The sequence below is a fragment of the Gavia stellata genome, chromosome 7 (genome assembly GCF_030936135.1).
Source record: "Gavia stellata isolate bGavSte3 chromosome 7, bGavSte3.hap2, whole genome shotgun sequence".
In the NCBI taxonomy this organism is placed as follows: domain Eukaryota; kingdom Metazoa; phylum Chordata; class Aves; order Gaviiformes; family Gaviidae; genus Gavia; species Gavia stellata.
In genome coordinates this window covers 29,705,620-29,849,798 of record NC_082600.1, presented here as the reverse complement: position 1 = coordinate 29,849,798, position 144,179 = coordinate 29,705,620, and the positions used below count along the sequence as shown (strand labels likewise).

The 144,179-nt window shown below is 42.2% G+C and overlaps 3 protein-coding genes across 3 annotated transcripts; all 3 read right to left on the bottom strand.

Annotated features, from left to right (window-relative positions):
• Nucleotides 1–97,087: 97,087 nt before the first annotated feature.
• On the bottom strand, nt 97,088–101,660 carry SPTSSA (serine palmitoyltransferase small subunit A). The gene is made up of 2 exons (XM_059819804.1): nt 101,551–101,660; nt 97,088–98,343 (listed from the first exon to the last, which is right to left on the bottom strand). The coding sequence occupies exons 1-2, from the start codon at nt 101,651–101,653 to the stop codon at nt 98,240–98,242; spliced, it is 207 nt and encodes a 68-aa protein (XP_059675787.1). The 5' UTR covers nt 101,654–101,660; the 3' UTR covers nt 97,088–98,239.
• Nucleotides 101,661–104,992: 3,332 nt separating this feature from the next.
• EAPP (E2F associated phosphoprotein) lies at nt 104,993–110,974 on the bottom strand. Its single transcript, XM_059819447.1, has 6 exons — nt 110,892–110,974; nt 110,073–110,254; nt 108,636–108,734; nt 108,132–108,255; nt 107,125–107,244; nt 104,993–105,591 (listed from the first exon to the last, which is right to left on the bottom strand). The coding sequence occupies exons 1-6, from the start codon at nt 110,963–110,965 to the stop codon at nt 105,327–105,329; spliced, it is 864 nt and encodes a 287-aa protein (XP_059675430.1). The 5' UTR covers nt 110,966–110,974; the 3' UTR covers nt 104,993–105,326.
• A 1,234-nt stretch (nt 110,975–112,208) lies between these two features.
• On the bottom strand, nt 112,209–143,053 carry SNX6 (sorting nexin 6). The gene is made up of 14 exons (XM_059819270.1): nt 143,035–143,053; nt 142,831–142,878; nt 137,030–137,134; nt 136,051–136,161; nt 134,345–134,466; nt 132,241–132,364; nt 130,844–130,939; nt 128,386–128,491; nt 125,845–125,920; nt 124,515–124,554; nt 123,254–123,340; nt 122,174–122,333; nt 121,051–121,136; nt 112,209–113,236 (listed from the first exon to the last, which is right to left on the bottom strand). Exons 1-14 carry the CDS (start codon nt 143,038–143,040, stop codon nt 113,183–113,185), a joined length of 1,221 nt encoding a protein of 406 aa, XP_059675253.1. The 5' UTR covers nt 143,041–143,053; the 3' UTR covers nt 112,209–113,182.
• Between the last annotated feature and the right edge of the window lie 1,126 nt (nt 143,054–144,179).

Genomic DNA, 144,179 nt, shown 5'->3' with positions numbered 1-144,179 from the left:
TCATTCAGCAGGCTTTTCAGCTGCTGGGCTCAATGCCTGTAATTTTATAAAAAAAAAAAATCAAGGAGAGAGTCTGCAACACTGGAACATTTGGCTCTTTTTGTGGTTCAGATCATTCAAATCTTGGTTGTCCAGACTGCCTCCTCTGGGTATGCCATCAGCCTCCAGCCTCTCCCCCGCTGTAAAATACCTCCCTCCGAGTCTGTTGTCCAAGTCCCTCTGCTGCCCTTGCGCCCTGTGTGCCAATGAGTTGCAAATGCACCTCACTTCCACTGGCCTAGTAATCTCCCTCCATCTATCCTCGCTTCTTCATCTGTCTTTTCTAACATCTCTACATGGATGTTCAGGGACAGCTGAAATTGAAAGGATCCTTCTAGTCAAACTGCAAGCTTCCCACCCCCACCCCCCCCATTTTCTTTCCCACTTTGAGTGACCCCTTTCAGCATGTCCTTTTAGACTAGGCTACCAGAGCTGTTGCCAAGATATTAAGCCACGTTGTCATTGTAATTTTGCACTCGCTTGCCAATGCTGCTGGAAACACCAGCTGCCAAAATAATTTCCCTTCATCATTGTATCAATTATGTCATCTTCAACCTCATTTCTGCAAGTCCTTCTATTGGTTCTCTTCCTTAATGCAACTTCAGCTGTAAGCATGTCATATTCCTACTCAAAGCAGCAAGGAAGATGGAAAGCCACTTTGTGTGTACGGTTAGCACAGAAGAAAACATATTCATATAATCACATGGTGTTCCCCCACCCCAACCTGTGCATCAATGTCATTAACCAGAACTGTAACCTCTTTGAAACAAGAGCTGCACCACTACTTTATATAGCGGTCAGGGTTCAGCCCTGCTGATATTTCTGAGAATGAGCACTGACACAGTGATGATCGTGCTGATAATGAAGGATAGTTGCTCCTGATTTCTTAAGGTTACCATTCACAAATAACCCATTTAAAAATAACTGTTAGATCTTCTGTGAAGAAGTCTGGCATTTTTTTTCAGCTGTTACTTTGCACGAAAAGGCCAACCTTTCATCAAGACAAATAAAACTTTGAGAAGCCTGTTTCAAGAGGTAGTATGGGCTAAGTCTCTGGCCAGACTAGACCCAGGTGACTTTGCCTCTAGACTGTAGAAGACTGAGGTGTTACTCCAATGCCAAAGCTGTAACAGTAGTTATGAAATTCCTTTGCAGTCAACCTGATTGCATTCATCCAAGTACAACACAGGATGAACAGGTTTAACCCTGAAAGCATATTTACTAGTCTCAATTCTAAGAGTTTTCCCTGTTTGCCTCTAGAATATACTGACAAATACTAAATCCTTTTTTGCGACTGTGTAGAGCCCCATCCATTACATTTATGGAGAAAAAAATTTCTGTGCTGACTTCTAAGAAAACTGAGGCCAAGTTTGTTTTCTTAGTCTTACATCTATGTGACAGAATACTCTGATCCCTTTCTTTTCCTGGAATGCAGGCAGGTTTCATGTTTCCTCTGTGTATAATAAAAGTAGTTACCCTCTGGCCAACTCAGATTGTTGTTTCTGAAAACTGTTTTTCTCTCTGCTTTTATTGGGCAATGCAATTATTTGAGTTGCAAGAGCACTGTCTGAACAAAACCTGCAACATCAAACCTATCAACTCACAAATTTCCTAGACAGTGAGGGGCTGTAACAAAGCTCGCTATCTTTTTCTTCGCGTAACAAGCCAATAAAAGTGCAGTCACTGAAAGAACCAGTTTGTGCTGTTGAGGCATACATTTTAAAACCCAGTAACCCAGTTGTTATGAGGAACTTTAATATTTAATATGCAGATTAAGTGCATATTTAAAAACTTGTGCATGCATGCAACTCATGCAAGCAGCGAAACATACTTTGCTTTAACACAAGGTCCCTGTCATATCAGAAGGATGAAGCAGGGAAAAGAGCATTCCTTGGTGACCTTATAATCCTTGCAGCTGAGAGGGAACTGAGATCCTTGCTACATCACAAGGGAAGTTTACATTCATCTCCTAAAATACACTTACCTCTCATTCAGACCCCTAATAAAGAAAACCATCGGCAAGAAAATTACGGACAACAGGCTTACCAATGAGTGACAATGGCAGCACTGTCCCCTGCAATGTGTAAAACAAAACCAGTCTGTATCCTGCTCTAGAAAGGCAGGCAAAGAAAACGAGAGGCAGAAGAAAATCCAGTAAAGTAGCTAGATCTTGTTTAAAAGCAGGTAATAAATGTATCAACAAAACTGGGGCAATGAAGTCACTCCCTGCCACTTCTCACAGTACTCTGCAGAAGGGACTGACATGAGGTTCACTTTGCAAGAAGGGTTGTGGTAAAATATCCTGATGCATGGGGCAGTTCTGATTTTTCCTGAGCTTCTCTGGTTCCCCCTCAGCTGCCCCTATGCAGAGCCCCTCTACTCAGCAGCAGGCAAAAAAGACACCTTGTTCCTACTCTTAGCAGTTACATGTCTAACTGAAATTTTAAGCATTGCGCTCCAGAACACATCTAACCTGTGCTGTTTCTGTGCACTCATGCTCTTAGTTAAGGCCTTGAATAAAACTTCTGAATGGAAAAGACTTAAGAGCCAAACACTGCTGCATGTGCCTCCTTTTCTTAAACCACTTAGAAATAATTGGGCTAACATTTCCAAGAATCGCACCCCAGACTTCAGAGAAAGGCAGATGAATCTTGCACATTGTATTTTTAAATTTAAGAAACATGTTTTGATTGAGATAGATCTGGTTTTTGATTAGAGTAAAAAAACCCAAGTGGAGCAGAGCCTCTCAATAATACTGAACTTGTCACTTGACAATGCATGCAGTAATTTAACATTGTGTGCTCACCATGCATGAAGTAACAAGCATTTCATATTATGCTGTATTCATAATGGTATATCTGAACTGCACAAACAATAGATAATTGAGTAAAAAATGAAACAAAATAAACACACTTCTCCAGAGTGCAGAGTTTGAATAGAAGGATTAAAAAGGGTCTGAAGTTGGTTGTCATGACCCTCTTTGCAAAAATATTGGGTGATAAGCCAGATAGATACATCCCATGAAAGTTAGCATCACACCAGTGGCTTCAAAGAATCCCGGAGCATTCATGTTTTGACACTTTATAATAAATATTTGGACTTACTGTCCTTCATAATACAGGAATACTTAGGGCCAGATTAAAAGTATTAAGGCTCCTAACTCTGAAATTTTATTGATTTCAGTGGACACTTTGATACAAGGGTGGAAATCATGAGTGAACCTGAGCCTTAGTCAGACACTACTCCATGGCACCTACAATTCCATTTATGATCAAATGGAATATAAGGAAATGTTATATATTAATGCAGGATTAGAATAACAGAAAAGGAAATAAGTTGTGTGGGTTTTGTTTGGGTTTTTTGTTTGTTTGGTTTAAATAAAAAAACACTAGGGTCTCATAACGAAGATTACTTTTGCCAAGGATATGCATAGGAGGAAAAAACATTAGATTACATGATGGGATTGTCTAAAGTCAAGACAGACACTAGGTTAACCACAGGCAACCTTTCAAGCGACTCTCAGTAATACGGGTTTTGGCACTAAGGGCCAGTGATTTTGGATTTAACACCCAAGAAAACAAAAGAGACCGTAAAAGAATATTTGCACATCCCATTTAAGTGTGAGACTTAACTGAAGACACGGAGGTCTCTGTCAAAATTAGTGACACCCTGGAAGCTGCATTTTCCATTAGCTGCAGGAAAAACCTTTCAGCCCTATTGAATGCCAATAGCTATTACACATGCTTGGATGAGGCAGCTTCATTTCTCATTCATCAAGCTGGTTTCCTCTTTAGAAACATCCCTCTATCCAAGTGCTCAGAAAGCTACTTTTAAACACTTTTTTTATATTTTCAGAGGTGCATGCTAGGTTTGCCATTTTCATCCAAGACAGTAATTTTAAACTGATGAATCTTTAGCTATGAAGATCTAAAGGTCATTTAGGGAGCACTGCTTTCCACATAGTGATTCTCACCATATACTCAACTTCTATGCAGTTGATTTACTTCTGCACATAACCAGTCTGTTCCTTTCCTGTCAGAAAACATTTTTATTTTACTCCAGTCATTCTCACACCTCACTGGCTGCTTGGGCTAAAAATTATTTTCTTGGATGCATTCAGTCTTCCCTTTCTCTGCTGTCACTACTTAAAGTGGAAAAGGATTCCCAGGGAATCCTCCAGCCCACCGCTGTCTAGTAAAAACACCAAGGAGAGTGGTAATACAAGCACCACAGACCTTCAGAATTTATAACCCCTCTTCCCGATTCACTAGCGATGTTTTTGCCATTCCTGCTAGTCTTGAGAATCACAGAGAATTTATTGCCTTAGTGCTGTGTTGCAGCTTCAAAGATCTGAAAAGCAACTTTGTGTTTCCAAAAAATTTGTTCCCCTGTTTTCTGAAGCTTGAATGATCTAAGTTCAGGTTTTTCATTACTCATATCACTGAAATATAATTCTAACTCCATCAAAATGTCTAATAATGAAATTCAAGGGGAAAAAAAACAGTTTTGAAGGTCCAGATCTATTTCTAACCACAGATCTTGTTCAGTAGGATTTTGAACAGAACATTTTGACATATAGTAATTTACATCTAACTTGAACAAAACCCACAAAAAATATTAAATAATCAGAATGGTGTTGCAGCATTTTCTTATGATCTAAGGCGTATGAGCAAGTCTGACTTTTTTGGAATGAAACTTCCCCATGCAACCTGAGCTGTCTCTTGTGGCAGACAGGTATGTACATTGTTCTTCTCTCCCCCAACAGGATCAAAAAAGATGTCCCAGGCTTCTCTACTTTTAAACCTCTTATCAGCTTCTATCCATGACTGTGTTTGATCTTCATTCTGCAGACTAAAGCTTGCCAAGCACAGTGTTGCTCACGCCATTCCCATGTTCTCATCACATTCATTAACACTTTAAACAAAGAACAAAAAAAAAGGGGGTTGTTACCACTGTATTTTGGAAACAGAATGAGCTCTTGTACTCTCAAAGGAAGGAGGAGTTCTCAGGCTCTCACCTCATTCAGCTGCTAGCAGGCCCTTGGAGCCTCTGCTCACAAATACATGACCATCATCTTGCTTGGTTTCAGAGAACTATTCTGACCCTGCTGCAAATTCTGCTGCTTCTAGTGACATCCAGCAATGGGAGCTCTATCAGGGAAGATAGGAATGCTCCCAGTCACAGAGCAACAGGGGTAAAGGCTGTTCTACCCCAACTGATAAATACCTTAAGACTTGGGAAAATGAGAGTGAATGGGAAGAGAATCAGGTTATCTACTCCACTCCTGACTGAAGCACATCCTCAAATGTCCATATCAAATATCCATATCAAATAGTGGTGCAAGAGCCTTCAATTTGCCTAACTTGCTATTTTCCACACACAGAACAGCCTGTGCCAATTAAAATCAAACCAAGTCTCACAGAATATCCTACTAGCTGCTTTTCAGGTCCAAACAGCTTGGCTTCCCTCACACAGTATCAAACCACTCCATACATACAGAGCACAGTTTTGGTATGTTGACTGAACACAGCACAGTGTTTTTTACTCTCTCCCCAGCTTAAAAATAAATCCTCTAGAAGATACAGTGAGTTTGGTGGGCTTCATTTCTATCACTCTTTACATTCAGATCTCCACAGTGTGATAAAATAATCACTCCTTTTCCCAGTGCTGCATGGGGGCTTGGGCTGAGGAGCAGTTTCTGTTAAGCTCATTTATCCCGTTCTTCCTCCTTTTGCTCAGAGGAGTTCTTGGTCATATGCAGCTATTTGGAGGTCAAATCAATTATTGTAGTCTAGGATGCCATTTCTGCATTGGAAGCAAGAGCACTTTCAGTTTAACAAGACTTAACAGAGGTTATTAAGGGTGTCTGACATTTTTTGACCTTTGCTCTTCTATTTCAGAGTTTGAATAGGTCTGATTTAGTTAGACAGAAACAGTATAAGAATGAATGCAAGTGCAAAGGCTCAGAAGAATACACATATAGGAAAAATTACCAGCTAGATAATTTCAAACCGCAGCCAAACAAATCATGGTTCACACTGATGACGACAAACAGAGTCAACAGGAGAACTTTAACGGGTTGGAAATTATGAAGAGATCATGCCAGCACCATAGTTTTGAGCACATAGACAATGCCCACCACCACTTTGCTTTCTCAAATTAGGGTTAAGGAAAGTCTAAATGTGGATGCAGTCTATGATTTTTTCATTATTTTTCTTTTAACATTGTCAGACTTTGGAAATGTGCGCACAGAAGCACAACAGTGTTTTCCCTGCCTGGCCACCCCCTCTCTCTATGCTGGGGATTGTTTTCCCTCTGAAGGAGGGAGCCTTTCCTCCAAGTGGGAGAAAGGGCAGATAAACTCAAGTCATCAGAAATTCCCAGACTAGCAGAAAGCCTTGGGGTCCCATATGTAATCTCTCTCCAGTTTGGCTTGGAGCCTGAAAAACAGGCACTGACATCAAGTTACTATGCATTTTCTGAAGCTGTTGATTTGTCTAACTCAGCTAAGACCCAGCTGGGGGTGAGGGGTTCAGAAAACATGTCCTTTTCTCATTGGGTTCATTGTTCCTTACTGGAGTGTTAAGTGGGTAGCTTACTCCCAAATGCCACATTTTGCACCCGCTTCTGGTGCACTCTGTCATGACCCTGGCTTTTATTATTTTCACCTGGCCTTCTTCCACATATAATTGCTACTTCTATTGTCTCATCTCCTAAAAACAAAGGGACACTGACGTAAAAAAATTCCTGCTCTGTGCCTATGGAAATATACGTTCCACAGAGAGTCCCTGAAGTTTCATAATGTCAAAGCTTTGATAGGAAAATTATACTGTATCCTAGGTCTAGGTTATTCCAACAAACATAAACAAAGCATTGCAACTTGTAAAATCAGCTGACCAGTAGCCCACATCCCACCATCAAATGGCTTATTTATCTACAGTATTGACAATACGTCATTTATCAGAGTAATATTCATTTTGTAATATTAAGGTCAGTATTTTGGGAAAGAAAAATGAATCATAGAGGACACAGTTCTAGTATTATTTTCAACAGCTTTCTGGAAATCATTATATCATTTAGGCTGTAGGATTGAATTTTTCTAACCTAATGACACTCCTGTCTCCCAGACCTAACATGTAGGTGTGCTGCTCTACAGCATGAATCATGCAAAAAACATTGCAGCAAACTTGTGCAGTTGGGGACAGATGCACATACAGGTGTATGCACAGGTGAAGCTGGAGTTGATGTAATCAATGGTGGCAGGAATAATACTCCTCAAGACATCAGTTAATTTTAAAAAAATAATTTATGTTTTAGAATATTACTTTAAGAGGGAAACAAAAGCATATTTAGAAAATAGATAGGGAAAAATTTACAAAACAAATAAAGCTAAAAAATATTTATCTCTAAATCAAGATACTTTGGGGGTAGGGAAGGGGAGTAATAGAAGTTAGTCATCTCTAAACCCCAGGAGATAACAGTGTGGAACCAAAGGATGACAAGTCAGGTAAACGTAATTAAAATATTTTCTACAGTACATTAGATTTGGACTTCATTATAGTTGGTATTTTGAGTTCACACTGATACAATCTAAAACGTACTAGAGCTATCCAAAGCAATTGGGAGAATTACATTTACAGCTAAGAAAACAAGGAATCTAGCTAACAGCTAGGTTCTGAGGTTATTGCTCTTTTCCACCCTCCACCAGATAGGAGTGAACAGAGAATAATCTGAGAAGCCAAGCAAACTGCATACTTGGGAAATGAAGGGCTCGTATGGTGAAATGAAAACATTATTAGAAAACCTGGGTTTCAGTCAGATCAAGAGGTGGGCTTTTTGGAACGAGTAAACCCCAGCACACAACATGGGATAATGCACCAGGCATTAGACACTACATAAAATATTTCTCTAAGATTCTTCCTCAAAGATACCCAGGACAAAAGTCAAGCTGCAAACTTTCAGTGACAGTTGTAATGAGATGTTTACTGCACAGCTGAAGAAAATAAAATACTGGAAGATAAACAGAGGGGCTTGGCAGCAAATCATATATTTGAAAATCAAATGATAAGCTTTTGGACTATAGCAGAAAATGGGGAGTTTATCTTGGGCAAGCGCTCAGGAATGAGTATAGTTAAACTAAAAGAAAGATTCAGGCACCTTTTGCATGGCTTTGTGCCAAGACCAAAAATTCCTTCAGCTCTTTTTATGAGGCCATATACAGACCTGATTTATTCCAGGGGGATGACAATTCTGTCCACATTTTTTGACAGAAAGTAAAATACTCAAAGAGATTTGCATTGATGGCTGCCAGGAACAAAACTGAGTTTTAGGCAGACTTTTCCTCACCTCTTCTGAGGAAACATCAAGGTTTTGCTGCCAGCAAATTACAGCTCAGGGACCTGGGACTTTGTTTGGCCCACACAGAAGAAAGTGCACTAAAGCTACTGAAACTAAATACTTGGTTTTTTCCAACAGGCATAGGAAGCCAAGGCTCTTCAAAGGAAGTGTTGGTCTCAGATGTATCTTCAGCACTATTTGAAAATTCAGAATTGCTCAAGACCAACAAATGCCGAGTATTCAGTTTGATATGCTAAATAATTTATCATCCATGACTAACTCCCGAAATCCCATGCCCGAGACCAAGTTTCTCCTGCTTTTATTTGATGCTTTGTCTGAATATTTTCACTGTTTTCCTACTGTAGCAATGAATACAATACTAATACTTTCAGTTTCCCAAGATACTGCATCAGAGCCATGCAGTAAATACGACCTTAATTCACATTTCTCCTCACGGGCCTCAAGAGAGAAGGTTTTCTGTTCAGGGGGATTTGATGATCCAGCAGGAATACCTAATAGAAATTTTGGCTTAATGGCTTCCATAGCTCTAAGGCATCTTGCAATAGTTTATTTCTGTTTACCACAAGCTCAGTTATTAGCCAAACCCTCTGGCCATCAACCAAATTATCTCGTGCTCTTGGGAAACATGGACAGTCACTTCCATTTAATCTTTAGATGGAAATTAATGAACTAATTTCAGCAACTGAACTCTTGCACCACTGCTTATTTCTTCCCAAGAGGCCAAAATACAAATATTGAAATGAAATAATCTGAAATTTTTGATGTCATGTCACAAAGGAGGAAAGTAGAGCCTGCTTTACTGGTGAGTTCTTGGATTTTTGAAGCATCCTGAGAATGGGAGTCACACAGGATATGGGTGGAAGACCAAAACAGCAAGCTTTAAAAAGAAAAGTAAGTACCACCCTCCGACCATGATCTGCTGCCTTTTAGCCATGCAGGTAGCATCCACTACTGATAACCACTTCATTCCAGTGGCTGTATTTAAACCCAGGCCAAAAAGACCTCTCAAACTTCCCACAACGGTTTATATTCCGAAGAAGCTACAGAAGTGGAACTCAGTATTTCAAACAGATTATTTCATGGCTTGACCAGAGACTCATCTAGGATCCATAGCTCTGCAAGCCAGTTATTTTGACAACCGTGAAATGCTTTTCTGTCCCCTTGAGATAGACAATATCTCCACTTGGAGATTTACTCTTTGGCCTTTCAGTTTACACATGGGACTGCCAAAATACCAACTGGCAGGACCTCCAGGCACAACATTGGAGGGAAAAAGCAGCCAAAACACATTCTGCATCCTGACAGATATCACAAATTGGCTTTTAGGCCACTTAATGCCATTTACAGTTGCTTCAGAAATGGGTATAACACTGAACTATGCCATCCTTTCTGCTACCGCAGGATTTAGCCCTTTGGCATATTTATACATATAAATTGTGTCCAGGATAGCCAGCAAGCAACTGACAGATAGAGGTGATACCTTGTACATACTGAGGTTCATCGTGTACTTTTACAGAACTCTGACATAAAACACCTTAATGATGTCACTGTTTTTCCTATGTGTCCAGATTTACTTAATCTAGATGAACATTTTATACTAGTGTTCCCCTTACCAAAAGCAATTCCATTCACCTAGAGTCACACCTCATCTGATTTCGTTCTCACCCTTCCTGAGAAACAAGCTTTCCTCCCCTATGCTTCACAAATAACAACTGTATGCCAACTTTGCAACACCCACCAACACAGCATCAAAGGAAATAAGTGTCTGTTGAAGTAGTTACAAGCTCAACTTCCATGCCACAACACAAGACCAATCTTTAAGAAACTTCCTTTTCTGCATGAATAAGATGAACACCTGTTTGAAGGAAAACATATCTAAGCTATTCTGTGATGTATAAAGTAGGAGAGTGAATGATTCAGGTCCAGCTCCGTCACTCTGAGGCTGTTGTAAAGGCCATGATGAGAACATAGACCTGACAATTCCAGTTAGCAAACTCCATCCCTTGATGGAAACCTCACCAACAGGCTGATGACTGATTCATCTAGAGGGCTGAATTTGCTGGGACCTCTCAAACACAGGCATCCCCACAGAGAAAGCAGAGAGAAGTTTGTACTGACATGGTTCACACTATAGACAAAATGCACCAGTTTCCAGCGGTGCCACTCTGGGACCTTTCAGTAATCCTCAGGTAAATATTTATTTATTAAACTGCTGCAGGAAAGCCCAGTTTCAACATTTCTGCACTGTAAAAGTTGGTATAGAGCTTTTATAGGCCCCAAATAACAATAAAAACAAAATATCCCTCCCAGGATAGGGAAAAAATATAATGAGTACTTATTATCTAGAGAATTGTTTATGCTATGCTATTTAAGCTACAAAGGTTGATTAAGTGATGTAAGCAAAAGCAGTAAACGGAATTCATTCTCAGCCATGGACTGCATGAGGGTTTAGAGCAGTCCCCCTCCTTCCCCAGGTGAGGATGGAGATTGGAGGAGACATGGTGCAGATGCCATGTAAACAAGTACTTTGGATCTGTGCAATCACTCAAAGTGATTTATTTGCTAAGAAACACAGGAGGTGCAAGAGTTCAAGTCCCTTAAGCACGGGTGATACACACACACAGGCTTTTAGAAGTTTACTTCTCATGCCTTAAAATTCCAACCACTTGATGCCCTGCAGAGAGAATGCCACCAGGTTTCTAGAATAGTGCTACTATTACAGAGCAAGGGGGAATCCTTTCTTCATTAGGAAGGGTTCATACAATACAATTACCTCCCACATAATTCAAGAATCCCACGAATGATCTAAAATAAGGAACACTCCATAAAAAGTTAAGTAGATTGTTACAGTGCTTTTGCCACCGCTCCGCTTTGGGCCCTCTTCTTCACAGTTCTGAATGGGGTTTTTTTCTGATGTATAGTACATCCACAACTTAATGACGTGGGAGGTGTAAGTTTAAATAACACTTTCAAAAGTTAATAAAAGTGTTTTAGGTAAGGGGCAAGAATCTAGTTAAATGCATTTCCCAGAGGTAAATGATTCTAAATATTTATTTCCTTAAAATTACATCAATCACTTTCATATGACTTGTGATAGTGGTATATCCAGGAAATATAGTTTTAAGTAATTGCTGCAAGGCTTATATAGAAAATTTTATAGATAGTCATCTCAATGGAGGAGGAGGAAGACTTGACTGGAGGAAGTTAGGAAGGCCTGTTCTCCACACAGAAGAGCCTCCAGCCCAGCTGATGGAGTCAGATCTTCCAGTGAAGCAGCTACATCAGTGGCTGTCCAGTGTAAGGGTCCCATACCACACCACTCCCTGCTGTCCTCAGGCAACCCCTGAGGAAGAGAAGGCATGTCAGTCCCTCTTTTCAGTTAATCCTTGGCTTTTTTCCAAAGACCTCTCCAGAAAGGATAATTAATGCTAGTTACAGGGTTTGATTTTTTTAAATGAAGTACACAAGTCTCCATCTCTATAAAACTGGGCCCTATTAAATGCTGAAATAAAGAAGTTAAAGACTTCAGATTTTTTTTATTCATTCTCTGAGCCATTCAGCACACCTTGTCTCAAAAATAAGTTGTATTAAAATTAACTTGCTTTTAAAGCAGCAGTGGTCTCATGTTTGTGAGCCAACCTACAGCTTTGAACTTCTGTCAGGGTTCTTAAAGACAGACAGGAAAAAAATTGCAAGAAAAATAAATTTTTCACTTAAAATATAAAATGCATTTATGGAATGCCTGTTGAATTGCTCTAAACCAGTGATGAAAACAACATAAAATATATGATCATTCTCTCTTTAAAAAGACATGAAGTCTCCAAGTAGAATCAATTGTTAACTTCATTTGTAGAATATTTACAAATATGGTATTATATTTACTTATTCTAATCCTATACCATGCTTTCATTTTTTTTATTTTATTTACACAACATTCATAAACATTTAATCTCATTCTCTGGCAACAGATATTCCATTTTTTCCCCTCTGATAGATGCCTCATGTATTAAGCCTTCCTATGCACTGTGCAACACTTCTGGCACCAACAATGGTACCCTGGGGTTGCCTAAGGCTAGGATTTGGTAAATCCTGGCCGTATTTTTGAAGTGTTCCTTCAGGTAGCAATGGTGGGTAAATGAGTATTGCTGTTCCTGCTACTACTTGTTATTTGCATTGCAGCAGCTTCCAGATACCTCAGTCAGGTGGAAGCATCCTACTGTGGCAGACACTGAGGACACATGATGAAAAGACGTTCCTTACTCAAAAAGTTCGCAATCCAAGCAAGATTGCGATGGGAGTAAGAGTCAGGTTTAAAGAAGCCCGAATCCACAACAGAGTTGCTTTCAGTCAAAGAGATAAAAATACAACACTCAATACTGTAAAGAGTTAGAAAAAGTTGAGGGAAAAAGATCTACTCAACAATTTCTGCCACTTTATAAAATTTTTCAAGTCCACTACAGAAAAGAATGAAAGAGTCTTGCTCTGACTTTATAGTAATACTTTTATTTCAGTTTCTTTTCCTGAAAGTGCTGTCCACAGGAAGGCTGAGACAGCGGGGTGGGTTTTTTCCCCTCCCAATAGTCCAATCTCTATTTCAACTAAACATATTGGGTGACAAAACAATTTGAACAGAAAGCTCACATCTGTTCTTACATAAGTTGCGTATGAGGAAAAACAGCAGCTGATACCAGTGGAAGTAAACTGAAACAGTGTCAGGTTAAGTGATACCAAAAGCAGACCCAGGTATTGTATTGCGGAGTTTTTTTGCCAGACCTTCCTCAAATCACCCTGTTCAATGGCTTCCAGTGCCAAATCTGGCATCTGAGTCCTAGGAAATCAACAGAGATGAATAAAACTAGTCCCCAGGCTGCCCATAGCAGGAGTAGGTCAGATCCTGATGTGCATCTTAGACATGGAGCCTAAGACATCCTTTCATAAATAGCAGCTCTTCTCTTGGAAAATTATCAGGGAAAGGAGAGACAAAACATTTATTTTCACTTTTTTCCTTCTATCACAGCCATTTTAGATGGCACCTGAGCAAACAGCTCTTTGTCTTTCTTCTTTTTAACAGACAAAGTTCACCCTAAAAAAGTAAACATGCAGTTTTCGTGACTGACACCTGAGCACTCATTTAAATGGTCATATTATGCATTTTCCTGAGTCACTTCCAAATACCGTGGGAGCAAAGAGGGATTCTTCCAATCACTCAGAACAGCCAGAAATGCACTACACAACACTGCTTTGGTGGTTTAAGAAAGCATTTTAGCTTCAGAAACAAATGGCATTCAGCTGAAGGCGCTACTCTTGTGAATCTACATTATTTTATCTTTGAGGAAACCTCATTTACGAGGTTATCATGCAATATTACTAACCTCCTGGATTGCACTGGTATTCAGGGTCGAAAGCAAACAACTTTGTTCTTAATGCAGTCCTTATTTTTCTCCTTCCCACAAGCTCTTGAACATCCCTAAATATCTACATTTACTCCCAGTTCCTTGGCTGGTCTTTCACAGCTGTTTGCACTTATACCAAGTGAAGGTGATGCAGGTGGAAAACTTGACCACTGTGACTGGAGAACATGTTCACTTTGGTGTATTTATGTGACAAGAGGGACAAAGGCAAATACTGAAAAATGACTGCTCCTTCCCGCCACACCTCTGTATGCTTCCACATCCTGTGCTTCCCTGTGGGCAAGATCAGCTCCTCTTCCTAACCCTGGCAACTGCCTTCCCTCCTCCAGCTTCAGCAAGCTTAGATCTCCTTGAGCTGCCTTTGTTTTGCAGATCTTTCCTGCCAGAGTTCACATAAAATCACAGAGACAGCAAGAATCAGATTTCTACCTTTTCTAAGAAAATGGTTTTTACTCACTTTTATTCACAACTGCAAGAGACCAACCTAATCATGCTTTTCACCTTGGTTCTCCAAATGCACACAAAAATATAATAATCTACTACTGGCATTTTAGCATAGAGTATTTTTCTGCATGACAGTCACCACTGCTTGCATTCACACAGTTTCCTTTCTGTTCCCCACACTATACACTTGACCCTTGACCAGTTCATTTCCCCAACATTATGAAACCCTTTTATGATATACCTAGTTCTTTTAAATCAATCTTTGCTCACGGCCAAAGGTTCACTAACGTTGTATTTTTAAATGTTATTTCTTCTCTGCTATTTGTTATTATCCACTTGAGGAAGCCAGTCCGTGAACTTAGATAACTTTGTTACTCCCCAAGATGATTAATGAGGTGATCTTAAATATCAATAGCTCAACACCAGCATTTTGAAATATTGTTTATATCACACACAACAAAGCAATTTGTAACTTCCACAGAAAACAACTCCAGAATGGACTCCATCTAGAGGAGATGTTTCCTCCAGTTAGATCTTTGTTTATCTTAACCATGACGAAAGCAGGCCCCTTTACTCAAAGTTGCATGCGGTAGGTTTCCGACATGGAGTGTTTTATGTCCACTAGTTTCAGAAGATAAACACAGAATATTTTCCTATGAAGTGAAGATGCAGCTCTGTGGAATTAACTTCTGTATTTACAAAATAAGCTTGTAATGAAGCAATTTTCCTGGAAGGGATCAAGAGACTGGAGTGTTCCTTTTCTAAACATGGTGAGATACTGTACAAGTCAAAGCTGGTATATTAATGGGTTGTATACAAAGCCAAAGGCAAAGTTATTGTGTTGAAGTCCGCCTTTGACAGCTACCATCCTAACACTAACAGCACACTGTATGCGACAGAGTCAGGTTTCCTCCTCCAGCTACTTACATTTCTACTATACAAAGAAATTTGCCTATGTGTTTAAAGAGGGAATTAACCTGGAACTTCACATTTCCAAAACTTTAAAAGAATAAAGTTGGCAGATCTAAAAATCTAGGGTAAGAGGGTTTTTTAGCTTCAACTTTTTGTTTGTTTGTTTTGCAGTTTCTCTGCTTGGGTCCTTCCAGGTCAGGCTATGATCAGAAATTAAAAATGAAATGCCACAAAGAATGGCTATTCTCAGAAATCCCAGCTATGCTGAAAGCAGCAAGTACCAAAACCACAGTGACAGCTCCTCTTGCATGAGGAGTCTCAGCTTAAACACCTTGGGCAGTTCAGCTAAGGTTTACCAAAGCCTCTCAATATGATTTTCCAAGCCTCCATGGCTGCCCCCTGTCAAGTATGTGCATTTGCAGTAGCTTGTTCAGCAGTCATTTCCCATCCTTTCTGCTGGGAGTTGGCAGTTACAGAGGTGGTCAACTTTCATAAAGCCAACTCTCAGCTCTCCAGGAGCTTCCCAGGAGTAACCATGCCTCCTAAATCTGGCACCCGGGCCAGCCTTGCCTTTTTCCTTGCCCAAGGACATTGGGGAAGGCAGTGGCAGGAGGCCTGAATAGCCCTGGATCTGGGCAAGAGAAAGCAAACAAGAGCACCAGGGAGCGGGCCAAACAGACGGACAGTAACACACAGGAATCCTGCGAGCCCAGCAGCTGCTCAGCTGCTGGCAAAGCTGCCCTAATACTCCCCCATGCTTATAGCCCTGCTGACCACCTATGACCAGGGCCACCCCAGCCCTTCTTCTATCACATCATGAAACAGAGACTTGGTGGTAGAGACTGTTCAGGATACCAATCTTGCAAATTGATGAGCTCTTCAGTACACGTTGCTTCCCTTTCATGGATAGCTATGGTATTTGCATGCCTTCTTTTACCCCCTCCAGCACAGATAATGCAGGAAAGTCCCAGCAATCAAAGAAAGGAAATACAATATATACACACGGGTCCTTAGTGTCCAGACCATGTTTTGGAAAAAAATTCCTTCTTAGAACATGCACATCTATTCCCGCTAATAGCAATTTCCAAATTTGAAATGTCTATTTATGAAAGACTGTACAAGTTCACCAGAGGAGGAATGGATGAGAGGTGGAGTGAATGGGATTTTAGTGATGTTGGTTGTCCTAATTACGGTGAATAATATTTTGGCAGAGTGACTAGAGTCCTGATTGTTCCAGGAACTTTTAACAGTCAACAGACTATTACCTCACTTAGTCACACCAGAGACCTGATCTTCCAGTCCAGCAAAGCATGTAGGATGGGCTTAACTTTAAACACACGAACAGTCTAATTGACTTGTTTGGCATGACTGAGGTGCTGAGGAATGAACCTGAAACTCAAGTGCAGGTTCTCCTGCTAAAGGCTTTCCCAGTCTTCTGCATACTGAAAACACTCCAGCCTCCATTTCTCTTCCCCCTAAACCTCTGTGCTATATTCCCTGCTGTGGGTCTAGCTGAACTATGGGCCTGTGGGAACAATTAGTGTCAGGGTTAAGCTGAAGAAGAGGGAGGCAGCTTCCATTGGCAGCAGCTTGTAAGAGGAAAGACAGACAGAGAAGGTTATGGAGATGAGTCCTGGCACTTCAGTTCCAGGGCATTGCCTGGGATTTGTTAATACATTTCACCATCTAAAACTTCTATTGATATATTGGCTGTTTAGCACTCAGTTATCTTTTCAGGTCTACATTTGGATGGAGGGGATGTGACTTTGCAGTCAGGGGTATGTCTCATCACAAGTGTCACCTCCAGATGGGAATAACACAGCTCACTCAATGCAAGTTCCTAGCCGAAAGCCACCAGGAAACACCAACCATTACAGACAGGACCATCTTTGAATGTTCCCCCCAAGCACTGCAGTCTGCCACAAAGCCTCCTTGAACAGCCCTGGCAGGATGCCCTGCCACCCACCAGACTGGCATGTTTTGATTTGAAAATTCACAGTTTACTGGTAGTTTACTGGTACAAGAGCCCAGTGGAGCTAAAAGGCACAAGTGGGTACCCCAGTCACTCAGGAATGGTTGGAGAAGGTTGAGAGGTTTGGTTTTGTTTGCAGTAACTACAAAGCTGGGGGCTAGATGAAAGCAGACTCATGAAGTTCACCCCCCGCTTTTGCTTGCACTGAGAACCTGTAGCCAAATGTAAGCTTTACAAAAGGGTAGAAAAATAAGAAATCCCAGGTTTCCACTAAAAAAAGCTCCCTTTCCCCCCTCTTGTGACTTTGATTCATGGGTCTTTTAGGGCAGAGAAAACTAACAAGGAATAAACCTAGAATTGGAAATCAAATAATCCTATTTAATTTTATAGTTGTTGACACAACTTGTTACATGTGTTTCCTACCAGAATAAATGAAATCACAGTCATCTGATTTCCAAATTACCATATCTATTGTTTCAGAAATACAGGGTGTAAATAATTGCAGTGCAATCGCCTATGTCTGGACCTCTCTCATCCGGAACCGTTATCAGGATTAGCATAAATTACGGTGCCATCTAATAATGAAATCACTGAACACTGATTGTGCCAGCTATTTAAACCTGTAATTATTGCTCATTAGAAACGTGTTTCACGTTATTTGCCCCTTACAGACCCAAAGTTGTTGTCAAAAGGCTCCTGCAAAGAATTCTACAGAGAAGAATGTGGAGAAATGTCAAACAATAGGCATGAATTTCATCTACAAAGACTGTCTGTACAGAAGAAACATGCTGTGGGCACCATTCATTCACCCTGCAATACATTTATTCTGTTACCAGAAAGAGAAGCTGCAATAGGTGAGAACAGGAAACCTCCAAACTAATTCATGTATTGTATGAACAATATGTGGTTTTCTACTTAAGTGGACAGTGATTAGTTCGCAGTATTCATTATCATAGTATGTAATTAGGCATCATGTAGTTGACAGACTCTAAATAAAATAAGCTCCTGACCTAGCCAAAGGGAAGGCTTTTGGCAGATCTCATCATGGTTGAGTAAGGCTCAGGTGGGATAGGCAGCTACCTTGGACACCACACCAAAGGCAGTAAAGGACAGATGCCAAAAGCAAAGTGAAAATAGCTATAGCCTTTGCATGCTCCTTTGTAAAAAGTTTGCACAAGACAGTTGATTAAGATTTGTCTGCTTCCCTGCAGGTCAAGCTCTTTACAAGATGAACTGGCTAAAAAGGGGCTCAGATAAGTGCTCTTCAGTCCTAACAGATATTTTTAATCAGTTTTCCTTAATAGAGGGAAACTGATTCATTTTTTGCTATCTTCCTCCTACTGCACATAGCAAAAGCTTTTGCTACAGAGGGAAAATAATAGTTTCCACCACTTTCAGAAGCAAAAAGGTACAAAAGCAAGCGAGGAAAGACAAATACTTACCACTTGGAAAGACCCACCTTAGTTTGAAGATCTCAGCTGACAGTGAACCTAACCACCTTCCCTGATGGCTCCTTCCAACAGTTGATTCAAGCCACAATTTAGAGTTTCATTCCTGTGGTGAGTGGGTTCAGCGGACACACAAACAACCCAGCTCCCAAGGTACACATCCCCCATACAGATTGTAGATCCTTACTGCAACTGAAGGCATGCCTGTTAAGGCTAGAGTGCTCTTGAGAGTTTAGCTTATATTAATGCTTCACAAACTTGTAGGAACCCATCTCCGCTTCAGCCAGGACACAGAAGGCTCAGAGTCTGTCCTTTCTCTGACCAGATGGCCCTTATGTTACTTACTACAGGCCCTGGGACAGGAAGACTCTCCAGACTCCTGATAATTGAGTGATTCTGCCCAGCTTCCAGCCGTTTGCTCTGCTATAATACCCTGATGCAAGGTCAACAAACCCAATCGTTGGATGGGGCATTTAACTAATCGGTTCAGTATCCTTTAACTTGTGACTATCAGCTGGGAGGCATTACAAGCCTTACCAGAGGTTGTCATTTGATAGGTGTTGGCCATAAAGCAATTGCCAACACTAGGTTCAGGTGCAGAGTACAGGAGAAACTCTCTCCTTAGGTGATGTGATGAAGCTCTTCTTTTTTGCATCCCAACAACTAGCAGCTTCTAAAACAAATCCAAAAAATCTTCTTCCTGAATGGGTGGGACACAACATGTTCAGAAAGCAAGCCACAACTGTTCTGTTGGCAGATGTTTGCAAATATAATTAAATGATCCAGGCAAAGCCAATCTAAGCCTTTTTGTCCCAATATGACACTACCTGCAGGCATTTACCCTCTGACAAAGCTTTGCATACCTGAATATTGCCTTACTTATGTCTGTAGTCTATGGCATTACTACTACAAATATTTTAAAATCAATGTCTGATGGAAATAATGAGCTGACTTGAACTAAAAAAGTATTAGGAAGTTCTGATGTACCACCATTAGTTCTAGTTGTCTGCATCAGTACTCACCATGGTGAATATCTTTACAGAACTGTTAGCTAATAAAACAGCACACACCCCCCAAGCCATACTTGGCTGTTCTGATCTGTATCTTTAAATGATGTAAAGCCCAAGTGTATTTCCTTTTTTATTACCAGATAATCTTCTTCAATAATTTGCTGGGCACTAAGCCAGATTGTGTTATTTGGTCTTTCTCTCCAACTGTCTGGCTTTGCCAGATCTTGCAGGTTTATTATTTATGTTTCTGGAGAGAAAAAAAGTCCAGGAGATTGTTTATTAAAAAGAAAAAGAAAATCAGCACTTTGATCATTTGCCAGTGTCTGTAACCTTCAACGTAGACTATTTTGCTGTGTGGACAACCCTGGTTTCTGTTGCACAGGATGAGGAATATGCCAAATGAAGGAAACAATATCCATCTTATGCAGAATTGTTAAACTTCATTAAAACTGTAGAAACCTTTAAATGACTCACAGTTTATGAAATAAATTGGTTTTCTTTAACACCTAACGAGACAAACTGCAATTTTATTCAAGTCATTGTTCTGCCTTTTCTGCCTGACGGTAGAAACCAGGAATTTTCTTTCCGTTTGACTGCAATATTATATTTGGTGGGTTTATTCTGTTTTGTACAAATAGAAGTGGTGACGTGTTGTGACAAGAAGACAGACCTCATATTAACATATATTTATACTCTGCAGAAGAAAGAATGGTACATGAATAGGTTTATTAAAGAAGGTTGCTGTCCTTTATGCACATGAGAGGATAAGGCATCAACCAGCTTCACAATTATCTACCCACTACCTATTTATTTACCCAATTTAACACACAGAGAACTAATCAGAGAGGACATATTGGGGAAAGAGGAGAGTTTAAAATAGCAGCAGTTTGCAAATACATCATTGGAGAGCTGAGAGATTTGTACACCTTGGACAAGATACCATGGCTCTGAATTGACTCCACCATTTTAATATGGATTAATTGCCTTGCTTACATTTCATTGCAAGGTTTTGTTAAACCTTTAATTAAGAATTATCTTAGTATACCTCTGACCAAGGGAGAAAAAGAGCACTGCTATTGCTGTTGGTACAAGAGCAAAGCAACAGTCATTCAGAGGAACTGCATTAATGATACAAAACACGGGACTTGTACCATTTTGTGTGTGGTTTATGCCTGCTTTCATCTCCTTAGCATCTCATACAGGTTAATAGCTAAAGAAAATTCTAAAGAAAAATTAGGTAAAATTTCCCCTATTCCCGAGTCACACAGTTACAGATAGAAGAAAGGCTACTAACAAATACTTTTCTATTATAAATATGAAGGGAAAACCAGTAAGCCTTAAAATAGCCTGAGATATCAGACTTTAAATACATCACTTCTCAATGGTCTGAAATAGCAGAAGCAGCCTCAGTGGAGGCAGAATAGGGAGCTGAATGCCTCTGTGTAGTTAGTAGTATACACTGAACACAGTTTAGCACAGGTAAGATAAAAAAATGCTACTATCATATTTAATATGTGCGATCATATAACGGGTTTGTTGAGAGATGTATAAATATTTGTCTATTACAATGTGCGTGTGTTCACATACAGGCATATTTAAATATGATATAATGTACTGGTATAAAAAAAATTGGGAGTTGAAATCTTGGTGCAGTTATGTCTCCATAAAAGCCTGCCTAAAAACTCCAGGCCAGTGAGCCCTCAGCGATAGATGGCCTAGTTCCAAGCTGTTAGCAAAGCAATATGGTTCTAGCCTAAAAAAATACAAAAAAATTACACTGTGAAAATTGGTTTTATAAATAAAGGAGATGATAGCCCGGATGCTTAGAAGTCATTTCTCTCCACACAAGAGGGTAAGATCTTTTTGGTATTTCCACATGTAAATTCTGAGTCTTAACCTCTCTGGGAGAGATAAATGTGATATCAGGCTTCAGAGCATTACATATTCTCTCTGTCTCTGTCCCTTTCTCTCTGTATATATTAATTTTATAGATCTTTTTATTGTCTCGACTATACTGGTTGCGTGAGAAGCAGAACAATAGGCCAAGTACTTCCATTTCACACATGCCACCTCTATAATTCAACAAAGAATAGTAAAAAAGATCTATAAACTTGTTATAAATCAGTGCCCTAAACTAAATTAACCATTGAAATAGATTATCATAAAAATAATGTCATAAAAACATTCTTCACCTTTGTAGTCCGTGTGTGTGAGTGCGCGCGCGTGCTTATGTGTGCCCACGCATGGGATGCTATGCATGTGCCAAGGCCAGTGGCAGTGCTAACAGCGTGGCAGGCTGAGCTTCTGCAGCCTTGGAGGAGATGGCAGGCAGGCAGAGCTGTGAGGATGAGCTTTAATATCTCTGTGTCTGGGAAAGTAACTCATAAACAGATCCACTAAAATCTAATTACTCCATATAACTCACCTTTAGTAGTAGTGAGTCATCTCTGCTTTCTTATTAGCAGTGAAGCACTAGTCTTTTTGGTTATATTTCTGAGGCACTATCGGGAAAAAGATAAAACCCAATCAAGCTGCAGGCTAAAGGATATGACAATTAAGTAATACACAGCCTTGGCCAAGGTTGGGTCCTGCTCTGCACCAACTCCCCCAGCATTTGATCTTTATACGTTAAGCTCCATGAGAAAGGCATGTGTAAATACAAGGAGAGTATACGGAGTTGACTGCATGAAGTTCAGTACTGGACTGATAGGGCAGTGGTTCAAGAGCTGGTAGGTTTTTTCCATCCAGCTGATATTGACTCTAGAAGACAACACGGGAACAGCAGAGCTCAAGGCAGCTCTCCGGAAGGTGATGCTTTCCTTGCCCACCTCCAGCAGTGTCTTCTTCCTGAGCTCACGTGTTGCCATCATTTACTTCATAGTCATCACGTGGGAACACACCTGTATTACTCAGTTGTTGTCTAACTTTACCCATCAAAATGAGGCATCTGTAAATGTGGAAGTGCCACACTTCCAGCCATAGCAAAAGCCACCTCTGAGAACCAGCGGCACCAAGGTAAGAGTAACTCAGGTCCAACACTGGCCTCCCTCTGCAGCCTGCCGTTGCCATTAGACTTTATATCTCACTTTCTCAATCTGTATTTTGACAAGGCGATTCTCTCAACAAAAGTGAATTGTGAAATCTTCCAGAAAGGCAATTCAGCTGCTGAAACAGTAGAGCTGGGCGGCAGCCACCTGGCACGAACAGGATCTCATCAGCGCTGGGAAGCATCGCCTTTGGTAAAAAATGGAAACGGAACGCAGAGAGTAACCATGCCCAGGCAATAAAACAGGTTAAAAACCCAAAAAACTGCTTTAATTCCTTCTAGTGGGTTGGAGAGGGGAATGCGAAGACCACCAACCACCTCACGAATAAGAAAGAGAAAGCCTGGGGAAAACACGTAAGGACTGAACTGAAGGAGAGGGAGTTGTCATACATGAGAGAACTGAAAACAGCCATTTGGGAGGCATGGGTGGCTGTCTCTCCTGAATTTAAAGGGCTGGTCACCACTCCAGGAAGAGCCTGTGAGGTATTTCCTAATTGAGGATTTTAGAGCTGGCCAGGAAGCACGGATCATGCTGAGGTAACTGAATTATTTATCTCTGCTCACTGGCTTCACGTGTATATGAGCAGCCTGGTTTTTCCACAACCAAATGCTGGTGCACTGTGTGTACAAGTCTTTATTTTGTTCTTGTGTAGGACATAGTGTTGCTGTAAGAGTCAGATAGATCACTGTCAACTAAAGCTCCCTTTGTTTGAAATTACCTATATCTTTATCTCAAAATAGCAAAGCACAGTCTATCGTTATTGGGGCTAGGAGTGAGAGAGTAGGTGCCGAACTAGGATGGAGGTAAGTTAAAGCAGCTCTACAGAGTTGTAACATGAATTTGCTAATGTAATTGGCACTGAAGCTAATCCAACCTGTGCAGCAGTTCCCTCTTTCATACATTGTGGAAAAACAATGGGGTTCAAAGCATCATTGTCCCTGAAGAGGAAGGACTGTGCATTTTGCTTTTAAATGTCTCAATCCAGTAGTTAAGATAAACTCATCCTTCAAGATAGGACAGTCATCACGTCATTCCAAATAAGCATTGTTAGAAACTCACTGAACTGTTGGCCAGTTAATAATGACACCACATTTTATTTATATGGCTCCCATCTGCTGAAGCCTTCTAGGCAGCTCACAATGGGTTTGATTTTCAGCCAGACCTTAGCATAGCTTCTGTTTATATGGATGCAAATAACAGTGGCTGGATGGCTGTGTGCATAAACAGGTCTAATCACTAATCTTTGTGGCCAGAATGCATGGTTTTATTCCTTCATGCAACAATAAAATCTCCATCTGAAAAATCCCTCTGACAAAGTACACAAGTGTGAAAAAGAACTAAGTTTTTCTGAGTTTTTAATGGTTTCAAACAATTCAGCATTGGGCTTGGCAGTGGAGGGGGACCATAAAAGGGGCATCACCACTGCTCCCATAGCTTAGCGAGGACGCCTGACTCCACGCTCCCCAGGATGGGGCACAGCCCTGCAAAGGTGGAAGAACTGGATGTTCATTTCCTTCTCCCATCACCTCCTCTCTCACTCACCACAATGCCCCCCTCCATCGGCCAGCCCTAACACCCTTTCTCACCCGACTCTGCAGGCATGTCCCTGCCAATCTCCTTTCTCTCTTCCTTGCCTTCTTTCTGAGCTTCGTTTCAGCTGTTTGCATGTTCCTCACAATTTGACTTCTGCCATGGCCCCTTCCTACGCCACCCACCACTGCCGCCACCACGCTGCACCGATGTCCACACCTGAGCAGCACCTCCGTGCCCTTGCCTGATGCTGCTGCCTCCCACCCACTGGTCCTTCACCAGCACGTTTCAGCAGTGGATGACTGGCCTCTCTCTTAGGTGTCTGTATAGGTCAGATTTCATCTTTTTGGGTTTTGTGCTGAAGAAAGATGGAAATATGAATACCCTGTTGAGCGCAGTGCTTATTGTTTGGAGTACTTCTATCAACTTGATGGCAGTGAGCGTGGTGCCTGGCAGTGCTCGCAGAGCTGGACTTTCGGATAATGGTTATATTTATAGTACATGCATTGCTTATGTACCGATAGCTGCCAAAGTAGTAAACAAACAAATGCTCTTCATAAAACAATGAGAAAGCAGGATCATAATCTTTGATCGATGAATGAGGATGACAGGTTTAAAAAGGCTTCCTCGCTCTTTTATGCAGATTGCTTTTCTGACTGCCTGAATCTCAGCCAGCACGAGGAGGCTGAAAGTCTGGAAAGGGAGCGGGAAGAGCAGTGCCTACCCTGCAACCCACCCACTCTCCAAGAGGGATGTGATCCTCTGCCTCTGCCTAGTGCCGACTCCACGAGGCAGGAGATGCGAGAGGAGGGTCTCTCCGGGCGCTGAGAGAGAGACAGCTGAGAGCCGTACTCCAAGCCGTGCGCTGGCCAAGCTTCACCTGCAGAAGCGGGATCCTTGCTCAGGACATGGCATAAAGTCTGCCAGGCCCTTTGAGATAGGTTTGTTGCCCAGCAGGGACTTCCAAGATTGGTGGAGACCTCAGTGGGTATGAGAACGGTCTTCCAACAGAAGCTGTTTTGAAGAGCGTATTTCATTGAGGTTCCCAACCTGAACCTGCTCCCTCAGGATGAGTCTAAGTATGGTTCATCCAACAAGTTCCCCAGTGGGATGCATTGGAGAGACACGTTAGAACTAAGATCCATTTATTGGTCTGTAATTTGGGGTTATTTGGATATAAGTTTTAAACCACTATCAAATATATCTGCAAACTCTGAATCTGCATTTGCATTTCCCTCCATACACCTGCATCAAAATGAAGATCTGCTGAGTGCAACCTCATTTTTTTTTAAATCAGATACAAACTAAGCAATCTGTGAGTCTGATCTTGGCTCCATATACCTTCCTGGAAGTCCAGAGAGATTTAAAATCAGTGATCTTGATCAAGACATTAAATAACTGATTAAATTCCATTTAGATCTTTGTTTAAGTGTTACTTTCTCAGTAAATTGAAATATATGTGGTTTAAGAAGCAGCTTAACTGAAAATGCGGGACAGTTGTAACACACTAATCCAAGACAATTCATGCTGATTTTGAACTACTAGATATGAATGGCCTGATTTCCAGATTGCCATGCAGTAATAGCTGCAAGTTAAATCAGTGGGTGTTCACATCTTTGAAACCCAGGCCATAAGAGACATTTTTATTGAAATTATATTAATAATATATTAAAATATCTTATTAGTGTGGATCCACTAAAATAATATTATTATGAAGGGCCTGTACTACCTGAATAAGAACCATTATTTGTTGATTGCAATACAGAATAAAATTAACGTTGATGACTCAACTAATAACTTCATATTTAAACAGCAAGTTTCAAGCAAAGGATCCTCAGGCATTACGGAGATGGGAAGTATAAACATGCCATTACAATTTTAGGTAGGCAGAATGCAATTATCCAAATTGGATTTTGGCCAGAACAACAGGCACTACCCCCTCCTATTCTTGTTTTTAAAAAGGTTCCCCAACAAAAGCAACGGCAGCTGTTACAAGAGAGGAATCCATCAGTTGCTCACACCACCCACCTACTCAATTTAAACAGCCTCAATTCCTACCACAGACAGACAGCGAAAAGGAAGAAACTGGCCAGTCACCTACTTATGGAAAGCTGCATGCTAATTTTCTCCTTCTCGGATTTTCTGATGGAAAAATTCAAATTTCCTACTCAAAGAGATGCTTTACTTTTTCCTGGAAGAAGTGGGTTCAGAGCTGCTTCAAATGGGGTGAACCTGCTGGGAGGATTTACCCTGGTGGCCATAACATATTGAGAGATGCAGGGGAAAAAATGGGTGTCTCCTCAACCATCCCTTACCGCCTGCCGCACTCTGTATGCACAGCATTTTTAAGACGTGTGCTGCTACATCTCCACCATTTCCCTTTGCACCAGGTTCTTTCCTGCGGAAGGGATTTTGCAGATACACATGGTAACTGGCTCCGCGCCCACTGAGGTTAGCGTGAAGACTGGAGCTCACAGGAACGCTCCCTGTGCCGAGATGGGACTGCAGAACAGCATTCTCCTCCTGCATCAGCGTCTTCCACCACTTTACTATCCCAAAATAAATATCCTCAAAAGACAAGTGTTCTCCCTACAGTTTCTCCTTAAATTACTAGGCATTACATAGTCTCTCTGGGATTCAAGTATCATCTCAATCACAGAACAACCTCTAACGGCCACTTAGGATTCACAAAAGCCCTACTTCCCTGGAGCATTCAAGCCTGGCTCCAGCGACCAAAAACTGCAGGTCAGGAGGGCACTTACATCCTGGAAAAATGGGTAGAACTTAGGCACATGTCTAAATCCTCCCTGAATAGAGAGGAGATTATTCACGCTTAAAATGCATATTTACATGCTTTACGGTTTTGGGGCCCAAGACTCACAGAAGAACTGCACTGGACCAGTACTGACCCCTGCCAATAAAAACATTATCTCTGTCCCTTTCCCCCTTAAATGCCTCCAGAGCTGTTAGCAGACCGAGGCTATTCTAGAACTAAAAAGGGAAATTTATTCAACAAGCACTATAGCAGGTGGCAGCTGCTAAACAATCTGCCACCAATCAGCAGTTTATGAAAGAGAGTAAAGAATCCAGTAATAACTCACAACTGGGGAGGGAGACACCGAGCCTGCAGTTACTGAGGGAGGCTCGTAATTAGACAGAGTCAACTCTTTGGCAAAATTATTTCTCCTAAAATCTGCTTAACTGGTAAAGTTGGCACTCCACAGCTCCTGCAGGCAGGACATCCACAGTCGAGCCCCCTGCGATGTAAGCTGTATGTTAGAGGTGGGGGGCTTCCTGGGAGGGCTGAGTCGGTGAAAAATGAGGCTGGTGGAAAATCCAAATAATTTTGTTTGCATTCTTTTACCCATTTGCGTGTGTTCTTTTGCCCATCTCCTTCTCCTGGAGCAAGTCTATCCTTATGCAAGAGCCCTGAATTTTTAGGGCACTCAGCCCCTTCTGAGACTAAAGCATGTAGAAAAGTCAATGGCGTAATTTTCTCTGAAATCTTCGTGGTGCCAGCCTGGTGAGGTGAGGCTCAAGCTCAATGTACGGAGAAGATGGTGAAGGTGGTGTGCCAGGGCACCCGAGTCCATCTGCAGGTTTCCATACCTATTCATCTCGAGTGAACTGAGTTCGCCATGGTTACTTAAAGCTCAAAATCCTGCAGGTATAAAATTAGTCAAAATAATAGATCTGAGTTCAACTTCTGAGAACCACTAAGAAAACTCGATCCAGTCTCATGGTAAATCTATTTTTTCCAGTTAGATTAGAGCACCATCTACAGGCCTTTCCGGATTTAAAACTTGCATCAGACAGGTTATTCCACTATCTGTCTATAAATATTTTGTGGCTTCAGCAGTGTGTCTAGTGCAGTGTCAGACTGCACAGTCCAGCTTAGTGTAAACAGGGCAAAATGCCTTTAGACTGGACTCAGAAAATAGTTTGGTAACATATGACAGACAGGTTTGCTTCTTCACAAGAAACAGCAAATTTGCGAGTGCCCTTGGATTTTAATAGCTTAATTCTAAAACACAGTGTTAGGGGGCCCATCGATTCAGTTTTATTTTGAATATTCAACTAGAATTGCATTTCTATTATGCACTTCTTTTTAGTTGAACCACAAATGCAAGAGAGAAAAGTAAAAATGCAGAAATTAGATTTCAGCTAAAAACCAAACAATGGATTTTTACTGCTGTGGAATAGGCTTAAAATACTGCTTTTCATGTTGGACCACATATGCAGAAGCAGTAAGAACAACTGATCCACCAGGATTCATTACGCTTATCCTTAACTGGCTGACACAGATATGAGCACTCTCTACAACACAAAACTCGGGTCATCTCTGTATGGACACTATTATTTGGGGATTGGACTAGATGACCTTTAAAGGTCCCTTCCAACCCAAAATATTGTATGATTTGCTAAATTACTTGCCAGACCAAAAGAAATTTAATTGCTCCTATTTAGAAGACCCTGAGATAAGCACTGTTTCAGTGTGAAGAGGGCTGTGGTGAAGCAACCTACAGCATAGCAATTAAATGTATTAAAATAACAGCCCTCCATGCAAAATTTACATGCTATTATAAAGCAATTCTGCCTTCATCTGAAGCATCTAAGCACAAACATAACATAGGTTGGCCATTCCTGACACCAAACACAGTCACTCAAAATCCAGAATCAAGTTCCAAACAAGTAAGAGTTAGATGGGCTTCAAAAAATCCAGAGACTGAAAAAAAAAAATAAGTCTTTGGGAAAACTTTACCTGCCTCCTGATGTTTTGGCTCTTAGGATGTGAAATGTTATTTCAAGCTTTTCTCTGCAGCTAAGAGAGAGATGGGCCCTTTTTTTTTTTTTAAATGAGAGTTGAGATTCAAACAATCACATGATGAGAGAGCCTGGAGCTTTAAGACAAAATATCAAATATCACAAGACCTGTGATAATATCGCAAAAGCTGGCAGCACCATGTGAATCAGCACAAAAGGTCTACTGGAAATTTTCTTTATTTTAATTTCCGCCATGAAAATAATTTAGCTCTATACAATATCTATGTAATGCAGGGACCATGTACATAAATGCCTTTCAAATAAGGCATTCTCCCCCTCATTCCAAAATGGAGAAAGGGTAAGCGGACAGGGGGATATGCATGTGTCACAGTTACTACCTATGTGAGAATTTTGTGGTCCTAAATGCTGTTGTCTTAAATGCTACACACCCTATAGAATTAAAAGCCATAAAGTTGCTGTTTTACTGATGTGTAACAGTATAGCATGTATACCGACCGCTTTGGATTAATTGCACATATAAAAACAGATTTCTTTTTAAAAAGTCTGCGTGCAGAGAAGAATCATTAATTTCACTTGAAGTGATTCCCAAACAGGATATGGAGCCTCTAACAGTCCTTTGGGTTGTGCCAATTGTTTTGTGCAGGTGTTTAATCCAAGTGCTCAACCGCACGTAGGGAACAGTCATTCTGCAAGCACCGGGTGGAGGGGGAGCTGCACGGTGGTGTCACATAGCTGCAAGGGGTTGATTCCTCAAAATCAGCAGAAACCTTGGGAAGCTGCTAATTCTTGTAAACAAGAGCCTGGGTTTTATGGAGCAAAACGGAGCAGAAAACACTGAAGTACATGAGAACAAAATCCCTTCTGCGAAAGCCTTTTTTATTATACTAGTGAAGCACTAAAACCTGCCATAAACAAGCTGATTGCTCATTTCAGCCTCTCTCTGTGTCTGCAGCCAGGAAAAGCAGCAGCAGCCACAGACTGAGTTGAGCTGCTGGGAATAGGAAACATCTCCTGAAGGTCAACGCTCCTCGTATTTTTAGGTTTTGTTAGAACTTCCTCATTCACATGGACTGGAAAACAATATATACATATTTAGGATAAAAGCTGAGCTGCAGTTGTTGTGTGTACAATACATCCCACCCTTTGCTCCGCATTGTAACGCGGTAGTTTGATACGAGGCTGCAGAAAGATTGCATGGCTCCGAGGTGAAGGAAGGGGAGAGGTCCCGAGGTGTTGCAAAGGGCTTTTGAACCCACCACATCTGATCATGAGGAGTTTGACAAAAAGAGAGGCTCTCTTAAAAGCCAATATGATATCTGTGAAACAGATTGCATGTCCACCTCTGACTTCCAGGAAAGTGGATCTGCTGCCGGAACCAGGGTGAGTCAGTGGCAGTGTCTTGGGAGGAGGAAGAGGATGAGGAGGAGGCAGGGAGGCTGCACCGCACGGCCTTGCACAATCAAAATATGTTTCCAAAGGGACAGCGAGTGCAGAGCTCTGTGTGGGGCTGTCTGCAGAGGCTGAGTCACAGTCTCAGACCTCTCCTGACTTTTTGTCCCAATCTTTTTATACAAGGCCACCTGCCACGGCTTTTCCTGCTCTAGGTGACTTAAGCAAGTCTTCAAAGTGGCTCCCATGGGACAGATCTGAAATTCAGTCCAGGCAGTGATAGTATAGTAGCTTCCAGGAAAGTGGAACCAGGATCTCAAGAAAAAAAAAGGTAGAAATCTATTAAATGGGTGTAAAGGCTATAGATGATGCTGTTGATCAATACCCAGGAGGTCAGCCCCAAAAGGTGGGATGCAGTCCCAGGAGAATCTGCACTCCAGCCTGCGTTGATTCAGAGTTAGCAGCAGCTTTTACTTGACCTTATTCAAAAATCTGTGTTGCATTAAATATTGACAAGCCAAATAAGTGAACTTACTAAAGCAGCTGAAGCACAGAAACTAACGCACAGCGGCTATGGGACTCGCAGCACCCGGCATGCCTGGGATGCACCACAGAGAAACCGAATTAGTTCTTCCCAGCCTACCTTCGAAACACCACGCCAGCCGGCACCGGCTCGGCACCTGCCACTCAGGGCAGCAGCAGCCCTCCCCGCCCTGCGCTAATACCATTGAGTCTTTCTGCAACGCGTGAACTGGAAAACAGTTTCTTCTGCCGAATGGAAAGGTTGGCGCCCCAGGCAGGGGCCGTGGCTGGAAGGGAGGGCACAAGCTCAGCCTGGATTTCACCAATGAAATGTAGCTGGCATAAAGCAAGTGCATTAACGAATGAATTATTCCGAGATAATTAACAGTCTGAGGGAGACACTTGCAACAGCTTAATGCTTACCGTCAAGGGAAGCTAGTACCAAGCTCAGCACTGCCTCGCCAACTCACAAAAGGAAACAAGACAAAAATAGAGGGGAGGGAAACATCAAGGAAGAAAATACAGCATCTGTGAGCTGTTAATTACAAAGGTGCACATGTTGGAGTAACAAGGATGTTTAATAGAGTTTTATTAGGAGACGAGAGAACCATTTCCAGTAGCTTTGTAAAAGAGCCAGAGCCCATTGGTCCCAACACTGGGCTGGTGCAAACGGCGTTTTGCTAAAGCCCATGCGGCTCTGCCATCGGCACTCAACACTTTCTGCATTGCACAGCTGGTAAAACGGCCTGCATGGTGCGTGGGGAGCCACAGGGGCCCGTGGCTTTTCACACACTCAGTGGTCGCACGCCTGGTCTTTGACATATATTTGCATGTTTCAAGCCATAATGAATGTTTGTTTTCCAGTCCGAGTACTGGCTGTAAGTGTAAAACTCAGCCTGCCTAGGTGCTGGGGAGTCATAGCCCCATGCCCATAAAGAGCTGCAGCTGATATACACAGCCTCTGTGGAGAAGGCACCCACGTGAGATTAGTAGCTTACCCACGTATAACAGGGATAAATAAACGGTGAAGAATCTGATATCAATCTTACTCTGCTCTTTTTTCTTTACCATGCTCAAGGCAATATAAATCAAATGCTTCTGTACAGTCATTATGCACACAGCCAAGTGGAGCTCCCACTTATTAAGGAATATTTAGCACCCTTACTCTGAAGCTCTCAGATCAATGGAGACCACGTTCTTAATCTCACATTGCTCTTGCTAACAATGTGGTTACTGTAATGTTGGCCCTGATTCTCAAAGGAAAGAGGATATTAGAGCAGAAACCTCTGGTAATGAAATCTCGGGTAATGAAAGAGTGTTTACAGTGAAACGTTCATATGTTGCCATCAAATCAGAGTTTTGCAATGTGATTTCCGAAAGCCTCAATCCTCTGTAATTATACAAGCACCACAAAGTGGGGTTGGGTGGCGGGCAGGTTATTTAACATTTATTGCTACTACATACCACACTGTAACTCTGCAAGCAAAAAGGGTGTGAGGGATAGCAGTATTTCACAAAATACATACAGTACAATTAAGACTCACAGGCTCGGAACATTTGTAAGTGCTTTCAGTATATGTTACTCCTTATTAAAAATGAACTGCATGGAGCTCAAGAGAAGGTCTTATACCATAAGGGAGAAATCTTTCCAGTGGATGGTAAGAGTGAAATAGCCAGATTAATGAAGAGGGAGCGTGTAAAAAAAAATTAAGCATAGTAAGGAGAAAGCACATGGGCTATGAAAGTGCTGGCTCTGTAGAACAAGGTGTTTTAGCCTACCTCATACCAGGTGATAGGCGAATCAAAGCTATCTTCTTGTCACCAGTGGTATCAAAAGTCTGGAGTCCTCACAGTGCTGTAAGTGTGAACAGAGGCTCTGCATCTGTAAATCCTCTGCATGTGATGATCCTACAGCAGAGAAAGTAAGTTACCTGTGTTAGAAAGGGTTGCAGGATGAAGTCCTCAAGGTAGGAGTTCAAGCAAAGGAGGGCAGAGTTACTTGCATGCACAGGTGCTTCCACTTACGTCAACAACACAGTTAAGATACTTGCTTTTGGCTTGTTCCCTGAGTTAAAGCTAAGTGTGACTAAAACCAGCTTCACCTCTTGCAGATCTAACAACAATTGTGATACCCAGCAGCTCACTCCGCTACAAAAATAGTAAAACTTTGTATTTAAAACATCCTTTCAGGATGTTCTCAGCTTACTCTATATAGGAAATCTTTACCATAATAAATGCACAAATCCTAATGCAATTCCAGTTCCTCGAGCAACAGCCATAATACACAGACACACTGACTGAGGAAAGGCTCAGAGGAGGATTGCAGAGAGACTCAGAATGCCCTGGTACATGGTGCATTAAAGTCATCAGAAGTGTCTGAAAATGCACATACGCTCAAAGGAGTTTCTCTTAAGTGTTTTATTAAGTGTAAGTGGTGAAAATGAGAATTTAGAAGTTTGTCACATCCAACTCATTCCTGTTTTTTCTCTTCCTTTGCTGGAAGCCATGCTATTCACTTTTCAAGCTTCTGATGAGGTATTCGTGTATGTGAAGTGTTACCTGCTAGATTCAGGTGGTTCCTGAGCAGATGCTGTTTGCCAGCGTAGGCACTGTAATTACAGCCCAGAGGTCCATGTTGCTTGAGCGTACTGCATCCCTTAGCCACTGGCCAGCACCGTGTGAGGCTGGGGACAGGGCCAGATCCTAGCAGTGTCTTTCCTGTGTAACCAGAGTTGATCAACCACCTTTAGCAGTATCCCACACTGGTTATTCTCTCCTGAACAAGAAGATCCATAAAAAGCTGTCGGTGTTTTACTCTTGGTCATCAACTGATTTTCAGAGGCTGTGCAGGGGGTAGTAAGTCAGCTACTAGGCAAGCCAGAAAACCAAGCATCTCCTCCACATCAGCCAGCATGCCAAAAAACACATCCATCAGCTCGGCCAGCTTCTGATGGTTGGACTTGATGATCTTACAGGTCTTTTCCAACTTTAGTGATTCTGTGATTCTGTGCCAAGATCATCTTCCATCAAGATCACTCTTTTCAGGATGGAGTAGGTGCAGCCTGTGAATCCAGTATATTCAAGAGCAGAACCTAGAATCTACATTAAAAATTGGAGCTCATTTGATCTAGGCACTGTACAGATACATCAGAGACAGGTGTTAACATGGGGTATTCAATGTCTGAACAAATAAGGCAGATAAAGGCTGGGAGGGAAAGAGGCAGCACAACTCCCCCATGACCACAAAATAAAGGAAGAACCAGGAACAGAAGTGCTGTAGCCTACCCTGTCTGTTGTGCTGTTCAAGGACCTTTTATTTTCTGCTCATTAGTTGTTAATTATTTCTGAATGCTGGAGAAAGCAAAAAGCTAAAGACAAACAAGCCCCCATAGAGTTAGAAAACATCCCTGCTGTAAGGCAGACTCAAATTGGTTGAGTTTGCAGCCAAAACAGTTCCCAGGAGAGGGAGCAGAGCTTGCTGCTACAAGAAAAGGGTCAGCTGGTTTCTGAAGCAACCAGTTGGTTGGTTTCTGAAGCCCATGGACATATGAACAGAGCAGGTGAAGCTTGAGACAGAAACTTGGAGGAAATTGCACCATGGAAGCTGCACACGCACGAGCAGGCTTCGTCTTTCAGAGGACGGGAATGTGCACTAACAGACTGCCGTGTGCAAGCATGAGATGACTGAGCCACAATTGTCCCGCAGCAAACTTGACTCCTTTGGGGTAGGGCTGCCCCTGGTCCTGCACACTTTGTCACAGCTTCACAGCTTTTTAACATCAGGGCAGCTGGGTTACTCTAACCCTGGCTCCCTGTAAACTAACCAGCAGACTTAAAACCATCTCGGGTGCCACTGAAATCTCATTTTTCTGTACTGAGAAGCAAGTGTCTGGTGGACCGGGTGTGCACTTTGGTGGAGAGCATTCAAAAGAATTTGAAGACTATATGAAGTGTGGGCACGTACATATTATTAAAACTACTCTGGCTCAATGTAGATGCTGTAGATGCTTATCCAATTTTCACAATAAACTCGCCTCAGACACCAAACTCCAGAAAGTATCTTCCATTTTGAGGTTTGTATCACATCAAGTCACAGGTCAATAAAAATTAAAAAATAAGACAGCTGTATAGAATTTTATAGCAATGACACAAAAATTGTGATTGCCAAAAAAGAGTAATTTTTTCTTTTCTGTAGATGGAACTTGAGGGGCAACCACTTGTCTAGAAAGAAATGCCCTTCAGTTAAAGCCTTCATAAAGATTTTAAAACCCTGAAAATTATAAAGGCCAAGGTTTAATTTTTCTGTACTTGTAATATCTGTGCCTATGCACATATGCAGAGATATTCTCTATGGCTTTGCCCAGCATTTATCTTTCCTTTTTTTCCCCCCCAACAAAATTCTCAGGTAAATTTCCAACACATATCCATAGCTATTTTAATATAAAGTTGTTTTTAAAAAGCATTTGTAGGAACTAATTACCAAGTACAAGAGATCCGATCAACAGTTTTCTTTGGCGGAGTTAACACTAACATTGGGTCAAGCGGCAGAACCCAACTTTACAGCCGTTTGCAGCATTTATTACAACAGTGCATAAATAAGTGATCTGAAACTGCCTGCTTTTACTTCTTGACTGAGCTCTGCCCTTTACACTGTGAATTTCATGATGAATGATGGGGACAGATAGCCACTCCTTATCCGTGTGACTCGTGACCTGTTCAGCACAGCAGCAGAGGAAGTGTGCAGGCAGACACGAACACCACAGACGGCAGCAGGTCCTCAGGCAGGGAGGACTCTGATCGGGCAGGCCGGCTCCCCAGGCACCGTCTGCTCCCCGGGATGGGTAGTTAGGAACATCTTCACTGAGAAGCTGCATAAGCCTCACTGTGCTTGACAACCACCAATTGACCTACCCCTCCAAAAGCGTGTCTAATTCTTTTTTGAGCCCATTTAAACTCGTGGTCTCCACCCAGGTAAAAAAAAAATTCACAATTCAATTAGGAACTGTGGAAAACAAGAAGTTTCTTTTATTTCCTGCCTGAAAAGTTTACAGATTACTCAAACGAACCTACAGCACTGCTGAGCACTTTCATCTCCTGTTGGCTTCAAACAGCTCCATGAGCTCTTAGCAACTATCAAAAAGTAAGCCCAATATAAACACATAACCCAAACCACACAAACATTTCCCTTCTCATTCATGTTTCCCAACTTTACAGAAATGTTGACTTTTATAATGACTTTTAGACATATTGGGAAAGTGTGTAATCCATTACATAGCCATAAATATAACTATGAAATTACACTGGTTTTCTGATCTTCTAAAGAATTAGCAGGGATATGAATGTCCCAGCTTGCAAAATCTATTTACATATTCAACTTAAATGTTTATCAGTCAAAACTTTTCATTTCCAGTTCAAATCATTATCATGAGCTCTGCTCTGATCTTCCTGCAACAGATCTAACTCAAGTAACAAAAATAAGAGAAAAAGCTAAAAAAGGATATCACAAAGTGAAGCCTCTGTGATGAGAAGGTCAAAATATTGTTTAAATTTGAAACAGAAGCAGTGGCGTTTATGCCGATACAGAGTCTGTATTACTCATTTGTTTTCCCCGGCTGGGTAGCTATGCCAAGCATTATATTCTGCTGGGTTTCAGCTATGCTTGTGTTGAACGTTGCTCCACAGATACAAGATATAGAGCCACAACAGAGGGAGTCATATACATTGTGTTTCTATACCATTAATTTGGTTGCAGAGTCATAATAGTTGCTATGTCACCACTAATTCTCTCTTTTCTGGACAGCTTTTTTATGTTATGGCTGAGACTGTACTTATTTCTTTTTAGTGACTTGGTAAGGTAGATAATACTTCACACAGGTCTCTCGCTCACACGCATGCAGGCAGAGTACAAGCGTGCTTAGAAAAACGCCACCACGGTTTCACAGAGCGCAGATGACTGACGTGCAATTCATGGCCACTGTAAGGCGCAGGCAATCAAAGCGGTGATGGAGAGCTTCCACTAGGTAAAACATGGCCCAAATAAAATTCAGAAAGGTTTAACATACTCACTGCAGATGACGAGGATCCTGAATAATTGCTCCAGGGAGTGTGTGTAGTATACAACCATTTCAGTGTACTAAATCAGAGCGGTGATTTGGTTTGAATTAATGTCTCCCTACCACCACTCCTGCATTGATCATGCTGCCAGACCCAAGATAAAATGTCTGTCAACAGCCTCAAGGAGCCAGGGAGAGATCGGTAGCTGCTGGCCACCGGTGGGTTGGGAGGTTTCCCTCTCTACAGCAATGCCCTGGTAGGAACAAGAATGTGAAGAGTGGCAAGTAGGTTGTTTGCAGGCAACACACAATTAATCTGTCTACAACTAAACATGCACGGTCCAGGACTGCAGTTAATTTACAGGTCAATCTCTCATCTCCAGATCCCTTTAGTTCCATCTGCAATGCTTTCTAACAGGTCTTAGTGGTTCAGCTGCATAGTAAGTCTCAGTAGCATGAGAAACTGGCACCAGGAACTAACCTCACTGTTAGAATAATGCATTTCTTGTTCATCTTTGCAATTCTTTTACATGGAAAAAGCACAAGATTAAAGTACAGCACATGGTAGAATTACTTCTCATGCCTGTCTTAATTTTAATTTGTTGAATAAAAATTATGAACATGATGTGTTGATGGAGATACAAAGAAATAGAATGGGTAGAAATAAGATCTGAAGTCCATCAGTAATTTGATTGAGCTTGTAATGTAATTGTGGTCATCAACAGCTCTTTTAAACAGTTTCCAGTCTGTTTTGGAAAACTGAAAAACTATCCTCATTAGAATCAATCCTGATGGACTTAGTACTAGGACACAACATTTTGATAGGGGATTCATGCGAGTTGTGTCACTTTCCATGGATCAGCTCTAATACAGGGCACAAAAGACCCTGATCCATCTTTAGCATAATATTCTCCAGTCATACCTTTTACAGTTTATTTGTAAATTTTGAGCAGAAAGAAAGAGTCTTGAATTTGTTCCATCAGGCACCTGATAAATGTCTCATAAAGCCATAGTTCGCCCACATTTTGTCCTACACATTACCTTCTTCCCTGTAGTACTGTTTGAGGGGTTCTTTTTTTTTTTGGGTGAGGGGAAGGCAATGGTTTTTTTTTTTTTAAGATACAGTTGCACCTGCTGCAAATTCAGTATGCCTGTAGAGGGAGGCTAATCTAAGTCCTCTTCACCTGCCATTTTTCCTAGGTTACAGGAATGTGAGGTGTATTTTCAGTTCAAAGGACCTGGATACCATTTACAGAATTTCCAAAGGTGCTCATTGTTGATCTGGCAGTGGTTCCTTTAAAAGTGAATTTCCACTTGCCATCAGTGTGGAGAGGGTAAACTAGCACCAAGCACTTTTGAACCCACCCTTAGCACACTAAATGGAAAATTACTTCTTTAAGGATCATCTTTCTATTTTATTTTATACTGTCTTACCCACTCTTATTCTTCTGCTTATCAGTGGTCATCATGTGGGTCTCATATCTTCAGAAATGGGTCCCTTTTCTCAACCCTAGCCACTGTTATTTGACCTAATGGAAAATCCAAGTGGTATACATTTGTTTCCTTTTCCTTACCTTCATCACATTTTTTTCCTTTCAATGAGCTTCACAAAATAACTTTCCTAGCCTTGCCATATAAAGTGTATTCCCTCTGAAGCCACATTGGTAACTTTTATCAGAGCACACTTCCCCATATATTTTGTGATCTCAGCTCTTAAAATCTCCAGGAACTTGTCTGCAACTGAAGCCAAATTTACTAGCCTATTTTTTCCTATTACTGTAGTGCTTCTTTCATAGACTAAGATAATGTTAGTTTCCTTCGTGTCCATTTACATCCCTCTGCCTCCCTACAGAACTATTAAATATTGTAATTCATTCAGTATTCCCCTACATTGACAAAACCCAGCATGCTCCTATCCCTCCTGTTTGCAAAAGACAAGCCAGCGACCAACTCATCTGAGATCACAGATTCTAAAATTTACAGATGTGGCCTTTTTTGTGGTTTCCCACAAAAAGCTCTCCTATAGGTTTTCTCAGGATTCCGTGTGAACTCAATAATACCTTTTTAGAAATACACACTCTAGGTTTTAAGAATTTACACTGATGGGAAATCCACTACAACATATGTGAATTCGTTTAGTTATTTTGGTCTGAATTTGGCTAACTTCACTTTTGACTTGTAGACTGTGAGCAAGTCAACCCTAAGCTTTCCTTTAGCGTAGCTAACCAGACGCTTGCACACGTGACTTATTTCTGAACCTACTTATCTTGTTACAGCCTTTTTGGGTAGCAGACCTTGACAGGGGACAGGCACTCCATCTCAGCAGGGTCTGGCAGTGGGGCAATGCCACCAGACTTCCACGGTGTGAGTGCTGGGCTGTGCCACAGTGTCGCTTTAGGAGCTGACGTTACACAGAGTTACTCACTGTTCCTGGGGCTTTGCTGGCAATCTGAGCCAACAGAAAGTGAATAGAAAATCCGTTAACTCAACAACCAAACCTTCTTTCTGTGTTTTTCTTTGAACCTTCCACTCTAGGTTTGCACAGCCCAGTAAAACCTTTATACTTAGCAGCAAGAAGCTGCCTTTACAATAAAAGGAAATTTCAGCAACTATGACTGCTAATGCCATGATGTCATTAGTAATTTCTGGTGACTATTACCCTGATCACCCCTTGCTCTAGTCAATGTAAGCTTTTACCATTTACACAAATGGGTGCAGGATCAGAGTCCCTCTCACGCAACACTGGTCCAGCATCATCATGCACCCAACTTGTGTGGCAGTCCTGTTTAAATCAGCGCCATACAGTTCCAAAGCTCAGGAATAAATAAGTAGATCTTAGCATTTTTACCCACAGCTTATATAAACCTCCAAGGTCTGTATAATTAGGTTTAAAACATCCTATATTATATGGTAAGACTTCTTGGATTTCTAGGGTCCTACTTCTGCCAGACCAAAAGTTCAGAAAAGCACAAAAATGTCAAGGAGCACATACACCAATGCACACATATAATCCTGTAAGCTACACTTTGTAGATAAAAGTGTTTATTTAGAAGGTGGTGGGCAGATTGGGGGCAAGGGGAGCAGGTTTTCTTCACGCAGCAGTGTGGATGGCATAACCGCTGAGTGAGAAGAAACCTTCTCTACAACATTTATTTGCAAAGGGAAGACTGGAGCGTTTTCACTCCCCATGCAGAGGGAGAATGCAGGGACCCCTCTCTGGCCAGCCAGAGGTTCAGAGGTAAAGCCCAGTGAAAGGGGAAACTGGCCAAGAGATAATTTACAAAGTTCTGGCTTTAAAACACACTTTTCAGGAGAGTAAGGGAAGCGCAAAGTAGATGTCAGCACCTAACCTGTCCTCTCCCGCTCTATAAGGCATAAGGAAATGAATCGCGCTTGCAGGAAAGCATCGTGGCTGATGCAGCCCTTAACAAAATGCTTTCTCTGGGTGCTTTGCTCCCACAACTTGGTCCTCAGCCTCTCCCAACAGGGTCTGCAGCCCGCCTGTGATGGTGTAGCTGCTGGCGATGCTGCTGGTGTGGCAGATGCTGCTCGCTGGGAGAAGGACCCCGCAGTCACTCCCATTTCACAATTCTTGGCCACAAACCCTTTTCCTGGGTCCTGAGTCCATCTTGAAACTCTGCGGCTTTCCCAAACAAACCAAAAAAAAAGTTGAAATAAAGCAAAGCCTTCATGGGCGAAACCACAGACAATGTCTCAATCCCTCTCTGCTTATGTTAACCCTAGCAAATCTAGGCGATACGCTCCAAATCCAGAAGAGCATGAAGCAATATTAAATTAACTATTAGCTTCAATTTATGAGAAAACCTTTATTGAACTTTAATACTTTATGCAAAGAGAGTGATGTTTGCACGTGGGCTTTTTGTGCGTGCGCCGTTTGGGTTTTTAATTAGAGACTGTTTTTGCTAAGTCGCGTGCCTAGTAGGAAGCCTGGCTTTTACCCATCTTTCTCCTAAAACACAACCAATGTAACAGGCCTTGTGCAATCAACTGCAATGGATCTGATCCTTAAAAACAACATTTGAGAAAGCAGGTGTCTTCCGGCGAGCCTTGCGCTCCACAGATGGGCGAGACGATTAAGTACCATAGGAAGTACTGTCTCGCACTGCAGAAACCATACCAACAGATTGGTAATGGTGCTGTTCTCATGAGAAAAGCAGGGTCATTATTAAATGGATGGAAACTGTTGTTCGTAAAAGACATTTATACAAACGTAAACCCTTCTTTACTGCCACGTTAAATTTATCACAACGCAAAGAACTGTCAGTAAGAGGGTGTTCAGTCTTCCCCCACCACCACAAGGCCATTTAAAGCAGATATGTTCATCACTGGTGTGTTAATGCAAAACCATATGTTAAAAAATCGATCAAAATACTCATCCTCCTGAAGTCCTTTGCACCCCCGGTGGAATCCCTTTTATTCCTGCACAAGGTAAAGTTAGTTACTGATTGCATGAGGCACTGGGAGCAACAACTATGTAGGGTACTTAAGAACTTTCCTTATAAAAGAGAGAAAGACAGAGAGAGAAAAATCTTTCTTCCTGAATAAATTTGCATGCAGCTATTACTTGCAGTAGCCCTATGACATTTGGTTTGAAGAAAAATGCCCTTACTTTCTCTCATAAAATTTCACTGGTGCTTTGCTTGGCTAGGAGCGGAAAAGAGAAACCTTCTGTCTTCTCTGGCTTCCATTTTTCTGAAGAATAGCAGCTCTGCAAGAAAATGCATAAACAGACAAGCAAGCACCCCAGTTTTCGCTGGAAATCCAAGAAGCTGCTGCAGCACTTGGAAAAGCAGCAAGGAGACCAAGAGGCTGACTCTGCTACCCAGCTACAAGGTCTGTGCTGCTTACACCCCAAAGCCCAGAGACAGCAGTAGCACTCTCAGAAATATGGGAAAACAGAAAAAAAGACTGCCCTAATCTTCCCTCACTCTGCTGAACATCACCAAGACCCAACATGTAACCTTTACAGTCCTATCCATCACTGGGATAACAGGATCTCCTGCTATCATTAATTTTTCAGTCCAAGTGGTAGTAGTCTCTGCTGAAATGCTTAAGGAGATGGATGAAAGTCCTGTAGGTGACAGGGAAAAGGCAATTCATAGCATCATACAGTACTCAGGGGTTTTTTTTGGTTTTTTTTTTTTTTTTAAAGAAACCTAGAAAGTTCTGTTTTTAAACCAATGCTTTGGGTTTTAAAGCGATGCTCTGTTTTTAAAGCAATGTTTGCAGATTCAAGAATTACGAAGTATCAGTTCCTCTGGAAATGCATCCCTACTCCCACATGGGCACACATAGGGGACATAGTCTTGGAGTAGGATTTCTCCACAGGAACCTGCGTCAGTCAACATAGAGATTGAAGAATGAAAATCAGAGCAGCAACTAAATCCCTCTTTGACAAAGGCTGCCTGGTTTACAAATGTAAATTTAGCAAAGACATATAATTTCCTGAATTAACCAAAAAAAAAAAAAGCCCACAACCAAAAAAACCAGTTGTTTACTACAAAGGAAACGAATTCTAGTTAGTTAGTTATTTTTAAAAATATTTTCCCCAAAAAGAGATGAATAGGTAGAAACAGGCTGACCTTGAAGTGTTACACCATTATCTTCTGTGATATCCAGCAGAAAAAAAAAAAAATATTTTATAGGCACCTGGCTCATTATGTCTTACAAATTAAATCCTCATTTATCTATATGCACCAAACAGTACCTATTCATCGCCTTCACTTAAAAACACATTGCCCTTCTTTCTAGCCTTGTTAATTTCCAGATGCTAATTAAATTTATACTCATAACTGTATCTGTTTAGCATGCATGACTAGATCATCCCTCCATATCCATTATCCATTGTACATTCCAACATGTTTACCTACTGCTTTTGTTTTGCTTTGTTTTGTTTGGATCCGTTTCCATCAGTTTAAAGGAGGGAGCTTATGAATTTAAGTTTCCATTTTGATGCTGGGCAGCTGGAGTCTCAGGCTTAGTGCTTTTGTAAACACCTTTGTCTCAACCTACTGTGAGGCAGAGGTATTTTCAGATTATAGCATCAGACTATGGAAGAGCAGAGCGGGAGAAAACACTCTGAAAAGCAGCATTTGGGGCCCTTTATTGGGCTTTTTGGTGAAGGCAGAGAATCTTTTTCTCCCCGGCCCTGCCCTGCCCACCGCAAAGCCTGGATGCGTACTGTTTTCTAGATGCCCCGCTCCGCTCAGTGCGACTGGCACAGCCCAAACTGAGCCTCATCAGGGACAGACTGGGACTGCCGTGAGGGAAAAATGCGTCTGAGTTCTGGTCTGGCTCCTCTTGCAGGTTTGCAGGATCTGGCCAGGAGGACGAGCTAGTGGCACTGCTGAACTCTGTTGACTTAAAACGTCCCCCTGACAGGTGGGTGGAGGACTCTCCTTCAACTTCTGTATCCGACCGCAGCACAGAGCCTCGGAGATAAGTCTCCAAAGGAGAAAACCTGAAAGGTCCCTAAACCCTGCCCCTGCTCTTCCCCTGCACACCGCAATAGCGTTCGCCCTTCCCTGCCCAGACTTGTAGCAGTGGGCAGCAGCAGCCCAGACGGTGCTCTCTGTCCCTGCTACTGTCGCCTGGATTTCCCCAGGCACCATGGGGCTCTTAGGGGAGGAACAACGAAAGGCAGATATTTCCTCTTCTTTGTTTCTGAGCATGTACCAACTCCCCAGTCCCTGGTTCTCTCCACACTCTCCATTTTTTGGTGTTTTGCACTTTTTTGGCATCAACTCATGCCATTAACTTTGGTCTGCAACTTGGTGACTGGGATTTGTTCTCATGAAGGATACTGGTCCCATGAAAAATCCTGAGATTTCTACAATCATTTCTATTTCAAAATAGGGTTAAAAATCTGGGTTTTAGCAGCGGAGAGTATTTTGAAAGAATCTGCAAGTTTTGTTCCTCTTCTCTCTCCTGTACTAAAACCTCTAATTTTTTTATACTGAATTAAATCAGCCAGGGAGAGCTTCAACCCAGTTTGAAATTTCACAGTGCAGGCTACATATCAACATACTGCTTCCTCATCTCAGTGAAATTAAACCTTAGGTCTGTCTTAGACTCCTAAGCATCTCACTCCAGGCTGTCCCTTCTCCCCTCCCACACTCCACACCCAGCATGACCATAAAAACCTGTGGCAATGACTTTCAGCACGGCTCTTACGATCGGAGAGCTCTGTGTAGCATGGGGAACGTGCCCGGCCATGAAGCCTAGGTTCAGAGCAGCAGTGAGGCACAATGTCTACAAATTTCCACTAGCAGAGGTCATTGCAGCTGCTAATTGGGACACAGATGAATGCTGATTCTATCCCAAAGCTACCTGATTTGATTGGCATCAAGCATATTTTGAATTAGATCAGTTCAATGCAAAACAGAACCTACCCTCCATTTTCCCTATGAAAAATATGACTGTGCAAAGCCTGCATTCTTCGGTTGAGAAAATATAAGTGAAAAATTCCCAATGAGGAACCGGTAGACTTGAAACTGTGATGCTTACTTAGGCAAAACTCCAACTTGGTTTTAACTTACCCTTAATGTACGTCCCCAAAACTACCAAAATATATCACTGCTCACAAACTTAATGAAAAAGATTCCTTAAAAAACCCCACAAATATTCCAAGGCGTATCACTTGACTGATGTATTTAGCTTTTAAGCGTTACAGAAATGGCCTAGTAGAAAGAAAGGAGCAAATACAGCTCTTGTCACTGGGGTTGATTTTACTGCTGGTAAAGAGAGGAGACTCTCACCCACTGTAAGAAATACCTGAGACTCCCCGTGCGGCACAGTGCAAAGGCAAACAATGCAGGCTACTGGTTAGCTTACACGCCACCGAATCAACAATTTGCTTCGGCACAGAATCTGCAGTGATATTTCATTCACTCTAACACAGACAATCATCTGCATGTGGGTGCTGAGAGGACAAGGCGCGAGCCTGGAAATCAAGGTCAAGGAAGCAAGAAAAACTCCCTCATTTATCCCATGGAACAGTTATTCTATTCTGCAATAACTCGGGTTAACAAATAACGTAATAAAGATTGGCGTGCTGCCAGGATGACTGAATTGATTCCTACACTGCACAGCACAAATCTTTTGATCTCCCCATAAAGAATGGGAAATTATAGCCACAGTGGGTACCTCACAGGAAAAGCAAATAAAACTGAAATGAACATTTCTAGCAGTTTTGACCTTGCTTTAGGGAATACTGCTTTAAATTTGATTGCCCTGCCCACTTATTATTTCACAAGAAGACACAAGCAAGTCACAAAGACAGTTTTTAGTATTCTCTTTGATGAGGAAGAAGACTGGAGAGTTTTCTCCCACCCATTTTTTCTTTTTTTTTTTTTTTTGTTCATATACTCAACAGAAAAGATTTTATCTGGGCTTTGATTTAATTTTCAGGATTTCTGGTGGGAAATTCTTACAGCAGATATTTTGCTTCCATTGGGGTTTATGGTGCTATTCTGTCTAATTATTTCTGGCATTTTGCCCATCAAATTGTGAGTTTCTTCAAAGGAACGAAATGACAGGAGGCCTCCTTTAGAGCAATCATAGGCAGGGTTTGAATTTTGTTGTCTTGGAAACAAGCTAGTTCTTGTCATTGAATATATTCATAAAATAATGGTTGAAACATACTGATAATAATGGGCTCTTTCCCTGTCAAAATTCATGTTCTGGGGACTTTGCTGCAAGAGGCTCCGTCAAAGAGTTTCTGCAGATGTTGAAGCTAATTTCAACACTTCTGTTTAAAAATCCCCGGCTCCAGTGTCCCACCCCACCACACTGGCAGCCAGCTCTGCCCACAGGAGGTGGCCGGCAGGGTCGGGAAAGCCCCAGCATCCCTCCGCGCCCTGAGGAGTGCTGGCTAACCGCGTCTCTGCGGCAGAGGCACCAAGGCACCTACCCTCCCGTCCCCGTTTGTCAGCACCAGATGGCTCCGAATTGTGAGACTGGCACCCAGCGTGGATAACTTTGTCTACGTTGTGCCGCTTAGGTAGAAAATATATATTTTCCCCCTGCCTGCTGATATAAATCCCAAGGTTCACATATTTACACTCTGTGCCAGAGGTCTTACCAGCTTCTCAGCAGGTGCTTCACTTTTCAAACAGATGGATATTGATTGATGAGTAAAACCCAGAGACAGGGGTGCAGTTTTTCAGGAAGGCTATTCAAATTGGGAACCTGCTATCCCTCTTTGAGCATCTGTATCAATCAATCCGCCTTTGGCTTCGGTCTTTCATATATATTTAAAACCAAGAGAAAAAAAGACCCTGCATCGAGGTGCTGCTGTTTTCTGAATCGTGTGAATTTAGCTGAGAGTTGGCAAACTCCTACGGCTCCCTGAGACTCCTGATGTGTCTGTGTGGACGTGCACACCTGTGCGTGTGTGTGGCACACACATATCGGGGCGGGGGGAGCTATAAAAAGCCACCAGTGGGGACAGGTCATAAAAAGCTTCCATTCTGCCAACTTCTCAGTGAACCGTTTGGCTGGATATAGTAAACCTGTGGGACGCTTGAGAAAATTAAAACTCTAAATTATTTCTAGTGAGACTAGCCATAATAGATCTGCTGTGAGAATCTTACTAGCAGTTTTATGATTTTTTTTCTGTCCTTCTCAAATCACTACATAATGACACTCAATACTCAAATGTCTAACAAGGCCATTTAACATAGCCTGCAGAAGAGGATTCTCCTGTGAAATTTTACTACAGCCTCTTTAGCACAAAGCTTTCTCAGATTATTAGTAATTTGCATTAGGTCTATTTAATTTTGAAGAGTGCCAGTTCAGTGACCACATGCATATTAGAGCTTAGCAAGTGCATGTGTATAAAAAGTTACCAAAAGGTCATAGGAATTCTACAAGGCATTTGGGATTTTCAAATTTTCTCTTCATTGCAGCAAGGAAAACCAGCACGAACCTTTTCACAAGGCCAGAGCCTCTCATCTGAGGCACGATGAGTGGCAGGCATTAGCTGTGCAATGCGCACGTCCCTTCAGCAGAATCCTTTTCCGCCACATACAAGAGTCTTTTAGCAAAACTTTCCCATTTCACTGTGAAAGAATAGCCTGATGGCAGGAGAATTCCTTCGGGGCAATCTGAAGGAAAAGCACAGCTTTTCTTGTAAGCACTGGAAAAAGCCACCTCTTTCCAAGCAAGAAACACGTGGACCGCTGGTGTGACACATATGCTGCCACGGAGTTACGAGTCACTAGAGAAACTCCGCAGTACTTGAAGATAGTGCTGCCAGAACAATCAAAAACCAAAGGACAGCAGCAAATAAAAACAATATAAAGAAAGGTGAGTTTTCTTTCAAGAAGACATTCCTACCTTCTCCTTCCAAAACATCATGCTTTCAATGCTCCCAAAGCCTACGACAAGCGTAACACCCGAAGGAACAAGCGTGATAAACCCGGGGCATCACCTGGGCTTTTTTGAGACCCCAGTTGCTTGATAACTGTGTTTCAGCAGAAGGGCCACATCCTGCACCCAACTTCAAGGGCATGCCTCAGTGGATGTGAAAAACTGGTCTCAGAGCCATGTAGTCTCCTGACACAAACGCCAGATGATGAACTGCTTCTTCACATTGGTGAGATGGAAAAATACCCTTGAGACATCTGCTCTCCTGTGCACCAAGGGCAAGTAAGTTGTTCATAGCCTCACCACTTTGTGAGTACATTTTTATGCCTTGACTATTTTACACACACGCAATATTTCAGACTCCTATCACAGCCACCCAAGCACCAGAAAAAATATGATTGTCCTGGCTCAGGAAAGCAGGATCTTGCCAACAAAATTAGCTCATCCTTGTGAGTCAGACACTCCAATCAAGATGATAGAGCCTCCTACAGTCAGTCTGAAAGGGAAACGCAGCCTTACAAGGACAGAGCATTTCAGGCTGTCCCACATCAAGATTCAAAAGGGATCGGTGTTATCCGTCGTAACATTGCATTAGTCTGAACGCACACTGAAGCACGGGAAGGTGAGGAGCAGACGGGAGGGGGGAAACTCTTTGCAATCTGTTCTTCATAAGTCAATGATTATGAATCAGATATCTAATGAAGCAGTAATAGGAATGACGACTAAGTAAAGTAGCTAATAAAGCTAATTTATGTGAAGTTGAAATTTTTAGTACTGTGCATTAAAGCAAGCATGATGTCTCAGCATAGTAGGGGCAATGTTAGTGCTATATATACCAAGCGCTCACAATGCTTCAAGATGATAACACAACTAGATCCGCTGAGCTTCTGCATTTCTGACTGAAAGCTTTGTTCTTCAGCACAGACCAACCTACTGGCCTTTCCATGCCACCTGCACGCTTGCTGGGAAACGCACCCGGCTCAGCAGTTCTGGGTGCCAGCATATCTGCTCAGCCCCACCAGGAAAGAAAAGAAACAAATGAAGGGCCTAATAAGGCAGATGTTTTTCCTATTACTAGTGTCTCCATCTTCCTTCCTCCCCCCCCCCCCCCCTTTTTTTTTTCCCTTTTTTTTAAAAAAACATCAAACCAAACACAAACGTCTGACTAACCTTGACTGGAATGATCCTGATGCTGTGCAACGTGTATAGTGGGCAATAAACTATGGCACATATAGCTTCTCAACACTGCATTTCCATTTTAACTGCTCAGCTATGAGAGTATTTCACTCATACCGTAACTCAAATGATTACAGATTACTTTAATGCAATTTGCTCTTTTTGTGCTTTCATGGATTTTAGAAAATTAATAGACATGAGCAAGCTTGCCAGGAAGTTTGAAGGCAGAGACAAATGAAGGTCTTGGGAGCCCAAAACACAAGCTACTTAGCTACTCAAACTATACCCTTCTGAGCAAGGAAATATGTAGTGTGATATATTTGTTTGCTGTCACCGGCAGGAAGGCCTGCCAGGATAGCCTCACTGCTCTGGCACGTGGTCAAGTCCTCTCCCCATACACAAAGTCATACCAAAGCCAGGGACACAAGGACACCCCAGGGCTCTCACTGCCTTTGGCCTGAGAACACCGTTCCTGGTGAAAATGTAGCTGAGGTGAATCAAAAATGAACATTTAGGAGAAGCCTTCACAGTCCAGGTTCCCAAGCCAAGAATCTGAACACACCCAGGCGAAGGGCTCGGCAGTGGGTGCACAGGGAGATTGCATACTTGGGACTCCAAAGAGGCACAGCAGCTGGCAGCTCCCAGCACCGAGACACAGAGGAGCATGTTCAAGAGCCCTGACCAGACAGAACAGCCCATATCATCCCTAAAGCACCTCACCTCAGCTGAATGCCATCAGCTGCCCCAGAGGGACTGGTGTGCAACGTACAGGATGTCTGTGATGTGGGGAACACCAAGGTGCACAGCTCCCTGCAACCCAATACCCTCACCACCCTCAAATGAGAGTGCGGACTTTAAAAGTTGATTTTTCGTACTGGTATCAAAAACCAGATGATACTTTATTAAGATGTAATTTGGGGGCAAGAACCAAAGGCACTAGCCAAAGGGCTAGTATTTCTGAACACAGGCATTTTATTGCTTATCATTTCTCCTAACCAGTCTCTCTCCCTCTCTGAGCCTCCACCCATGAAATTGAAAGATTTCTAGTAGAAATGCCTTTGTTGTATCAGCTTTGGAAATATGGATTACAGTATTCTGTGAAAAACATTTATTACTCTGAACTGTGACTCGGACATTGTTGCATTTCTAGGGTTATAGATTTTCTTTCAGCTAAACTAAGGCTGTAAGTCACAGTGACAGTTGTAACGTGTATAATACCACAGTACCAGATTCTATTACATACATATTTTTGCTAGAGGTTTACGATGTTAAAAATATTTCTTCTTTTCCCAATAATTTTCCCTACCTGTTGTGTAAATATATTGGAACCTATAACACTGAAGTCAATTTCCAGATCAAACGTGCATGGGAACAAGTAGTTTGTCCTTTTTCAAGAAAAAAAACCAAGGGGCGGGGGGGATGGGAACACTGCATACAAACTAATTATATTCAAGCACAATATTGAATTGTAATAAAAGATGAATGAGAGAAAGTGTGTGTCATTGTGAGGAATGGGGAAGGTTACAGAAAGCTGAGACTAGGGAAGGATTTATCATGTGTGATGCTTCAGGCATTGTGTTGAAAGATCTGCAGACTTATTTGCAAGAGTGTTTTACGGGAAAAATAGAGCAGCCTACATAGGAAAGAATTACTATAGATTTTTATCTTTTATACAAGACAAAGATACAAAGATAAAACACTGTTTCTATTAAAAAAAAAAAAAAAAGAAATCTATGGAAGAATTCCCAGTTGCAATACAGAGGGGGAAACCTTTCAAATTGAGCTCTGAGGCCATCAACTGCATAAATTCAGGGAACAGACATTTGTTAAAATACAGCTGATCCATAATTTTTAATGTAAGCAAAAAAGTGTTCTGGGTTTAAAAAAAACCCACGACCCAACAACTGCGACAACTAGAAAGCTTTCCAGTTTTGCTTGCAAAACCTCGGTGCACACATACATGCAAACAAACCTTTTGGCTGGTTGTTAGAATTCAGCTCTAGTACAGTCATAACACAGCTGTGGAAGCTGGAAAAATAATGGCATTTGGGTGTATTAGTATGCAAACGGGCATGCCAACACTTCCACTTTGCTTCCAGAATTCCTCCAGCCTGCACATGTCATGTTTCAAACCAAATCGGCCTGGAAATCAGGGGGGTCAACTACAGCTGACATCTCCTCTTCTGTAACGCCCAGCTGGGGCAGTGCGAGTCTGCTCCGCTGCGTTTCCAAGCAGAGGTGGGATCAAAATGCTCTAGCACCATTCCCAGCAAGTACAGATCTCCTGTTGGCGTTGTGTATAATGGCTACGGGAAGGCTGTGGTTGGGCTGGGGTGTGCACCAGACCCACAGAGTGGGCCGGGGGGTGAAGCTCCCTACCGAGAAGCATGCTTTGCTCTTCCATCGTGCTTCCAACCACAGAGCTCAAAGCCCTCTAAAACAGGCATATCTGAATCAAGCTTCAGGACATATTTCCCCAGCTCACAAGGGTATTCAGTTCTCTATTTTACAAATGGAAAAACTGGGGCACCGAGAGGTTAAGTAACTTGCCCAAGGTCATTGAGCTGAATCAATTTCAAAACTAGTATTAGCCTGAAATTCACTCTGAGCGTCTGATCATAGAAACACGGACAGCGTTGACTTTTTTTTCCAAAAGAAGCTACTTATACGCTAAGCTATTTAGTGTTGAAAGGCAGAAGTAAAGAGCTTATTTGGGTAGTGAAGGGATTTGTTTTTAAGGAGTTTAAATTCGAGGAAGAAAGAAACAGGAAGCCACTGTACAGCATCCCCTTCAGAGCCGGAGCCTCCCCTTGGGTACCTGGCCAATTAACCCAGTCCTTAGCCCTGAGGGCTGCACGGCCCATCCACACGCCGAAGTCCAAACCGTGGCACTCCAAACAGAGCCATCGGGGCAGGGAGGACTGGTTCTACCCCCTGGGGCTCAGCTTCCCCGTGCATCCCAGCAAGGGGAGAAAGGGGACCACGACCTCCAGCCTGGCCCTCCAGCTCCCGCACAGCAGCTTCCCCAACGGCACCATGCAGGTCCGAGCAGCGCCAGCAGCCCCCCAGCCCACACCAGCGAAGAGCTGGGACAGGGGGTCTGCCCTCACCCTCTCTGGCCACCCCTTCGCAGCCTGTTTGAATGGCACGAGGGCACTGACATTTCAGCCCCTTTCCAGGAACTCCATTGCATTCAGATCTCTCTGTGTGGCATTAAAAATAACATCAGGAGAGTAGGCTTACCAACCACAGAAACTCAATTAATGGGGCTGTCAAAGCTCTGGCAGACTTCAGTGCCACCAGGATTTCAGACACAATCCCCATGACAACCTTAGCTTGACCCCTCCGTACATATGAGCTATGATAATGTCTACACAGCTTTAAAAATATTTCCTTTTTTTAACCACAGGCAAGTGCATCTGGGCCCATTCCCACAGTGGATCACATGAAAGGGGATGTAGCACACCCTTCTGGGCTGCTGCACAGCCTTTTATCTCCTCTGCAGCCTTGGAGGATCCAAAGCTTCAGCTGGGACCATATGAGTTGCATGAGCTATTAGGGGAAGAGAAAACAAGGGTCACTAGAATAGCAAATGCCCCCTATGTTCTGCTGCTAGTAAATTCGTGTCTATTAATTGCAATAAATTATCAGGTTATACTGGCAAAGTGACACACAAGAAGTTCTCAGAAAAATAGATAATGACAGGAAAAACAATCAGGCTACAGGTTTTGTTTGCCATCCCCCGGGAGACTATGTAAATTAAAGCATTTTTTCTTATGCAAAGAGCAGCACCATGTAAAGAACAGTATTTGCAAAACTGCTGATAGTCATATGGAGTATGAATACGCATTACAATTACAAGACCAACTTTTAACTGACAACAAGAGTGACTCCAACAGCAACACCAGCAAACTCAGTGATGCCTCGAGGCCTGGCAGGGATGGGCATCTCGTGGTACCGATTAGTGTATGACCACAGAAGGACATTCTTAACCTGAAGAGCATCTCATCCAAAGATACATTCAGAGATCTACCTTCTTCTGCTGGAGGGGTTTGAATAATACTAGTGTGCAAATGAACACTTACAGATGAGAGTTGGCTTTCTTTCTGTATTCTGGAAAACGTGGGAACTTTCTGAAAATTTCAGTCTCTAAAGTGAGATTTCCCATATATTTAATTTGTTCTGAGGCAAATTTTACTTCATGTTTTGCAAAACTCTTTTGGAGTTATGGAAAAACAAAATACCTCACCATTTTTCTGTATAAGTAATGTTTTAGATACTGGCCTATGTACAGTTCAAAAAGGGGTTGTAAGATTACAGGCTGAGCCCCACAGGTTAACTAGCAGGTTTAAAAGCTCAGCTGTAATGTTACATTAACATTGATTTTTGTACTTAACAGCCTATTGAAGTCTAGAGCACTGGCACGAATTCATTCCATTTTCCTTTCATCACAGAAAACCTCCTGTTTTCACCCCCTTCCAATGGCTATTCCTATGCGGCCGTCACCACTGCACTACTTGTCCCGCAAGGGAAATCCACACACACGGGGTGCTACCAGGGTTTGCATGGGCTGGGTTAGTGCAACGGAGGCGTTTCCCCTGTGACTGCAGTGCAAATACCTTCTCAAGACCCTAAGTTAGTGTTGTGTTACATCCTTTGCAGAGCTCCTGACCACTGCACATGGGAACAGACCAAGTGACTTGCTCAAGATCGCACTGGCAACCAGTGATGTAGCCAGGGCTGACCCTAACTCAGAGCTTCAGCTCCAAAGCCCTAGACCACCTTCACGTTGCCCTTCGAGGTGCCCACGTGGGCCGGGCTCCTCCTCCACCCATTTGTTTGGGGAACAAATGGCAAAGAGGATGCTTTTGCAAACCGGGCTCCTTGAAAAGAGCTTTCTTCTGGATGCTAAGAGCCAGCCCTGGGAGTCTATCCGGATCAATAATTCTAACAAGCTTTCAGAAGCCCTTCCTTCTAACAAAAGCTTTCGGGAAGGGGGGAGACACGACACACACAAAAACAACAGAGAAGTCATACGTGCTCAACAGAAAAGAGTAGAAAGAAATTGCGCAGCACTAGAAAAGAGACACCAACTGTTTGGAGAACAGAGTGTACCACGGTGCTCACCAGCAGCCGTGTGCGGCAGGACTGGTTTAATTCACTTTCCGTGAGCAGGGGTGTTATTTGCGAGAGCTTTCAGCAGGGAGTGATTTGCAGACACCTTATTATAAACTTCTGTAGAGGTGAAGTCAGCACTGAAAAGCACTTCTCATTCTGTCTCCTTCCTGCCTGCCTTGTTCCTCACACATCATTTTCTTTTATCAAAATGGATGGCGGTATCAAAATTGAAAGGAAGTAGAAGCTGTGAAAATAACAGACCCAGGAAAAGAATTTTTAATTTTGCCTCAATTTCTTTGATGATGAAACCAGTGTTGAATATTAAGCAAGTACCGAGAGTTGAACATCAAGAACAGCTGAAAGTTTTGCTTCTGTCAGAAATGTGAGCAGAATTCCTCTATGACCCATTTCAGCTTATTATTCAGATACAGATAAAACTCTCCTGAACTTCACTGGGCAGATCCTGCTGTGCTGTGTCCATGCCCCTGTCCTTGGACTTCCCTGTGGCATCGCAGTACATGCAGTTTGTCTGCATTTTTACTAGAAAGGGTGGGGGGGGGGGTCCCCATTTAAAACGAGGGTAGATTTTTATTTCAATATGCAAAAATAATTTTCAGAAACTTATCCAGTAAATGAAAAAACTTTTTTAAAATTCTATGATAATCATTATTCTATGATTCTGTTTGGTTTATGAAAAAGTTAAATTACACCTTAAGGCCTAAGGGCAAAGGAAAACAAATACCATTTTTCTTTTTGACAAAACCCAAAAACACTGTGGAAGAAATTTTCCGAACTAGATTAGAGTAATGGTCTCTTCTAGCCCTAAAAACCTCTGAGCCTCCCTTGATGTGATTAATAATACAATTGTATCTAGAGCAGCTATACAAACAAAAAGCTCCACTTTGCCAGCCCTGTGCAGGGAGGGTAGTACTTTATAAAACCTGAAGCAGAAACACCACCGGAGCAGAAGCGACTGCTTCCCAAGAGGAGCGCAGCAGAATCATGCCGGAGGGGCACGCTGCACCTCCCCGGATGGAGGGGGGGCATGGGGCAGCAAGGGGAGGCGGAGGCACCACCGGCCTCCCTCCACACTGGGGCCTCGGTCCTGGGAGGGGAGAGGAGTCACTCACTCATGGTGGGTGAGGAGAGGACTTAGTTGGGCGAGATGTCCCAGACTGCAAATGCTTCCCAACACACGGAGTTTGAAATTACGGAACCTTCCTAAGAGTCTTGGATTGGCTGGGGTTTTTCCTTCTTTTTTCTTTAAGGTTGGAAGGTTTACAATAACATCAATGACTCATTACTGAATCTAACTTTGGAAATTTAATCCTTTCTCCTTTATAGGAGCTTCCAAAGACTTGAGAAATATTTAGATGAGAGCAGTGGGCTCCTCACAAATTTTGTCAGTGCAACCTGGCTTGCCTATGGATGTTACAAATGAGCCGATGGGAAACACAAGGTTATTCTAGTTCTAACTGTTTCTTTCTTTTTCCTCCCCACACACAACAAGAAACAAATAAATCCATTTCCTTAAATTTAAAAATAAAACAGTGTTTCTTTGCTATTCATTAGCCAAGCTCTACATCGTAAAAAGCTCCACAAATCTTAACTTTTAATCTTCAACATTGCTTGATTATTGCAAATCACCAGACAAAAACCTGTTAGCCTCCTACCTCCTTGAACTTGACATTTAATCTTTGCTAATATTTTGGGTTGTATTGCATGTTAAGAGTCTTAATAAGAACATTAGTTATTAATTCTTAATCCAGCTTTCTGAGGCAATGTGGTTGATATGACTGTGCTGCCTGTATCTACTAGTTCTGCCTCCCGACGGTAATAGCAAACCTGTTGTCCAGTTTTAACCCAATCCGACACAAGTGTACTGCTTCTGCTAAAAAGAGTTTCTAGTGGGAACAAAACTGTGCCATTAGGTGCCAGAAAATCTACACTGGAGATACTTTATACGTGCCGTAACCACAGGACAAGCTTTGATCAATCTTTGCACTTTGTTTGACAAGAGATAACCTCACCACGAGATGCAAATCCATAGCAAATTAAGTGCAATAAACTCCACTGCTCACTGAACTCGCAGCATGAGAGCTGCAAAAGAGAGTCCCACCCCGCTCCCCTGCGCAGAAGGGAAGCGCCCATGAGGCACAGAGTCCTCATCCCACCATCCAACCTGCGCAGATTCAAAAGACCTTTCTTATCGACACGCTCTCCACTGTCATCAGAAAGGTTCTTCAGTCTCACGCAGGGCTTTTCAAGTGACACTGCTACAAAATACTCACGCTGAAGACCAGACAGGCACTTTTACGGACATTAAAATTTGACCACTTTTGCTCACGTCTTGCTCACCAGCAGGAGTGATGGTGAGCTGGGTGCCGAGCGCTCACTCTGGTGAGCACGCGTAAGAAACACCTGCAGCACTCAGGAGCAAAGGCAAGCGACAAGAATTACCTGAGCACCGTGCTGCTGGGGGAAACCGCACAGGCCAGCTGCAGGTGCACGTGGCCGACCCCGGTCGTCCATCCGCGGGAGGCGACCACACCTCAGGACCAGAGCCCGGCCAGGCTCTCCTTAGTACGGCCCAGGGTGGCTCACGCTGCAGAAGCAGAGGAGCCAGAGCCGGCAGGCTGATTTGAGCATCTCCAAATGCCCTTACTCTATGGACATTAACCTGAGGCTAATCCATCAGCTCACAGCCAGTGCTATGCCTCCCGCCTCCATGTCCAAGGTCCCCCCATTAGCTTCCCCTCCCTCCTGGAGCTGTGTCCTGCCCTATGTATGTGTCCTGCCGAGCACTGAACTCACAAACTGGCTGCACCCTGCCTCAGGCAGGAGAGACGAAGCAGCAGCGTGGCCACCGCACTTCGCCACCGGCAGTGCCCGCACTGCATGGCACAGCACCAAGCAGCAGTAGGAAAGCCAGGGCCTGAGAAAAAAAAACGTCTGACAGCAAGGATGGGACCATTGGATACCAGAGACAGGACAGCCCAGAGCAGGAGGCAGCAGGTAAGCAGCAGCTCAGGAGAGTGCTGCCTGCAGTCCTTATGCAGGTGCAGAAAATGAAGCGCATGAGGAGGGTCTTAACGAGCACCCTGCCGCAATTCCCTTGCCCAGCTCTGGAGAGCGCTGGGATGGCCGCCTTGCCTACGATGGAGCGCTTTGTCCCTGAGCGCCACTAAATTATCCCATCGCAAACCTGGAGCAGGTGAAGATAATTCTCCACTGTCTTGCATCAAGCGTGTCAGGGACTAAATGGAGAAAGCAAATGCTGCCAGAGCCCTGCGCCCTACCTTCCCCTCCTCACCAGCTCTCACACTGCTGCCCCTGCACCAGTGTCCCACAGTACCCATAGACTTTGACCGCTTTTGGGGGCCCAACATGACTGTTTCCAGCAATCATGCTTACTGTAAGTTTGTTTGTCCAAAACCTTCCATTTTGGCTGTGACAGGTTTCACATTTAAAGGAGGAAACACCGCACCAGATTCCCTAGCACCTACTCCTGATGGCACAGCATGGGAGCATCCGCAGGGAGCCCGGCAGGACAGCCCATCTCTAGAGCAGCACTTCAGCGTTAGCACAAGTTCTCCACCCGAACATACCAACCCACTGGCGAGAAAACGGGCAACTCTGTCGCATCCAGTGGACACACAGCAGCGGCTGATGAGGGGGTTTTTGCACAATACATAATCCCAGCACAAAAGAGACTGATCCTTGCACTAGAACGCAGCCTTCCAGCCCCCAAACCGTGAGCACGATTTTGTCCTTTGTTGTCAGGAAGAGTTGGGTTGTTTCGAGGGCTGACAAACGGCGTGGGTTGTGCTGGATTGCCCCCTGCAGCCGAAAGGTCCCCAGCGCAGGGCGGCCTCTCGCATCACATCGGAGCGCTTGCAAGCACTGATGCCGGAGAACAGGCTCTGTGATAATTTTAGTAACATTTTCCTTCCCGGCCGTAACCAGAGAAAGCTGCTTTGCTTGTTTGTTTCCAGATGTTCCTATCTGATTACAAGGGCAGCTTGGCAAAAGGAATTACCTTTTAAGAAACACTGCAGCCTCCCTTCTTCTTTTCTTCTGCTTGTGGATGGCAAACATCTTTTTCTAGGCATTTCCTCTCTTTTCACGATATGACAGCTTGGGGGGAAGAGAGAGGGGAGGAAGGGGACAGGGAATAGGTGATGAAATATTTTCTAATCCTCCCAAGTAAAGGAAAGCAGCATAACCAAAGTGATTCCAAGAAAATGGGTTTTTCCCCCCTCCACACACTTCTAAGAGACGTACCCTTGTATAAAAGATGCAGAGCAGAAGGCCAGGCAGAGACAACTCTGAAGAGCGTGCAGAGCACAGACACGGAGAGAACAAGGGTGGGCTCCATTTTGTTTAGCAGCAAAGGCAGTACCAGATAATCAGTTATTTCACTCATGTACTTACGTCTCTGCCTCGCCACACTGCTGTAAAACTTTTGAAGTATCTAGGTTTACTTGCTAGTAAATGCTGGACTTCAAAGGAATAGGAAATGGATGCTGAATGGCAAAGTGACCTTTTATTACTCCAGCTACAGTTTGTAACCTGGAACGTGACAGAACATTTTTCATTCTACTTTAAAAAAAAAAAAATCCCACTAAGGATCACACTTTCAAAGCAGCTTCAATCAGAGTGTTACAGAGGAGTTTTGACAAGATACCGAAGTGTATTTCCTGGTTCCAGCCACATAGCATGGACGGGGGTGACAGGTTATAGCTGTCCATCATTGCAAAAGTCTCTTTCTGGATTCATTAGCTGTCATTATAGGCTCTTCACTGGCCTCAGATATTGCCCTCTTGCTCCGCCTCCAGATGTTTTCACTAGCAAAAGCAATCTTCAATTTCCATAGGTAAGCAGCTGCCAGTGCGCAGCAAGGCAGGTAACCGAGGTCTCCCCAGCAAGCACGCTCTGTTTCACATAGTTGTGCACCCAGTGCTATATATCAAAATTTGGTGGCCATTTCGGAAACATATCTGCTTGCTTGATATTGTCTCTTAAGAATACACTGACCATGAGAATAGCCACTATATAACATCTTTTGTTCATGTGTTTTGTGAATTTGCCTTCAGCTAGGGTAATGGGAAAGGATTCTGGCAGAGACTGGAGACAAGCTGCTGCCATTTGAGGCTTCAGACTTCCACCAAATGAAAGCAAAAGAGTAGCTTCAGACTTCAAAACTTGGTATATGAGATATACTCACCCTGCTTTCCAGTGGCCCCAATATTTATTTTACCTTGGGCACTGACAAGCATGGAAATTAATATGGGTGTATCTGTACATAGATACAACTCAGGAAGGACAGTGACCATTTGTGCTACTATACCCAAACCATGCTGTTTAAAAAGCAGAAACAGTGAAGACCCCATCACTACCTAGACACTGGTCCCTTTCTCTAAGTCTTGGCAGGATTCCTAGGCTGGGCAATACAAAATGAACAGATGTGATGCTTGTCGCATCACCAGTACTCACATCACATTCAACTGCAGCGCCCATGTCCCGTGTTGGCATGCTTTGGCATCCTTAGGCAGCAAGGGCTAAAGAAAGGCAGGGGATACAGCTCCCCAGATCATACCCAGCGCAGTAGATCCTGGCACTGCTCCTTGTAGGTCCCTGCCCACAGAGACTGGCACTCCCCAACCCCTCCAGGCTCAGATGGGACCTTTCATCTACCCTCACCCCCACCTTTTTTTTTTCTTTAAGATGAAGGCTGCAGGGCCTGACCAAATCCTCTTATGTCAAGGATGCAGAGGAAGAAAATACAGCATTTAGCAGCAAGCTAAATATGGAAGGACTTTGGAGAACAGGAAGAGTGAGCTGCAGCACGCATGTGATAACAAGCAAGGCCAAGCTGATGAAATACATTGGCAAAGAGTGGTCAGGACACAGGAAATAAAAAGAAGAGAAAGAGAGAAGCCTGAGAAGGAGAAGAGGAAAAAAAACATTAGCATTAAAAGGGAAAATATTCAGCAGTTTGAAAACAATGACGAATCTAGCTGGAAAGAAACATATGCTAGGAACAGGTGGGGAAGATAGGAAAAATGGATAAAAGGTCACAATTAGAAATTCATACAAACTACATAGCAAAGTGAGAGACTGAATGAAAAGCTTAACAAGCAAAATAGTAACAAGACTGGCACCGTTTTCTATAACCATTTTAGCTCTGCTATGACGTGACTAGATGAGGGCCTCTTTCCTTTTGTTTTTCCAGAAATGGAGAACAATACATGATGGCATGGACAGGTACTCCTGCCCAGGCAGAAAAGAAAACCATTGGTTAGGAGGATAAGCCGGGACTTCCAAGACTGATCTGGAACAAATGGACTGACCACAGCAAAGGAAAAAAGAAAAAAAAATATAATGGAGTTAAAAGGAAAGGCAGGGAGGTCTAGAAAAAGAAAGAAGAAAAATACGGCTAAAAGAACAGGGCAAGAAGTAACGAGCATGCAACATTACAGATTTTAAATCCTACCAACATTTCAGTAACGCACTTTGGAAAAAAATACTGAGTTTAACAATCACACCTGTGAATTGCATTTCCCTTAGCTTGAGAGGTGTCAAAAGTTCCTCAGCCAAAGGTTGCTCTGATGACCTCCTTGCTGGATCCCAGAACAGCTCAGCTCTAAGGGTCTCCACCATCCTCGTGAGGGAGGTGGGTACATGCCTAGCTACAAAAAAGTTGCACGGGCAGTTTTTAAAAAATCCAGATAAGTTATTCAAAGGGAAGAGCCAGAGAAACCCACTTCTCCAATGGAAGAAATAAGAGAAGGCCCCATTGCCTACACCACCCCAGCTGAAACCGACAATTAGAAACTCCACTTCCCACTTAGCCTGTGGGTTTTTAGAGAAATCATTTTAGAAGTGTGTTTCTCTCCGCCTGGTGAGGAATAAAGCCAGCCTTTTGGCTGAACGTCAGAAGATTTGTGAAGGCGAGCACGGAACCTCCGTAAACAGCTTAAATCAAGGTTTTCTTCCAAGCATGCTGATACTGAGACCGCGTGGGAGGCAAATTTAGACATCAAATAAGGGCCTGCACAGTAGAAATCCATCTGGCTACACTCAAAAATGGGCATTCACTGACTCAGATGTGCTTTTACATTATATACTAAGCCATTTGGATGACAGTAAAACTGAGCCAGTCAGGAACATCATCGTGTTTATATCTGCCAGTCCTGCCAGGATAAAGTTGGTACATCATTTATGAGCGTTCAGCATTCCACAAGTCTCACAATATGGGAAATTTATCTGCGGCCTCCTGTACATAAATAAATATTGCATTATCTCCTATGCTAGTACTACTGATATTGTGTAGGAACAGATTTTGTCTTCCATCAGCAGACTGGTGGAATTTAATAACATTTGTGGTCATCCTGTCCAACTGGAAAGACACATCATACCCATCACACTGAATGGCTCATCATCAGCTGAATATATAAATCTGAAAGAGCTGCAGACAGCAATAGAGTGACAGAATCTTTTATTGAACATGGATGCATTTTTCTCTGACAAATGGGAGTCTCCAGGGAGTTATAATTTATTGGTTGTGCACCAGCAGTGTGCTCAATATTGCACGTGACTCAATGAGAAGATGGCCCTGAAGAGTTTGCACTCCAAAGTACTGATTTTGCAAATGCTCTGGTTGAAATATTCATGTGCATAAAATTTACCTGAGGTGTCTGTTGGATCGAGTAGTGTCTAATGTCCATGGAGAAACAAAGTAAGTGGAACATAACATGAAATGCAGAAGAACTACCATCACAGTTACACAGCCTGGAGGTTTCTCTAATGGCAAAGGATACCAGCACTAGGTAACGGCCATCAGATACACAACTGTATTCAGTGTCTCGAGGGCTTTCTTTCAGTGTATACAATGATTTTTTTTTTCCTCTCGTTAAGTCACAAGTACTTCCTCCCCAGGATAAATTACATTGGTCAAAAGACACTGAAAACCAGTTCACAGCCTACTGAGCCACGCAGCCCTCTGCCTAGGACTATGTGGCCATTAGACATTACCTAAATGTTGCAGCAGGTTCCTGCTTTCCCTGTGGAGGTTCAAACTGGTCTTGGCCCTGGAGCTTCCCTCTAATTAGTCCCTCAGCTGTGGTATTTCCCCATTTTTGCTATAAGATAGCTCAAATACTCCCATGACTGCAGATTCTGGTTTAGATGGCAGCTACCTACTTTCACCTTGGCTTACACTGTTTCTCCTTGGATGTCTTCCCTAACTTCTGCCTCAGGCTTCCTCAGAACAGGACAGTACAGGCTGTGTTCCCAGCTTCCCCCTTATCAGGGACTGAATTTGGTCCTAATGCCGGTCTGGGACCCCTGGGAAGCCAAGGAGACAGTTACTCTTCCACAAGACCCCACCAAGATACTCACACATGGCTTCGGCCAACGTCTCCCCAAATTCCTCCCTTAATTTCTTGACCCTAGGTCTACTTTCAGTCAGCCAAGGACTTGTCTTTTACCTCCTGCTGCTTTGCTGTAGCCTGGCCACCTCCATCTAGGAGGAAAATTGGAGGCAGAAGATGAGGCGGAGGCGCTGCCGCAGAGCCTGTGAGGAGAAGGTGGGTTCCCAGGGGCTGGGGAGCACCGTCGCGGCAGCAGCCAGAGCATGGCCAGCAGCTGCCTGGGTGCAGGGAGCAGAAACCAGAATGAGGAAGGAGACAGAAAGATGTAACAATGGTGGAGCAGCTTTAGGAAACACCTAGCCCTATGAAAAACCCTGGCAAGGCATCCTTTGAGTTCAGTGGAAGTACGATTGCACTCCGATTGTCGCTCTGGCATGTGTGTACAAACGATACCATGTTCCCTTCCTCTCCAGTGAAGTCTCATATATTATAACTACTCGGAAGTGCTGCTCTATTAACCCTGCTCTGGGCGCTGTGCCTTATTTTCATCTCTGTCCTTTGCATGAAGAATGGAATGGAATGGAAGTAAAGCCTGTGTAAAGTCTAAGGCATTATAATAAAACCAGAGCACACCTTAGGTGTAAGAACCAGTTCTAAGCTGATGCGAACTAACAGGAACCACGTAAACTTTTACCGGTTTCCCCACAGTCCTTCGACTCTCTCTTTTTCAATCATGTGAAGGCTGCTGAATTTTGATAATACAATAAATCTGTCTAAAATAGAGGCTGAGTTCTGGGACCATCCCCATTTCCTTTGGAAATCCCATGTGTTATTTCTGAACCTGCAGACACCACTATGTTTTTTTAATTTAATTAACTTCCAACAAAGCTGCTTATACTGGAAACAATAACACTCTTTCTACCACGTCACTCCTCCTTCTTTAACACACATACAAAACACACAGAAGCCTCAAGAAACCTCCAGGTATTCTAGGAAAAGAAATAACCAAATACCACCAAATATTTAATTTTCTATGCCGGAAATGAGAAACAGGTGTAATTAAAATAACACTTTTTAAATTAAGTGACCTCTCTTGACCAACCATCTGTGAATAATTCAGATTTTTTTCCCATTATTACTGTAAAATTAAAACTAGGGCATATAAATGACGAGATCCTCTTTAACTATCTTTAAGCACCAGCAATATATATTTTCCACCAGTTAAAATCCTTAATGATACCAAAAATCTGTCAAGCATAACTCCCCCAATTCATTTGCCTGAAACCATCAATATTTTATCATGCATTTGCAGTTGGCTTTAATTTAACAGTCCAGGTTACTAATCAAACAAAACACCCAAGTCATTAAAAGTTAGCGTGCCATTTAGAAAGTGCATTTCACGTTTATTAAAATATCTTTCATGGAGCCATTAGAAGGCTAAAGTTTTAATTACAATCAGATATTTAGTTCTACTTCAGTTATGCTTTTGGCACTCTCTTGCAACTGCCTTGATTAATCTTCCAGACAGAGCTCATCCATTACCTCCTGAAATTATTTTCCTCTTAACTTCTTCATAATTCATCTTTTTTCTTCCCCCCTCCAAACATGTAAAATGCATTAAAAAGGTGTGCACAATACCTGCCTGAAAGATAAGTCATTAGAAAGATTCCATTTCAAATGCAATTTATTCTCAAAAGTACCAAATAGCCATAATTCAAACAGATGTATTGAAATTGAAATGTAGGTTTTCTTGTCTTTGTTGTCATTTTAACTATTTTCCTACAGATGAGAGACTAATATGTGCGGCTTTTTCTCCTGTCTCAGGTTTTGAAATACACAGTTCAGCTGAATTTTGCCTGAGTAATTCTGAGGGCACCTCAAGCTCACACACAGCCTCTGTCACAGAAAATTTCCCATCTTTTTCCTCCTCCTTAATATAATGGTCATATTGCAATACATTTTACCAAACTTCTGTGCTGAGACCATTTCAATGGCTTTTCTCCATCCATTTTAACAAACATTGTGCAGAACCTCAGTCAGCAGTAATGAGAAAATACTCTAATTTTGATTGATATTTTACGTCTTCAGTGTAACTTCAGCAACAGACACTTATACTATGTTTTGCAAAGATTCACCCTAAATGGAGGTAAGAATTTGAAGAAAGACTGAGGAAGCAAAACCTGGAGGAATTAATCCGGCCCAGAGACTCCTCACATCTCCAGCTGAGCTTTCGCATTTCCTCTGGATCTGGAGCAGAGACAGATTCAAGCCCTCCAAACTGTACATTTGGGAGCCATATCCCAGTCTGCGTGTTTGTTTGCTGGAGATATAGCCAGGTTTGGATTGCACACACAAAAGCAAAACCTTGAAGAAACCCAGGTGGACAACTGAAGATCAGGCTTGTTCATCCACAGGTTTAGATTCTTATGCACATTGGATTTTTCAGCCCCTTCTTCAAGGCTCAACTTCATCCTCAGATTGAATGGGATCAGAGAATGGTCTTCCCTGTCTCTGTTCTGCAACATTGTCCTTTTCTTCTTACTTAACTGCAGGAAGTCTACTGAGATACAGACTGGAGAGATCCTGCCAGACCTCAGACAGCCCCTTCCACCCAGCTGATAAGCTCTCCTCCGCACCAGCCTCTGTGCTCACCCCACAGGTTCCCACTGCCTATTTCCAGGTGTCTCCTGGAGGAGGACGGGCTGCCCAGCCTGCCCCATGCCCCCACCACCACGGCTGGACCGGGAGCCAGCCATCAGCAGGGAGAGGTTCAGCCACGCTCCCAGCGGAAGGCTCACGACAGCACCAGGTAAGCCCTTCATCTCCCCCTCCTCCTTCTGGGGGGATGCAGGGCCACATCCACCTGCACAAGGAAAGCCTCTGCGTTCGCGTTGGTCTGAGCCAAACACAAATCGGCATCTCTCCTACAACAGCAACTCACTACGACAGCAAAGCCTGGTATTTCAAACCAGCAAAAACCATGCGGGGGGAGGCAGGGAATAAACCGGGTCCAGTTAAAGCCCTCTACCCTCACTGATGCGATCAGCAGAATTGGCTCCAGGCAAGCTCAGGAGGAGAAACGCAGAAGCGTTTCAAGACAAAGCTCTATTACTTAGGCAGCAAAATGGGAGATGCTTGAAAAGCCTGTCTGCACAGCCCTGGTACGGCACTGTGTGTGTTGTACTGAAAAGCCTGCCTGTACTGTCTTTTGCGGTAGACAATACTGATTTTTTTTCTTTTGAACCTATGCACTCCGTTTTTTAATTTATATTATTATTGTTGAAAAATACAGCAAATTGCTTTAAACAGATCTGTTGGGGTTTTTTTCTTCATCTTCTTAAACAACACTCGAAGAAGTAAGTTAAGAAATAGGAGCACGTAAGGAAGAGGAAGAGAGATGAGGAATTACAGGAACAGATTAAAGAGATAGATGGGATATTGTGATTATCAGGAACCTCAGGTCTCTGGTGAGTGTCACGCACTCCGCGTGGACGGAGGAAACGCAGGAACAGCAGCACCATTTGCAAAAGAAAAGGAAACAAGCAGCCCGGGCGGGAAGGATGTTGAGGTTTGGAACCTGGACTGACAAAAGCTCAACTTCAGGGTTAGAACGAGGTCTTTTTGCCGAACCCACGCTGGCAGTGCGGGTGGAGAAGGCCCGGGCTCCCCCTGCGCTGGGGGGAACAGCAGGCTGGCGGCGGCGCTGCCCGCAGCAAAGCTCAGTAGCGCAGCACCATCTAGTGCCGGCTGGGAAAGGCGAGAGGAGCAGCGGGCACTGCCCAAACTGCCCCGAGAGGGCTCTGCCCCAAAGCCAGAGCCTGCTGAAGAATGAGTCTTTAGGTCATCTTAAACATGCGACTTCGTGACAGCCATACGGGTCAAGGAAAATTCCAGCTGAGGAACGGGAGAACGGGGCTGTGAGGAGGGAAACGGAAGACAACGTGGGACTGTTTACAGCTCTTCAAAAAAGTGAAGGGCGAAAGTTGCGGTTCTGCCGCTGATGAGGCTGTATGAAACTTGTCTCACAAAAAGGACTTGTATCACTGAACCTCCTAGACACTCAGTTTTTGAAGGAAAACTTTCCTTTAATTTTTCAAAGACGGTGCTCTGATCATCTTTGCAGTTTGGGACCTCGTCGTTATAGAAATTGGTTGTTAGATTTACTCCCAAGTAGACCACTGAGCAACAATAAACCAAAACTATGTTTAAGATCCTCTCCACATAGGCCATAAGAGAAATTCCTGTAGGTGGAACCATTTAAGAGACGGCAGAGACATGCACTTACCAATACACGTGGCCTGAAATCCGGTCCTCACTGCAGTGCAGTGAGTGTTATCATTGATTTCAACTGGACTATGATTTCTTTCATTCTTCCTACATCTTATTACGGCAAGTGCCAGGTGCTGATAAAACTTACGCGAAGCCTCCCGCCGCATGTACTGCACTTCGCTAACTTCACAGGTGTAGCAAATAATGAGATTTGTTGGAGCTATAGACAGCATTAGAGAGCAGAACACAGGAAGAGAATTGACTCCCTTTCATACATGGCTCAAGTATCGCCAGCTGACTGCTGTACTTCACTTAAGTGAAGCAAAATCTTCAGAGAAGCATATTGACTCGTCTATTTATAGAAATCATCACATAGCTATAAAGTTGGAAAATGTAGGCTTCTCCTGACAGCAAAATTCTGCTGTCCCTTAAGAGGGCTGGGGCTCAAGGAGATAATACTTACTGTAATCATTGAACTTTTTTTTTCCTAAAAAGTACCTTCATTTTCTTGTAAGTAGCAGAATAAGGGCTGCTGAACCAACTAGAAATGCACTTATTCCTCTGCTTATAAAGCATCTTTCCCATATGGCTCCTATCTCTGTCAGACCTTGGGCACCATAATAGTAAAAAATACTATTATCAATGCTAATACTTATAATAATAAATGTTAAGGAAAAAACCCAACTGTAATAACCAGACACAACAAAATGCCATAGGTGAGATATATTAACAGGATTGGAAAGCATCAGTTCTTCTTTCTTTACCTCTTATCTTTGGTGGTATGAGTAAAGGAAACAAGGGAAAAAAACTAATGTGGAACTAATGCGACATTTACCACTTATCATCTGATTATTGTACTTGCATCATGTTTCCCTTTCTCTAATCTTTAATCTTCTTGTATGTAGATTGAAAGACCTGCAGGGTAAGAGTCTTTCTACATGTCTGTGTAGCATCTAACACAGTGAGATCCTGATCCTCCTTCTGGCCTCTAGGAACTCATGAAATTAAAACAATCAAATGATAAGGGTCTCCAAGCTAGACTCAGCAAAGAATTTGGTCACCACAGTACTTAGGGGTGCTGAGAAACTAGGTATTTTGCCGGCTTGCAGAACTGAGAGCCCTATATCAGGTGCCCAGCTTCTGCTGGCCTGGGCAGAAGCAATTGCAGCGTGGATGATGGGACAGTGCTACCATATAACCAGGAATTCGCATGTTATTCAGGAAGCATTAAGGGGACCCGGCAGACCACCTCCTCACCTTCCTGGTAAATCTGCAGCTACTTTAGGTGCCTGACAACAAACTCGGCAGAGGCATGAGCTCACACGTTACCCCAGAGCACGTGTACTTTGCAGGCAGTCACAGATTTGCCCTGTGTTTTATGTTGGCTCAAGCAGTACTGTCACTCAATGTCAAACCAGGTGTAAACAAGGCAGCCTTGAACCCTGGTGCTGCTCAAGCAGAGCTGTGCTCTTCCACAGCCCCACGGCTTCTGCCTTCCTCAGGGCACAGACGGACCTGCAAGTAGAAGTCTTGAGGTGATCAGTGGGAAATGCCAAAGAGAAATGCATGTGTTAAACCAGAGACCTGCTGTAAGGAGCACTCCTCTCTGGTCTGGACGCACAACCTTCAGCTCTCTCCTGAGTTAAGCAGCTAACTACGCCCTTTCTGATGGACCCCTGTGGCCACCATCCTCACCTACAGCATGAGAGATTTCAGTACAGCATCCCCCATGTCCCTCAAGAGTTCAAACTCGCATGTCTCACCTCACAGGTGTGCAGCATTTAGGGTCGGGATGCTGTCAATACCACCAGATTGAAGCTGTCCTACTTTTCAAGGAATACTTAAATATTCCTTGGGCCAGATGAGGGAAAGAAACTCCAGCTACATCCTTAAAGCCTCAACTTGAAAGAGAGGAACAAATTCCTCTTCTAATAAATACTTAGATGTTTGATTCTAAGGATTCATTAATATTAACTGGTGTGTTTAAAGCCAAGTACGAGATCATTAAAGCCCTTCTAAATATTACTTCCCCACACAAGTAATAGCCTACTGTCATAAGAATTTTGGTAGCTATCAAAAGGATAGATGAGCTGAGGAAATACAGACACAAGATCTCCACAAAATAATTTCTCCTTTAAAAAGTTTACGTTCTAGGAAAGCTTGAGCAACTTTGATTAAAGAGTGATTGAATAGTCATATGTCACAAGCTGTTCTCAGCATCCATTGTAGAGACAGAGTTTAAACTGTGTTCAAACCGGACACAGGAGCATAGCTTGCTTTTTAAGTTTCTAGAACATCTTGCCTTTCTCTGAGGGCACGGTACTACCACTCCTACATTTTATGAGTACACCAGCGCATTCAGCTAGCAAACATACCACTTTTGTGCAGCAACTGACATTTGCCTTTTTCACCCGTTAGTATGTGGTCACAAGAAGGCACTTGATAGAGCAAGCTGACCAAATTAAAAAGTAATAATAGTAATTTAAAAAAATAATACAACAATGGAGTGAGGTGACTCCTGCCACTCAGTCTGCCACAAAAACTCTGGGAGACAGAAGGACGCGAGCCGGAGAAGACTGCCCGTGAAGGACTCCTACCTGTGGGGCTCCCATCAGCGTTACAGTGGAAAATGAAACCCAGCCAGCCAGCAGCAAGTGAGCTGCCAGAAGACAAAGTGGACTCCAAATTAAGAAGGTATCAGCCAAAGAAATCGATTCATGGCTCCAACGCCCCTGACTGCCTGACAGTCCTCCATGACAACTATGCAAAACTCCTTCCAGGAGGGCAGCATGACTTATTACTCAGGAGAGGCTTTTGCACTAACATCCTAATTCAAACAGACATAGATTTGCAATAAAAGCTTTGGATACATATTTTGACTGTTTACATTTTATAGCAAGAATCATTGCTTCTAAAACCCAGGTAACTCACAGAAAGGAGGGCGTCGCAGGATACTGAAAGCTCGACGGGACAGAGAGCGAGGCAGCACACCGCTGCAACCAACCCTTCTCCGGCTGCAGGATGAGGAACGTAAACCCACCTGGACTCCTTCAGGCCTTTCCCACCTCTGATTTCTCCGATCCCCGCAATGACCTCTCAGACCCCATTCGTGCCAAGCGAAGGGCTACTCAAATACCTCGGGAGCCCTCGCAGCGGTCAGGCTGCACATAGCGAGAATGTGTATTTGAAGAAGCGAAGCAACAGCTACCAGCAGGTGGTCCAGCGAACTGGGTAATTCCACCTCGGCAACCACCTACTCCAGACTGACAGCCCTCCTTCCGTGGTGCTTCTGAGCAGTGGGGAACACCAGCCAAAGGACTCTGTCGGACTGAGACAGCACAAGATGTTGACTAAATGTCAAAGAAGATGTTATTTTAGAGGTCATAGACCACTTCAGAAACTTCCAAGGAAGGTAGACCAGCAACAAGGGTAAAGAAATTGCAAAAAATAGAACTTTCTCTGAAGAGCAGTCAATAAGAGGTTGTGCAGAAGAGCTGGTGGCAGAAAGAAATTCATAGCGAGAGATGGTCAGGAATACTAAGGCTGGTAGGGAGTCAAAGCATAAGGAAACAACATGGTAACGTTTAATTGGTCTGGAAGGTATTTGGGGAAAAAAGAGAATAGAAACTCAGGTATATGGACATGCCAGCAATACCATTTTAACTGGGTTATAAATCATTACTTATGGTTTGCTAATGTCAAGAAAGGAAACTAGTCATAGTACTAGACTGGATAATCAAAGTGAACAGTCAGCTAAGGTGATATTAATTGTATTTGACTGATGAGAAGGGGCGGGAGAGTGAATAGCTGGCAGAGGCAAAATGTAAAATGTGATGCCTGCTAAATGAGGCATGATGAATAATGGTTTTTCTTGTCAAAACCACTGCTAGATTCCCCTCAAGCTGCGAGTGGGTATTCAGGAACACGTGTCTAGTTTTAACCAGGGGTCTGATCCTTCTCCTAATAAAGGCAACAGAAATTACTGTAACTGATGCAAACAGGAGCTGAAAAAGACCAAGATAATGTTCTACAGCCACAAGCTGAAATTCCATCTTATTTCACAAAATGTAGCTCCAAAGCAAGTTAAAAAAAATCCAGGGAGGGTATCTATTATCTTGCATGAACCGCCAGCAGTTATTGACAGGAGTTAATAGCATTTCCCATGAAATTTGGCTTAATCTGTTTTTTGTTGAAACCTATTTCTTTTCATGTATTTATTAACAGTAAGTAGAATTTCTGACAAGGTACTCTACAACCAAAGCATTAAAAGTAGGTCTCAGCTAAATAAAACAATATAGCAGCAGCATAAGTCATTCAGATCTTAGGATAAGGTTATTCAGAGAGTTAATATCAGTGGTTTGTGTTTATCTTACTTGCTACATCTTTCCAGAAATTGTTCAGCTGTTAGCCTACTCTATTTATGTAAGAAGTTGTCCCGTTTCAATGTGCATGAGGCTGAATTGCACTTTTTTGGAGCGGAAGCAGTAACATCTGTTGGCTGCAGTCTGATGTGTTCTAAAACTGCTCTCAGTTTTCATTTCATTTTAGAGAATCAGGACATTTCCTATCATCATTATAATAAAATGAATTTGTGGTAGGGCAACTAATAAATCATTACTCTCTTTAGTTTTCTTGTTATGCAGAAGACAACTCTGTCCAATTATTTGGACAAGAGCCCCAGGGGTTAGGCACATAGAGGCTTACTCCACATAACAAACCAATAAAGATGCTGAAAGTCAGGAGCAGAACAGAGATGCGCTATAAAAGCAACACCACCTGAGATTCATTCTCTCTAAACTCCCTTTCAGACATTTTTTCTGTATCATTGCTGAAGCAAACTGACACTAGATGTTTAACAGCAGGCTGCAGAAATAATTTAGGCAGAAATATCCTGGGGACAGACTGCTCAGCGAGCAGAACCACAGTTTCTTCAAGGTTCCACTGAATCCAATGAAGAAAACGCTGAGCAGCAAGGGCTGTGTAGTGAAACTCATGCAGGGAGGCTATGTGGTCTCCACATCCAAAATTTTAAAACAAAGATCAAAAGAGCCGCAGCCAGTCATTCCATTGCAGAGCTTCTTGCATCTCACCCAAAGCATCTATTAGTGGCCACCTCAAATGACTGTGAAACAAACGGATCCAGTGATAGTGTGACTGCCATGTGCCAGGCACACAAAAGGAAATTAACATTTGGAGAGATACAGAATTGGGATTCCCAGCCCACTAAGTTGTGGGATTGGAAACGAGACCATATGACGAGGGTTCGGGCCCAAAATCAAACTTCCCCCAAATTTGGAGGGACTGAGAGCCCAAGTTCTAATTTAGGCCCCTCTTTGGCTGGAGTTAAGATTAACTCATGAGCTCAAGGGTCAGCAAAGCCTGTTTACGAATCATTCTAATGGCACCAAACTACAAGTGTACGTTGCCACTGAGATCAGTGAGCAGGCCTAAAGACGTTACGGAGCCCCTCCAACCCTTGCAGGCAACACGAGGCACAAACAGGGCAGGCTGGAAAGGAAAAGGGACTTAAGTGCATAGCAGGACTTAAAACCAGCATCCGCCCGCAACGTAAATTCGAAGGTGCCACCAGACATGTGTTAGTGCTAATGAACTGATCCCAGGGAACCTTAAGTTTGACGGCTTACCTTTCGCTACCTTTGCAGCCCTGTAACTACCCAGGTCTTTCTAGTCCGAGAGCTCTGCTATGCTGCTATGCTATACTGGGGAGCCTGCCTCTGCCAGGTTCTTCTCACTGCAGAGGTGGCTCCAGGCTCTCCCTGCAAAGGTCTTGTAACCACAACTCCTTCCTCAGACACACACACGTCTTCGTGACTCGTGCACGCCTACAGCCACAAGCACCACCTAAACACTTCATCCTCTCCCTCCCTCGGACACAGCCTGCATAGCTCCTGCTGAGATGCTCCCGCGTTCACCCCACCATCACCAAAAGCAGCACAGCAGGTTTGCAGATGACCTGGAAGCACCTACCTCCTGTCCACCTATACCGGGAGAGAGGTCAGATCAAGCTCTAGCCTGGGTGTGTGCCAGGGGAGTCCGGCTTTCTGGGCAGCGTTTGAGCAACAGCACAGGCAGAAGCATGCATGGACCCCATGCGGTCTGTAGATTGCTGCTCAGACCACACTGTCATGCATAATTCAGAGGGAAGACACTGCATGCTATTAAAGCCTTTTACGTACCAAAGCCCATGATGTGGAAAGTACAAGTAAATAGTTACTCATACTTACTAACTAGGCAGTAAATAATTTGAGGTTTTGATTTCCCCTATTTTGAGGAGGGTTTTGCGTTGTGTCAGTCTTTTTTTTTTTTTTTAAATATATTCTATTTTTTAAAAATTGCAATGCTTGTAAAAGTAAAAATGCTAGCACTGGAGTGACACGAGCAAACTCCAGATACACTTGTAAGCAGATTCCTACAAACATTTCTTCAACCCAGCCTGAAATACCCCTGCTGATCCCATGCAAAAACTGCCAGTTTCATACAACTGCCTGCTGCTGATGTGACCTTTCAAAGATGTTAGAGTTGAAGTGAATTACAGAAGAGTTCAGTATGCCTCAAACAGGCACTAGGAAGAAAGCACAGTTGTGTGTGCTGTTCAGGAAAGAGGAAAGCACTATTATATGTGTGTGTCTTGCTGGAAACCAGCCCTTCATTTCTGTCTAACAACAGGGTCTCCCATTCTGTGTTCATTTCTGCAAGGAGTATACATTGGTTTGTTTGATAACAGTGTAAGCAACAAACAAAAAAAGGGAACTTTCACTCCTTTTTTGTTTTTGCCCTTTCCCCCCCACAGCCTTGTATGTCTATGTGAGATTTTTTCCCCTCTATTGCCTTAAATCAATTTTAGCATGATGCCTCTTAATCAAAGAGATGCTGATGTTGACAGGGACCCTTTGCAGGTCATCTAGTCCGCTCCCTGCTTTTTGGCAGATTTCTAATCTCTGTGTTATAAGCACATAAAAGCAGAACAGGGGCAGGAGGCATTCATTCATGCACTTTTCAAAGGACTCAAACACCTTTCTATCCTATTAATTTTTCCATACATTGTCCTTTCTTTTTTTTATCCACCAGACAAAAAAGGTGTCCTCATACGGCGCTATGAGAAACAGGGAATGGGCCATTGCAGAAAACTGCAGAAAATGCCCAGAAACACAAGGTGGGGATCACCCCCGAACAGCAAACGTGCAGAGGCAGACACAAATGAAGGCTTCGTAAATTCAGAAATCTATTAGCACAGCCTATTGCCAGTGGTAAGACTGTCGAGAAGGTTGTACTTCCACTAGCTGTCGTCTGCCAGAAACTGCCACGTTTGAAGTGACTTTATCTGTAAATGGAAATACACCATTTGCAGCTCCAACTCCTTCCCCTGAGGTACTTTGATAGAGCCTGTAAAAACAGCCCCCACATAAGAGGCGTCCTTTACATCTGCTCACGCAAGCGTGGGCTGAGGCTCTGCTTCGCGGAGGTGCTTGGTGGGGTGAAGAAGGGAGAACGCTCATCTGTGAAATTTCGGAGAGGGTTGATGGAGTTTTTTATCTTCAAGCCAAGCAAAACATTTTGTAGCGTTAAACTGATCTGCAAAAACTATACCAGTCTGTGGTAAAAAAGGAGAGTGGGTGAGCAACATCAGTATAAGCCGTGTCAGGAAAAGGGGCTCATGCAGGTGGGTTGAGGCCAGGTCGCAAGACTTGCCACTCGCACACAGCAGAGGGCTGTGTTGGGCTTAGCAGAGCCGGACTGACAGCCAGGAGACTTATTCATAGCTGCAGGAAAAACACAGGCCCTAAGAAAGAAATCCCCAGGTCACTGTAGGATGGGGAGGAGTCAGGAAGGACCAATACGACCTCCTCGTCTTCCCTCCTCAGAGCGCCGGAGCTCCTGCCATCACTTCTGCTCCATCCCAGTAACTCACAGTACAACGGGAACTTTCGGCCGTGCAATCCATCTTCCTCCGAAACAAGCTTACCTCTCCTTTGGTCTTGCCCAGTTTTAATTCCAAGCATTACTTTATTTTGCTACACACACTTATTCCAGGAGAGAGTGGCTCCTTTGCTGCTGCTGTACAGATCAATTGTTCACTCTTTGCCGGAGAAGTACACGCAGTTCTGCTCGCCCCATTACAAAAGGGATGTATCAGCATTGGGAGTGTTTCTGGGACAAAAGTTACGGATGATTAAAAACCCAGGAAGTATAGAGGGAGCACAATGAAACTGGGCTGTTACCTAAGAAAGGAAATGGGTGCTTCAATACATCCTTTAAAAGAACACAGATACTGTGTACCTGATAAGACACAAAATATTTTGTGATATAATATGGGGTATTCTGAGACATAGAGCATATACTGTTGCTATAACAACATGCCAAGAGTGCTACTGCCATAGCATTAAAACTGCAGATATTTGTGACGGAGTTTGTTTCAGAAGCCTGGAAGGCTGTAACATGCAGAAGCTTGAGGCCAGATGAAATACATTTATTTTTCGGGGAGGAGGGGGAAAATAAATAACTGCAGGATTTGAACGAAGGAAAAACAGCATCAGACAGTTGTAATGACCACTCAGCCTGAACAACTGCCTAGCATCAACACTGCTTCTCCATAACAGATTCAGTTTTGCTGTAATAACAAAACATGGCCCGTATCAATATGAGGAAGAGCTCTCTCTTACCTCTTGTATGACTAAGCACATGAGGCTGTCCTACCATCTGAAAGGTGCTCATTTAAGGACGAGATCTCCTGTTCCTGGCATATCTTGGGAAAGATGAGTTTGTTCTCATTTTGCTCGCTGGAGAAATGACAAGTATTGTGGCGTAGGCAAATCTATTGATGAGCAGCTGCCTCTCATGTATTTTTTAGAATAGTTTTGGTGTCTCCTGGAGTTTTATCAGGGGAGCTCTTTCCTAGCAATAACATGAGGCAGAACATCAGCAGAGAGTTTAGTCTTTATGGCACTTACTGTTCAGCAGTGGGGTACCGAGCCCTCTATTTTCATTGTTTGAGTCACTCAAGCGCTGACTTCGCGCAGGAACAATTTGTATAGGAACCTATTTTGAGGAGGAAAAGGCTCGCTCTCAGAGGTACATCGAACAACTTAGCCTATTCTTAAATGAGTCACAAAAATCTCATTGGGTAAATGCCAGGATACACTGGCCATGAGTCACAGCTGTCATTCTCTGTTTTAAAAGGTTTGAATCCTTACGAACTGTTAGTGGGATCGAGACAGAAGAATGATGATGCTGACCTTGAAACACAAGTAAGCGTTTCCACCATCATTCAGACAGGTCTGTCCTGTAGCACTATTTCAGGTGACTGGAGTAGCACCTGGACCAGGAAGGAGACAATTTCTATAGACAGGGAAGAGCAAGAACTGTCAGAAATTCCAGGAAGACAGCATCTCACCTATGCAGTATATTTTAAATCAAGAGTTATATGAGATAAATCTTATTTAAAGGTTGGGGGTTACTGTCTCACTTTTTGTCTGAACACCCAATACAAGCTAGGGATGGGGATTATTCTGAATATCAACAATCTTACCAAAGTAAAAATTAGGCAGTGAGCACTGTGTGAGAATTTGCCAAAAAGATCGTACATATTTTTCCGCCATCTGAAACCAGCTTGATAAACCCAGTGAGGTACTACTACAAACAAACTAATCTCACTGTCACATAGTTTGCAGCTTTGTAAACATTTGCAACTAAATTCATTGTCACTTTACAGTGAAGCTTAATTGGCTATAGATCATCTCATTGTATTTTATATACCTGGCTTTGTTGTAATTTCAGTTAACATTGCTGACACTGTAACCTCATTATTATTATTACGCTGACAAGGAACAAGTTTGCACATGTTGTCTATCTGCCTCCAGAACATCAGCTTTATGACAGGCTGTGAGGTTCACCATTACTCAGCTAATCATCCCTCAATATTAAGTTCAGAAAGCAGTAAACATCTAAAATCATGGGATCTGGCCAGTGCAGATTCAACCTACTCTTTGCATTGCCAAGAGCTAACTCCACAGGGCGTATAATATCAGCACCGCAGCCGGGCCACCCGCGTGCAGCATCAGCGCCCGTCCCTGGGGATCACAGGAGGGAAGTGCAAGAGGTAGACACTGCCCAGGCGCGGTATGGCCCAAATCTGTTTCCTTTCTCCATGGCCATCGCTACAGGCAAAATCCAGGAGGAGGTGACAGTGGAGTCACTAAGGTACATTTATCCATTCATTAATTTAAAGTATGCACATTCTCATAAGCAGGGGCATAGACTGCACAGGGATGCTAGGAAATCGCCGTCACTGGTGGTCTCTCAGGTTAGACAGACGTTGGTCTAGCTCAACATAGCAGATGCGGCTGATCTGCACAACTGGTCCTGTGCTTGGGTGGGAGATGGGTAGTTTTGTAAGGCAACATCTAGCCTCATTTTTGCTACGGATCTTGTAGATTTTGCTATCTTAACATTGCCTTCACTCTTCTTTTTTTGCCTATTCATCAAAACAAACATCTTGTTGACTTAAAAACCCCACAAACTTAGAGAGAAGTGAGAACTGCCTCCTCCCTTCAGCGGTCTAACCGGTTTTGACCATTAGTACACTGATCATTACACTGTTTTGGGAAATGTAAGTAAACTGTCACCCTTCTGAGCGAGGGAAACAGAAAAGGGCCATTGCAATGGCCAGTCTGCTCAAGATCATCTCACCACCGAAAGTGCTCACCACAAGGTGGAACAGTATCACATACCGGTCCCCCATGTCCAAATACATGTATGTATTGCCCAAGAGTAGCTGCAACACTTAAGACCAAGCAGTCAGGTAAAATGCCTCCTAGATTAGACATAAAACCACAGTGCAATTAGAGGTGTGGTAGGAGCATACCCGAGCCAGACCCGTGCTGGTGGAGCTAGCTCAGGTAGAGCAGCGAGGCAACGGCACAGACTTAGTGTGGGCCAGGTACACACATAAACCACCTGTATGTCCTCAGTGGTGCTAAAACTACCTGTTTCTCAACGTCAGGGTAAGTAACCTGACACAAAGCTGAGGGATCCCCCCTCGGAAACTCTTTCCCCCAGTGTTGTTCAGCTTCCCTGCTAAAGACTGACCGCAACTGTACCTTCCTCTGGGCTTACAACCAGTCACTCGCTAAAAACCACTTCCCCAGGTTGCTCCGAATCGCCCGTCAAGCAGGGTCCTCCAACAGAGCAGTCCACAGAGGCTTCGTCACCTCCTGGGACAGGAGCAGAGCTGCTGGGGGCCACTGGTCCTGGACACCCCATCCACAGCCGGGGAAGGCAGCGCTGCCATCAGCCCCCGGCTGGAAGCTCTGTAAAGCACCAAGGGTTTTGCAACACCAGTCCGGCCAGCACTTCACAGTAATCCCAAAGGATCAGGAAGGCACAGCTGGCAAAACTCAGCTTCAAAGATAGGCCCAGAGAAGCCAAGATCTCTGCACAGCTGGGCTTTGAAGACCAAAGAAAACAGATACTCGCACAGCATTACCTGGGCACTGCCATTGTCGTATTCTCCATATGGGCTACGACAGCAAAAGTTGAACCCACAAGAGACTTCCCACATGGAATGGGACGCATCTCAGCTGTACAAGTCATTTGCTCTTTGTATTTTAAAGACAAGAGCACTGTTGGTGACAAACAAACATATTTGATACGGTAAAATCACATTCTTCTGCCAGGTTTCACCACAGAGCTAAGGTTTATACGGGCTTTTGAAAGCTACAAAAGCAGATATTTGCTCCTTCCCCATACTGGTAACAAGAGCCAGCTACCTGGTTGTACAAGCCTTCCCTGATGATGAGGGGAAACCTCCATTAGCATCCAAAACCTGTGGGCTGGAGTAGGCAGTAAGTAATGATCAGGAGTAATTTTATGGCAGACCAAGCCAGAACAATGTACTGGACTCTGGCTCACCAGCAGAGCTCCTAGGTAATCTGTAACTAGCACTCCACACTTCTTTACAAGCCAAAATATCTACAGCTGCTATATGAAAACAACCTCAGCAAATAAGTACAACACAAGCATAAGTGAAGATGTTGAGAAAGCTCGAAGAGAGCTGGCTAAGGAACGAGGAAAAGTTGTTATTCTACAGCGTATGTTAAAAATCAGACCAAATAAAACCGGAACAGTAGGGTAATAAATATGGAGACGGTATTATCCATAACTTTAAATACTGATGTCCTTCCCTCAAAAGCCTTAAAACAAGGAAAAGGATAACCAACTTAGAAAATGGCATGAACCAGAAAACAGACTTTCAGTACAACCAGAAAGGGGATAAATTTTTAAAAAGTATAGGAACTGAAAGGGAAAAGAGTGAGCAAAGAGGGGAAAGAGGGACAACAGCAGAACAAAAGCAGGAGGACAACAGAAAAGAGCAGTCTTGTCAACTTTCGTCTTCCTAAAAATAAGGATTCTGGCTCCAAAATGTCATTAAATTAAAAAAAAAAACCAACCAAAAACAAAAATGCAGGATTTCAAGACCAAAAGGACTTCCCCACCCCCTTTTTTAAAATAAAGAATGGGCTTAACCTCATTTTCTTTATTAAAGATTTTGACTGTGTGCAGAGCCTGCACTTGGGTGTGTCTTGTTTGGCACTGAGTTGCAATATAAACAAACTCCAGCTGTGATGCATGAAAAGCCTAGGAGCAGCGGAGAGCTTAATGTCTCTAATCACTGCCTATCTGGACCTAAAATGAGGCATTGGAAACTGCAGATAGAAATGTGTTGCATGCCAAAGTTTAAGAGGAATTAGGAACTGGATAAATAAGAGTTTGTCACTGCTGTGCTCTGGATATATTTGCAAAATGGAGATGGTGATGAGATCAGAGTATTTTCTTCTGTGCTGTGCCCAGGCACAGTCATCCTTGTGTCTCCTTTTTCACTGCAAGAGCTATGGCAGATCAAGAAGAGATGTGAAGGAATACTGTGTTTAACTTACCTTCAGGTCTACCCTTTAAGCACTGCAGCTATGTCTGGATTTGACTTGAAACATAAACCACCTAAAGTATGGGTTCATGCCACTATAACACAGATAGGTTTTTCAACGTAGATAAGCTTTTCAAACCAAAAAGTAAGTGACTGAAAGTCAGCTTTGAGCAGGGATAAACAAGACCAGGTTTTCAAAGCTTTCATTAAGGCCACAAGCCAGAAAATAATTACAACCTTTCTGCTTAGTGTGCATCACAAGAAAAAAAAAACACCGGGAGCGCACTCCGGGCCGCTGCTGGAAAGCTGAGTGCGTTTGTGGGCACAAGCCATCCCCACTCAGCTCCACTGACCTCAGAGCGCAGAGCTGTCACTTGACTCCATATTCCCCTGCCGAGGTTTCACAGGCTGAGAAAAAAGCACAATTAAAGACAGCATATAAATCCCATATGCTTGAACTCGCAGTCCTGTTGTCTTCAGCCAGGATATTTACTCTTCTCCTCGGTACTACTCCTTACCAGGCAATGCTATGTACGTATGCTGTTGTTTCGTTACCTGGGCTCTTGTTAATGCCCACTTGGCCAGGCTCGACCACAAGTACTTAGGTCCATAATAAAGATGTCTAACTTGCCACACTGCTGTGCAGCACACCTCTCACCCTTCACAAACATCAGGAAAACGTCACAACAGGTCGGGCACTCAGGACACCGGTTTGGGGCTGCAGAGACTGGCACAGACACCAACCCCACGCTTCCCAGCCCCGAAGACCCGCTGGAGCCAGTTCTGGAAAACAAAACAGGAGTTGAGGCTGACCAGGGACAGCAAGGCAGTGGTGGCAATGAGATCAGCTAACTAAGAAGTATGGTCCCATAGAAGAAGAACTATTTCAGCTTTTTGTGTGTAAGAAAAGACCTAAGACACCCAGAACATGGCAAAGTTGCTTTCTTCCACAGGTATATGATAGGATATATCATAGGACCAGGATGCTCACAGACCGCAAAAACTAATTAGCACAGTAACAACAACAACAAATATGTATGTGTACACACACACACTCTGGGATAAATCAATATAAAACAGAAAGTCAGTTCTCCCTGTTCCCAAAGCAAAGCATAATGCTGCGGCACTGACATCTACAAACCCTCTAGCCCAAACTCCCTGGAACAGGCGTATATCTAACCCAGCACGTCCAGTTAACTGGCTTCCTCGGCTGCCCATTTTCCAGCCAGGTCACGGCCTTCAGAAGTAGCTTCTAGCAAAGGGGAGATAGTAACACCTTGTGCAAGGCTCCATCTCCCTTCAGAAACACTTTGTGAACTGGAACTTGGTTTAACCCCATTTCCTGTTGTCTTCAGAGACAGATGATCAGTGCAATTACCCATCTAGTGACTCACAATGAAAACAGTAATTAATAATCAAAATTTTGAAACCCAGGTATCCAGTGTTAGCAGCATAATCAAGAGTTTCCATTGACTGAGATGTGAACATTCAATACCAGGCAATCCCATCTTTCAGATTATTATCAGTCTTTCAATACTGTATAATACAAGATGGCCCTTACTTCAAGTCAGGATTGAATCATCCTATCATCCTACCAAAAGCAGGGAAAATTAAGATGTATGGATGCTTACCACTGCTGATCACTTACCAAGTATGACAGAAACTACATTTTCAGAATTAACCTTTTATCTCCAAAATACAAGGCATTAGAAAAATGCACTTTTTTAAAAATAAATATTTGGATTTCCACAGGCCAATAAAAGCCAAGAAGTCCGTATGAAAGATATGTTCACACAAAGTATCAAAAATTTATTCCAGCCTTTAGAAATGCCTTTGTTCCTTGGAAGAAGGTTTTGAATACTTCTCAGCTTGATGTCCCGCTTTAACCCAATCTGGAACGCAGTTAGTATCAGCAGAAGGAAAGAAAGCATGGAACTAATCTGATGAGATTACCCAACACTGGGAGAAATTTTTGGCCCTTCACTATGCCAAAAGAGATTGTGTTTAGCACTAGTTTAGGTCTATAGGAATTAAAACTCTCTGATCTTTTTCCTTCTTGGTTATCCCCGGTTACCTTCCGTTTCCTCAACTGCAGCCAGGCTCCCCATTAAATTAGTGGGAATCAATCTGCAGAAGATGGTAAGCAGTGGAAACCTTTCTCCCTAAATTTCTAGGGCACACTCTGGTCTCACCCGTCGTGTTCTGGTTGTGTTGCACAGTGCCAACGGGGCAGCACCATCACCACTGGTGGAGCATGGAGCAGGCGGTGCAATAAACGCCCAAGCTGAATAAGGACAAGGTGGAGTTTCATATGGCTTTGAGAGGTCTGAAACAATATCCCAAAGCTAATAGAAGCAAGTCCTACTTGAACATCTCTCGAGGGAAGGCAAAGAGCCTTTTCCACCCAACTCCCTCAGCACAGCCTAAAGTGCAGTCTAAACTGTGAGAAGCTTTTTAGGCAGTTCGCCAGTGATATACTCATTACGAAGTACAGCAAATGGACTTTCATCAGAAAATGTGTTTTAATTCTATTCTTCACTTAAGTTCAATGTACCTAACTGCCCCAAATAAGAAGTAAGGTAAAAAAATCTCACATGGAGCTGCTCTGTGCTGCCACAGACTGAACTATATCCCGTACTGTAGTCAGCTCAGGCTATCTGCAGTTCTCGGACCCGTGCAGAGCTGAACTGTTCAGCCAAGGGTTTTGCATCAGCAGTTCCCTGTTGATTTGCCTTGTGGATGAGATTTCCAGCTTCAGAGCCTTCAAACAGGCACAATTCACCAGTGCTAAGTTCAATTCACAGAAGCATTTACACTGAGTGCAAGGAAAATACAAGTGTTTATGCTTTGAGAAGAGACTTTCATGTGTTTTTCCACAAATATTCAGCTCCACTTCAGTGGATTTAGTTGGCTTAAGGTTTGAATTTTAAGTACCACTTACAGAGGGAGAATAAATAAGTGGTAAATACACTGCACTCAGCGCACAATACAGCAAGGTAGCACGATCTCTCCAAAGAGTTCAGACACACAGAGGTGAAATCCCGACACTTGGCACATCAGTGACACCAATCCCGCTGACTTGAACGGGGCTGGGATTCCTCAGCATTTTGGCCAGGCTAACGACTGCTCTAACACCAGAGTTACCTAGTCCCTGCACCATCTGAAGACAACCAGGAAACTGAGGGGAAAAGGAAATAAGAGCACTGGCTCAAGACAAGTAGAAGCCTGTCCTCTACTCGCAGCTTGTTGCTATGCCATCACCATTAAGGCATGGGGCTCAGGAGGTCCACACCACCAGGCCCCTCACCGCAGCGCAGCTGAGCCTGTGGCCAAGGCGCTGGACCTGCTGCAAGTGCGCACTAAGCAGAAAGAGAAAGGAGTCGAGGGGAGGCAACGGGCTTCACCATTTCTTAGAAGCACCTGAAGTGGTAGGCTGTACCCTACCAGCCTCAGCGAAGTTTCAAAACGAGCTACAACATGTTTTCCCCAGCGAGAATCTGAACAAAACCTTCTAAAGAAAAAGAACTGTCACAAAATTATTATCTGCTGCTATGATTCGTACATCCTACTCTACTGTTTCTTTCTCCCTACTCAGTTTCCTTTTAGTCACCAAAAAGGGGGCTTTCACCAGCGAGCATCAGAAAACCAGCCAGGGTTTCTGTGGAATTTCTTGGCTTTTCAAACTTTGATGATAATCTGACAATTTTCCCAGCCTCAGTGTGCAAAGCTCTGCTCTCCACTTCAGAGACCAGCCCTATCGACATTCTGTGCCCCTCATCTCCCTTCAGCTTCGTGACCTGTATCAGGTAGCCTTGGATAGATACGCTTGCATTAAGTAACACTGAACTGCCTCATTTATTCAGGTCGAGATGAGCCCTACAGAGAACGTGTTTGGCTCAGGGTTTCTCATCAGCACTCCCTGCTGCCCTCCCTGCAGCCAGCCCTCCTTATCTTCCACCACCACTTCCCAACTCCAGTTTTCCCCTGCTCCGCAAAGAACACATCCAGCCTCTGGAGATCTCAGCCTTGTCTCTGCCCTCTCAGAGCTTCACCAGCTCCAAGTAAATGTTGCACACTTCTTACAGCTGCCAGGAAGGACAACATTTTGGGGAAGAAGAGGGGAGTATTTTCCCGGGGGGGGGGGGGGGGGGGGGTGGGGTGTGTCTTATTATCTCTTCTCAGACATTACTTCATAATCACTCAAACTTCCATTTTGACAACTGCTAGTTTAATTCAGGGCTCCTGTCATCCTTTCTTTCAAGACTGCCATACTGCATCCCCGTTAAAATGAGAGTAAAGTGGCATGGGAATCATCATACATCTGAAGATCTCCTCCTTTTCTGTAAAATACAGACACTTTACTAGCTCTGGATGCGATTTGCAAAAATTTTAAGTTCATAGAATGGTTTGGGTTGGAAGGGACCTTAAAGATCACCTAGTTCCAACCACCCCCCGCCATGCGCAGGGACACCTTCCACTAGACCAGGTTGCTCAAAGCCCCGTCCAACCCGGCCTTGAACACTTCCAGGGTTGGGGCATCCACAGATTCTCCAGGCAACCTGCTCCAGTGCCTCACCACCCTCATGGTAAAGAATTTCTTCCTAGTATCTAATCTTCTCATCAACCAACACCCCCAAGTCCTTCTCCTCAGGGCTGCTCTCAATCCATTCTCTGCCCAGCCTGTCTTTGTGCTGGGGATTGCCCCGACCCATGTGCAGAACCTTGCACGTGGCCTTATTGAACTTCATGAGGTTCGCACGGGCCCACCTCTCGAGCCTGTCAAGGTCCCTCTGGATGGCATCCCTTCCCTCCAGCGTGTCGACTCCACCGCACAGCTTGGTGTTGTCGGCAAACTTGCTGAGGGTGCACTCAATCCCACTGTCCATGTCACTGACAAAGATGTTAAACAGCGCCAGTCCCAATACCAATCCCTGAGGAACACCATTCATCACTGGTTGCCACTTGGACATCGAGCTGCTGACCATTTTTGAGTGTGACCATCCAGCCAATTCCTTATCCACCGAGTGGTCCATCTGTCAAAGCCATGTCTCCAATTTAGAGACAAAGTTGTTTTATTTTTCTTCAGACATTGCATACAAGGTGTTTGCTAGGATGCCTAAGTGGCATCCTGGGTTGGGAAAAAGAGTGCCAATCAATATTTCATACCTGAGTAGCTACAGTGCTGAGAGCCAGAATTGGTCAAGCTTTATAATTGATTAGGCCACACAATCCATTTGATACATGTCATGTGTACCTATGACACATGTCCTCCCCTCCTTAATAACCGATATGCATCTCTTCCCCATCTTCTACTCCTCCCATCACCTCGTATGGGTCAACACTGTGTACAAGAGCTATACGTGGCTCCACAGCAGCACAGAGTGGACTGTATGGCATCTAGGGAGAGGTAGTGATCCACAGGCCATATGGTTTGCATGTACAAGTGAATGGGCAGAGTTTCTCCTGGAAGGATTAAGTTAAAAAGAAGAGAAGTTGCTGTCTTATTTTAAGAATGCTTTGAGGTCTGGACCACTTCAGGAGTTAAACCTGCCCTGTGGTAACAGTGACGACTGAAGAGGAAAACAAATACAAAGATCTTATTCGGAGGATTGTGGATGAGGCTTCCTGTGAGCACACACCCCCCTCGCTGGGCAACATCACCCAGAAAGCAGTAATGGCAGGGAACTACCTGCCCAGGCTGCTTTTGGGAGGAAGCACAGCAGGACATAGCCCTGTTTATAGCAATAATAAAAATGCTTTCTGACACGGGGGGGGGGGGGGGGGGGGGGCACGACAGGAACATGAGGAAGGTCTGCTGGATTTGGTGTTAACATGTAGGGAGGGATCAACTGGGAAAGTAAAGGTGACAGCAACCAAGAAATGATAGACTGAGTGATCCTTTGGAAGGCTGAGTAAAAGATATTAAGAAAATTACCTTCAAGACAAGGTAAACTCAAAGAAAATTGCCTGTTATGAACTCTTACTCTGTATTAAGGGGGGGGGGGGGGGGGGGAAGGAATTAGGGTGCCAGTTCCTCAAAGAAATTACACAAAAGCTCTTTATTGACCTCAGATAAAAATGGGGAAGTGTACAGAAAACAATCTAGGTCATACTACTAAAGATGAGTATAAAAGAACAGCAGGAGTGCCTAGGGACAAAATCAGGAATGGCAAGACAAAGTGAGATGTAACTAGGAAGAGACATTAACACAAATACTTTGGCAGCTAGAAGAATACAAAATTTAGAATAGGAATTCAGAAAAGAAGAAAAATATCAAAAAATAGCACAAGTCCAAAACATTTGATGTCATCATACAGGAGTCTTCACTGGAAATGTCAGCAGCATGCGGATGCTTAACACAATTAATACCAGCAACAAAAAGGGTAAGATTACATAGAGTGCAGTTACTTAAGTATTTCTAAGAAAAATATTTAAAAAGTAAAGAAAAGTAATTAAATAAAAGCAGATTCACAGATTGCTTGAATTTTTAACCCAAAAGCCCAATAAGAAAAACAGGTTATGATAACTTGGCCATCCTTTTCATATTGGTTGGGCATGATGTTTTTTGTTCTAGGATAATTTAAAAAAAAACAAAACAAAAAACCAGAGGAATTAATCCCAGAAGTGTTGATGGTCATCCTGGAGAACTCATAGGCAGTTTCTGGCAGACAGAAAATCTACTGCACTTCTAACAAGGGGAGGAAAAAGAGGAGCTGGAAATTAAAAACCTGTCATGTTCAATTACCAGAAAACTACCAGAATAAATCATACCATCTGTAAACCCACCAGAGGTGCTAAAGCAGATGAACGGTAGGGAACAAATCATACCAAACCAATCTAATTTCCTTCTACAGCAGACCAACAGGCCTTGTGGACAGGGAAGAAGCAATCGATGTCAAAACTCGATTTCGGTAAAGGCTTTGACGTTACCTAACATGACAATCTCGTAAGTAAGCTGCAGAAGCAAAGATTAGATCAAACCACCACAGGATGACTGCAAAAGTCATCAGACACGATTCCTAAGGGGTTATTATCCATGGTCCACTGTCAAAAAGGAAAGATGCATTGAGGTGGATATTTCATGGATAACTGCACCACTTCCAACTTCATTCAGTGCTTTCACTAATAATTTGGACAATGGAATAAACAACCTTATTAAATCTGCATGTGAGAAAGTAGGGAGAACTGCAAGTATACTGGATGGCAAACAGAACTCAAACTAAACAAACTGGGGAAGCAGTGGGGAAAAGGAGACAAATTGAGCAGGAACTTATGTCAAGCATTGCGTTTTCATAGTAACACCCAACTGAATGACTTTGGGACAGGAAATGGCTGGCGAGGTAACAGCTCTTAAGAGGATGGCAAGGCGACAGATATCAAGCAGAAGGCAAGTCAATGTAACGTCACTGTGAAAAGGCAAACATCAGACAGGGATGTATGAACAGGATTATTTCACGTGTCTTTCAGGATATAATTTTTCTACTTTAGTTGGCACTGATAAGGCCTCAGATGAGATAACATTCCGTTTCAGAAAAGATCTCAGGTAATTTAGCTTATAGAAGATTCTTAATTCCCCACCTCATCCCTCCAGCCTTCAAGTATATAAAAACCTGTTGCAAAGAGAAAAGGAACAGTCAACTTTGCGCACAGTGTACAGGACGGGTAGCAATAGGCTCAGATGGAAACTGGATTATGGTCAGACATTAGGATAATCTCCATCATCGGAAGGGTAATGGCCCCACCCCACAACATATTACCTAGTTTCTTCCTTTGTTTGTGAAAGCATACGATGCATACAAAAAAGTATCTTGAAAAGACACATCAGGACAAGAACAACCAGAAGACCTTTTGGCTCCCAAAACTGTAGATGACCCCGTGGATCACAAAAACGGACTCCCTTCTCTTCAAAACCATGCACTGCTTTTTGCTGTGCTAGCAGTCCCCAAAATTAATGTCCAATTGGAAGAGAGCTCTGCAAAAGCACACATCTGGGAACAGCTGGGGAATCGGCCACTTCCAAACAGGCAAATGCCTTTTCCTCTTCACTAGTGCAAACTCCCCCTCTCACTGACAGCATCCTCGTTAAAGGGCAATTCTTGGGGGGGTTGTCGTTAGTTGATGGCTTTGTGAGAAGGTTGATCTGACTAGAAACCTTAAACTTACAGCTCATTTAAAAGCATAGCAGTAGTTGTTTGATGTTTGTAATCCACTTGACATTCTGACTTGTTATACCAGTACATCAAGCTGGTATGACAAACAGCCTCATTAAATGGAGATCAGGGACTATTTTCACAAGCTTCACCCACACCGTAGAGGTGAGCTCTAATTCCTTGAGTGCTGTCACTCAAAACAAGTCACTGCATTTAGAGTTGTTGCCAGGGGGTTTGCAGGGATCAGACATAGTTACCCTGACGTATCAATTGAGTTGTCAGTGGGAAATCTGTCTCATTCCCAGAGTGAAATTTTCAATCAGATGTAAAGAAAAGCCGGATGTTAATGCACTTGGGGCCAAACACATAGTGTGGATCAAGGGATACCTAGGCTGGACATGTGCTAATAAGGATGCTACAGTCTCTCTGATACTCTCCTAAATTTATTTGGATGTGAAAGCAAGGACTGGAAGCTGGGTTCCCCCAGATGAGTGACCGTACTACTGCATTTTAGCTACGTAAGTAAAGCTGGTGCTAACTTAAGCTAGCAAGGGTAACCACATCCCTTACCTGTTAAAATGGACACAGAGACAAGAGAAATTCAAGTTACACAGATCCTCGTTTTTGCTGAGATCTCAGAGCTCTTATAGTTAAAAGAAGCTAAAAATCACCTCTAGCAAGAGCAGAAGCTCCCTCTCACCTTTTTCAGCTACTGCAAAAGGACACAAAATACAAGTCTAGTCTCTGATTGAAGGCACCTATGTGGCACTTTTTAAGTGTTCTGACACCTACCAAAAAAAGTTCTTTACAAAGTGCCTTTTTTCTTGTTGATGAAGATCCAGGACTGAGAGACGACAAAGCATTCCTTTTAACAATTATTCTTAACCACACATCATTTGGGAATTCACAAAAGAACATCAACAGCAATTCTGTAATAACCAAAAGGAAAGAAAAAATTACTCCATAAATACTGACTGCAAAACCAGCCTTGTTTTCTCTGGTTTACAGTTTCAGGCCTTTCATGAGAACCACCAGCTCGTATAAATAAGCTATTCTCGAGTTCCACAGGGAACAGCCTCAAAGTGAATTAGTGGAAATTAGATTCTTCTTTCCATTCTCTTCCAGAAACAATACTTTATAGAAAATGGAGATGAGACATTTTGATTTCTTACACAGCAGAGTCCTTCATGACTATGACATGTTAAGTCTCAAGTACAGCAGTCCCTGGATGTGGATAAGGATGAAGCAACCTTTAAGCCCAGAAGACAACTCAGGACACGCATTCCAAGGCAAAAAAAAAGTCACTTTAATGATGTACCAACAACAACAAAGTACAGGGCAAGTCCATCAGACACCTATTCTGAAAACAGAGCTCATGACAAGGTAAATAGTTCTGCTCAGCTCACAAGCTGTTCAGTTTTATACGAAACAGACTTCCAAAATATTGCAGCACATGCCTCTCCTGATTCTTTTTCTCATTTCAAGCTCAGAAAATAGCACTTTCTGTTCTGTTGTTTTCAGTCTTATTAACTATAACTTTTTATTGACTAATAATAGCATTGAGGGAATTGCAATGTAGCTGTAAAGATCATCTTGGGACCATGTCACCACTGCCATCTCAGCACCTTCCCTGTATTTTCACCCTGTCATCCTATGAGTTTCTAACACTTCGGATGCTGTGTAGTTCTCCTAATGCCTACTGCTTCAGCTGCTATTATGAACCACGTGATTTTTTTGGCGTCGCTCCTTCACCTGACTTTTTCCTTAGTCTTTAAAGAACAATAGAAAAGCTGGTTCAAAGGGACTTCCAGAGATCACCTAGTCCAATCTCCCACTGAAAGCAGGAGTATTGCCAGCACTAGTTCCAATCAGGTTAGTCATGGCTTTGTCCAGCCAAGTCTTGAAAACCTTCAAGGACAGAGGTTTCACAATCGCTCTAGGAAACCTGTTCCTAACTCCTAACCATCTTTGTAGCCTCTTGTGGATAGTTTCTCACCATGCTTCTGGAACCAAAGAACCCAAAACCAGACACAGTATTGCAGCTGCAGCCTCAACAGCATGAAGAGGATAATCATCTCCCTTGATCTGATGGCCATGTTCTCCTACTGTAGCCTAGCATACAGGCGGACATATTTATGTCATGAACTCACTGTTGGCTCATGTTCAGCACATGCCACTGTAACTCCCAAGATCTCTCTCAGCAAAGCTGAGAATTTTGCACTTCTTGTCGTCAAACTGCATGAGGTTTCTGCCAGCCAAATCCTGAACCCAGGCTCTATCTTTCAGCATATTAACTCCTTCCCACCCTCACAGAGGAACATTGTCTAATAATCTGGGTCATCTATGAAGATACTGAACATCAGCCCCAGTATCACCTTAGAGTACCCCATTTTTAGCCACCTTACAAATGAACATTGAGCAATTGATTAAAGTCCAGTGATCCAGCCAGTTCAAACCACCAAACAGTCCATACACTTTACTCATACTTCCTCTGGTCCAGATGAAGGGACTGGGGGAGATGGTGTCAAAAGCCACTCTAAAGTCAAGGTACAAGAACATCCACCACTGCGCTCATCCACATAACATGTCATTTAATCATATAAGGCCATCTGGTTGTCCAAGCAATGTTTTTACACATCTCCTTTGTAGCCTGTCCTTGTTTCTTTCCACTTCTTGTGTGCTCTTTTTTGGCCTTCTAGTTCACCAATAAGCACCTTGCTTATATAAGTAAGCGTTTTGCAAAAAAAAAATTCACCTTCTTCACCCTCATAGGCAGGAGGTCACAGCAGACCCTCACCACAGCATCATCAGTGTTACTTTCCACGTCTTGTTTTCCTTTGTTATTGTAACTCAGTGCTTTACCCTTGGTAACTCCAGTCTCCAACTGTCAAAACACATGTGGTAACTCAGCAGGTGAAACAAAATGGACACGGATCAATTTCTGTTTCTCCTATCCATGTTCCCTCTTATATCTACTGTCCTTCTAATCTAGGCCTGAAACCATCTGAGAAAGTATACAGCGGTTGAAACCGCTCTAATGCACAATGCAAAGGGTTTATCAGTAGCTGTGTGGAAAGTTCAAATGTTGCTGAAATATCAGGCAAAAGAGGTTTTTCCAACAGGACTGCTTCTTGCAGGAGGTAAAGGCATCCATGATACTGGTGTATCATGGGATGCATATATGTTGGCTTTAAAAGGAATAAATATTACCATCAATCAACTCAGAGACCACCAATCAGCATAGCATCTGCCCCAGATTGCAGTCACCAGCCAAAGAAGAAGGAATGAAAGGCTTGAACTATGCCTGCCACTCATCTGAACAAACCTTATGATTTTCAAAAGGCACAAGACAGAACGTTTGTGCTCACATGTGCACATCACATTTAGCAGAAACAGTACTGAAAACCAAGATGTCATGCCAATGTCTAAAGGCTGTCCACTTCACAGAGACCAGAGCTAGCATCTCTGTGTGCTTCAGCTTGTTCAGGATTCCTCGCAAGCACTTTCAATCTTTTCAATGTAAGCATGGCTTAAGATAACTCTCTTTCCAAGGAAATGCAGAGAAGTTGCACAAGCCCTTCTGCGGGGTACTCTTGGATCTCAGCATTAGGCACCATCACTTTGTGCAGGCATGCTCTGCAGCTGTGTCCTGACCCAGAAAGCCTCACTTCCACTGAAGTTCTCTCCTATTCTCTGGGTATAGAGAGCCCCTTGATCGCTTTCCAGTGAAGCCCACCTTTCCATTTGATTAGATACCAGACGTTCAGCAGACCATCTAAATACAGTCCCTGTTCCTGTGGTCTAAGACTGACAGACTGCACATTTTATCTTCAGTCACTCTGATCTGAGCACTACTTTTTTGTCCAGCCTACTGGAAATCTGTACAACCACACAGGAGGGGTTTTGAAGATGTTTTTTTGAAACATGGCTAACAACCAGGAAATAGTTTCATATAATCACTCACTAATTCAATCCTGAGTTTGGGAACTATCTGCTAATTCTGATTAAAATTCAGCAAGTACTACCCAAGCATATAAACTTCTTGGGTCCTGGGGTGCAAGACAGGAGCTTTCTCTCCAGTAACAGTTTTTAGCCAGTAACATAACATAAGCAAAAGAATAAGCTCTCGTGAGCCTGGCACCTGTAACTAGATACTCAAATTCAGATCAGGCATGCCTTTGGATAACTCCTCAGACAATCTGATAGCACAATCCTATTATGCCAGCAAGAATATTATGCAAAGATATCTTCCAGAATTTCGTAACCTTACCAGGGCGTATTAAATAGCAACACTGAAAAATGTATTCCGAGACATCAATGTCTTGCTTTTTGAAGTATACGAAGCAAGAACAGCTTGAAGGAAAAACAATCTGAATGGAAGAGAGGACAACAGCTAATCATTACAGAAGCAGGAAAGGAATACAAACCTTGGCCAGAGGATTTTTGGTTTAAATTCTTATGTGATCGTAAATACTTAGTTTTTCTCCCTAGGTAGACCCAGAACAAGCAAACTTACTTCACAGAAAAGACAAATAAGATCAATCATTGCCAAGACAATTTTTTTCCCAAAAAAATTCTTTTGAGGGCTATGTACTATGTCTTCCTGTCATCATGAAATATGGGCCTGAGATACGCCGTCCATCTCAAATTGCAGGAGGCACAAAATGCAAGATATGCCAAGACAATTCCACCTGCAGATATGGGCATGAATAACAACCAGATGCATCAGACAGGGTGCTGTAACCATACGAATATTAGTGAAGTGTTGATCATCTGTTAGTCCCAACTATCAGGTAGACCTTAGCGCAGGGTGCTTGTATAGGAACATTCAGGCTTATGAAGATTCACATCCAAGAACCATCAGTTTTAATGAGAAAGCAACCACCTACAACTATAAATTGAATCTTGGGCTTCTTCCTCAAACATTATCTGGATAACCTCTTTAACACTATTAAATAAAAGAAATAGTATGATTCATTGGGGGGGGGGGGGGGGGGGAGATAGTAATAAGCTGATTATTAATGGTATGCTTCATTTCCAAAACTCAAGCAATAAAGACCAGAAGAGCCACCTACAAAATCAGTCAACTTTTCATGGTTAAAACACCCTCAACGTAATCCAGCCTAACGAAACTAATTGCTATGACAAGGTTAAGAGCAAGCAATGAAAGACCCAAAAGAGTCTTCTGTTAACCTACAAAAGCATATTTCAGCCAGTAGCAGCTTGTGACAGAAAATCACCACCGTGGTCACCAACACGGAGGATGGCTGTTCCCTGCGCAGACACACGCAGATTCTTACGTTTGGTTTGTAGCTGCAACTGGCACGTCCTATATCCAATTTAGTGATTACTGCTCCATGATTATCTGTCTGCAACTGGCACATCCTATATCCAATTTAGCGATTACTGCTCCACGATTATCTGTCTAGCTTAAGACAGGTGTCGAGGCCTCAGGGTTTTCCATCAGTTTATTTCATCAAAACATCCATTTACATAACGCAAAATATAACAGTAAAGCCTTTAGGATGATTATTCAGTCTCTAATCCCAAACACCATCACTCCAAACCTTTAAATAAATAAATCAATCACTGTAACATCCTACCAGTGCTAGCAGGTGCCTTTCTGGCATGAAGGATCTCCAACCCAGGTGAAACCATGGGTCCACACATTCCAACCACACAGTCTAAATATGCAGTGGTATTACCAGGGTGGTAGTATCACCCCCTAAACCAACTCTTCTGTAATGTAAGGCTCCTACCTTGGTAACTGTTATGTTTACACGAAATATTTACTTTCTTTTGTCTAGTAAGTTTTGGGGTTTAGCACAAGTATCAGCTTCAGTTTGAAAACAAGGTTACGCTTTCTGTTCAGGGCAACAACTCCTAGATTTTTCAAAACATTAGAAAAACTCATTTTGATAAAGTTTCACAGAAACCAGAGGCTTTGTAAAAGAATTTTCATCCCTCAGTTCATCCTGTCGTTTGTCAAAAGACAAAATTTTCATTTCCAGCCTCTCTTCTTTGATATCAATTCCACTGTATGCACCTTCCCTGGGATTTCTCATAATGAACCGATTTTAGATTGGAATCACTGTAACTCATTTAAAAACTCCAGAATGAAGAATGCCATTAACAGAGGGTTTTCTCCACACAGGGAAGTGGCATCTCTTTAACAGACTCCAAAATGCCAAGAAGTTACATGCTTCTGGGGCCACAAATCCTAGCAACAGCAAAACATAGGGAACTGTTGTACGCGTAAAACAAGAGTCTCTGATATTTGACAGGGCTCCTTCCAAAATAAAGCATACTTCTGTACATCCGTATGATAAGGTCTAAATACCTGATCCATAAGCAGATGCAGCTTATAAATTGTATATGCTTATCTTCTTATTATTCACCATTAAAATAAGCAGTACTACCTACAAAATAAAGTGCTAGCCAGTGCCTTAAAGTTAGTCTGGTTTTGGTGGGCTTTTTTAGTACAACAAGAACTCCACCCACAACTAAGCCGAATTCTGTTAGGCGTACATGCTGGATGGCTCACTGAGCCCAGAGCGCACCAGCAACGCAACCGCAGCGCAGTCTGACTGTCAGCCAAGGCCACCTCCCAGCTTCTGTACATGGTGTCAAACATTCAGTCATAAGGTATTGCATAACATAATTCCCCATTTTATTTAACCATAAGTACTTGTTAACATTCAAGATAAGACACCTGCTGCCATTGCAAAATTATTGTAAAACAGAGCTCGACTTTAATGGTACTTTAGAAATCGTATCAGCATTTGAATCAGGTTTACATCAAGGCCTATTCAGCTCTTATCAGGCCAAACTCTCAGGGAGAGCAGATGGTCGTAATTTCTTAGTCTTCAATCATATGACACTTTAGATGGTTTGAGGATCTCGTGAGGAACGTCAAGGTTAAGAAAAGCAGAGGGGTTTCTGCTGAAATCCCACGCTGGGATATTTCTGATGTAGAATTTCATCTCTCCCCATTACAGGGAAAGGAAGTTTGATCCAGCTCGATCCACTATGATGCCACATTTTCTCCTTAAACCGTCATTACACAAACAAAAGGCAGAAAAGACAGCAGCTATTGTGCTCAGTGATAACCACTGTTTAAGGCTGACCTAGCAGATCAAACAGAGAAACAATGCAAACTACATGGAGAGCTTCATGCTTTTACCTTTAAAAAACAAGAAAAACCCCGCACTGGTGTCAGGATGACCTGACACCTTTCCTCCCCCTCAGCAAGAGGGGAGGAAACTGTTTTCCTACAATAGCAGTTGTAGAAGACATGGGCAAATTAGCAGGTGAAAGGAACTTCTGGCACTGAAAACCTTTATTGGGGTCCCAACTCCAGAGTATGCTGCTCTGGTATTTCAGAGGATGGCAGCTGTCTCCACACCTTCGTGCACAGCTCACTAATCCCATGGTATCAGATCAAGTTGTGCTTCTTCACCTCAATATAACCTTTATTTGTTGTTAGCCAACAACAGGTACCCCTTCTTCAGTATTTACAATGCACACTTCATAACTGCACCTGAATGAAACAGGGCAACGCTTCACCACATCATACCAGTTGCACCAATTTCCAGTAATACAATGCACGTCTGTCACACAAGATTCACCTTTACAGTGCTATGCTCCTTTCACACCTATTTCTTTTTAATATTGAATATTCACACAAATGCACAAATCAAGAAAGTCTCGCTTTAGGATTCTCTGGTGTTTTTCTTCACAGAGTAGTTAAGAAACCAGAAAAAAAAACAAACCACAGCCTCTGTCTCCAAACTAATTGCTACGTAATAATTTCTGACAAGAAGTAAACAGTTTATATATATGTGTATATATATAAAAAAATAGTGTGTGTATACAGATATATACATATCAAAAAATATAACTGATCCAGATACATACACACTCATCCTGGCTCCGTTTCTGGCTCCAGACTGACTTTCTGCAATACTATGCCTTGGTTTCCTCTTTTGGTTATGGCAGCTCCTTCTGCAAAAGTTTTTAATGATTACTTCTACAGCACCCAGCCCTCCTGTCAGCCAAGGTGCTGCTGCGGAGCCAGCTCTGGAAGCTGCCGTGGCCACAGGCTACATGGGCTCCTGCCAGGGCAACCAGCACAGCAAGTCATCCCACCCCGGCGAGATGCCCTGGCCACACTGGCTGCCAGCCCCAGGTGGCGGCTGGCTGATGGTGCTGGTATTATCAGTTGCGCTGTAACACAGTTAATGCATTTTTAAACGCTTATTTCTGATGACTCAATCTGAACTCCCAGAGCTATTACTATTAAAAGACTAACATAAAGCCACTTGCAGGGCTCTCAGATTTTTTTCCCTCATTTCTCACAATTATTTTTTCCAACCTTTACTAAAGCATTGATGGCTCTATTATCACCCTTTTTAAACAGAAGCATAATTGACCAGCTGCCTCCAAATGGTATTTAAATTGCTTTTGACCTCCAGCTTACACAGAAGAAAACTTAGGTTATATCATAAGAAGGATATGATCCCCCAACTAACATGACAACAAAGCAGACTGCAGTGGGAAAACAGCTTGATAGCCTTATGATATGTTTATTATTCAAATTTAATGATTAATTAAACCCTTACCAGTACCCTTACTTTAAAAAAGAAAACTTACTCTGCTTCATAATTATCACACCTTGAACCATTTCTTGACTAGGTCAACTTTATGACTAGGACACACCGCAGAAACTTTCTTCTAGAAATTCAAACTCTAGTAACATACAGTATTTTATTAATTAAACTATTCCATCTTTAACAAATTATCTGGAATCTAAAAGAACAGTCCAAGACTATAAGATTCGTGATTTATAATTAAAAAAAGAAATGCTGAAAAAGACTGTACTCAAATTAGCAAACTGAATTCACGTATGATATTGACAAGCCCCCTCCAACGTAACGCAAGTGATTAGGGATTATGGTTACTCTTTTTTTCTCAACAAAGAGCAGACAACTAATAAAAGTCAGTATATCAAAGCCTTTTTATAAAACCTTTCACAGTTAAAAATCATGTTTAACATTCCTAATGCCACCACACAGAAGGGCTTTTTTCCCCTCTCATACAACTAAAACGCTTCCTCAGCAGTGGATGTGTATCAATCACACTAGTAGTTCACAAAGAAACATCACAGTACCAATTTAATCCATGGACAGCAGGAATTTATGCTACATTACTTCGAAAAGACTATGTTAACTTACCGTTATCTCCATATATATTTAAAATACTCATGTATAACTCTGGATACATTAAAAAAAACCAAACCAAAAACAAAACCACCACCCCAAAACCTACCTATGATAGCCAGTTTTTACTAAGCGAAGGCAATAATTTAGTGGGAGACTCCTACCAGCTTCAGTAAAGCTAGGGTTCACCTCAGAAGTTTAATGCCCACTGTTTATAGCTCCAAGACGATAACAGAGTTTTTAATCAGATACACATGAAGTTCTTAAATATAGGGGGAAAAAAACCCTCTCTTCTCATCAGTGTGCATTTGAGAAAATCAAATAAACCTGAAAGACAACAATTTAGTTGTACAGCTTAGGTATAGTTCCTGATTTCAACAGAAGTTGCATAAAAGATATAACAGTACCTATTATTACTGGGCCATTAAAAATCACAATTCTTTGGTCAAGTATCATTTTTCACCTTTTGGAAAGTTCTGAAAAAAACAAGCAGCATTCAGAAACACATTAACTTCTCAAACAAAGTTTTGCATCAAAGCTCTGCTTTTAATTTTTTAAACAACAACAAAAAAAAATCCTCCACTTAGGAAAGTTAAGTTGTCACCATCTTACATTTCAGAATACAAAACTGAAAAAAATCCCTATAAAAAAAAAAAAGACAGGACTTCAGCCAAGTGTTCAGCTACTTATTGCTGTAGTTGTAACTCAAGTCCATTTAAACCCCTATGTTTTGGTCGTTTGTAGCAAGAACATGTTTGGAACACTAGCAGCAATAGAAAACCCCTTTAAAACCTAGACATAGTTACACTGTTGAGTGAAAACTAGCAGAAACCATAACCGCTGGAACATAATGCATAATTGTAAAAGTACAATTGAATTGGTAGCTAGAAAACCAGGGTTGATTTAAAGTGCTATCCCAAAGCCTTATGCAGGCCTACAACAGTAAAGAAAAGTCTCTTCCCCCACCCCCCCAGATAAAGCCCAGAACCACAGCACCACTCCAAACATAAGGAACGCAGTCTTCACTCTGCCTCAATGCCTCACCTCCCATGCCCTCCTCCAACAAGTGGAATACAGAAACTTGAAATAATTGCTAATTCCAAATTTAGGTGATATGCACAAATATACTGTTAAACAAAGTTTGGACAGCAAACAGTACACCTGAGTTCAGTCATACAAACTAACTTTTGTAAATAGCGTTAGACGAATATATCCATGTCTCTAATATGAATCTAGATGTATTTTCTTACAAAACGCATTAATAGAAATATCCAGGCAAATACATACCATACAATAGCAAAAGCTTTAAGCCCCATTTAATAAGATGACTTTCCGATTAAAAATAGAAGGCAATTAAGATTTACTCAAAATTACAATTAAGAAAAGCTTTCACAGTGCAATATTGAAACTGTCACAAAGTTAAGAAAATACTGATATCAAAGTACAATCACAATGTTAAAGTAGACAAAACTACTATACAAGGGCATATCTTGTAAAATTAAAAGGAATGAACACAACATAGGGGACACCTCACGCCCCTGCTCTACATATCTCATTTCTTAGTCTTCAGAGTCATAATTGTGTCTTTCTGACATCAGTAGAAGTCTTGTTAAAACTAAAAGGTTCATTCTTCTTTGTAGACCAGATTTCAGAGCCTGATTACTTCTTGAAAATACGTTCTTCATCACTGCACAATTTCAAAGTAGTGCAATATTGCCATGATGTGCTGAGGCATGAACACATAGCCCGTGTACAGTGCCATTCCAACAATGGAAACTAGCATGGAATCTGAATTATAGTTGAGGAAAAAAGCATTTGAAATAGAAAGTGCATTAGACATCACATAACTATAGCATTAAGACTTTCCTGGTAACTATCTTATAACATTACATTTTAAAATCAGACAGGGTCAACTGCATTCAACAATTACAGCTGCAGGAAGAACCGACCGAACACTGAAAACCAGAACACTGGTAAGCACGATGAGCTGAATTATAGAAGGATGCCTTGCAAGTTTTCCACTGCCTTGTCATTGACACAAGAAGACAGGCCAAAGTGTGGGAAGGGTGACAGAGGAACAGAAAATAGGCACTAAGAATATATAAGTTTTTATGTGCATCTTCCTAGATGCTAAGCAAGTCTTGCAGAAGCCAGCCCCGTTCAGCCAGGCAGAAAAAAAAACCCAAAACACAATAATACAAGTAGTTGTACTGAATAAGAGTTCGTATTTGTGGATAAACTACGCATTTTTAAGCGGGCAGCATTAGATGCTGACCTCAACTTCTTGGAATAGTATGACCTAATACATTTAATTTACGATGCACAAAATACATCTGGTGTGAAAGCTGTACTGTTAGCGTAATAAAGTCAGGAAACCTCAACTCCATTTCTAGCTGCCAGTGTCCTCTATGCTTTAAGTCACTATATTATTTGCTTCATTTCTCCATCTGCATGTCATGCTCAGACCCTTCCTCACAGGCAAGCCGCTCAATTTAGGTGTTGTTTGACAGTACTTCGGAAATAGAAACTGCAGGAGGAATGAAAAGTATGGGTAACATTGTGACATGCACCTTTCCAACTATTTCACTCATAAGGCCTCAGAGCATCAGCATGGCTTGGAGTCAAATTGTGTATTTAAACGAATAGATACTCATTAGTACTTTACTATAGCAGATCACACTGCAAAACAAACTTCACGTGAAGATAGCTGCTAAACAATCTTAAGAAGACCACTTTATTAGTTGAACTCCTAACAGGGACCTTTTGTAAAACTATATATAAGCTGTCATCTCACTTCTCTAATGTATATGTACAACTGGACCTTTGTCGCGCTCTAGGGTTCACAAAGCTTTATCTACAGAAATTATGCCACTCAAAGTTTAATGCTTCAGAAATTCAAAAGCAGTACTATAAATTAATACTAACCTGTTGATTCCATCCCACTACCTGCAGAGATTCGGTAAACTTAGACAGAAACACTATAAAAAGCACTGGAGATTAACAAGCATGATAACACTGGACTCGGTTTCCACAGGTGAAACCAGAGGAGCTGCGCACGCTGTGTCTTCAAGAAACCAAGTCACCACAGCACGCGTGTAACAAATGCTCTATGACTGACTTCCCCGTGGCAGAGCAGAGCTATGAGCTGCGCTTATTAGAGCACACTAGCTGCTTGGTGTATTTTTAGTCTCAAAAGATGATACAGTACGAGATACTAAAAAGAAGGTCAACTCGTAAATCCACATTTCCGTATCAGCGCTCAGTTATGATTCTGGAGCACAAGCAGCAGCAAGACACACAGCAGAGCCAGACACCATTAACTCCCAAGGCCGCTGTGTCTGCGCTGCATCTGTACAGCACCCAGCAGACCTGGCCGCCTACAGCGAAAGCATCCAGTTTGCGGACAAAAATCACTTTTGCTGACCCAAGAGTGCAAGTGATACTTGTGCCACTTCTGACATTTGTAAGTTCAGTGGCAATTACTTCACTGCAATGTAAGTATTTTATAAAAGTAAACATACACACACACTTTGACTTACTTAAATATTTTGCCCAAGTTAAAAAGCTGCATGGTTAACAAAAGAAAAAAAACACTCATGACTCATGTAATTGCAACGAAGGCAAAGATGACATTTCCTCAGTGATACAGACATGGCATAAAAAGAGGAAGGTATGTTAGCAAGGAACGCAGTATTTTGAAAGTAAGAACCCCTACCTAAACAACGGTGCACAGTAAGTCTATAAATACTAGAAAGGAGAAATGGTAAGTTATCTCCACTTCAACTGACTTTACACAGGGAAAAAATGTCTGACTGCGCAGTTGTAACTTGGGCAACCACTTTTATATAACAAAAGCGAGTTCCTTTACAAAATTGACCAGTATCTCAGTAAAAGCAGCTTCTCACTACTACTTACACCCTTCTCTTTGTTGACGTTTTGGTAATTTCTCTCTTTGACTCTCAAAATTAATTGGAGATGGCTCAGGGTCACTCATACAAGCCGTCATTTTAAGTCAAGATTGAAACAGCCACACTTAAGAGAAAAACACTCGTGATGCCATAACAACACTTGAGAGAATATACTGCCTGTATGACAGGGCTGGGTAAAGAAGCAAACCTATAAATAGTCTTTATACAGATGCCTTCACATTAGCATCTATCAAGTTCTTCCACTCCAGAAGAGCCAAGCAAACTTACCAGCTCGAGGATTAAGTACTGATCTAATAAAAATCATGTGACAAAGCACCACGCAAGCATAAGCTGGCAAGGTTTTGCAGCGTGCACAATTACTTTCCACTAGGCAAAAATGCAAAAGAATTCACGAGAGACACCGGTCCTTAACACAGACCTTGAGATTTCAGTGCAAAAGACAGAAGGAAGAACTACCGTAGGTCTACGGAAGAAAAATTAAAGGAGAAGTAACTTCGAGACATAAACTTATGCCCGAGGAGAAGTGGATTAGATTGCTAAACGCCCAGCTGACAGGATGCGGAACGCCAGCATGAGGATAATTCCCCAACCTGGGCAGCACGTTAGTTTGTGAGGGCGACGAGCTTCAGCCCCTGCCTGCGAGGAGGCGACGAGCCCCGGTCCCGGGGGAAGGCTGCCGCTCCTCCGCCCGCCGCGGGCGCCGGCCGCGCTCGGCGCCTCTGGGCAGCTGCCCCCCGCCACGGCAGGGCCCCGCGCCGCTCCCCTCCCCTCCCCGGCCCGGCGCGGCGCGGCTCTCCCCCCGCCGCCCCCCAGAAAGCCCCGCCGGCGGCCAGCCGCCCTCAGCACGGCCACGGCCCAGGCGCTTCCCCGGCACCGCGTCGCCCGCCCGGCACCGCACCCGCTGGCGGGGCCGCCGCACCCGCCGGCGGCCTCGGGGCGGCCCCAGAGGCGCCGCCGCCGAGCACGACGCGGCGGGGGGAGGGCGGCCCCCCGGCCCCCAGCGCCGCGCACGCACACGCCCGCCCCGCCAGGCCCCGCGGGCAGAGCCCGGCCGGCCGAAGGATACTGAAGACGGTGCGCTCCCAGGGCTCCAGCATGTAGAGCGCGGTGACCAGCAGGTACTGGTAATACAGCCACGACATCTGCTTCCAGGCCGAGCCCAGCGCCATGGCGCGCCCCGCGCTCTCCCCGCCCGCCAGCGGCCCTGCGCCCGGCCCAGGCCGAGCGGAGACGGGGGGCGGTGGCAGCCCGGGGCCCGCCCTCCCGCCGCCGGCGCCGACGGGCCCGGCCCCGCCCCGCGCCCGGGCGGCCGCTGCCCCCCGAAGGGGAGGCGGGGAGGCCGGGGGGCTCAGGCCGGGGGGCTCACGCCCGCGGTGCGTGGCTGCGCAGCCACAGCGAGCCTCCCTCGGCCGCTGAGTGCCGGGACATGGCGGCGGCACGGGGCAGCACCGCCATACCCCGCAGAACGCTAAAATCCAGCAGTGCGGGCCAGTTGGTGTCCGACGGGACTAAATTACCCGGCTGGCCGTGAACTTGGGGTAAACTGCCGGTCTGAGTCACACCTAGGAGGTGGTGCTGCAGCCTGTTTTCTTTTCTCTCACCCCGCTCAATCTACATCGACCTCCGGGGCACTACAGAAGACCCGGAGACTGCGCTCGGCAGCGCCCGCGGGAAGTACGGTAAAAACGTGCTGCAGGAGCCTTCGGGGTCTTCGGTTGTCGGGGGGAAAGGACACCCAAAAACGTGGCTCAGATAAACGAGACCTTAACATCAGCCAACTCTGACTAGATTAATCCCATATGAATAGGAAAAACAGAGGCTTCATTTACAGTTTACTGTAACTGTTGCTAACTTTGCGCTTCCCTAAGGCACTTGGGGCCTGAAACCAGAGGGTGTGGGACGCCCCTGCCCTGAGTGCTAATTGGCCTAAGGTAGGGAGAAACCCCCCGAGACTGGCCTGGGACTGCACCATGAGAAAGGCCCTTGGCGGTTTATACTGGCGGTCTCGTTCCGAAGGCACTGGTTGAAACTCTGCTGGAAGGGGTCGGCGGTAATCGGGCACCATGACTAAGCAGAGCGTGAGGTGCAACCAACCACTAAGGCACCCGGGCCAGGCCACCAGCCGGGACCTCGCACGCCAAGTATGCGCAGCATGGACTTGAAACTGCCATCGACCCGCTATACTCAGGCTGCGTAGTAAATCAATTTGCAGTGATGTCACTGAGTGGTATGATTCTGTTCTTGCAGCCACCCCAGCCCTGCCTTCGCCTGTGCTATTAGTACAATGAAAAAACAAGGAAATACAGTCACAGGAGGATGCACATACGAGTTATTTACACAGCTGCAAAATACAACTACATTACCAGGAGGTAACTGTGAAAAAGAAAACCAGCTGGCAGAGAAAACTGAATACTGTACTAGTTTCTGTGACAGAATCTGAAAAGGGATTTAATTCAACCAGAAGACATTTGGACACACTTTATCTAGGCAGATTTATTTCAGCACAAGAAATGAGAGCATTCACATCATTAATACCCGCACACAACTGGCTACAGGAGCTGTTGTCCCTTCCAAGACCACTGTTGCTTGTTGCAGTTGCTGCTTGAAAAAGTGGTGGTAATCATGAAAGCTTCCTTTCTATATAAACCCGTACAAAGCTTAAGAAGTGGGGTATTCAGCACAACTAAAGCATTACTCCCATTCAAAGCTGCAAGAACATTATCAATACGAGGTAAATGAGTCCCAGTCCTGCCTGCTCTAACGCTTCCTAAGAATCAGCTCTGCAATTCAAGTGATAGGGCAAGCAAGAAGCAGCAGCAACTACCCAAGCTGCGAGGAAAGGTAATATTGAGGCATGCCAGCTTCAAAATCTCCTGCTATATCTGCCCTCATCCACCAGCTGGTGCCCAGGCCCCTTCGCCTTTTCAGTATGGTGCATACTCAGAGGTTTTTTGCTAGTTAGCCCCTTAAGAAAATTGACGATATTCCTCTGTATAGAGTTTCCCCTTCTTCACCAGCTCCATTCTACCCCTGCTTAGGGACTGCTACCACCCCCGTCGACACTTGAGCCCTTGAACTACATTCCCACACGCTCATGTTTCCAGTAACTCAGGGCAAAGACCCTTAACCTGGCGCTACACCGAGCCTTTGCACTTCACCTGGAATGTGATGACAGCTACATCGCAGCCAGCACGCCCTACAGCACAGACTATATCCTCTTACCACATCTACTCCTCCACGCTTCTACTAAGAAGAAACAATTCTTCGTACGTTCAGAATTTTACACATACATGGCACACAGTAGCAATTTATCCCACTTCAGATGATCACATAGCTACCAATATGCAAGTCAGACACACCACTGATCCGTCTGACTGTAGGTAACAAAGACAAGATTGAGATCTTACCTCAGGGAGATCCCAAGCCTCAAAACAAGCATGGCTCAATTTTGACTGTGGGTTGCATGTGCAGAGGAAGGTGTACCGTACTGGCCAACCAAGCATTCAACAGCTGCCTCAACAGTACTCTACTTCATCGAACAGAGGTTAAGTTTCTGCTGACTCAAAAACAGGAAGTCAGTGTTCTGCTCATGTAACCCTGCCAGAAGAACCAATGTATTTTCTTCTTCCTAATCTCATGTAACAGTGTGTGGAATGAGTGTGTGCAGATTAGTAAAATGCAGCACCAGGGACTACAAAAGGTAACCAAAGAGTCACAAGATTTTATTATAATCTAAGGCACAAAAGAAGTATGGTCTTCAGGTTCCTACCTCCTAAGTTTAGGTATTTCTGACACTTTCTCAAAGCACATATAATGAATTATTCCTGGTACTATTAAAAGAAAAAGCATAAAGATGAGATTTTTTTCAGACAGACTCTTGTTCAAAGTGAAGTGTTAAAAAGCATCAGGCTAAGAAGGGAGACGTTACCTACTAATAAAAAACAAGAGTTGACCTCTTGGGAGCGTGCCTGGAGGAAGAGAGGGAAGGATCCATTGGTAACGCTGCAGTGGCTTCGTAGACTAAGCAAGAAGTCTAAATGTCAAGTAGCAGAAGCTCTTTATGCTTCCATAAAGAAGCTGTAAATGTACTAAAGAAACACAAAAAGCAGACAAACTAGCTCTATAGTCATAGATCTGACCATAAATTTCTTCTTAAAATCTGTCATCGTAAGGAAAAAGGACAATAAAGTCCAGTATTTTCTTCATACACATATTTACATTAAAACCTTTTAACTGTATTACTAAGCATTAATGTTGTTTTAAATGATCCATGCCAGAATTATCCATGCCAGAAAACTCGATATAAGCTAATCTTTCACTCTGTATAAATAAAAATTTCCATTTTTGAGATCTTAATGGGCCAAAAATCCAAATATAATGACAATGCCTTCTTTACTAAGCCTACCTGTGTGCAAATCTACCAAGAATACCAGCCTAAAGAAGCCCAACATACCGACTGAGAGCCGTTTACCACATGCCATAGAAATGACCAATGTAGCTATGGAGAACCAGTTACTATACAGTATTTATTCTAAGCAGCAGTTCTAATACATACTGAGATAATGGATAGTATATATACAGGGAACGATCGTAATACACAGATCTTACATTGTAATTACAAAATTTTAAATCCTCAATGCAACCACCTGACAGTGAAATAATATTGCTCTTAAATGCACACAGTTAACTTCCGTAAAGTTTGCAAAAATCCAACCATTATAAAGTTCTCTGATGAAAATGTACATTCAAAAGACCATATTTAAAAAAGGCTAATATGCCTGCATTTCTGACACTTCACACAGTCTTAAACAGTGCAGGATTTTTTCCCCCTGCTTTTGCACGTTAGCAGTGGCTGGCTAGAACATTGAAGAAGTGAAAAACTTCATCTTTATCCATTACTGCCACTTCAGTTGAGCATTCAGTACATAATACTGGATGATACACTTCCTCCTCTTCTTGATTTGATTGTATAGAGGTAGTTTCTTTACTGTGCTTCATTTTCTTATTTCTTTTCTTTAGCTTCTTTCTGTATTTCAGAACTTCCTCTTTATTAACAACGCAGTTCATCACAAACATCGCTCTATATTGTGTTTTGTAAGATTCATGTCTATGGAGAAAGGGAAAAAATGCAAGTCATACCATTGGTAAAACTCTGCTTCCAAGAAATTGGTTATCACCACTGGAAATGGGATTACAGATAGGAAGTACCACGCCAAAGGGCTGAAAGCCAAACAGGTACTAAGTTTTATAAAGAAAACAAACGTCACAACTACAAGCATCATAAAAAAATAGAATTGTAGCCATCTGTCTTGTTTTTGAGGCATTTTTAAAAACACGCTTGTTCTTGATGAAATAAACACCCCAGAGTACAATGGTATTGGTCCTGCAGAATTATGCATTGCGACGTATAGCTGATGACAGGCAAAAGATTATGAAAAGCTGCAAGTCCAAATTACTCAAATACTGGCATTTAGATCCTAAAATGTCTTGCAAGCCTGAAATTCCTTATTTATAAACAACAAACATTGACACATCACACTTGAAAAAGCATGTCTATAATAAAATATAAAACGTACTTTCAGTTGTCGTCAGTATAACAACCGTATAGCTGGAGTACGTAGCAATGTTCAGGGGCTGCGGTTCAATTCAACACAGTGTCCTTCAGGCTGCAGTTTTACAACAGCCTAAACCAATGTTAACAGGTGGCTGCAGAAGTCCTATCTCGAATTCTGCTGGCTTTACTGCTTGTATAATTCTGTGCTGAGCTATTTCAGTTTACTAAAACCAAAAAAGACCAGTCTGACAATAAAAATGGACAGTTTTCTGTCAGCTTAGCAAACTTAAATACCTACCTATGGAACAGGGTCAAGGAATACCATAGCCAGCAAAGGGAAGAGAGTGAGAAACAGCACCCAGTACTTAGATGATTTTAGGATTGGAATTTCATCCTCAATCACCAAAAGTACTCAATAAACGAGAGGTACTTTATTCCTCATTTCACAAGATTTCTTTCTCCTTTATTCCCAGTTCAAGAGTCCTCTCCTTAGCACGGGTTAGCAGTACTAACTAGGTTTGCAGTGCAGTCAGATACTGGAGAGCTGCAAAACACACTATGGATTCTCACCTAAATGCTTTCCGGGCACTTTTTAATATAACTGTACTCAAAACCACAATTGTGAGAATAATAAGTAAGAATACACCATCTTGATTTTGCTTAATCCTCCCCTAAACAAGGCACTTTCACACAAAAGTAATAGTTAACCTGGAATAATTCTATGCCTCTAAACATCAAGCAAACATATTTTTTAAAAAAAGAAGAAAACCAAAACCACCACCCATAACCCAGTCTGAACTTCTTGTTTAGTCTCAGTGAAATGGGTTTTTTTTATAGTTTATCTTCTCCACTATGCTGAAGTTCTACCCTGTTCTTCCTCATCTCCATGTTGCAGGTTAAGGTGATCATCATTCTTACGAACTAGCATTCACCCCTAAGTCTGATTCATATATCTGTCTTCTCTTCAATTAGCTCCGCCTCGCAAGACAGACTTGATCAAATCAATTGATCAAACTGAATACACTAAAAATGCAACTGACCAAAAAAAAGACATTCCAAAAAGACCCCTTATTGTTCACCAATTACCTCTGGCAGTCCAGGCATAACGTCGTCATGCAAGCAGGGCAATTCAGAACAGCATCACTATTTGGAACAGCTGAAGGTTTTGTCTGCTGCTGCTGCGGCACTCTTCTTTGATTACGGTACCTACCAATTCAAAAAAGGAAGAAGGAGAGACAAAAAGTGAAATTACGTGCCTTTGTTGTCGGATATATCAATTCAACCTCCAAACCTTTTTTATATTAAAATACACCAATAAGTACTTGCCTGCTTCTGGACACCTTTTTCACTAACTCAAGGCACATAAATAAATACACTGGGGGAAAAAACACATACCAGTATCTTCATTTACTTTGTACAGAGGATTCTTATTTGGTGAAACAAATACAGCTAGCATGAGAATTTGTGCCTAATAACACTCTCCTCTGATGAGGCAGTTGTCTCAAGTGCAATCTGCGCAGGCAACATAAATTAATGTTATCTTTTTCAACAGATTTACATGTAGAATTTTACTTCTGCTGCAGCAATCATTCTTCTACTTCACCTGTCAAAAAACTCTCAGTAAAGCAGCTTTGTGCTGTTGCTATTTTATCTGAACATTTCGTGGCTTGCTAAATTCAAAGTTTTCCAAAACCATAAATAGAATATTTAGCAGGAACGGATATTAATTTAGCAATCAAAGTATCATAGGGCATTAAAAATTGAAATTAGCAAATCTTACAACCTTTTCATCCACAATATGGTTGTTTAGATGAGATCTACAGACAAAACTGGCTTACCAAACTAGGAAGTTTTGATTTTAGAAAATGGCAAATTTTAGAATTGTGTCATTTTGAAGGCTTGACTTCCATTACATACATGTAAAATTTTTACAGGCTTTTACATTTCTATGCTGTAAATTCTAAAAAAAAAAAAAAAAAAGTTTCATTACATAGGCTTAACAGCATAGGCTTTTTCTCTAGATTCACCATCTTCATTTAAATTTTTCATTTTATATTAAGCATCCTACAATTCAAATATTTATGGTCTCTTACCCCCTCCTCTGTGAGTCTACCCACTCTTGGTCTCGACTGTCTTCTTCTGGGTCATATAGCAGTTCATCATTGGAAAGAATCCGACGCTGCTGATGTCTTCTGTTTTTCCGGAAGTCCTGTGTAACTGGAAAGATTTGTGCAAGCACATTACATCCATCAGACATATGATGATTCTCTGCTTAAATAATCAAAATGTAAGTTTTTCAGTTTTCCTTTTCCATACTCGCAATAAATCTAAACTAAAACATAAAGGTCTAGCTCCTCTCCTCCAAATGCACCACCCCAAAGCATTAATGCACCTTACATACATTGGGATACATCATAAAGTTGCAGGAACTACATTGAGATGATATAAGCTAGTAATTCCCCCCAAAAGGCCGCCTTCAGGAACAGCCCCTTGACTTCCCAAGAGGATTCTACAGAATCTGAGATTCAATTCAACACAGTGTCCTTCAGGCTGCTACTGTAAAGATGTCCTCCTCTCTCCTCGCCTCAGCCATTTACCTATTTTTTCTTCATCCTCTGAATCAGAATCAAAGTAAATGTCATCATAGTATTTTGAAGTGGTGGCAGGTCCACTCCGCCCAGTACTTGAGGAAGTACCTACGTGTGAAATTAGAGAGAGAAGTGTTAAGAACATCCCACCAAAAGGATAGCAAGCATACAGCCCAGAACAAACCTTCATTTTCAAGTTACTCTATCCAGGTGTGTTAAGTAACACCTCTCCCAATTTATTCCCACATCCTGATCATCCACATTGCTTGTGTTATTTCATTTATAGATGCTCTCTCAGAGCAAAGCTTCTTACTCCCTCTGAGATGAACCTCAGGTACAGTTCAAAGGAAAGTTTCTCCCAAGGTACACTCCCTTTAGGCACAGAGGACACCACATCAAATATGCCTGCCTCTGCCCTATATAATCCACACAATCTCAGACACTCCATAAATCTTCAGTCATGCAAAAGAAATACAGGTGTGGCACATTGTTTCACAAACTTTGATTACAATTCACTTTAAAAAAATCCAAAAAAATTTCAGGGCCACAGAAGTTCAAAAAAGACCTAGACGAATTGCCAAGCACATCTGCCACAGCCAGCCTGCACCAAAGATCCTATTCTGTGCTGGATGGATGTGGTGGTATAGCTATCGCTACATCTTCTTAATTGCACAACTAAAACCTACAGATCAGATTTACCCACTAACACAGATAAAACTATTAAATCTGCAGAACGCAAAGTCAAGTCCCTGCATTAAAGTGAATACCGCGTTGATTCTCCAGGAAATTAAGAACACTTCAGTAGGTATTTTGTAATAGGTGAAAAGAATATATGTTCTTCGAATGCCAAAGCAATCCATCTCTGGCACCCATAGTACACAAACACCAGAACACATATATCTTTAGCGCAGTTTTACTATTTGATGTAATGTGTAATTCTAAGCAGGTAAGGGAGGAAGAGATGAATGTTTTTCCTGACTTTTTCCCCCAGATGATTTGGGATCTCAATCTACCATATGCTATCCTTTCTTCAAGAAGGGGCTCCAAATGTTGATACCATCCAGAGCCGCTAGACAAAGTACAAGAGACCACAACCTGCTCAAGAGACTTCTAAATACATGTGAAAGAACAACTTAAAACAGAAGTTATAGAGATATTGGAAAAAAGGGGACTGATCCAACAAAGAGAAATCATATTAAAGCAGGAAACAAGAAGTTTAGAAACACCAAAATCAAAGACTCAGAGAAGATGAAACAGAGGCATTCACTGAAGTGGCACCTGGTGACCATTTCTGCAGAAGCAATCAGCCATTTTAAGATTTTTTGTAGGCTTCAAGTGTCACCACACACACCTCTAGCCACAAGAATAATACATTAACTTCACACCTTAACTGGATACCACTTAACACATGATTACATATGCAAGCATGTGTTAAGTGTGATTTACCCATTTCTGGTGATGTCCATTTGCCTTCCATAGTCCTCATGGTGATGTTCAGTTCCGCTTCCATCTCCTTTTGGAACTCATCGTCACTGGAAGACTCGCTCTCCCCAGTCAGGCACTCCCGTATCAGCTTCCGCTTCTGGTCAGGAGTGCCATGTAAAAGCACATCCACCTCATCTTCTGAGCTACAAATATTTAAGCGTTACATACCTAATTATGATCACCAGCTTAAAACATTAACCGAGTCATTTGGAGAATGAACATCTGAATTGTTCGGATGCACTGGGAAGCACTTATTCATGTGTTTACAGGAAATGTATTTATTAAAACACTTTATTAGCTTGTTGGTGTTAAAACTGGTTTTAATGCAAAGGAGCTTCAGCTGACCGCCTGTGGCCTGCCGCGACGCCTCTGCAGCTCTGGTCAGCGAGCCTCCGTGCAGGGGCAGGCATCTGTTCACACGCCGCATTTGTCGGGTTACAAATGTAATTACTCCAGTTTCAAGGCAGAAAACCGCCGCAGCTGTTGCGCAGCGACCCTCCTACACCCCCCCGGGCGGCACCCCGCGGCCCTGCCCCGCGCCCGGGCCGTGAGGGAGCCCCGCCGGCGTCGCCGCCCGCGGAGCCCAGCACCCGGCCCTGCCGTCCCGCCGGGCCCCGCGGCGCCCCCCCGGACTCCGGCCAGGAGCCGCCAAGCCGCAGCGGGGAGCGGAGGGAAGCGGCGGCCCGCTGCCGCCGGGACGCAGCACCCCCGGCCCGCCCGCCTCAGGCAGGGCAGCGACAGGCCGCCCTGGGCCCGCCCGCGGCGGGGTTCCTCCAGCACCTGCTGAGCGCTCGCTCCTCGTCGCTGGGCTCCTCCACCACGTACGGGTCGTCCTCCTCCCGCAGGCAGCTCATGGCGGCGCCCAGCCGCCCGCCCGCTGCCGCAGCCACCCCGCGCCCGGCCACTTCCGGGCGCTCCGCCGGCTTCCGGCGGCCGAGCCCCGCCCCGCCCCTCCGCCCGCCGGGGGAAGGCTCCCCGCGGCCCCGTCCAGGCTCTGCGCGGGGCGAGGCCCCAGGGGCTCGGGGGCAGCCCCGCCCGCAGGGGCGGAGGGCGCCGGCGCGGCCCGGCGGACGCGCGGGCCCCGCGCTCTCCCCGCCGGTGCCGGCCGCCCGGGGCGGCGGGGCTCTTCCTTTTTCAGGTGGAGCTGCAAGTCCTCGGGTCACGTTTTAAATGTTTTCTTCCCAGTTACACAGCCAGGGGTTGGAGCTTTAAGAGACACACCCAATACCAAGAGGCTTGAAAAAAATTTAATGAGCTAGTAGCACTGAACAACGAGGACTAACCTAAAAACTGTTCCCACATCCTACTTAAAATATTTACAATTTTGTTAACTGTATATACACTGTAATCTTTGTCCCTTATAGTCTATTTATAGATGAGTTCCTTAGGAATTGTAACAGGTGTATCTGGAAGATGATCAGCACAGTATTATTGTAGTAGCCACTGCTGGGAAGTATTATATATACTAGTGAGTTGCTAATAGCCATCGGGCACTGGTAATCAAAGTCTGAGGCTATGCGTACGCAACTCAACGCACAATGCAAAGAGCGTGTTCAGATAAGAAACTCCTCCGCCTTTGAAATGTTCTGATGTGCAAGGTGGCAGGGCAGGTACACGACGCTGTGCAATTCACCCTATTTGAGAAAAAAAAAACACCCTGCAAACAAGACAAACCGCACACCTCTGTGCGGCAGTACAGGGAGTCTGTAGTCACAGAGACATTGACTTACGTGGATCTGCATCTCCAAACATCCCACTCACCCAAAATTCTGCTGCTCCATTGAAGGTCTACATACCCATATAAAGCAGCAATCCCTCTGTGAAGAGCAATTCATCACGTAATGCCTAATTTTAGGACATCCTGAAATCACACAACAGAACAGCACCTCTTGGAAAAGTTTCGTGGTTCAAGTAAGAGAGACAAAGCAATACAACAAATAAAACTGGATTCATAGCTCTAAGTTTTAAGTCCAGTTAGCAGAATTAGATCCTTTTCAGGCACTCTTTTATGGGGTATACCTTCACTTTTTATATTCTGAAGCAAAGCGGCTTATCTGTATCAGAGCAGGGCAGTGTTACCTTTCACTGATACTTTATGCACTTTCTGAACTCCCTTTTGCTACTTTATTTCCCCTTTCTGGAAAGAAACCCAAAGAGTTCTTTGAAAAGCCTTTCTGCCAAAGAAATTGCAGGGTCAGCCACCAAGCTCAAAACAATTTAAGTACACTGGATAGGAAAGTCACAGACAAACAGATAGGAAAACAGATAAACCTGAGAACGCAAGTGAAAAAGTACTGGGAAAGTATTTAGTGTCAGACCAGTCCAATACTTACTCAATGGCTTTGCAGGATGAATAGAGAAAAAGCTAATTAATTTAATCTGATTTACTAGAAAATATTAAGCTTACAGATGATAACGTCTGCATAATTTTAGAAAAATCATCAATTTCATGGTTTATTTTACAATAATTGGATTAGTCTACAAGTTAAGGCAAACATACTAATGCATTTGCTTTTCTTTTTAAATCATAGTTATAAAGGTTACACAAAGTTCTCCAAAATTTCTAAGAAATGTTCACGATTGAAAAGAAGATTAAGTTTCTTGATATCAGTACATGGAAAAAAAACTAAGACAGTGTATACAATGCCATTATAGTAACAATATTCAAATATCTAATGGTAATATTTAGGCCATTTGAACAATGTGCTTCAAATGGTGAACTTCAGAAATTACTTACAAAGGTAAATAAGATCAGCAGCTGTATCGTAGTATTCATAACATGAACATAATTATATTGGCTATTTTCACAAAAACAGAGCATTTGGTTTCTGAACAATGAAAGCATATAATGATTAAATAAACATGAATATGTATGTATAACAAGTATGCTGTTGCTTCATATATTCTGGAGCTACTTTCAGGTGTTTTGTTTTAATTTTTTTGAAAGAAGGAGCTTGCTTATGTGCACTTTGTCAAATGTTTTCTCCAGGGAACTGTAAATGCCTATTTAAAGTCATGAAAATAAAATCCAGAGGAGGGCAGCCCTTGTTACTGGGAGGACGGAGCGTAGCTTATGTGTCACCATTTAACACTGCCAGGCAGCTCTGCAGCAGCTGTAAGTTACCCTGTAAAAATAAGGAAAAATATGACCACATTTCCCAACTTTCTTTTACAGTTGTGGCAAAAAGATGTTTTTTATACAGCAATGACACCGCTAAAGAAGAACAGACAGGTATTAAGCTTATGTAGAAATTTTTATGTAAGTAACTTTTATCTTAAAGAGTTTTTTAAATGTAGGAGCCTTGTGTCATGGAACTAAACGGAGCCAACTCGAGATTCAAAAATAAGCATTTAGTACCCCTTCCATGTTTCTTCACAAGTTTCTTACTAAAGATCTAGTCTGGCCACAAAAGCTATTCACTGCAGAGCATTGTCTTAGCAATGAAGTTCAAAGTTACAAAGTTTTAATTTTTTATATAGTATTGCCATTACTCGGTCACTGGAATACTATTCCCAAAGCAGAAGTATTCATATATTATACAGAATACTGAATTCATCAAGAAATGTTAACCAATTCACAGCACTCAGTATCTCCTCGCTATAGCAGCCATCTAAGCTCCTAACTCTGTCCAAGGACAGGCCTTGTTTGAAAGACAAGACTGATTTACATGCTTAGGCAGGTGATTTAGCCATGAAAGTTGAGTTTAGCCTTTAGAGCCCGAGCTACAGAAGTGATTATCAGAACATTAACTAAGCTTTATCTCTAAGGCCAAGTTCTGCCCTTCTTTTCAAACACCTGTAGGTCAGTTTTTAATCCTATTTAAAGCATTCTGACTCTACCATAAAAACATACAGGTTGAATTTCAGATTTCTGAATGAATTTACAGAACTGCCACTTAAAAAGATACCCTTGTGAATTAAGCAAATGTGATCGACAAGTAAACCAGGATTTACTTTCAAAAAAAAAAAACAACCCAAAAACAACACCAAAACAAACCCAACCTGGTATTCACAGTATTCACATTGTTTTGTGCATTCGCTTAGATCACTTCAAGCTACTGGCTATTCACTATTAAACAGCTGTACTAGATTTGTTCCCAAATATGAAATCTCTGTGTAAGAAACAATATTAGGTTGTTGACAGTGTTAAGAGTAATTCCTATCAGGTTCAGATAAAATGCAAGAACAAAGCATGGTCTGGTCTGAATGCCCTGTTACAAACACAGGAGAAACTGCTTCCTTTTAAAAATTTTTTGGATCCAAAAAGAAACCTGTGAAGAAAACTTCAAACAAACAAAAGCATGTAATTAAACAGTATAAGTAGCTGTGATTTGCATGTCCTTGACAAACAGTCCACACAAGTACTAAAGAATTTGTAATTCTTACTTTTTCAGTTGAAAGCATTCCAAGTGATCTGTGGTAGATAGGCAGAAGCACACTCGTCCCTCAGCCCAAACAAGGTAAGAAATGGTAATTCTATCCCCCATTAAGGTTCTTTTAATCCAGATTAAGCAATTAACTAAATTCAAAGCTTCAGAGTAGAAGACTCCCAGTTACATCTACTGAATCCTTTTCAGTCTTCTCCAGAAGTCAGCCATTTCAGTGACAGCTTCAACAGCTTTTTGTCCTTTTATGCCTACACTGGCAGAGGACAGTCACAAGCTATTTAAAAGGCTTGTAATTCTCTGATATGAACAAGTTCAATATACATGAGATGCATGTGGACTTGGTGGCCCATCTTTGTAGTGTACAGGATTCATAATCTAAGGTCTCTGTTACTGAGCAGCTGATTATTGGCTGTAATGAAGTAATGAAAAGGAATACTTCAGTCTTAAGTCTTCAGTCTTCAAACTGAATACTTCAGTCTGAAGTATAATTGTGGACTGCATGCATGTTACCTATAACAAAAGTGTGACAGTGTTTTGGCCACCTCTTTACAGCCCATCAGCAGCCTGAAGTATATTTGCAATTCACAGGCCACTATGTAGCAGTCTAAAGAAAAGACGGTACCAAGACGTTCTTTATACATCAGTCACTTCCAAACTCAGCCAGCCAGTCTACTGAGATTTTCCAAATAGGCAAATCATTCATTTTCATTAGATCAAATTTACAAAGTTCACAAGAGCAACCTTATTTAAATTATAATAAATCAAGGACAATAGAGGCTGTGAGACATTACTCCTTCTGGCTGCAACATCTGACATACTTGACTTATATCAGCATAGCTCAAGAAAGTTCTATAAATTCAGATTCAGAAAAGTGTTTCTTGCCAGCTCAGACTCCTAAGCTCTAGATATTACAGTTACTGGCAGAACCATGCTGACAGAAATATCCTTTTCAGGAAAAAAAGAATTAATGACAAAGCATTTAACCAAATCCCTCAGCATTGGATACTTACTCCCTTCTTCTAGCAACAGACATCTCTTGCTAGTAATGCAACAAACTCTTTTTCCACAAAACCCCATAAAGGCAAGAGTGTATTTGTGGAATGAGATGTTTAGGTTTTTTTATTTTTTATTTGAAGAAAGTGGCTATCTTAGTTACCATTCATTTGTCAAAAGACTGAAAGTATAATCAAGGCTATAAATGCTTTAAGTATATGATTATAGACTTCGCAGTTTGACCAGCTATCAAACCTGCCTTCTTGAACACGAAGTCCAACACAGGAACACCTCAAAATGCAACTGTTTAAAATACTGAATAGGTTTAAATGCAGCTTTTGCACTAAATGCCCAAACACTTAATTAGATCTTACATTAGTTACAGCTACATGAAGTCATGAAGAAACACAGAGCTAGCAAAACAGAAGTTAAACACTACCAAGAGGAATAGTGGGACAGAATGGCCATAGAAAAAGAAACATTGATTTGTTTAATATAGGTCAGAGACCAAGCAGAATCTAAAGCTGCAGTTTGGCAGCTATTTTAAGTAAATCTAGGGTACATGCTGCTGATAAGAAGGCAGCTCTCTCATTCTCAGACCCTCCCAGCCAAAACTGTGTGTTTTGACACAAGGGATGCTGTGCAAACAAGACTGAAAGTAGATTAGAACAACCCAGAGTAACTTTTAGCTCCATCTTACTACGCAGCTGCACACATAATAGTGCCAACAAAAGGGAAAGGAACAGAGTTATGCATCATCACCCTTCCTGGCAGTAAGCTGCACTTGCATCACCTTAAAGCAATCTCAACCCACAGTCTGATTTTTAGCTTTTTCAAAAGTCTTGAACTGCAACCAGGAAAGGAGAAGAGGATATTAGCAGATTAAAACAAGTATTTTATAAGTAAGTAGTATAAACATAACTGGGCAGAGAAGGTGCACTTTGTATTTGTATATACAGTGTCCTTGATTTACTAAAAGCTTGATTTCCCTATCACTCTCCAGTCTCCTAGAGCCACACAGCCAGATATAGCTCAGGAAATGCGAGCTGTCTCTCAGAACCTTCTCTCTCATGATACTTTGGTCATTCCGACTTCTTCAGTGCAGCAGTCTCTGTGTTTTGGGATTTGTGTTTTTCTTTCCACACAGAGCAAATAACCTTTAACAGTAAGTCATGCAGTAGCCTTCATTGTGGCTGAATTTCTGCCAAAGACAGCCTCTCAGGTGAGTTCCAGCACCCATTGCTGCATCAGATTTCACCTCCATGCTTTCAGTGCCAGGCAACTCCAAGTCCAGAAGACACGTGGCTAGACCGATTCAGACACAGATGCATCTGCATGACATCTATTCTGGAGGTACTAGTTCCAGAAAAAAAAAAAAAAACACACAAGAAAAAACTTGCAGCAAAAGCCTGCAGCAGTGTTATCTGTTGCCCCCAGCCCCCACTGTCCAGTTAGCTTTTGTGCTGGGAAGACCACTTAGACCTGAATAACAGGTCATGTTGCAAAGTTTGGGAGTGCTGTGCACCACATGGCATTGACAGGCCAAGCAATTTCCAGTTTGGGGCTGCTAAAACTTCACCTGCTTCCAGTAGCTGCAAAAGCATGAAGACAGTGGACTGCCACAGCATCAGGCCAAGTATTTTGTCCAGAACCTTAAAGCAGGGGGATTTCGATCTGACTTCATTAATTTATTGCCCACATGGAAAAGTAGCTTTCTTTTTGCTTCTCCAGCCCTCTTTTGTCTCTACTGCAAGAGGAATTAGGTGTCTACAAACACCCCAGCTTAGCCCAGCCAAAACCAGGGCTACTCAGCCTCCCTGAAATAGGAGCATTGTTCATGATCTGCATTGCAACAAGTATGAAAACGTCCTCTCCAGGACAAGGAGAACCTTCATATTCTCCTCTCTGAGGGCGGTCACAGGGCATGTGCAGGACAACCAAGGGATCAGGCCCAGCCAGCACGGGTTCATGAAGGGCAGGTCCTGCTTGACCAACCTGATCTCCTTCTATGAGCAGGTGACCCGCCTAGTGGATGAGGGGAAGGCTGTTGATGTTGTCTACCTGGACTTTAGCAAAGCCTTTGACACTGTTCCCCACAGTATTCTCCTGGAGAAGCTGGCGGCCCATGGTTTAGACAGGTACACTCTTCGCTGGGTAAAAAACTGGCTGGACGGCCGAGCCCAGAGAGTTGTGGTGAATGGGGTGAAATCCAGTTGGCGGCCGGTCACAAGCGGAGTCCCCCAGGGCTCAGTTTTGGGGCCGGTCTTGTTTAATATCTTTATTGATGGTCTGGATGACGGGATCGAGTGCTCCCTCAGCAAGTTGCAGATGACACCAAGTTGGGCAGGAGTGTTGATCTGCTCGAGGGTAGGAAGGCTCTGCAGAGGGATCTGGACAGGCTGGATCGATGGGCCCAGGCCAATTGGATGAGCTTCAACAAGGCCAAGTGCCGGATCCTGCACTTGGGTCACAACAACCCTATGCAACGCTACAGGCTTGGGGACGAGTGGCTGGAAAGCTCCCCCGCAGAAAAGGACCTGGGGGTGTTGACTGACAGTCGGCTGAATATGAGCCAGCAGTGTGCCCAGGTGGCCAAGAAGGCCAACGGCATCCTGGCCTGTATCAGAAATAGTGTGGCCAGCAGGACCAGGGAAGTGATCGTGCCCCTGTACTCGGTGCTTGTGAGGCTGCACCTCGAATCCTGTGTTCAGTTTTGGGCCCCTCACTACAAGAAGGACATTGAGGTGCTGGAGCGTGTCCAGAGAAGGGAGACAAAGCTGGTGAGGGGTCTGGAGCACAAGTCTTATGAGGAGCGGCTGAGGGAGCTGGGGTTGTTCAGTCTGGAGAAGAGGAGGCTGAGGGGAGACCTTATCGCTCTCTACAGCTACCTGAAAGGGGGTTGCAGAGAGGTGGGTGTTGGTCTCTTCTACCAGGTGACAAGTGACAGGACAAGAGGAAATGGCCTCAAGTTGCACCAGGAGAGGTTTAGACTGGATATTAGGAAAAATTTCTTTACTGAGAGAGTGGTGACACACTGGAATAAACTGCCCAGGGAAGTGGCGGAGTCACCCTCCCTGGAGGTATTCAAAGAACGTGTGGACGAGGCATTGTGGGACATGGTTTAATGGGCATGGTGGTGTTTTTTTGGTTGATGATTGGACTTGATGATCTTACAGGTCTTTTCCAACCTTAGTGATTCTGTGATTCCTAACATAGCATTGTGCCCTGATGGGTGAAGAGCAATCTCAAAAAGACCCCAAAGTCTTTTCATATCTTCTTTCTTCCTTTTATGGAACTACCTTGAAAAGTCTCCACCAAACCATTTCATCCTTCAATACTCTGTACAGACTAATAAAAACCTATCCATAAGATCATCCTCAAATACGCTAGTTATAGCATTAAGAAGAAAATTTCCCATTATATAAAATTGAAAAATATGATCTATTGCACTTGTAAAATTCTGTAATAATCCAACTCAGATCTGTAGAAATAAAAGCACAGCAACCAAATGGATCCATCTGTAGTAGCTCGTTTTGAGTAAATACAAAACACAGGCTTTGAAAAAACAACTTTCAAATCTAGTGAGAAACAAAATATCCTTTCATTCAACAAGTCACAACATTTGTTAACATTTCAAGATGTGTCACACCCTTACTCAAAATGATCCTTTATACTGTAAAGCTTTAAATACTCAAAACCGTCTAGTGAATCTTACAGTGCTCCATGATAAAGAAGTGAAAAGGGTCAGCAAAAACAAAAGTTCACCTTCAAAAACAGGACTAATGTTCAAAGCTTCTATTATAGCCTTCTATATTCCTTGTTAGTAAATTTAGTAAGACAAGGTAAGTCACAGACTGAGACAGACTATCTGAAGAACTAAGTCTTAAACACAAGCTGTGGTGACAAATGAGGAACAGTGAAAAAAATTTAAGCTCTTCCAGGTAAACTGAGGACACCAAGAAGCACATATCAAGTAAGTTGAAAGCTACAAAAATTAAGCATTTTCCCCCTTGCTTTCTGCAGTTATTCTCTTGAATTTTGACAGCTAATATTACTACAAGATTTTGACTTGCACAGAGAGTTAATACAAGTGATTCTTTAAGGATACATTAGAAGACAGAAACATTTTTTAAGCATTCCACTCCAAGGCATATGGGGACTTCAGCAAGGCTCAGTTACAAGAGATGATTAAGAGTCAATGACTGAAGCAGGACAGAAGAGCTGTGGATTCATTCCCTTATTAAACATGATATGGTAAATCAATAAAAACTGTTGCAAGGATGACTGTTAGGACTATTAATTTCACTAAAACCCATAAGCAGTACAGTCATGACCAAACATGGATTTCTGGGAGACTCAGGGCTGGATATAGACAGCTGGGTACACACAGAGAAGTAGGAAGGCTGAATAGTGCCAAGTATTATGAGAAGTTTTAAGACTTTAAGTGAAATATAGCTGAATTTCTGATATAGCACATTAAAGTAAGCACTGTTTATCTGAAAAAGGACTATTCCAGACCTTACCGATTACTTTACCAGCTAAATATCCCATCAAGCTGAACTTATACCTACAAAGATTAAAAAAAAAAGTCCCCAAAACAATCCTGTTTACAGTGCATTAGTTTTACAAACAACGGGTTTGGCAGAATGAAGAATGACACCATCAACACTACTGAAGAGTGTAAAGCAGCTACAAGTTAATTCAGCAACACTATATACCTCTTAACTAGTCCTTTCAACAGATATATTCCAAGTTAATTCAAAGCTTCGTAGTCAATGCACTTTCAGATTTGTAATGAGAATGAGAAATGCTACAGAGTTGAGTTTTTAAAGAAAGCTGCCTCCTGCTATACAACTATTAAAGTAAGAGACTGTTGTACTTGTCTATGAAGTCAGAACAGTTAACCTGATTTAACGAAAAACATTAATTTCATATGGATGAAAAGAATCAAATATATTGCGAAATTTAGGGGCAGTACAGGCCCCTTAAAGATTTTTTTTTCCCTGCAAAAATTTATTTTACTGAAAAGGCTATCTGCAACATTCCTCTTTTCTTAGCACTTTATAGCTTAAAGGCAAAAAGGCTCAAAAAGCATACTCAAAGTAACACTGATCTGACTTCAGACAGGCCTGTGAGATCTCATGCTGAATAGTTAGCCTATCCTATACATCAAGTCCCCAACATCTGGGTAACATGAGAAACCACTTCCTATCTCTCAGTAAAATAGTGAGATGAGGTTTTAAAAATAGGCAGGTATTCAAACTCTGCAGCTATAAATATCAAACAGCTAGAGAAACATTAAACTGAAGCCAAAATTGTCTTCACGGAGATTAGTTTTCCAAAAGGCACCTCAAGCACACCAGTCCCTCGGAGATATTTCACCTATACCTTTTTTTTCTCTATTATTCAAGAAAGTTCAACTTTCTGGATGATGCTTACCTTCACATTCAGTAAGGGGAATCTGAAGTGTGTATCACACAACAAGTGTAGCCATTTCAGTTATTCAAGATAAAAGATTTAAAATCAGTTGAAATACAGGCCAAAATGATCACGATTACCTTAGCATGCTTTAATTCCAGTTCTGCTAGTTCCACCAGATTTTTTCTGAATGCTGCAACTCTTCTTGTCTTAAAGTCTATCAGTTCTATAGAAAATAAAAATGGATTCATTAACAGTATTATTGCTAATGCCTTCAGCTGTTAACAGACTGTCCTTCAGGATGGAAGAGGTAAAGGGTAAGAGAAGGCATCAGGAAAACACTCAGGTTTATTCTCAGCACATTCTAGGCTCAAAGATACTGCTACACTATTGGATGAAAGAAAACCATCATTACAGTTCCTCATCTCTAGCTAACCTTTTGTGGACACAAAGCTCTTTTCAAAACAGACTGCGATGTGGATGCTTTTAAACATTTAATTCTCTTATTCCATGTGCATTGTTCTTTCAAAGCTGATATATAAAAGTATCTAGGGAAGATACTAAACTAAAACTAGCATGAAGAACAGAGGAAGCAAGTATGCTTTACAGATATACCTTTGTGGCTAATAGGATCGCTCATTCTTCACACTCTCATTTATAGAAATCATTAGCCAGATTTACAGGGTCAAACAACTCTTAAATGATAAAAACACAAGAGCATGGTGTTTAAACCTTGAACAAATCTCCCTCGAATGATAGTCAGATGACTACTAACTCACAACAATCTTAGCCTAAAAAAAAGAGAGTAAGTTTCTAGGAAAAAGGCAACATGTAAATAAGGTTCCTTTTCTCTAGAGCTACTGTAACGCTGCAACTTCAGTGAAATCTCATTTCATGATCTCTCCCTTTTCTAATGTAGTACCATCTCTGCAACAGACTGCTGCCTTCACAGTAGAATGCATAAAACCAAAAGGGGAATTTCAACAATACTTTAAAAGATTAGGTTTGCCTTTACTGCTAGCAGTTATCATTTTGTATTCTACCCTATTCATATAAAAAAGTGGTTAACAAATAATTTGCACTGCCTAATGGAGCTATGAGGAGCCAAAGGAAAATAAAATTTGAACTTTCTAAAATATGTAAATACTTACTAAAAGATAACAGTTCAGCTTAGGTAACAGAATAAAAATCTATTCTCATTAATAATATTCTAAAATCTGTTAATTTTAAGTAGTTACGTAGGATCAAAGACCACCCAAATACCTTGTTTTGCCGATTCAGATATTTTCTCAAATTTCTGACAGCATATTTGCTGAGTAGTTTCAGCTTGCAGCACATCTTTATTTTTTGCTCTTGCTTTATCCAATGCCTTATTAGCATTTTCATAATCCACTAGTGACCTAGATCTTCTATACAGGAGATCCTATTAAAAAAAATAAAGGATGTATAGAGTTTACAAAAATCTACCCAAGGATTTTAGTATATACCAAGTAATAAAAAAAATTTCAGATTACTTTTAGTCTTTCTTGCTGTGTTTTAGTTCTTACTAAATTATTTGCATTCACTTTACTTCATCCTGCAAGTCACAGGAATGTCCATACTGGATCAGACATACAATTTAATATTGTTTGGTCTGCATCTTGTCTGACAAAGGCTAGCAACAGATGGCTTAGATGATACTCCAAAAAGCCTGAGAAGGGGCAATCATGGGAAATTTCACAGCTTCTTAGATTAGAAATAAACTACATTTAGATTATATATTTGAAATACACACAGGGCCCAAGAAACAGCAGTAGCATTTTTTGTGCAACAGTTATTGCTGTGACCTTCTATCTGCAGACATTTTCTGTCAAATGCTTCCTCATTCTGTCATGTTACTTAATCATCTTACATCAAGTAACACTAAGAATGAAATCTTCTGTAGGTATAGAATATCAAATTTGGCCCACGTGTTTTTGTATCAGCACTTGCAGATCATCTGGAGTATCCATTTTGAATATTAAAAAAAGTAGAATTGCTTGCAATCTACAAGGAGCAAACACATGAACAATTCACCAACACCTCTTCCACCGTTTTTAATTATCGAGGCCAAATCATACAGTATAAGTGGATCACACAGTTCCAGTCAGTCAGTCCCACAGTCAGCAGCTGCATTGTTACTTCTTATATACAACAGAGATGCAGTTTTTACAGCTGAGGGAGAAATTGTAGGCTAGAGGTGGCAGCATTTTAACCTATCTACTGTGTGTTTCTCAAGATGATCCCTTATCTCTCTCCTTTTTTTTTTTTTTAATTAAAGAAACACTATTTCCCTGAACAAAAAAAAAAAAACCATAAATTCACCTTAGCAGCTTGAGATTCCCTTAGGTAATACTTCAGAAGATCAGAAAGTTTAAGATCTTCATCAGCTGATACCCGGGCCTCTATTTTCTGGAAAAAACAGTAAGTAAAAGCATCAATTTAAAAACATCCAGACTTTGGGTATTCATTTGTATCATGTAAAGACAACATAAAATATGCAACAGTACATGACAGGCTGCCTTTTTCAAAAACTAAGATCATGCATTTGTGACAGAATACTTAAAGTTCCATCATGAGAAGCAGTATTAGGATTTTGTATTAAAATGGAAGCGATAACCTACTGTGCGAGCAGTAATTGACAACTAGCTTTCTATTTTAAACAATGCTTTCTTCCCAATTTCAATTACATGTATCATACACTAGCAAAACAGCAGAGAAACAAAAAGTTATCTAGTATAAAAAGTTGCACAAGAAGTTTTGTGTTGTTTTTGAGGTCAAAAGGAAAAGAAATTTTTGAGGCACCTTTGCAGACTAGTTGTGTAACTGCATGCATTAAATGGTCCAAAAGCCCAATAAACTTATTTGCCTGTATTTGAAACAGACATTTCTGTGGATTTAGAAACACAGTCTGCAAGTGCATTTTTTAAATCTTAATTAAAAAAAAATCTAAAAGGCAACATTTTAGGTCAATGCAAGTAATTCCGTTAACTTCATTGTCTTTAAAGTATGTATTTATGCAGATATAACTGCCTGTTTAGGAAATGCGCACGTTTTTCATTCGAAAGTTTTCCTGATACACGGCATGCATCTTCTGCTCTACCAAGCCAAACAAATAAGGCAAAAGACACAAAATATTTGAAAATCTGATTAGGAGCATCAGCAATAGTATTTCTGAATCAAATAATTGCAGAAGCAGATCTTGGCTCCAGAAAAAAGCAGCATGACCACCATTTTTTGGATTAAGGATTACATTTCTTCATTTCTTTTTTCCATAACAAGTTCTGTGATACCCAGTAACAAGCATGGAAGGCCTCTAAGCATTTTAGAGGAAGAGCAGCTTTACTAGTGACATAAAGACTGCCTAGAAATATTTAGTAGACTGAAGACTCCTAATGACCAATCGTTTGACAGAACAGATGACTGAAATCTTATGCTTTTTCATTCCCTGCCACACATTGCTTAAATGCTTTATATAGAAGCACCCATAAAACAGCCACATATTAATGTCTAGTTGACACAAGATGTCCTGACACTTCCAGGATGTACACAAAGACTGTATCTAAAAAGGTTTCATAGTACATACCCTTGTTTTGTCAAATAACTCTGATACCTTCAGAAAAAACCTGCACAAAGGAAACAGCTTATATTACAACTTGAATTTGAACAGTCTAATTACTTTCTAGATCTCAAAATATAATCTGTGTCTGGCAATAAAGACTGTAAAGGCACTGCTTAGAATTGTAGTTCTCAGAACTCAGAGAAGGTAATCGTCTCAAATTGTAGCACTTCAAACATCTGGGAATTGTACAACTTAAGAAAAGATAAGGGACAAACAAAGCATAACGGATGGATGTTTTTTACTAAAGAAAAATTGCACAGCTCCTCAGGGACTTTTTATGCTTCTGTGAATTAAACCCCAAACACCACCACCCTGGGTAACGGTCCTACATTATTATCAAGCATCCTTCACTTAAATTTGAATGTACTTTTCTTCACACAGTAAACATGATGCATGCCCTACTTTGAATTCAGGGAGGCTGAGTAACAATGTGGCACATCTTCACAGGAGACAATACAAGGGTTCAGTATAACAGCAGACTGAATTACAGTCAAATCATACTGTTTTGACAGAAGACAGGTGCGATTCCTGACAGACCCTAACAGACTACATCAAATCTCAATACTATGATCAAAGTAATCGATGTGTAAGTTATCACCACATTTGCAAGTATATCACTGTAATTCAGGTAAATTAATAAAAATAAGTTAACTTTCTTACTCGTCTCCTACCTGTCATCACACTCTCTCATAAGCGTACATGTTCACAAGCATCAGCATTTTTAAGCTAGTTAACTAAGTTTTACTTTCAGATACACCAAACTTCATATTCAAGCAAATCACTGAAAGATTAAAGGACAAACATCTGACATAGAGACCCTCTACTATTTTCAAAGTTTTAGGGATCTCTGTAGTTTCCTTTCTTTTCCTAAAGGCAGTAAAATTGCCAGAACAGCAAAACTATTTTTCAAGATGTTGGTACAGGGACAACCCACAAAAATCAGTATACTCAGACTGAGAACTGTATTTGCGGCACATGTCAAAGCACTTAAAACACTTAAAAAAAAACTAGTGAAAGAGTTGGGTTTTTTTCTTATTCCGTAAGGACTTTTCCATCTTGTCTGTGTAATTTTCTACAAACTGCAGAAAACAGCATTTTTTCCAGACAAATATTAAAGCAAAAATATTAAAGCAGGCTGTTACAGAAATTAAATACTAGAGAAGAAAACCTCTTAATGTGATATAACTATAATAAATTCTGTTTTTCTCATAACAAGAGAGCTACTGATCTCAGCAGGTCACCATTACGACTGCTACTTAGCAAATTCCCCCGTAAGTTATTAACAACATCTTACTTGCATATATCTGTGGAGTCCTGTGTTCCTAATGCATATAATGAAGAACCAATTCTATTATAGTCATCCGCCACATCTAGAAAAACAAACAAGCACTTGTTTTACTATTTCATCCCTCTTCTTTCTAAAAATTTGGAAGTTCCTCTCTTTCTTCAAGAGTAGGCGTTTTCTAAAAGGAACATGCTTTAACACAAAAGCACAAATAAAATTTCAATCATGTCACTTATTATGAAGGATAACTTCACATAATAAAAATGGTGCTCTCACCAAATAGTGAAGTCTGTAATTTATTTAGGAATATTTAATACAATTAGCACCTGCTGGGTAAATTTATTGTGCAAGTTTGTTAGGTTTTATTTTGGTGGAAGATGTACAAACTCAATAGCTAAAGTCTGAATTTAAATCTGAATCTAAAATATAAAGCTATTTGAAAAAAAAAGTCAGTCTAACAATAACGAAGAGTAAGTCTGGGCACTTGAGAGCAGTAAATTGAAAACAAACTCCAAACTACCAAAATACAGTGCTATATGCACAACAACTTTTCTAGCACACACCTCGTTTTCAGGAAACCCTTACCTCATCAACAAGTGGTCACTGGTTGAAGTAGCATTAGTGTTAAAGCATTTTAAACAATGAAATTAGAAGCACGGTTTGTAAAGAAGGCTGCACAGTTTGACTAGTGAGGTATTGCTATACAGTAATCATAAAAAATCAAATGATTGCACAGATGGCATTTTTAAAGAGCTTTTAGTATAAACTCAATGGATGATGAAAATGCTAACAGATCCAAGCAATAAACAGGAAAACATATTTGCTTGTTATTTTTGAAGATTATATGCCTTTAAGCAGATTTTTTTTTTAATAATACAACCTTGTTTTAACAGATTGAGTGGTTCATCTTCCACCCAGTTCATGACTGTATACATCCCAAGTGAATCAGTGCAGTTGGTTAAAGTGAAGAAAGGTATTAGGAAGACATTAACCTCCCCTTCTATTCCTCCCATTTAAATGTAAAAATAGATTTTTCTGCTGTAAATAGGAACTCAGTATCTTCGCAAGCCCTGCAGCTCTCTGTCGATTATAAGTTATCCATAAACTACAGACTGTCCCTTTCCAAAACAGGCTTCCCAGGTCGCTGCTCTAATCCTCTAGAGAGAATTTCAAAAGGTGCCTTTTGTCCAAATTCACAGTTTCATAACAGTTGTTCAATAAACATCCCAGGTGATTTGAGTCTGAAAACCAGTGAAGCTTTGTCACAACTTTGATCAATCCTTTCCCATCAGATCCTCTACAACCTCATTTCTAACAGTTTTTCTGGTTCTACAACCAACGTGAAAGGCTCTCTCACTACCTAAAGTTTAGCACCTAACTACCATGAATGAAGTTCAGTTTTCATTTTAAAAAAGCAAACAAAACACCAGAAACCACTTCAGGTGGGAAATGAATGAAGACACAGAGTCCCTTAGTACTTCATTAAGCCATAACTGACTCTCCCCATCTCCTAGCATAGATACTAAAGCTACAAAAGACTCAGTCAACAAAAGTCGGCAAGAGAAGCATCTGAAGAGCTCGGTAAATTCTTGGTTTAATGTCTCATTCAATATCCACTTTAGAGTCCTTACCAATGCAGATTCATAAAAGGTTTGCGGCCTGCTTTTGTGTGAACCATATTACTGCAGACAGCAAAGACAGAATCTGTGAATCAGACACAAACTTCAAGAAAGCAGACAGAATCTAGTAGTTCGATTTTGATTTACCTAGACACAAAAACTTAAAATCAAGGGCAATAAAAGTCAACAGTTTTCTGAGCTTCTCAAAACACAGTAATCCTAAACCAAACACAGTAGTTGTAAAACAGATTTTCCATTTTCTCAAAAAAAAAAAAAAAAAATGCACTGCACTTGAGACAACTCTCCAGAGCTTCCAGAAATCACATTAGCTAGCACTCAGCTCAGGAAGAGGAAATCAATAGCTAAGTGGAAAATCTCACCTCAGTAAGAAAAGGGGTCCAGCAAACCAAGCTACTGAACATACACATTCCAGTCTCCATTCTAAAAGGCTGAAAAATGGAAACCTGACTTCCCAGTCTAGAACTAATGGCCCAAATAGGAGTTTACTGCTCAGCAAAGTAATGTAATGCCTAGTGTGCCAAGAAATTGCACTCTGATGAATGCAAGCATCCAATCAAGAGCAACTTCATTAGGAGTAAAATCACATATACTACTATATTACCCACCTTTACATGTTAAAGACTAAGAATCAGACTTAAAAAAAAAACTGTTACATAAAGCGTGTTTCTCTTCAAAGGGACAGCATGAAGAATCAAAATACCTTCAGCGTCGCATCAGGCTGTTCTAGTCTATTACAGCGAAAGCTAAACTTTGAAAGTCAGATTCAACTTCTTTAGACTATCTGAAGACTACACTTGGAGAAATTAATTAACTTCTCACATGCAAAAAGAAAACTAAAAATTACTGCTCCTCACAAACCACTTCTGTACACTTTAACTAGTACTATTTTCACCCTGGAAAAAGAACTCACTTTTATGTGATCTTGTCATTTTATCAGATTTGGCAGAGGCATCTTTGACTCGGTTGTGGTATTCTACAAGGAATGTTCTTTCATGTTCAAAGAAGTCATCCACATCCTACAAAAAACAAGAACGATTTAAAAAACAGGATTTCACTTGCTCTGTACAGAGCAATTGCAGAGTAAATTTGCATAGATTGCTGTTGCTGTGACATGAAATGCAATCTATTTTTATTGTCTAAAACACTGTTTTGCAAACCGATTTCTTCTTCACTTATTTTATCATGATCTGAAGCTTTATTAAGAATTTGTTAAGAATTTGTAAAAAGCATCTTAAAGGTCTAGGTAACTAAACCTGAAGTGAAGGAAATAATTTCACTAATAACTACCACTTTAGTGACAGAAAAACAGAATAAATGTCAAGTACTTAATAAAACAACATCTACCTAGAAAAAGGGGTTGGTGAATATAGGTAAATTTTAATATTTTCTGCATTACAATTTGAGATATTTGGGTTATACTTATTTTTTAAAACCCTCTAAAATACCATGGACTAGCCTACAACATGGACTTTGAACAATGTGCTTAGGAAAACTGCTTGTTATTTGGACTTTGTATTTTTCTCCAAGTCATAATTGACACTGTCCCACACGACATGCTCGTCTCTAAATTGGAGAGACATGGATTTGACAGATGGACCACTTGGTGGATAAGGAATTGGCTGGATGGTCACACTCAAAAAGTTGTGGTCAGCGGCTCAATGTCCAAGTGGCAACCAGTGATGAATAGTGTTCCTCAGGGATCGGTATTGGGACTGGCACTGTTTAACATCTTTGTCAGTGACATGGACAGTGGGATTGAGTGCACCCTCAGCAAGTTTGCCAACAACACCAAGCTGCGTGGTGGAGTCGACATGCTGGAGGGAAGGGATGCCATCCAGAGGGACCTTGACAGGCTCGAGAGGTGGGCCCGTGTGAACCTCATGAAGTTCAACAAGGCCACGTGCAAGGTTCTGCATGTGGGTCGGGGCAATCACCAGCACAGACAGGCTGGGCAGAGAATGGATTGAGAGCAGCCCTGAGGAGAAGGACTTGGGGGTGTTGGTTGATGAGAAGCTCAACATGAGCCGGCAATGCACACTTGCAGCCCAGAAAGCCAACCGTACCCTGGGCTCCATCCAAAGAAGCGTGACCAGCAGGTCAAGGAAGGTGATTCTCCCCCTCTACTCCGCTCTCATGAGACCCCACGTGGAGCACTGCATTCAGCTCTGGGGCCCCCGATATAAGAAGGGCATGGACTTGTTGGAGCAAGTCCAGAGGAGGGCCATGAAGATGATCAGAGGGCTGGAGCACTTCTCCTATGAAGACAGGCTGAGAGAGTTGAGCTTATTCAGCCTGGAGAAGAGAAAGCTCCGGGGACACCTTATAGCAGCCTTCCAGTACCTGAAGGGGGCCTGCAAGAAAGCTGGAGAGGGACTTTTTACCAGGGTAGGTAGTAATAGGACAAGGGGTAATGGCTTTAAGCTGCAAGAGGGTAGATTTAGATTAGATATTAGGAAGAAATTCTTTACCATGAGGGTGGTGAGGCACTGGAACAGGTTGCCTGGAGAATCTGTGGATGCCCCAACCCTGGAAGTGTTCAAGGCCAGGTTGGACGGGGCTTTGAGCAACCTGGTCTAGGGGAAGGTGTCCCTGCGCATGGCGGGGTGGGTGGGGGTGGGGTGGGGGGTGGTTGGAACTAGGTGATCTTTAAGGTCCTTTCCAACCCAAACCATTCTATGAATCCATGGTTATATGCACTTTCCAGCAGTTTCGAAACTCAAGGTTTTAAAGCTAGAAACTTTAGCTCCTCTAATTTGATTGCAAATGAAAATTACCACTAAAAAGAAAGGAAATAAAAATAATCTTCTTCAGAATTTATGCTTGTTATAAAACCAATCTTTCAACTTTTGGAAAAGTCGAAATGAAATTGTCTTTTCATTAAAATTCTTTTTTTTTTTGTCTCAGTTACATTCTTGCATCTACTGGAAAGAGTAGGATCACCTCTACTGCTGCTCTTAGCTTTGAAACAGTAGAAGGATGTTACAAGGCTGGTAAAATTCACACCATGTTAGTAACTTCTAAGCTGCAGCAGCTGTCAAAGCTAGTGCACCTTCCCACTATATAAAATGACAGGTCAGAACTAAAAACAGACTATCGATTATCTATGAATTAAAAAAAAAACCCACTTAATTTCATAGAACAGGGGAAAGAGTATTGAAAGCCCTCTTTCACAGAAGCCATCAGATAGCTTTTCATTATCTTGCATCCAGGGCCACAGGCTCCTTCCCATACTCTGCCTCTAATTCTTAAGTTAGACATTGCTACAAAAATCCTTTTTTTTTGTAGCTATGTAGAATTCTGCTTCATTAGAAAAAAGAGGACAACAATGTTAATACATTTTAAATCTTGATATGTTAAGCAGTAATCACCTTTACTCCTGAAACAATGACACCATCTGCTGATTTAACCATGTTTTTAAAGAAGTCTTCGAGTTTCTCTTTCTTATTTTTCCCACGAACACTCAACTGAAAAACAAATTAATTTATTAAGTTAGTTCATTTTCTGGTGGCAATAAAAGCTTTAAAAAAAAAAAAATGCAACAAGCAAACAGAACTACATACCACAACTTGCTACTCCTAAACCAGTTTTCCTGCTCTCTGCTCAGTCTTATACTCCACATTAATGGGAATAGGGCACCATGCACCCAGAATGATAGACTACCTCATTTACTAGACTGTGCTTTATCACCTAAAATACTATTCGGGGCGGGGGGGAAATCAGCAACATTCTAGCACCTACAGATAATACTAAATGTACAAGGTGTATATTTCAGTTATCAATAATACAGTATTTATCACATACAGTATAGCTGTTGAGTTAACATAATATAACCAAGTTTTGCTCTTTTAAGTGTAGAATGGCAGATCTTTGACTTTCAGAAACTACAGAAGCGTTTACCCCTCACTGCACTGAGGATAATGTTGGTTTCAGCCTCCTCACACTCTTCTGGTCCATCTAAATTTGCCCAATTTAGGTAAAATGAGTTCCTGAACCAGTAAGCATTTCTACATCAAGCAACAAGAGGATCCTCTGTAACATATTCTGAAGTTAAGCATGTACTCAGTTCAGCCAATCTTTGTAATAATTTCTTCAACATTCAATGCCGATTTCTGCAATTTGAAAAAGCAAGTAAAAACTGTTTGCAGAATATGAGCAGCCACTAACTCCAACATCAAAGAATTATTATGAATCCAGAAAGTCCTCTCCACTAACTCAAAATTAGATAGCAACTCAGTATGTAACGTGTAGATACCCACACCACTCCAATATGTAGAAAAAAAAAAAAATAACCAAATTTTCAACCGCATCATTAACAAAAAGGCTTTACTTATCAGAACATTTCATTAGAAATCCTCTCTAGTTTTGCAAGCAACAGAATTTAAACCAAATCCTAAAAATAAGCGTTCCGTCTTTGTTGCATCATCCTTCCCCGCAAACGAAAAAATTTCAGTCAAAGAGTTGACAAGTATAACATCATGTGAAATCACCACCAAAAGCTAATCTTTTTAATCCAAAACATTTTGGATTCCCATTAATATTTTCAACGCTGAGGCTAGAGCCCACCGTGCATTTGGTTCCCCAGATGGCACCAAAATGAACTCCTACAGACTAAATGAATTTCTAACTTTTACCATACAAATACATCTGGTATGAAGGAATTGATGCAATTTGCTCCAGGAGGTAAAGCCCTCTTAATCAATTTTCCATCCTACCATAAAAGTACATCTTGATTTCTCTTGCCAGCAATTCAATTTTCAATACTCACATCCTGATTATATTCCAAGAATACATGGAAATTTAAATCCTTTCTCAAAATAGGATGTGCTGCCACGCGACACAAAAACACTTCATGCATTGCAACTGTCTTCTTGAATATTGCCAAATATTCACTGAAAACAAGAAACAAGACAGACATAAGAATTTCACATGAAGCAATTAAGTTTGAGATAAGCCTAGCGAGCAGCTTTAAGAGATCCTCATTAAGGATACAAAATTATAAGCTGATATAGTAGAGGTTATCAATCCAATATTTGATATATATATAAATAAATAGCACAATGTTAATACTACAGGAAAATTTGAAGCCCTAACATATTACAGAGAGACTTTTAACAAAGACTCAACAAATACATTCTAATTTTTAAGGCTAGCTAACACAGACTGGTTTGCTGAAAGTGTAACCTCATTTAATTGTCCTTTCCCCAACTCCTCAAAAATCAAGAAACTGTGATACAGACTACAGTCACTAGGCACTATGTAGCTGATGTGCAAATTCCTTCCTCCCCATCTCCATCCCCTTGCCTATTTGCACCCTCCTTACTTATTTAAATGTTCAGGTAGTTTTGTTAGCTCTTTAGACAGCAGTCTTTTATTCCGTGTTAAAGTACCTAGCCTTTTTGGGCTGAAGCTTATGTTGACGTCTTGCTTCATAGTGGTTATAAAAGTGAAATTAAGTGCTGCATTTGGTAGGCACAACCAAAAAAATCACATTTAAACATGACAATCGCATAGTTGCCCAGTTCAGCCAACTCAACTTTAAAGCAATTACTCATTTGTGACTTAATTAAGAAGAAGACATTCTTACCAATACAAGTCTGTTAGAATCCATTTTGCTTTGCAAATTCAATGAATAAGATGTAACTTGTCTAGAAATGAGGAAGGGGCTCTTTCCCCCATTCTGAGGTCAAACAGCGAAATGATAACACTTTTGCTTCCACTATGTGCAAGGACGTTAAGATTTACATACCAGCAAACCAGCAGGGCCAGTGTTGGGAGATGTTTGATCTCAGTGAGAGTAGTAGTCATTCAGTGAAGACAAAAAAGGAGGATGCAGAGGATGGAGGTGGCAGTAGAAGAAACCCAAAGTTTTCTGTGTTATCCAACCCCTAACCAGACCACAAGAGAATCATGATCAGGGCCGCTGGAAAACCACAGATTCTTTAAAATCTATAGTGTATTGCTAATTTCCAGTTTTCTGCATATGAAGTGTATATCTACTCTGTTATAAATTATGTTGTATGTAACACTAATACAGAGCTTTTTAAGATATTTGCTCACAGCAGCTGGAGTTCGGAGGGAAAGCAGCAGTTCTAAGAGTTCTATGTACTTTTCTTGCCAATTCAGAGCTCTTGATAGAAGCAGTCTAGAAGCAGCGTAAATATACACTTGAAAACTGAAACCAATGACAGGAAAAAGATCAAAGAAGTGAATGCATGATAAGGAAAGTGGATGAAGCAAGGAGAAACTTCACTGTGTAACTCAATATGGAACAAAAAGCCTTAGAGCAGATATTTCAATACACATTAAATTCACAGTAAGGGAAAATACTATTTTCAGGAAGTATATTCTCCTTGTGCAAAAAGAAAAAGGGAGTGTCAAAAAAAAGTATTTTCTAGTAATCTCCATGCTTTTGGGGGAACAGAAGGTTGGTGTTGTCATCTATGTTTACAGTACCAACCACATGCAAAAATCCCTAGTTCAAACACTACATGTATAAATCTTAAAGTTTCGTTATGCTTATAAAATGTTGAACACCAGAACAAAAGAAGATAGAGGTTACCTTCTCCCGTTGCAGGTGTTCTGTGAAGAAAAGGATCTATCTAGTTTTGTCCTTATAAAAGAATGCTCAAGAACAAGCTGATTTTTTTTTTGTTTCAGAAGATCTTCCATGAAATTATTTCTACAATTTTCCTAATGGCTCTGATCATGATCACTAAGATAACCCTGGTTAGGTAGCAACTGGATTCCTAAGCCTATATCTCACAGAGAACCATTACAGTGAAATCAGAAACATGGGACAGCAAACAGCATTAAAAGTTGAGGGATAAAAAAAATTTAAAAAAAATAATGTAGTAATCAAGTCTACATACGCCTCCAGTTCTTGTTTCATCTTGGTGAATTCTTCTTTAGTCATTGATCCTTCCCCTTCTCCAAGCTTCTGCAATTTCTCCCTTGAGGCATCAAAGTCAGGCCTGGGTGGTGCTGGTGGAATCTGGAATTTAATCAAACTTTTTTAAATTGCTCATCTTCTCAGTCAAACAACATCCATTCAGTACAGGAACTGTAAATTGCCTGCAGCTTTTTTAATATATGGCTCTCTTTCATCATTCATTACAGCATTTATGGATAGATTCTCCCGTTCATGAGTTAGACATGCTGCATTACTATACCAATTTTGGCCAAGTGTCCTTAAAGATTACTAAAGAATTAACTAATGGCTTCAGTAGTTTAATTACAACAGAAACCAAATAATACCTAGCTTTCCCAAATACAATGAATTAAAACTTGAAATCATTATTTTAAAATTTGTTTTGTTTTCGCTTATTTGGTAAGGATTGTTTCTTGTTTAAAGAAAAAAATAGAATTCCACAATTGTTTTCACACCATCCTTTTATAACTCCCCAAAACTTTAAACCAAAAAAAATTTCCATATTGTTTGCAGGCACTAGTTCTTTCTTGCAGTACTGTTGACATTACAGATACATCTGTTGAAATAACAAAGCACACAGTTAACAAGTCTCTAGGTTAATCTTGTAACATAGTGTATTAACATTGAAAGAGAAAACACTGCAGTCAAACTAATCCTGAATTGCTGTCAGTAAAGGGACACAGAACAAAGCTAAACTATGCTTAAATTTTAGTTCATTGATATTTGACCATTACCTTGATGCATTACAAAAAAGAAAAATCCAGCATCTACGCAGTCAACTGTCTGAAACTAGTTACTACCACACTGAAGGTCTAGTCACTTCAAATAGCTTTTCTGACTAAAAAAAGACTAGTTCAAGAATGGTATATCACATCAGATATATTAATCATAATGTACCCGTTCATCGATTAGAAATGTATGTTTACCTTCTGAATCAGCAGACACCCCCCCAAACACAAAATTAATACCTAACTTTCACACCAAGATGACAAATATTCCTATTTGTCATTAAAGTCTGAACAGCAGCACCCATTTTTAATAGGCAGGATCGTAAGGTGACTATTTTGGGACCTCTGTTCCCTGGAGGCCTGAAAACAACTTATGGTTTGAAGTTTGTAAGTTGTGTATTAAGGTTCTCTGTAGTTCTAGACGTTTATTTCCATTGTTTTTTTTCCCTTCCAACTGATTTATGGTAAAATGGTTCTGATCTTCGTAATGAAAACTGGAAAAGTCTAATTACTAGAGCTCAGTTACTGCACTCTGCCATTCCAGCTAAAACAAAGGCAACATGAAATTTGTAACTAAGTTAAACATTAGCTTGCAAAAACAATACCACCAAGTTATACAGTTCACCTATCTCCCACACTTTTAACATGGTGGACTAAAAATACACTTGGATACAGATTAAACTACTCAGTCCTCAGGAGCAAAAGGCAAGAAAGTATGACAACTACAGCAACTTTCCTCCAAGCTTGCTTCAACCATTAATTGCGTGTAATTGCATAAAATGGAGTATTAGAGCATCTGATCTGATTTTAGAAGGAATGAACATCTGCCGTTTCCTTTGCATTTAAAAGCAGTCACAAGTGCTTTTGATACAGTCCACGGAAAACAGTGCACATAAACCAGAAGAACTGTAATACTTACGATATAGCCAGCATAGTCCTCATTCTCAACAAAAGAATCATGAAGCCAAATAAACTCTTCATGTTGCCGGACAACAGAAAATTCATTTTGTTTGAAATTTGGTAAGGAACTCTAGAAGGGGAAAAGGAGGAAGATTTATGGGGGGAAAAAAAAACAAAACAAAACCAAAAAATAAAACAAAACAAAACCCTCACACCAAAAAAAACCCCACCAAACAAAAAACCAAAATGTTTTTCATTACTATATGAAAAACACCTTGAAGGAACAACAAAAATATCCCTGTAAAAATAATCCAATCATCCAAGTAAGGATTTGACCAAAAAAAGGTTCATACAGCAATAATTATCCCCATCTAAATTAGCGCAGCAGTCAATTGGAATGGGTTGCCTAAACAGGTTGTGGAGTCCCCACCCTTGGAGTACTCAAAACCCAAACAGACAAGTCCTGAGCAATGTGCTCTGGTTCACCCTGATTTAATGGTGGAGTGAGGGAGGAGATGGGACTAAACAACCTCCAGAAATTTTATTCAACCTCAACTATTCTGTGATTCTGCAATCAATAAATATTCAAATCTAAAAAAGAAGCCATAAACAAGCAGTAACCAAAAATTATTCTTGAATGTAATTTCATTATGGAATATATTTTTAGACTCTGAAGCCATGGCTAATCTAATAAAAAACTATACTGAAGAACATTGAGGTATATTAAAGAATAGGCAAATAGGCCAATTAATAAGCATGGGAATGGCATGACAACACATCAGTACAAAAAACCCGAATGTCACTTTTTTCTGAACATTTTTTTAACTTCTTAACTTTTTAGCCATCTTTTTCTTAAGCACTGCAGCTACACAGTCTCTTAAACATGAGATTTAACATTTCATTTGGATTGTGTTACGCTTCTTTCAATAAACAGTTTAAGCAAACTTTCTTTTCTATATAGTTAAGAAAATGTTCAGTGTACAAACCCAGGCTTTTACCTTTGTATGGACAGTGAATTTCACTTTGTCCCTCTCACTGAGTGCATCTGAGATATCCACTTGCAGAGCAGCATCAGTCTGGAGATCTACATTTATTGCTCTAAGCTAAACAGAGAAAAATCTATTTAGCTTAAATTAAAAAAAAAAAGTTAATTATATTTCCCTTATTCTTCCCTTGAGAAGAACCCTGATCCTGCAATGCTGAACATCCGTAAAAGACTGAAGATAGATTACAAAAAAAACAACATTAAAAGAGTATTTCCAGCGGAAAAAGAAATGCCAGTAGCACTCCTTATGGCACACATGACCAAACAAATAATTTCTTTTACTGTACTCCTTGCTAGTGCACTATTGTCATTTCTGTGTATTGTTAACTTGCTAGTGATTGAGATGGTCAAGACAAAGTAAATTTACAGACAGCAGCAAGTTCAGTAGGTTTTTCTCTTCATTCCCCCCACTCCCCCAAATCGACAACTTGCTGTAAGTAAATGTACTTGTAAGGGTAATTATAAAACTACTAACAGTTTGAAAGGTACTTTTAAGGAGAAAAGTGGTCCTAGGTTTCAAAGAAGCAAGAGCTATTGAAGACCTGGTTTACTCACATTGTCTTACCTTATTCTTTTGTTTAAGATTTCCCATGATATACTGAAAAAGCTTAAAAAAATAATATCCTGAACTTCACAGAGCTAAGTCTCCTTGGAAGTCTTTTTCTTTAAAAAAAAAAAAAAAAAAATAAAAAAAACCAACCCCAAGATTTCAATCTCTTCAAAATCAGCATGAGAATGACGAAAATGGAAGGAATATGCATATTTTTTTCCACAAGACATGAAACCTGAACTGTCTCACAAAATAATTCCAAAGTCACATCGAAAAGAAAATGAGACAATGATCAAATACAGAAAAATTGGAATATTAGCTGAGCACTGCAATGCTTGGCAGTAACTAGACCAAAGGCTTCAACAGTACTTGGTGCATCTATAACCTCATCTAGACCCCAACTGGAAATTCGAGTCCCCTCACCCTTGCACCCTTGTTCTAGAGCAATTTGTCCCAAAACAATTTAATCATCATGATCAACAGACATTGCCAAGACTTTTACAAGTACTAAGACTAACTCCGAAATCTTCTCCAATCACATTGTCAAAAAAATATTTCAACGTCATGTTCATGAGGCTTACTTTTTACTGAGACACTGTGTTTTCTTCGATGCTGCTTTTTTTTCTAGAAATATCACATTCTACAGTATAAAAATGCCTTGCCATACAAAGATATAGACTTTTTCCTGCAAATTTTTTCAGGACTGCATTCTGAAGTCTGTACTGAAGTACAAAAATGCTTTAAGTATCAGCAACACACAGTACAAAGGTTACTCATGAGCAGATTTTGAAGGTAATGCTGCAAGGCACTGGAAGAGCACTAGGAGAGAAGCATCAACTGCCGCATCTTGTTTTCTACCAGTTATCTTAATCTTTATCTTAAATCGTAATGGTCAGCTCCCACTCTAGTTTTCTTGTTAACCTCAATGCACAGACAACTCTGCTGCTTATGTAGCAGCAACCAGACTAATATATCTTAGAATTAGTGTGTTAAAGTAAACCAAAATCATACAGCCCAGCGTATTCTGCTAGGCTAGCAAAATACAACACTTCAATAGCTATTACACAAATAGTAACAGCTTTTCCTTGCAGCAAAGTTGGAAATCATTGAAACCACCGCACAGTAACATATTCACCCCTGTGATTCAGGCATTACTTTTTGTTTTGTTTTCCCAAGGTTTAGGGGGTCACTTCCTCATACAAAGGCATATTATCATGCAACGATCCATTGCAGATTACTTCACAGAGGCAGAATCTCCTAGCTCCTACTGAGTTTCCAATGTGCTTAACATCTAATTTAGGAAAGAAAAATATAATCTGACATACCAATGTCTGCCTTATGTCATGACACTACATTTTTTATCTTGTAAAAAAGTTTTTAGTGGTTACAGTCTGGGGTACTGTTTCTTTTTCTCCGGCCCCCCAGAATACATCAACAAACAGAGTAATCTCAGCAAATAATCTGGATTACCCAAATGGTATTTTTGTAGTCTTTCACAGGTCACAAAAATTTCTACTAAAATGCTTTTTTTCCTCCTTTTTTTAAGGAGTGGTACAATACAAAATTCTAAGATTCAGTATAACAGCTGTTCAAGTTTGTCACTAGTGTGTATGCAGTCTCTAGTGCAGCACACCCTGGCCATATGCACTATTCACAACTTTAGAAACAAAATGCTTATCTGTGCTGAGAAAATTAAGAAGTACCTAAACATGACAACTTTACTCATGACATACAACTATAAAGGACTATTTGTTTGATTTATACTGAGTTAAGTTTGTAACAGTTCTGAAGAGTTTAATCATATGTTAAATTATGCTGTGCAGCCTGACTGCCAACAGGGAACATTTTCATCTGCAATGGTAATGAAGCATTTATGAAAGGTGTCAAAGACAATCAGAAAGTTGAAGGACTTTAAATGTATTCATGTGACACAATGGTTCACATTGCATTACTGGGAATTAAATTCACAAACAACATCATCACACAACAAACTTAAGCAATCTCTTCATCACTACTTCCAAAAGAAAACCACCACCAACGGATGGTTTTCTAGTCATGAAAGGAATAATAGAAAATGAAAAAATAAAATGCTACAAAACCTGAGTTGGATGAAAACTGAAAGGTAAGTACCTTAAATTCTGGTAAAAAAATTGAGATGGGATACAGACCCTTTGTATCTTGCCCCCTCTCCCCCCGACCTAATACATACAACATAGCACAATAATTTTATGCTTAGATACATGCTCTAGACCCATGCTGAACAACTTGCAAAACAAAAGCTAACTTAATTTATCTGCTTCACCGTTTCCTACACTACACCAAGAAAGTCTCTGTTTTATTCAATGGGTCTACCTAATACCAGAAGCGAAAACCAGGGCTAAGTGATGTTACAGTACTAAAAGAGAACACAATGCAAGGAGAGGACTGCACCCAAGCTCTTGCTCAAGGATCAATTAGACTTCAAATGATAATGGCAGGAAGCTGGTAGAGACAAGGGAAACAACCAAACCTTACATTCCTAGGTATTGTCATCCTTTAACAACAGTAACTTCTATAGTCTAAGCTCTTTCAAAAACGTTAGAGAAAAAGGGCCTTTTCTTCAGCGCGTTCTTTACAGGTAGATAAATACACAGAGCAAGGGAAACAAACAATACTTTTACAACAAAAGATTACAAAGTGTCATCACAGCATTAAGTTTCTAGCAGACGCGTTCTACGGGATGGCTCATTTCCCCTAAACGAGTAGACAAGAGCATTAGCCAAGTCGGCTAAAGTTTGTATAGATATAAAATACAGAAGACAGTACTAGCAGAGCAATACTATACCACCTTCCAAAGCATGTATTGTTTATGTTAGAGAGACCACAAAAAAACCCAACAGGAACTGAGTTACTCCAAGCGAACTCAATAGTATCTTCCTAAGTGAGATTTAGAAAAGCAATTCCCGCAAGTTCATTTTATGCAGACCATTTATAATAAGTTCCTTCTACAGACCACCCACTGCTACTTCCTCATAGATGATTCTCAGTGCTCTGTTTTACAATTTTCCGGAAAAAGCTCCATATGGTATAACACAATTGTTTGAAAAATTACTGTTTTATATGTCATACGCATAATTTCCAGCCCTCTTTTCATCCCATCACCTCCACGTTGAACTTAACACAACTGTAGCTGACCAACATGATTCCAAAGAGTTAAAAGTACAGTTGTCATAGCAGGATCTGAATTCTAGAGAGGAAAGAGTACTGATTTTCAAAACTAAAAGCTCAATTACTCTGACCAGAAGTTGCATCCGTGCTTTCAAATAAAGGCTTGACCTACTCATTTTTTAATCACCAGAGGAAGGCAACAAATTGGAACCAGGGAAACATTTTATGAAAAGCTGTTTATTTTTACGACTGCTATTAAGAAAAAAAGTTATTGTTTTGAAGATTAAAGCAGAGAAAATCCATTCATGAACAGACTTCCAGTATTGGTTTTGATTAGATTTTCAGTATCACAATCAAAATCATGCAGAAAACAACCTGTGTTTTAACCCCAAGGGTTCACACAACAGTGAAAAAAATAAAAACCCACAGTGATGGAAAATAAGAAACCAAAAAAAATTAGGGAAAGGAGATGGGCACTGTTCTGTTTTAATTCCTCAGTGCTGGATGAAGACGGGGGAGGAGGGGAAAAAAAAAAAAAAAAAAAAAAAAAAAAGAAGGACTGCACTTGGCCAACTGAGATGATGTAAGCTGCCCAACAGCAAAACAAGCCTGCTAAGAGATTTCTTAAGGCTTTCAAATTACCTTGTGAACTCTGACTACCTGTAGCCTTAGAGGGAAAACTAATAACCAAACAAAAAAGTTTCACACAGGATCAGATCTGCACCTTCAGACAAAGACAACTTAACTGTGCACTTCAATGTCTGTTCCTAAATACCAGAGACAACCTATGTAAAATACAACTCCATAATTAACAAGTTCTTCAGTCCTTCTTCTGAAGACACTCAAAGGACAACAACTTCCACCTTCTCTCTTTTTCATCCAGTATTCTTACTAGAGTAGCTGTATAATTAAAGGCTTTGCTCTACAGTGGCCAGAATCGGCCTAATACAATATTAGGATTTGTTTTTTAATTTCTGGTGATAAATTGGAACATAAAACGCACTGAATTCCTACCAGATGCATACAGTCCAAAATCGCTTAGTACTTAACATTATATTTGACACTAGAGTATGGCATGCATGATAAAAAGGTATACCAACACAGTGTTTTTCAGATTTCGTATTTTTGGTAACATACTGGATGTAGCCACTTCAACAACCAGCAATAGCCAAGGCACCCTAAGCAACCCAGAAGCTGCTCTCCTATCTTGCTCAGAGTCAGTCTTTCTCAAGATACTAACCAATGGGGGTAATCAGTCTGAATAAGTTATACTAGATTATCTGCTTTGTTGCTTAAGTGAGGCAGGCAAGTTAAAGAAAGATGGATGCGGCAGTTAGAAGAGAAATGAAGGCAGAAACAGCGCGGCAGAGAAAAAGGTTTTCTCAGCAAGAAACGTAATCACGGCATCCTGTCCTGTCCCCAACAACAGAACTTCTTTTCAATAAAGAGTTTATTATGCAGTGCGCGCCTGCAGTGGAAACGTCCCATTGTTATCTATGGGAGAACCCCTGGGGCCTAAAGAGAGAAGAGAGGCAGGAGTATTCCACCTAGGCCCTGGCTCACGACTGAAGATGGAACCTGGACGGCTGGTCAGCCTGGTCAGGACCACAGCACCGTCCGGGTGTCTGCAGGGCCGGGGGGCAGGAGCAGCGCAGGGAAGGACACGGAGAGAACGTGAATCTCTCGCAACACACACAACCCCCTCTCAAGCTCTTCCGAGAAAAGCATGAAAGAACTGCCTTCCAAAACTTGGGGGAGAGAACAATGAGAAATTCAAGGCAAAACACAGGCGCATAGACACCAATTTCAGCGGGAGGCTCTGCTATTGCCACACCAGCAGCAGATCCCGGCAGACGCGCGCCCCGGACCCGAGCCGCCTGCCGCCCCCCAGCACCCCCCGTCCCTCCGGCTACCCAGGCAGCGAGCGGGGGCCAGGCAGCAGCCGGAGGGCCCCGGGAGGCAGCAGCCGGAGGGCCCCCCGGGGGAGCGGGCCCACCCCGCCCTCCCTCACCCACCCCCCGGCGCCGGGGTCCCTAACGCCTCCCCGCGGCACTTACACCTCGGTCCTCCTCCGAGAGGAAATCTGGGCCGTCGTCCGAGCCTTCCTGCTGGGGACGAAGAGGAGGAGGCGGAGCGGGCCGGGGGGACGCGGAGGGGCACGGCCGGCGGCGGGGGGGCGGGGGGGAGACAAAGCGCACAGGTTAGCGACCCGGCCGCACACGCCCGCCCCGCCCCGGCACCGCGGCCGCCCCGAGACCCACCATCATGGCTGCTCGCAGCGCTCCGCGCCCGCCGGCCCTCCCCTCGCCAGCCCGCCCGGAGCCCAGCGGCGAGGCGGGGCTGCGGCGCGCGGGGGCGGGCCGGGGCGGGGCGGGGCGCCCGGGGCGGCGGCGGCGGGGGCGGCGGCGGCGGCGGGCTGCACCTCTCGCGAGGGAGCGGCGGGCGCGGGCGGCGCGCGGCCAACCCCCCCCGCCCCTCCGCCGCCAGCGCGCGCTCGGCGGCCGTTGAGGCTCGGCGGCGGGACCTCGCCGTGGCTGCGGGATGGGGCTTTTCGCGGCGGGGGGAGAGGACGGGGAGCGTGCGGCCGCGTGTCTCGCAGCCCCTCGGTTTTCCCCTTCGCTCCCGGGGGGCGGGGGGAGCAGCGCTCCCAGGGCTCGCTGGCGGGTCTGGCGGGCGGCGGGACCCGGGTGTTGGCATGCGCCCACCCCTCGGTGGTGGATGTTTCCCGTGCGCGGTTTGCAGAAGCGAGAGTGGCTTTGTTCATGCGTGTGAAACTGGGGTGCTTGGCACGCCGAGAGCAAGCGTGCAGAACCCCTGAAAATGTGCGCAGCAGAGGCAGAGCTCCGCTGCATCCCTGACCTCTCCTCGTAACCGGTCGCTTTCATGCTGTCCTGCTCTTCGTTCCGTCATTTCTGTGAGAGATGGGCTGTGCAGCACCAGCCCTGCACCACAGCGCTTCTACAAGCGTGTGTGCGAAACAGACTGTGCAGTTACACAGTGCTAGAAATTAAGTGATTTATAATACGCCTTTGAAGAAACTAAGTGATTTATATTATGCCTGTGATTTATGGGCAGTTAGGTGACTAAGATTGATGACTGCCTTTCATTCAGACCAAGAAATGGCGCCGTTAAATGCCCCTTTGTCTAATGACAGCGGAAAACATCAGCATCCGCAGACTAAACCGAATGCAAGCATGGAGGGTAGGGAGACCGTGCCTGAGACTGCATTTTTCTGTGAATCAGAGCTAGAACCGCCAAGAAACAGCCTCAGGGTGGGGTTTCGTGATGAGCATACTCCCATCTAAGTGTGTGCCGTTGCTGAGAGATGGTGGCAGGCGCGGACGTTCGCGCTCCCAGGGGCGTACAGTCAGGCCGATGAGGGCATCGATCCAGCTGCAAATTAACC

Excerpts from the sequence above, each read along its gene's own strand:
- SPTSSA (XM_059819804.1), bottom strand. The coding sequence starts at position 101,653 with ATGGCGCTGGGCTCGGCCTGGAAGCAGATGTCGTGGCTGTATTACCAG. Across the intron at positions 98,344-101,550 it reads CTGGGAGCGCACCGTCTTCA|ATTCCATGCTAGTTTCCATT; the intron begins GTATCCTTCGGC and ends ACTATAATTCAG.
- SNX6 (XM_059819270.1), bottom strand. Across the intron at positions 136,162-137,029 it reads AATTCACTGTCCATACAAAG|AGTTCCTTACCAAATTTCAA; the intron begins GTAAAAGCCTGG and ends TTCCCCTTCTAG. Across the intron at positions 125,921-128,385 it reads AATGACAAGATCACATAAAA|ATGTGGCGGATGACTATAAT; the intron begins GTGAGTTCTTTT and ends TTGTTTTTCTAG.
- EAPP (XM_059819447.1), bottom strand. The coding sequence starts at position 110,965 with ATGAGCTGCCTGCGGGAGGAGGACGACCCGTACGTGGTGGAGGAGCCC. Across the intron at positions 110,255-110,891 it reads GAGGAGCGAGCGCTCAGCAG|CTCAGAAGATGAGGTGGATG; the intron begins GTGCTGGAGGAA and ends AAATATTTGTAG. Across the intron at positions 108,735-110,072 it reads ATGGACATCACCAGAAATGG|GTACTTCCTCAAGTACTGGG; the intron begins GTAAATCACACT and ends TTTCACACGTAG.